This window comes from Castanea sativa, chromosome 7 (genome assembly GCF_040712315.1).
Source record: "Castanea sativa cultivar Marrone di Chiusa Pesio chromosome 7, ASM4071231v1".
Classification (NCBI taxonomy): domain Eukaryota; kingdom Viridiplantae; phylum Streptophyta; class Magnoliopsida; order Fagales; family Fagaceae; genus Castanea; species Castanea sativa.
In genome coordinates this window covers 10,473,948-10,618,126 of record NC_134019.1, presented here as the reverse complement: position 1 = coordinate 10,618,126, position 144,179 = coordinate 10,473,948, and the positions used below count along the sequence as shown (strand labels likewise).

Genomic DNA, 144,179 nt, shown 5'->3' with positions numbered 1-144,179 from the left:
TATACACCATTTCTTTTATCTCACATAAAAATTTTGTATGTTTCTCCCTTTATAACTAACTGATTATCTAATTGGGCTGGCTTATTAGGCCTTTCCAATTGGACTTTAGTGTGTGGCTTGGAGTGGGACCAAAAGGGACCAATAAAACACTAGCTCCAATGGGCCTTGGGCTTTTCCGTCAACTCTTGACAAGTCCAAAGTTACCATTAATTATATTTAATACCACTATATAAATATAATTGCACTCTAGGTCTTATTAATAAATTATATCCCAAGACTTTATTATACATGCAACCCAATCATTAAAATATTCGTAGTAATACAAAGTCATGAATATAGACTGCCACTTTGAAGATTACTATATCTTAATCCTTGAGTACCTGGTTTAATCTTTTATGTTATTCATCATATATTTATGAAATCTAATTTCATAAATATATACTTTAGTAACTTCTTACTAAAGTGGTTGGGCCAAACTCTCTGAATAACTAAACTCATTAAACTTATCTCAATGAAATATTGTATATCTCCATTAAGAGATTATGAATTCCATCTTAAGAATATATGTTTCATCAACATTAAATGCGACTGCCTAACATACTGAGGTTTTGACCATGACAAATAGATCTCACTCCTGATATATCAAAGCAACCTACATCTCATGATCAGGTCCATTATTCTCTCAAGATTTAGAGTTGATGTTAATAGAAGTCGTGAGATTTATTATTCATTTGACAGTCGTTATGAGAATAATAAATCTCACAGCAGTCCAGTTCAATATGTCTTAACTCTTAAAACATATCAACATACCAACTAGAAGTCTCTACTTCCATGATCAAGACAAATCATCTTAGTTGATATGTTATAGTCTTCACAGATGAAACGCCTATTTTCATCTCCGACTACAAACTACATTTTGAGTTTACAAGGAACTTGTGATTTACATCTTCTGTGAATAAATCACATAAATCAAATACAATGCATCTCATGGACTATGATAATGTCTCATTAGTTCATTTATAGATAGTCTCATATAATTAAACAATTTAATTATTTATGACATGCCAATAAATTGGATTTTAGGGCATAAACCCCAACAACTCTAACAGATCACATAATACGCACAAAGAGAGATGGGCAGGAACATAAAGCCAAGTAGCCAACAGGACATTTTCCTCTTGTAGCAAATATGTCCTGCATAACAATTAGCAATGAGGCCATTGCAAAGAGATATAATCCAATCAACTAATCAAGCATAAATTTTTGAACATAGGCAAAAATAGCCATTTTATTAACACTTGGGAATAGCAGATTGGCAGACAATATTTGATGACACATGATAGCCATAATTTAGAGCCCTATAAATTGTATGGTAGCTAACACAAAATAGCACCAACAAACAATTGGAAATACATACTACTGCTATCACTGTTAATTAAAAACCATGAAGTAAAAGTGGAGCACACTAATCTACATCTAAATTAACAGCAAAAGCACTCAACACCTTACTTTAGCTCAAGTGTTAAAAGATATGAGATACATAATATAAGCTATAATATAGCTTAACCATAGCTATTGCTATACTAAACATAAAAATCACAAAGGATTTGGACCTGATAGAAAAAAAATAAATAAATAAATATAACTAGAACTAAGTTAATTATGCTTAATCCTTTTGTTCTGAGATATATAAGATCAACTGAAAACGATATTGTTAAAAATTATATAAATTTTATCTTATACAATATTTTCTACAATGATAAGTATAAGATAACCAACATTAATGGATTCTAAGCCTCACAATTAACTAGAACAACCATAAATAGCCATTAGAATTTTCTCTAGGATCCAAACTATTTGTAAACAAATAAACTAGGTCCAAAAACTTTTTTTTTTGTATTACTAATTTTTCCAGAAGCGTCTGAGTTGCAGGGAGTCCCAATTTTGAGAAAAAAAAAAAAAAAAAAAAAAAAAAAAAAAAAAAAAAAAAAAAAGCTCTCATGCACTAATTTAACTAAGTTATTTTATTTTTCTATTAAACTAAATTGTAAACTACGCCCCCAAACTTTGGGGTATTTGAATTTTACATCCTAAAATTTCAGGATTTGGATCTTATACCCTAATGTTTTAGCTATTTCGTTTCCATTAACAACCTCTCCATCCATATTTTCTGTTATGTGCCACATAAATTTGTCACGCGTATTTAGTTTGTCCAATAAAATGATGCCACATTATTTTAATTTATAGTTAAAAAATTAAAAATTAAAAATGACATGGCATAATAAAAATGGTGTGGCATCATCATTTTATTGGATGAATTAAAAACGTGTGGCAAACTTATGTAATACTTAACAGAAAATATAGATGGAAGGTCTGCTGATTCAAATGAAATAAAACTTCAAGAAATAAAAATCTAAATTCTAAAATTTTAAGGTATAAAATTTAAATACCCCTAAACTTTAGGATGTAATTTGCAATTTAGCCTCTCTATTTTTTTTAATATATAAGATAGAAATACTACTCTAGCCCAATCTAAATGTATATGCGTGTGAAATTCACTCCTAAAGGCTTGAATCTCGACCCTTGCCATCCACACTCTATAATACTTATGGAGTGACCATTACACTAAAAATGTGCAATTTTCTCTTTCTCTCTTAAAAAATAGGCTCTCTCTAGAGTTGCAAATACTCCACAACAATACCGGTGGTTTAGGAGGCCCCAAACCCGGAAATAAACAATTAATTAATTAAAACGACCTGCATGGACTATCTGTATTATTATTATTATTATTATCAGATTGCTTTATTTATGGTTGCTTTTTTTCTTTTTTGGTAAACTTATTTATTGTAGTTGTTGCTATCTTGTTGTTTTGTTAAGCAACCAAATATGCAGCATATGCTAATAAATAGATGGCACATTGATGGTAGGTCCAACAGAATCTTTCAGAAAACGACGTTAATATAATTTTGTAGACTGAGGAATACTCATCATCTCGCACATAAAACGTATATATGTTCTCCAGGGAATCTAATAATATAATAAATTGTGTCAGTGATATCTAGTTATAAATGTCAGTGATATAATTAATGCACTCATCATCACGTAAGGTGTTTTTTTTTTTTTTCCTTCATTTTTTCTGCTGTATTAAGGTTTTTTTTTTTTTTTTTTTTTTTTTTTTTTTTTTGAGAATCTGCTGTAGTAAGGTTCAAATTGAAAATATTGACTAGTGTTCTGCATATTTATTTATAGACCATTTAACTTCTTGGGTCATCTATGAACTGTGATTAATCATTAATTTACAATATATCAATTAAGAACCATATATTTGATGGGTAAGTTTTTCTTCTCTAAAAATATAAAATAAAAGCAAAGGGATAAGGTCTATACTTTGGAGAGTAAGGGTTAGCTCTGATGTTCATTTTACTAGAACTGACATGATGCAAATACTTAGCAAAAATTAAACACATGTATCAAGTCGATTTCAGTTTTCATATTTAGATAATTTTCAAATGCAATAATATATTTTATTTATACCCTGTAAATTCTTGATATTCTACTTTTATCAATTTTGAAAATTTAACTAAGGATTTGTCGAGGGCAGTTTTTGCGCGTAACCCTGTGTCTTCCGTTGAAGGTGTGACTTTGCTAGACCTGGATTTTTTTTGGAGAGTTCAATCCAAAACTCAACATTGGGACGCATAGACCAATAGTTTCCGGTGTATTTTTAAACCTACAAAATAGATAAAGCCCAAAGTCTTAAATCATGATAATTGTTGAATTAAATAAATAATATATTTAATTGAATAACTTTGATTAAATGATTAGTTGAACATCATTATTATGTTTATAAAATGATGTCCAATATTAGAAAGTAATAAATTAGGTGTCATATGTCCAGTAATGGGATGAGTCCAAAATAGTTCATATCCAGCTGCAGTTCACAGTTCATGTTCAACATAATAAGATATGTCTAGTAATGGTTTATGTCCAAATAATGTATGTCTAATAGTTTGTATCCAGTCGTGGTTTATGTCCGAATAATATATGTCATTTAGTTTATATCTAGTCGTGGTTCATGTCCAAATAATATATGTCCAAAGGTGATTTATGTCTGCATAATATATGTCCAGCGGTGGTTCATGTCCAAATGATATATGTCCAGTGGTGGTTTATGTCCAAATGATATATGTCCAGCGGTGGTTTATGTCCGAATAATATGTCCAACAATGGTAGATCAATTTATTAATATATATATGTTCATTAATGAAGTATTAGTGAGATCATGTTTTATTAAATAGTGAGATGATATTAAAGTAATTTGCATCCAGCGGTACAATGATAATGAGTTAACATGTACTTAATAATGTAATCTTGAAGATAGAGTGAAAGCTCAGTTTTGTGCAAAAAACACAAGAGTTTATTCAGACACCCGAATAAAAATTATTGCTAGATTATTTTTACTCTCACTTAGACTAAGTGCGGAATAAGAGTAAATGAGCACAAAGAACCAATAACACTACCCTAAGTCATATTCATCCATTATTAACAATAAAAGGAAAGCTTAAAAAGTAGGGAAGAGAAATGCAAACACAAGATAACACCAACACGTGTTATCGAAGAGGAAACCGAAGAACTCAGAGAAAAACCTCTCCGCGATTCTCTAAGTCGAAATCGATCCACTAAAGAATAAAGTTGAAGTACACAAATAATAAAAGACCCTCCAAGCCTAGTCTACCCCATGTACTTGAGCCCTCCAAGCTCCTACTACCAACTGACTTCTCGGAGCCTTGTCTTCTCTAGCTTTCTAGATCCTGCAATTCAGCCCGATTGCATCCGCCAATGAATGACTCCTTCCAATACTTCCCAATAGCACCAAAATCTCACTTTACACTCAGAATGAGTGTGGTAAGTGTTTGAGATAGCAACCTCTCAAGGATGTAAAGATTGAGAGGTAGGAGTTGAGGAAAACCATAAGGAAATGTGTAAATGATTGTGGGTATAACAATCTCTAACTCTCAAGTGTATTTTCTAGGGTTTTCTATTGGAAAAACACTTCTTACAATTTGTGGGTAATGAGGGTATGTATAGTGTGGGTAAAGATATGGTAAAGCAAAACATGACTTTTTGCTAAACAGAGAGTTTCGCAAGTCCTTCACAAGTTGGCCTTACCTGCAAGACACTCGCGAAATATCCAGTCTGGCATGACTCTTCATCTTCCAATCATATGCTCTGCATGTGGCTTTTTTCGCGGGTAAGCTACTCGCGAGACACTCGCGAAATCCACTTATTCATCATTTGAAGCTTGAGTCTTCACCAATCTCTCATACTCATCCCTTACAATAAATCTCGCATACATACATGGAAAAATTATTAAAAAATTACAATCATATTTGGCACGGAATTAAAGCCAACACAAAATAGTTAGAAATCACAACTTTACATAAAGAAATATTGACTTATTTTGTATGTTTCTGACTTCAACCGTATAGCATCACTTTGTTCTTTATATGATTTGTGGATCCAGCCGTATAGTGTTAATGAGCTGATAACATTCCAGCAGTATAATGACATTAGTCGAGTGGTATAATGATAATAAATAAAATATACTTAATAATATAAATTTGAAGATAAAAATATAATGACTTATCTTCATAGTTTGTAGCTTCAGCCATATAACATCAGTGAACTTATAACATTTCAGCAACATAATAAAATGAGTCAAGCGGTACAGTATGATATTGTGAGTCCTTTCATGGTGACTTCATGATTGAAAGGAGAAAAAATGGGTGCAACTGGATGGAGAAAGAATATGTCTAACCATGTGCATAGGTTGGTTAAGTTTATCTCATTTATCATGCACTTAAATGATTTTCCCATATAATACGCTTTTAGTTTTTTGTCAAATATGGGTATTATTGTCTTCCATAAGAAGGACTTTTAGTGTTAGAAATTTATGTCTTTCACGAGAACGATTTTAATACAAAATTATTGTGCCTTCTAGGAGAAGGACTTCTAGTCTTTAACGTTCATATGCCTTCCATGACAAAGGGCTTTTAGTAATAAGTTCTTGGAAGAGGTATTGGTATCTTTCAAGATGTATGAGGATGGAAAGGAACATATATGTTTTGTAAGATATGGTGTTTGTAGGATATATTAGAAATATATGTGAGAAGTATGTATGGATAGTTTGTGAGGAAAGTGTTTGTAAAATACATGGAAGTATGAGATAGATAATATGAAGGTTAAATATAATAAATATATGAGATTATAGCTGCTATTGGAGTGGTTTTTTTGTGTTATGTCATGGGTTATGTTGCTTTCTAAAAAGAGAGATTTTGTATGAGAAATAAAGAAGGAGATGGAGATGTGTTTTTGGGTAGCAAAATGATGAAGTTTCAGAATATTTAAGTGTGGGAGAGATGGGTAGTAGTGTGCGTAATAGGTGTTATCTAAGAAGAGAGATTTTGTAAGAGATATGGAGAAGTATGAAAATGTGTATATGGCAGCAAAATGAATGAAGTTTCAGAATAAGGGGGTGAGAGAGAGATGGATAGTATGTGTGTTAGTGCGTGGCTTGGTCCTCTTTATATAGAGCCAAGTATGTAACTAGATTAGAATTAGCTGAAGGGAAATTTAGCAAATAAGGAAAAAAATTTGACAAAGTAAGTGGTTTCATTAGTGAGTTTTTGGTTTTTAGCCAAAAGAAAAAAGTTTGAGACTTTAAAGCTACTGCTGCAGCAATACAGTAGTAGCTGTTGTAGATGTCAGGTCTACAACAGTAGCACAGCTGGGTGATGTTAACTGTATGAGGTCTTCTGCTGGAGAAAATATTTTGCATTAAATTCATGGGTTTGGCTAAAAATGATAAGATAACATTTATGAGATCCTCCTATTTTTGGTACTGCAGCTGGAGACTAAGGATCTTAGCTTAAAATGGTATGATTTCTTTTATAGGACCCTTGCTTCTTTGGATATGGTAGTAAGCTGCTGAGATTGGGCATTAATGGGTTGATGATGTTACTTTTAGACATGTGCCAGTTGCCTAAGTGGCTGCTAGAGCTACTGCAGTTTCTGTTGGAGTTGTTGCTGTTTCTGCTGGAACTGTTGCAGCTTCTGCAGGAGCTGTTGCAGCTTCTGCTGGAGTTAAGGCAATTTCTGCTGTAATTAGTATTGGTATTTTTGGCTAAGTTTCATTTTTTGGAAAATTATATGCTTAGTCCATATATAATTTTGGTAAGTAATAGACTAATTGGTTGATGTTTAATGAAGTTTTAGAGATGTGATTATGGTCTGTTTGTGTTTTGACCAAATCTTGAAGAGTAAGGAGAGCATTTAATACTAGATATGAGATATTAATATAGATTTAGTCATGTGCTTAGGATTGATTTAAATAAACATAAAAATATAATTTATATGAAATAATATAATTACATTTTTAAACTTATACTATATGATGATCATTAATTTTTTTTATGTAAAGAGCATGAGAAGTTTTATCATTTTAAGTGTTATGTGATATGAGAGGCTTACCAGATATTACCTATTGCACACTGACTCGCTAGAGTTCAGGGAATTGGGGAAGACATGCCAAGTAACATGTTTTCCTTTATTAACTTTGAAACACTTAAGCTTTACTGAACATATTTCTTGGCTCTCCAAACCACGACTCTCAAAATTCCCCTGATGAAACTCATGAGCTTGAATCATGAGCTAAAAATGAGATGATGTGCCATGAGCTTGAACCATGGGTTTTGACGCATTTTTGTGTAAATATGGTCTCTTTGGGTTTTGAAAGAGATTTTCCCAAAATTTATGATAATGTTGATATGGTGTGAGTTGCCAACGAAATAAAGCTATGTGGCGTGAAAAATTTGTCTTCAACAGGGTTTTACTAATGTATGTATGCCCACATTCGTATATTAGTAAACCATTTTAAGAAACTTTTTAAAAAAAATTACTAACTTTTTAACAATTTTTTCAATTCGCCATAAATTTTTTTTTCAAAATTAGATGATTAATGTACTCTTTAAAAGCGTACATTAACCAAACCCATTAACTAATAGAAAAGGCTTAATAATAAAATAAAATAATAATATGCGTGACTTCATTAACAGTAAACTCCACCCATATGAGAGAGCAAGAAGTTAAAATATTTTCTTAAAAATAATAATAATAATAATTGTCAAATATAATTTTCCTAACTTTATGCCAAATAAGCTTAAATAAGAAGGTGTATATATGACTAAGATACGCACTCTCACGGTGTCGTTGTGCATGAGGGCAGGACCTTTGTAGAGCCCACCTACACGTGGGTTCTTGTCCCTATATGAGCCTCAGTTCCTCATATCCCCGAACCATTCCAAGGAGCATCAGAATCTGGGGCAGGCATTTTGGGAGGGACATCTTGTTAGACTAATTTTCACTCTCTCATTCTAAAAGCAAACCTTAAATATTTCAATCTCTGAACAAAGCTTTGTCTTTGTACACTCTTGTTTCATCATTGCCGAATTAATATATGAATAATAATAAAAGAGATCGGCGAAAACTACAAATTGAAATAGTATTATATGTCAATTTTCCCAGTTGGGAATCTGATGCACATGACCCAACCCAAAAAAAAAATCCAAACCTTTGGAATTTCCATCAGCAGAGCCAAGGATTTATCTCTTTTTTTTTTATATGAAATGTAAAATATTAATATACAATACTTCATAATTCAATACATGTTATAAACAAAAGTGTATTTAATTAAAATTAAAAGAAAAATGAGTTATAAACAAAAGTGTATTTAATTAAAATTAAAATAAATATAAAAAAGAAAGCAATGAACAGTAAAGTAAAAAAATCAAAACAAAGCAAATGCAAAGTATCTGGGAAAGAGTTAAAAATAAAGGGGTCAACCGGTCAGCTAAGGTCATAGAACACTACACAGTCAGGAGATAAGGGGCCCACAACACAGAAGCTTCAATTTTTCACTCTTTTTTGTCTAATTTAGTCACATAGTACCTATGTTTTAAAAACCGGACCGGACCGGCCGGTCCGACCGGTTCAACCGGAAAAACCGGTGCAGTCCGGTCCGGTTATATGTATCAAAACCGGTCAATAACCGGTCAAAAACCGGAAAACCGGTCAAAAACCGGGAAAAACCGGTTAAAAACCGGAAATTTTGAAAAAAACGGTTTTATTCTCGGTTCGGTTTTTAAAACCATGCATAGTACAGAACTTTTACTTTTAAACAAATTACAACAGTAGTGGGAGGGAGGAAAAGGAAAGAATTGGAAAGAAGAAGAAGAAGAAGAAGAAGAAGGCAAATGCCAAGTCACTAACAGAGAGAGAGAGAGAGAGAGAGAGAGAGAGAGAGAGAGTCATCTGTGTGAGGCAAAATGTTTATGCAACTATGTGGGGGACTTGGTGGTGCGGCACATCAACAAAGTTTTTGACTTTTCAATTTTTCTACTACTGCGTACTAGTAAGCCCTAAATGTGTTGGGATGAAAATTAGAATTTTTTCCCTTTTATTTGTTGAGGTAATTGTTAAAATATATATGTGTTCATTTTAAAGATGCTGAATGTTTAATTATTGTAATTTGTTAACATGTGTATTTATGCATAGGTGCGATGGTCACTCCATAAGTATAAGTGTTTGTGGGGTGTGGGGGCCAAGGGTCAGGGTTCAAGTCTCCAAGAGGGAGCTTCACACACATATACATTTGGATTAGGCTAGAGTAGAAATTCTATCTTGTATAAAAAAAAAAAAATGGATTGTATTTTATTTAAATAAAAATTATGTTTATTTTTAGAGTTTCTTAAATATATATGTATATTATTAGGTATGGGGGGCAAAATGATAAGGTTATTTAAAAATTTTCAAATTAATTAGAATATTTCCAATAATTTTTTAAAAATTTCTATCAAAAAATTTGGGCGGGCCAAGGCCCCCCTTGGTCATCAAGTGGCTCTGCCACTACTAAATTGGTGGAGATCATGAACATCTCTGACCAGATCTAGTGGAGATCTCTTAATTTTTTACAAGATTTACGAAAACGCTCATCATTGTCGTTTCTATTTAGTATTGACCATTGACCACCACCATGACTGTCGACTTGGATCGAACCGTTACTTCTCTTTGGTTGACAATAGGTCTCTTTTTTGCCACTGGACATGATCAACTTGAGTTAAGATTAAGTTCAAAATTGACTCAAATTGTTACCCTGAACACCCCTAATTTATAATGTGGTTAAAAACTAACTTGTTTTTTGTTTTAATTAATGATATTTGATATTTATTTATGCTCTTTAACTACAAAGAGTGTAATTAGTCCAAAATAAACCACATTAATAAACTGTTATAATTTAATTGAAAGGGGTTAAAGTTCTTATACTTTAAAAAAATTAAAGAAAAATTAAAAATATAAAAACTTTTATGCAAAAAAATAAGAAAAATAAAAGATAAAGGAAAAAATAGTAAATTACAACTTACATACCTGTGGTTTAGCTAAAATTTAAGTTGCTTACCTGTGATTTAAAATTTGACACTTTACTTACCTGAGATTTGATCTAAATTTAAATTGCCTACCTATGATTTGAAATCCCATATTACAAGTTTTCTGCTGGATACTTGGGTTCTTTTTTATCTTGTATTTTTATGTTTTTTGTGTTTCTGAAGGAGAGAAACATAAAAGTGAAGCAAAACTACATATTCAGCCATGTTTTTAATAGAGATAAGTTAAAAAAAAATCTAACTGAATTAAACTTAAGTGAGTAAAATGTCAAATTTCAAACCATAGGTATACAATTTAAATTTTAATCAAACTGCTAGTATGTAAGTTATAATTTGCCAAAAAAAAAAAATCCTATCACAAAATAAGAAAGATATGGAAGTTGCTTATTTTAATACTAAACTAAAGTCTCTAGGGAGGAAATGGTAATTTAAAGCTTTGTATGGTAAGTAGTGTAAATAAAGAATAGAAAGACAAGATGGTTACGGAATTAAGTATAGGAATATAAATAAAAAAAATAAAAATAAAAAGGAATATGAATATTCATCAAGATTCCACAGCTTCACTGCCCAATAATTGCGTGTGGAGTGGCTATATATCAGTTGAATATTCCACATGGCCCATCTACTACTTGCATGGCCGCTTTCAAGTTTCAAGTTTGAACCCCACCGCAACCCCAAATTCATGCCTACACCAATTTTTTAAAACTTGACCCACCCATCCCATCCTATGATCAATCACTTTGCTGAGCAGCCTCCACCGCTAAATGTCACTATCACCAAAAATTATTGTAGTACGTCGGTGGGACACTGGAAATTTCATGTTATCGTATCCAAATCAGCTTCTAATCGTAGTTTGGTAGTCTATTTTAATTTTGTCTTAATTTTTCTTTTTAAAAAAAAAATTGTCTTAATCTTGGTATTAAGTGATTCATTCATGAATCTTAATACTCCATGCGAAAACTTTGATGACCATCTCACACATTTAAGTAAGAGTAAGATGCTATCTCACAATTACTATTATTGAATATTTCCATACGTAAACACGTGTTACAAACTAATTTTAATTATAAAAATTCTTTTTTAGCTAAAATTATATACTTGATTAAATTATCAAAATCAATCACATTTATCCTATAATTAAAAGTATATGTGAATAGTTATAATCATTTTAATGATTGCATGAAGTTTTGGTTAAATTATTAACTTGATAATAAAATTTAATGTAATCCATCAACTATTAATTTTATCAATTTAATTCCTTAATTACTAAATTTTTTCCGTCTTATCTCATCTTAATTTATTAGTGATTAATTTTGCACAGTTAGCCAAAGAACTAGATAGTGCAACTAAATGTTTAAATAAGTTTAAGAGTCTTGTAACTCGTGGCATAACTTGCTCTTTTCATTAGGAGAATCAAAGTTCAAATTCTCACTATCTTGTTCTTGTAACTATCAAATTATCTCCCCCATAACAAAAAATGTTTGGATAGGCAATATGCCCCTTGTGATAGAAACATATCTTTGTATTTTGATTTAACAAATATACAAAAATAAAATTACTTTCTTTCTTTCTTTCTTTTTATTTTTATTATAAAAATAAAAGTCAATTTCAAGCTTAGATTTCAAGTCAAATAGATTTTAACAAAATTAATTAATATGTCAAATGAAACATAATATCATGTGCTAGAAGAAATCTAGACACCTTCATTAGCTGCAGCAGCAACAACAACAACAAAAATACTACTTTAAATTTGAAATTTTTACACTTTATGTCTTAATTAAGTTTTAACCAAGCAAAGATTAAAAATTGATTGACTAAATTTACCCAATAATCAAAAGTCAATTTTTTTTAAACAATAAAAACTCAAAATTAAACAAAACCACATAGTATGGAAAAGAAAAAAAAAAATTCTTTTGTTCCACTTAATAATCCAACGACTACACCAAGTTATATATCTGATTTTGTTTTTTTTTTCCTATTTTAAACTCAGTTATTTTATAAGGAAAACAGATGGATAATATGTTGTCATTGATAAAATATAAAGGGAAACACTTAGAATGACATATAATTGTATCAACTATATGCAATTACTTTCTCACAACGTATGTGATCCGTAAATACATATGTCATTGTTTCCTTCTTCTTCTTTTTTGAGAATGAAGTGAAACTCTCATAATAATAAAATATATATATATATATATATATATAATTTTATTCATATGGAGGTAGTATTTTGAACTTCAGCCACCTACAATCAATGTCACAAAGCATGTGCACAAAGCATACAGGATCCACAGATGTATATGCCTGGTTTATTTTTCCTATTTTAAACTTTAGGTTACCCTATAAGGAAAAATAATACTACATGTCTGATTTAATTTTTCCCTGTTTTTCCTAATTATATGCAACTAATATCTCACAACATAAAGGGTCCATAAATGTATAATAACTACTAGCCTCATCACATGGCGCGTGTGATTAGGCTTTATTTTTTTTTGTTAGTGGTCTTATTTTGTAGAAAAAAAAATTGTATTTTATTTTATTTTATATATATATATATAATTTTTATTTTAAAAATCTAATTTATAAGTGAATAAATCAAACAGGGAAAACCCCTTAAATAATAGTATAGATAACGAGCCTGATTAGTACATGTTAAAGCACATTGATTAAGGTTGATTTAAAAAAAAAAAAAAAATTATCACTTCAAAAAAAAAGTTGAATTTTTATTATTATAATCAATCAATTTAGTATTATTTATTAACTTTTACTTCTTCTTTTTTTTTTTTTTTTAACAATAAGACTCGCTCAATTATAGTCCTAAGTGTGCCAACACCAATAACAAAAACCAAACTATAATCTCCACACAAAAAAATGTGCAACAAATTTCTTTGTCATTGTGGGACTCACAAAAGATGGCCCCTACTACCCCTACCCTAATATCTCACAACATATAGGGTCCAGAAATCTACAATAACTATAAAGAATCTGATTAACAAGTGTCAAATTACGTTGATTAAGGTTGAATTTTTATTAATATAATCATTCAATTTAGTATTTATTTATTAACTTTTGCTACTTTTTTTTTTCTATTATTTTTACAATGAGACTTGCTCAACTATAGTCCTTAAGTGCGCCGACTCCAATAACAAAAACCAAACTATAATCTCCTTAAAAAAAAAAAAAAAATGTGCAACAAATTTCTTTGTCAATACTCACAAAAATTGGGACTCACAAAAGATGGGCCCTACTGCTCCTACTCTTAGGCTTTAGTCTTATTGTCTATTTAGATCCACTTATTTTGTTGAAATTAAATTTTTTTTTTAAAATACTGTAAATAAATATAAAAATTAATTAAAATAATATAATAAAATTTATGAATAATATCAAAAATAAATTAAATAGTAAAATAAATTAATATATTAAGCGTTAAAAATAAATTAAATGTTAAAATAAGTTAGTATGCCAAAGCCAAGGACATTCTGTTCTCTCACGTCACGGGGGAGCAAGCCTCCACCACTATCTGATCTCTCACGCATTGGTTGGCTGGCGTTAAAATGGAGGATGCGTCAATACCCAGAACTCACAGCGAAAAAACACTCACATTCCATTTATTGGCTGCCTCTCTGTCTCTGTCTCAATCTCTAACTCCTTCTCCTTCTCTGCCTTATTTAGACCCTTCTAGGCTTCTAGCTTTTCCCATTTCAGTTTCATCTTCATCATTATCATGAACACCCTCTATTCCTTCGGTCAATTCAAATATCTGCTACTCTCTCTCTTACTGTTACTGTTATCTACTTCTTCTTCTCCTGCTTCAGCTTATATATTCTCAGGTATTTCCATTCTCTTCTTCCTTTTCTTCCTTAATATCACTCCAAATATACATATAAAATAAGAAAAGAAAATCAGCAGACAATTTTTTTTACTATGTGTTGACAAAATATGAATATTCACATCAAATTCAAAGATAGGTCCTTTTATTTTAGTCCTATGGTTTACTTATTATTTGTTTTTTAGATTAATAATTTTGCCTTGGACAAAAGACAGTATTGGCAAAAAATGAATATTCGCATCAAGTTTAAAGATGGGTTCTTTGAGTTTAGTCTTATGGTTTGCTTATTGTTTTTTTTTTTTTTTTTTTAATTAATAATTTTGCTTGGACAATAGACATTTTTTTTAAAAAATTTATACTGGCAAAAAGTGAATATTCACATCAAATTCATAAATGGGTTCTTTTAATTTAGTTATATGATTTGCTCAAATTTTTTTCTTGATTAATAATTTTTCTTGGACAATACACATTTTTTTAATGTGTATTGGCAAAGAGTGAATATTCAAATCAAGTTCAAAGATTTGCTTATTTGATTAATAATTTTGCTTGGTATTGATACTGACCTTTTCCTCTGCATTTGAATTAAGTCCATGAAAGTGACGTTTTTTAGTGTTGGGGTTTGAATAATTTTCTTGTTTAATAATGGTTATTAACTTAGCCTATATTATGATGATGATGATGATGATGATGATGATGATGATGGAAATGATTTGTTTATTGAAGATGGAGAAATAAGCAGTAGGAATGATTTGTTTCGTGAAATCTTAAGGGATGAGGCAGTGGCAAGGCTTAATGAGCTTGGAAAGGTATAAAATTCGAGACCCAAATTAAATTTCTGACATATTTCTAGTATGTTTTATCAGGTGGTACTGCTAATGTTAATATAATTACTACTGAATTAAAAATATTTGTGGGTTTTGCTGCAATAGCATTTTGGAGAATAGTTTGCTAATTTTTATATATATATATATATATATATATATATATATATATATATATATATATATTGTTTTTTTTAAATTAGTGTTTATGACCTCAACTTTGGGTGTGTCATTTGGAGTACTAATTTAGCTGTCATCTATAGGTTTTTCTGTTAGTAAAAGCATGATTTGAAAAAAAAAAAAAAAAAGAGTTTGACCACCTTGTCAATGTTCCATTAAATAAGATGTATGTTATTATTATTATTTATTGATGTTGTACTTCTTCAATGATATGCGAGTTGAATTTCTGTTACATGCTGAAAGGAATACAGGAATCCAATTTTTGCAACAACATTCAAGGTTTTCAATGCCATTTTTTGCAGCCAATTGGGGCAATGTTGAATGTTGATTTTTTTTTTTTTAATCCTCTTAAAATTTTGCTGCCTTACCCTCTAACAGCTATGATTTTGCATAAATCAGAACAAATATGTTATATGTCTGCAATCAAAAATAGTCTGTATCACACCATCGCATATATCTCCTGCCACCAAGATTAAAATGCTCAACTTTCGATGTTTCTATAATCACCATTCAAATGATAATCACCCCTAGAGTCTGGCCACTGCAATAAGTTAAAGAAAAAGTTGCATTGAATTTTCCTCGGCTTTACTTTACTCAACATGTATCTTGTGGCTGTGTGGTTATTTGTGAATGTTAATGTTGTTCCCTGCATAAGCAGGTAAGTGACGCAGATGGCTATCTTGAGAGAACATTTATGAGTCCAGCTTCTTTGAGGGCTGGTAACCTTATTCGTGGATGGATGGAGGATGCTGGTTTGAGAACGTTAGCTCTCTACCTTTTTATGTTGTAAACAGTGTTGGAAGTTCAACTGATGTTTATGTTGATTTCCAGTTGGGTAGACCAGTTGGGCAATTTACATGGTCGAGTTGAGGGAATGAATGCAAGTGCTGAGGCTCTGTTGATTGGTTCTCATCTGGTGATGCTTTTCTTTTCCTATTTTCTAATTTAATATTTAGTTTGCATACAAATACATAAATACAAGTTTCACACACACAGAGAACATGCCACAAAGACATATTTCATCAATATTGATATGTGATATTCCTTCTTTATGATAGGATACTGTTGTTGATGCTGGTATATTTGATGGTTCACTAGGCATAATCTCTGCATTATCTGCTCTGAAGGTTTTGAATGTCAATGGGACGTTGGGAAAATTAAGGCGGCCGATTGAGGTCAGTAAGATAACAACTTTGGAACATTATATTGCATCATTTTCTGAAATAGTTTTTGATTTGTGATTCTATAATGACTTATTAGTCTTGTTTCCTGTGATGTTACACTATCATAAACTATAACTAGTTCTACTGGGAGGTGAAGTGGAAGCAGGATTTGAACTCAGGACTATCTACTCTAGTACCATGATAAATTATAGTAAACCACAATCATAGGAAATGATGAATTTTATTACTTAACCATTATTCTAACATTTTCCAACCCTGTGAACCAGAACAAAGTAACAAAAAGATAGAATGATAAAAAGTCCACCGTCATGGAGGGAAAAAGAAATATATTTACTTTGATATTCTTGATTGATATTCAGTGGAAGAAGATTAATCTTTGTCTCTTCAGTAACATCTAGGAAAACCTTTTTATATCTGCCTTTTAACTGTAGGGAAAATATTTAGGATATGCTTTCCATCTTTTGGGTTCCATTGGCTTAAATTATGGTATAGTCTCGTTCATGTGCAAGAGAAGCATGTTACAACGTGGGCAGAGATTTAAATTCCTGCTATTGGTGAAACAAATAGATTACATGGATGAAATAAAAAGGACATATATTTTGAGACTTATATGTGAGACCTGATCTCTTGAATACATCAGTTCTTATTTTTTACTCTATTCTCCATCTAGAGCTTAAATTGATGTAGACTCAATCTTGTCCTGAATTGTTTTTACAGCACTGCAATCTGATTCAGCTGTAAATTTAGATTTGTAATATGTTGGAGGTGGTGGCTATGCAGCAATTCTGAGAATAGATGTCAATGAATTTCCTACTATTGCAGGTGATTGCATTTAGTGATGAAGAGGGAGTGAGGTTTCACTCTACTTTCTTGGGCAGTGCTGCTTTAGCTGGTGTTTTACCAGTTACAGCCTTGCAGATATCTGACAAGAGGTTTCCTTGAATAACTTTGAGCTTATATCTACTCATGATTCTGTTTATTATCAGTTTATTCATGCATAATCCTTTTTTAGTGGCGTGACAGTGCAAGATGCTCTGAAGGAAAACTCCCTAGAAATTACAGAGGAAAACTTGTTACAGCTCAAGTATGACCCAGGGTCTGTCTGGGGTTACGTTGAGGTATAACAGTCTACACCAGTTATCTTGTGAACAAGGATGTACTACCCTCTTCATATTCAGCAATAAATTAAGTTATTTTAGCTTCTAGTATTCTGGGTGTGCATATTCAGTTCTTGTATTGGATTGATGCTGCAGGTTCACATTGAACAGGGTCCTGTACTAGAATGGCTTGGTTTTCCTCTTGGTGTGGTTAAAGGCATAGCTGGCCAGACAAGACTAAAGGTATATAAAATTCTTCCAGTGTTTATTTTTTATTTTTTATTTTTTACAGTAAAAGAGGTTTACTTGTATTTTGCATGATTTTGCCATCTAAAATGTTTGCAATTCTCCTATCTGGTTTTTTTTGCCTGTGTTCTCCTCTGTATTACATTATTTTATAAGTTCCTTAGCTTTGTTATGCTTATTTTCTTTTCAGTGTTTGTAAAGTTTTAAATCTTGCTGAAAGATTGTCATATATACTGCCATCATCCCATTTTATTAGTTTCAAGTCCATTTTGGGATGTCTCAAAATATTTTCTGCATTGATATGTCAATAGACACAACTTGCCCTTGCATTTATTCAAAAGCCAATACCCCTTTTTCCATTAGCTCTATTTGAGTTTAAATTATGTAGCATAGTTTTGGAAATTTATACCTTTTTATTAGAAGACAATACATTAAATGACATTCCCATAAAAAAGTTGTATTTTCTAGATAAGATCAATAATATGGAACCGAGAAAATGTTGTATGGTTGTACAAATTTAAGTGTGCATGTCGATGACTTGCATAAGAGTCTGAGCTAAGTGAATTTTATTCTATAATCATTCTAGCTCCCATATCAGTCCTATTCCATGCCAAATCAAAACCTTTTTTTTGGGTTAATATATAAACTTGTAGTGATCCTCTTTTTGCCCTGTCACCTTCTTGTGATATTTGGTTCTGTTTCTCCATCCTTTTGGCAATATTTAGTGAATTTTCTTGAGTACAGCCCATATAACAATCGTTAAGGAGTATACCAATAGTTATTCACCACTTGTAGGCTCATTATAAATTTGTTATTCAGAACTTTCCTGCAGCTGTACAGCACCATTGTTCCAATTCTTTACAACAGACAGATTTGATTTTGGTGAGACGTTTACTGTGCTTTAATTATTTTGAGTATGAGTTTCACCAAGCACATGTAAGAATTGGAGTGCCAGATCAAAACTTTCTTTACCAGCTCATGACTTTATACCAGAACTTGGTCTTGTAAGGTCTATATCCAAAATACACGAAACTACAAACTGTAGTTTGTTATACAAATTGAGATGTAACGAAAGCAATGAAGAGGAAGCATAATGTCTCGTTTTTGGAATTTTAACAAAACACCTAGGATAGGCTAAAGTTAATTCTGGTATGGAATTTTCAACTCTACACATTTTTACCTGGAGCATGTAAAGATAAATGTAAATCAATGATAATATGCAGATGCTGATCTTATATCAAAATTGATATGATCTTTGGTTGTTGATATTTTTGTTCCTCATATATAATTACAGGTTACAGTGAAAGGTTCACAGGGGCATGCCGGAACTGTTCCTATGTCTATGCGTCAGGATCCTATGGCTGCTGCTGCTGAATTAATAGTACTGTTGGAAAGTGTCTGTAAAAACCCTAAAGATTTTCTATCTTATGATGGTCATTGCAATGATATATCACTGGAATCACTTTCCAGTTCTCTAGTCTGTACTGTTGGAGAGATATCAACATGGCCAAGTGCAAGTAATGTCATTCCAGGCCAGGTAAGAACTTTTATCTATGACTATGCTGATCTCGATAACAAAGCCCAAATTGGGATACCTTCTTGTTTATTGATTATGTCTGAATTCACAATGGACTTGTTGGAAAAAGGTGACATTCACTGTGGATTTACGAGCAATTGATGACATGGGACGTGAAGCTGTTATCTATGAATTATCTAATCAGATGTATAAAACATGTGAGAGGCGTTCTGTTTCATGTATCATCGATCGTAAGGTCTGGGACTTCATCTCATTATGCATTTCTTTTGTAAACCTCATAATCAATAACCTGGTTTGCTGTGGACGTTTCAGCATGATGCGAATGCAGTGGTTTGTGATTCTGAATTGAGTTCTCAGCTGAAGTCTGCAGCTTACTCTGCACTCAGGAAAATGGCTGGTGACATTCAAGATGAAACACCTACCTTAATGAGTGGTGCAGGACATGATGCAATGGCCATGTCTCATTTAACAAAGGTTTGTCCTGTTTTGCTTCATCGTCAACTTTTAGGAGGTGATATTTCATGTTATATGATAATAATGTACAAAAACTTGAACAGGTTGGAATGCTGTTTGTCCGGTGTCGGGGAGGCGTAAGTCATTCCCCTGCAGAGCATGTATTGGACGAAGATGTTTGGGCTGCTGGTTTGGCAATCTTGGCGTTTCTGGAGACCCAATTGTAAATTTAGAATATTTGTTATCATCAATGTACAGTAGAGCAGTCATAATCTCATCAAGTACGATTCAATAACTAATCCATGATCTATACGATGAAGATCAGTGTTAAGTTCTTAGCAATTCAGAAATGGATGAAAAGAAGAATGAAATGAGAAAGAAAATGAGAGTTACTTCAAGGGTAACCACCTCCTGAGCAATAGGGAGAGCTTGTGAAGAATAGAAAGAACAAGCTTGGTTAATTTTCTGGATATCCTTCATTCTTAGTCCTCTTATATGCTATTCTCCCTCCACAACTCCTAACATTTCCTGCCTAAAGAGTACTAACAAACTAATTGAAACTTTGACATCAGCATAACTAACTGACATTAGCTTCAGCTTATCTAACTAATCCAACACATCAGAAGTACTAACATATAATGCAATACATGTTAACCTTCAGTACGTCACATTTGGATTCCTAACAATCAGGATGAACCAGAATTAGAGAAAGATACTGATTTTATAACATAAGAATACAAAGATGGTATATAAAACACAAGCATAACAATCCAACAAACAAAATGGATTTTGAATGGTTTGTAAGTATCAAAATATTATGCAACGATTCAAGGGAAAGTGCTAGCCATATTTGTGTTTAAGGCTGAGAAGAGGTCGGTTTCAGGCCCGGCCTGCACCTCAACCCAATAAAACTCAAACCTGTACTTTTTAACTAGCCCAAAAGTTCGGTTTAATGGGCAGGTCAAGTCTCGGGTTAATTTGTGGGTCCCTTCCTCTTTATATATATATATATATATATATATATATATATATATATATTTATTTATTTTTATTTATTTTTTTTTTTTTTGGGGGTATGTGTGTGTTTTTGTGTGCGAGGGGACTGTTTTGAACTTTATATTCTTTCTCTTTAAAATTAGGGTAAATTACAAATTACACCTGTAAAGTTTAGTGTGTTTGCAAATTACACTTCTAAATTTGCAAATTACATCTCTAAAATTATTCAAGCCCAACAATTTGTTAACTAATATTTGAAAAAGAAAAAACAATTTAGATCGGGTGTGTCGAGTTTAACGCGATATTGACTTGAAACTTGAGTGAGACCCACTCGTTTGAACCAAACCCGGCCCAAACATCTAACTAACCCTTTAGGTTGGGTGGGTCGTCGCTTACAACCTATATGCATTATACCTCAAAGGGACTAGTCAAAATTGAAGATTTTTGTAATTGTTAATAAAGTTCAGATCTACCAAGTAAATGCTCGATATGAGACTCATCACACACCCACACAACACACACTTAAACAATATACAAATTAGATCTGAGGGGTCACATATTCAGACACACTTGTTACTGAAAGAGTATGGTTGTTCTATAAATACATACCAACGAGAAGGCCTTAAATAGCAACTTATTCTACTCAGAACTATTTTCAACTTGTACATGATTTTGACCCGATCGACACATTCACCAAGCCTCTATCATACAACAACAAGCCTTAACCCCAAATTTTTGGGGTTAGCTATGGATCCTCAACATAGAGTTAGGAGCAAGACTAGTCACATGTATTCTTTTCCTCCATTTTATTATATTTGAAAGCATATTCTCAATTACTTTCTTAATTAATAAATTTGTTAACCAGACATAGAAACATCATCATATTGAGATAATCATTGTTAGGAGTAGTGCCTTAACACTCAATTGAATAGCATTATTTTTTTTAATAATAAAAGTTGTTTTATTTTTTAGATTGTTTTTTGCATGAATATTTGAACGTCATATGTTCTAATCTATGAGAGGCATTGTATGTAATATAGGTATGAGAATGAAATCCGCATACAAAAGATCTAAATCATAAGTTCCTCATAAACTTATTGATCTAGTTCGAAATTGGTGATGAAATTAGGCATTTCATTTGCAAAGATTACAACATATAAATTATGAGGACTTATCGTAATCATGGAAGTGGAGAATTCTAATTAACAAATATGTTGGTGTATTTAAATTATGTGGGGTACATTAAACTAGACCACTGTGAGATTTATTATTCTATTAATATAGTCACGTGAACTTTTATATATATATATATATATATATATATATATATATATATATATATATATAAGTTCACGTTACTATATATATATATAAATTATGACTGCTATTTGCTACTATTTGCATAGACTCTCAATTTTGAGTGGATGATGAATTCAAACATGAATTTTGCTTGCTTTGATGTATACCGGAGTGAGATCTTGCATGGTCAAAACATGGGAATGTTAGGCAATTACACATAGTGTTCTAGGGACACATATTCTCAAGACGGAATTCATAATTTGTTTTTAGAGACACAAAACATTCCAATGAGATAGGTTTAATGAGAATTGGTTATTTAGTGTGTTGGATCCGACCACTTTAATTTAGAGTTTCTAAATATAAATTTCATAAATATATGAATAATCAAAAGATTAAACTGTAGACTTTTTTTGTTCCACTATAAATGATTTTATGGAGGGGCCAAATGCTAATATAATAGAGTCTTAGGATAAATCTTTGATTTAATAACAACCTAGATTGCAACCATAGTTTTTTAGTAAAATAAAGTATGATTAATGGTAACTTTGTGCTAGTCATTAGTTACACGGAGATTCAAGGCCTATTTGAGATAGTGTTTTTATTTTTTCTTTGGTCCCACCTCAAATCACAATCTAAAAGCCCAGGTAAGATGGCCCACTAGCTAATCCAAGTATAAAAGTTATTAGTTTAGTTGAGAAAACCTATAATCTATCTAACGTTTAAAGAAAAAGAAAGACCACTGTGCACTTTTGACGCGATAATCATTCCACAAATTTAAGTGCTTGTGAGGTGTAAGAAGCAAGTGTTGGGGTTCAAGTCTCAAAGAGGAAGCTTCACATGCATATAAACTTGGACAAAGTTTAGCTACAAAATTGGTTGTAACTTAAGACTACAAACTGACTCAGTAAAATAAATATTACAACATATTTTGAAAATCTAATCGTTAAATTACATGTTTTTTATGTTCTTAATACACATCTTAAATTTTGTGTCAATTGGATATTATTTACCATATGATTTATAAGTTTATATTTTATGCATAATTTTAAATTACAAAAACTTGCAATTTAAAAAATTTATTAATGACATAACTATTGATCTTTAATTTTATTGAAATTTTGCAAGCATAGAGCATATAAGAAGAAAATGTAATCCAATGGTGGATTTATCAAAATTCACCTCCAATAAAAAGATATTAAGTAAGTTTGTAGGCTAAGGCTACAACTAATTTTGTAGATAAACTTTGTTCTATAAACTTACATTAAGATAGAGTACAAATTTTTATCTTGTATTTTATAATAATAATAATAATAATAATAATAATAATAATAATAATAATAATAATAATAATAAATTTCTCTCACACTTTCTAACAAACAAGGCTAGTGGATTTGATTATTAAGGAAGAGAGCCCACACTCTTAGGATTCTATTGGTTATTTAGGTGACGATCAAGGTGTTATCAAGATCAACAAAGCTGCAACATTAATTTTGTTTTGAAATCTACTACCTTAACGTTAATTGTATAAAAGCCCTCTACTATTGTACAGAATTCATTAAGTCAATAATAATAGAAATAGTTCATCCGAGTCTTCTCTATCTGTTTTCTTCAACCTCGATCTAGACCTTTCTATAATATTTCAATTTTTTTTTTCAGTCTTTGTTTGCAAAGCCATACATAGCATCAGAGCCAATGGCTACCAATACAACACAACCAACTGTTGGTGTAACAAAACAACCTTTAGTCTAAAACATGTCGAATATGATAATGGAGAGTCAAGTTAAATGCGTAAACCTCAAATTGTCCTTAGTTTAGCTTAATAGCCCTAAGGATTTTTGGATATGCGTGGCTAATCACTCCTTAAAAAACCAATGGTATGTGAAGACTTCCTAACAACGATAAAATGATAAAAGATGCACTCACATACACAATTCACAAAATCTCAAGCATTTCAAAATCATCGCACACTAGGCATCGAAATCTAATTGCCGAAATTTTGCATGCATATATATTAATTCTATTACATCACATAAGCCAAACATATATTTGAGTTCGAGTTCTAGGGTTGGGCTTTAGTTTCCACCAAGACCTTTGTCACCTCCACCCTTGCCACTGCTCCCTCCTCCTTAATGGCCTCCTCCATGTCCAACATCCTTTGTGTCATCTACCTGGTTTGATCCTTCTGTGTGAAGCATTCATTTGCACAAGTAAAAGCACATTGTAAATTTTCTATTTATAATGTTAAAAATTTACAAAAGTCTTTCACAACAGCATAATTCTTAATGTGAAAATCGAATATATACAATGGAAAATGTGTCATAAGTATTTTTAAAATAAAAAATAACTAGGTAAAGTATGTGATACAAAATCTGGCATACATATATGTGAGTGTGTTCCACCAATGTTTTTCTTTTCTGTATCCAAAATCGATCTTACGTACATGTGAGCATTATGAATAATTTCAATATTCAATCACTTTTTCACTTAAAAAAGTGGGAAATGGAATTAGAATCCATGTTCTCTATAAAAAATGAATCCAACCATATCACTACAATACAAAATTATTAAGGCTCTATTTGATTGAAAAGATGAAAAAATGGAAGAATAGAAAATATTTTAATTTATTATCATGTGTGTTTGGTGGGATGATGGAAATTTAAAATGATGAAAAATAAATATAAAAATTTCCTCCTTTTTGTTAAAAAGTAAAACTAGAGGAGGAAAAATGTAATTTGTATGAATTTTTTGAAAAGACTGACAAAAATGATAGTTGGTGGCTACTTGTAGGGGGAGGCGGGGAAAGAGACGTAATAGAAGAGAAAAAATAGGTAATAAAAGAGGAAAAAAAAAAAGTCTTGGTGTGTAAGGAAAAATAAGTCATTTTGACTTAACTATCCATTTTCGCCTTAGTTTTCTTCCAACTTTGGGAAGAAAATGATTTGGCGAGCTAGGTCCAAAAGTAAGTACCTGTTTTTGCTCCATGTTTTGCATTGTTCACCAAACAAGACAAAAATTGATGTTTTTAACCTATAATTCTGTCAAAGGTTTTCCATCCTTCTATTTTCACCCCAACCAAAATAAAAGCCTCTACAAATGTTCATCTCAAACATATTAAAAGTATTTGGCTTTACAAATGCATTGAAATTTTTAGGTCTCACTAACATAGCATTAACATTTGAGATAGTGCTTGACTAGTTGACTAGACCCATCATACTAGGTCAAAATTTGTGAAACTCTACTTTTCCTCAGCTTTATGTCCTAGTATATAATCCATATTTTCCTTCGGTGGATCAAAGATAGTGACTTTCCACTCAATTATTGAGCAATACTGGGGCCTTCTTGCCTTTTTCTTTTGTCCTCACAGAAACCATTATTGAGGAGTACATGGGGCTGGAGGGAATTTGCAGGGTAGCGCAAGAGGGACGAAAAATTTAATAAGTTAATGCTGGTTTGTAAGCATTTTGGAAACTAGCATCTCGAGTTTCAAAAACTCGAGATGTGGGTAAAACTCGAGTCTCAAAGACTCGCTTTGGGCCCATTTTGTAATTGATGAGGTGGATAGAAAACGTCACATAGATCTCGAGTTTTAAAGACTCGAGTTCTTTGAAACAAAAAATCGAGTCTTAGACACTCAATTTTCTTCGAGGAAACCATTTTTGACACATAGATCTAGAGTCTATAAGTCTCGAAATTTAATTAAAAATTACTTAGATCTCGAATCTTAGACACTCGAGTTTTGCTGGAGAAAATGTAAATACGCACACATATATCAAGTCACTCACGCACACACACTCAGCTCACTCACCCACTCGATATCCACGTGGAAAAACTTAGTCCACGTCATCTTATGAAAACCTCTAAAATCAAGTATCAAAAACTCGAGTTTTATAAGGATCTCGAGTTTTAGAAACTCGAGATGCTAGTTTTCCACATTCTTATTAAATCGGGCAACTAACGAAATTGTTAGCATACTAAGGTTATTTGGAAAAAAAATTCATGGGGCTGTTGTTAAAGTAGTAATTATTGAGCAGTGGAGCCGTTGTTCACATTTATCTGTTTATTTCTAAGTGGACTCTTGACTTTACATAACTAGCCAAGTCTTCCTTCACAGCCACTTTAATCTTCCTCCTCCAATTTTTCAAACTACTCTCTATCAACTAAGCTTGCTATGTTTTCTTTCATCCAACAAGAACAAATGGCCGATGCAATCCTGTATGGTGTTGTACAGAAGATCATTGAAAGCTTGGGCTCCTCCACTCTAAAACAGATTGGATCGATCTGGGGTGTCAAAGATGGGCTCAAAAAAATGAACAACACTGTTCTCGCTATTCAAGCTGTACTTAAAGATGCAGAGCAGCAGGTCCAGAACAACCAAGACAAGGACTGGCTCATGAAGCTCAGAGATGCAGCTTTTGATGCGGATGACTTGTTGAGCGAGTTCTCCACTCATGTGTTGCAACAAAAGGCTATGGGGGGTGATAAAATGGCAAATAAGGTACGTGTTTTCTTTTCAAGTTCAAACCAAATGGTTTTTAGTCTTAAGATGGCCTCCAAAATAAAAGCCATGACGGAGAGGCTTAATGATATAGCAAAGGATAGGACCAATATCCAGTTAAAGTCAGTACCTAACCCTTTAGAAATACCGGTTGTGATTAGGGGGAGGGACCAAACTCACTCATTTGTACTTGAAGAAGAGGTCATCGGGAGAGAAGAGGATAAGAAGGCCATCATAAGTCTACTATTGGACTTTGAAGTGGAAGACAATGTTTCATTCATATCTATAGTGGGAATTGGTGGGCTAGGGAAGACCACACTCACCCAATACGTATATAATGATGAGAATGTCAAAACATATTTTGAGTTAAAGATGTGGGTATGTGTCTCTGATGTGTTTGACTTAAAAATAATTGTTGAAAAGATAATTGCATCAGCAACTGATGATAAAAAACCTGAAAACCTTGAAATGGAACAATTGCAAAATAAACTTCGTAGAATTCTCAACCAAAAGAAGTACTTACTTGTATTGGATGATGTTTGGATTGAAGATAAGGAAAGTTGGTGTGGATTGAAAAACTTTTTGATTGGTGGTGCGAAGGGAAGTAAAGTGGTGGTAACTACTAGGACCAAACTAGTTGCAGATATTATTAGCACGATCTCACCATATTTTTTAGAAGGCCTATCAAAGAGTCAATCTTGGTTATTATTGAAGAAAATGGCATTTAAAAAAGATCAAGAGACCGTCAATCCTATCCTTGAAGAAATTGGAATGGAAATTGTAGAAAATTGCAAAGGAGTGCCTCTTGTTATAAAGACTATTGGGAGAGTCTTATACTTCAAAGACACAAAAGAAGAATGGTCATTAATAAAAAATAATGAACTTACAAATGTAACTCAATCAAAGAATGGTGTTTTACTGGTTCTAAAATTGAGTTATGATCATCTTCCATCACATTTGAAGTGTTGTTTTGCATATTGTTCATTGTTTCCCAAAGATTATTTGATTGATAAGTTGACATTGATACAACTATGGATAGCACAAGGATTTATTCAATTACCACAAGAAAACCTACAATTAGAAGATGTTGCCGATGATTACTTCAAGGAGCTACTTTGGAGATCCTTTTTCCAAGTAGAAGTAGATAAAGGCATGACTAGGTGGTTTAAGATGCATGATTTAATTCATGATCTAGCACAATTAATCTCAAAGAGTGAGTGTACCCTGGTAGATATTAATGCAAACAATGTCAATGAAAAAGTTCGTCATCTCTCATTTCCATTTTACAATATTTCATTCTTTAAGGAGAATTTAAGCAAGTTGGTTAAAGCAAACAAGATACGAACATTTTTATTAGCATACAATAAATGGAACTATGATCAGGGGGCAATTGAAGAATCAAGTCTCAAAAAACTTATTTCTAGTTTTAGATACTTGCGTGCATTAGACCTACATGGTTTAAATATGAAGATGTTGCCAAATTCCATAGGTACTTTGAGGCATCTAAAGTACCTTGATCTTTCCTCTAATGATATTGAGGTTCTCCCTAGTTGTATTACTAAATTGGTGAATTTGCAAACATTAAAACTCTCTTGGTGTAAAAAGCTTAGAGAGTTACCGGTAGATATTCAAAAAATGGTCAGCCTCAAGCACCTTGATGTTTCCTCTAATGATATTGAGGTTCTCCCTAGTTCTATTACAAAATTGGTGAATTTGCAAACATTAAAACTTTGTTGGTGTAGAAAGCTTAGGGAGTTACCTGTAGATATTCAAAAAATGATCAGCCTCAAGCACCTTGACCTAGAAGATTGTGAGAATTTGACTCATATGCCATGTGGATTAGGGCAATTGACTTCTCTTCAAACATTATCCTTATTTGTTGTGAGTAAGGGTCCTGTAGGTTCTTCCAAGCATTGTGGTGGGCTAGCGGAATTAAACAAGCTAAATGACTTGAGAGGAAAATTAGAGATTAAAAATTTGGCATGGGTGAAAGATGTCACCTCAGAATTCAAGGCTGCAAATTTGAAGGAGAAGCAACGTCTCAGTGTGTTGATATTAAAGTGGAATCCAGAGGGTGATGATGTTGTAGATGCCAATGATGATGAAAATACCATGGATAGCCTCCAACCACATGAAAGTTTAAAATCTTTGGGAGTGGGCGGGTACATGGGTGTGAGAGTTTCAAGTTGGCTTTCATTCTTAACGAATCTCGTTGAATTAGGTATATACGATTGTAAGAAGTGCCAATATTTGCCACCGTTGTATCAACTCCCAACTCTCCGAGAACTATGTATTCTGAGAATGAATAGTTTGGAGTACATGACAGAGGGGGATATGAATGATGAGATATCTGCTTCACTGGCATCACCATCAACATTTTTCCCATCCCTTAAGGTACTTTGGCTTAATGAATGCCGAAATCTAAAAGGATGGTGGAGGAGTGTGGATAAGGGGAATGAGGCAACAACGACATCAACAATATCATCATCATCATCAACAAATCACTATCACCAGCTCATACCATCATTTCCGTGTCTTTCTTATTTATGGTTGGAGAATTGCCCTAAGATGACTTGCATGCCGCTATTTCCAAATCTTGAAGAAGGGATTTGGTTGAGGAATAGCAGTTGGAAGGCATTGGAAGAGACAATAGAGATGAATAATACAGGAGGAAGGGCTTCTTCATTTCCGTCCTCTTCCTCTTCCTCTTCCACTTCCTCTTCCTCCTCCTTCTCCCCTCCTCTCTCCAAATTAAAGTTTTTGCATTTGAGCTTCATAGAGGAGTTGGAGTCTCTGCCAGAGGAGTTGTTTAAAAACCTAACTTCTCTTGATAGTTTAGAGATTTGGGAGTGTCCCGATTTGACGTCACTTCCCGAAGGGATGAGTCACATCACCTCTTTACAGAGGCTGGAAATCACGGGCTGTCCCCAATTAAAGCAAAGATGCGAGAAGGAAAAAGGAGAGGATTGGGATAAGATTTCTCACGTCCCAAATCTTTACATAAGCTGAACTACTGCATTCGCTTCCTTGGTATGTTCTTTACTCTTATGTGATTTTTTTTTTTTAAACTTATTTTATAATTTTTGTAATTCCAAACGCAAGATTTTCAAAGCACAAGCAAAACCAAAATTAAAAAACTCTATAATTTCTTTTTTCACACACAAAATTAAAAAAAAAAATTTAAAAAAAAAAAAAAAAAAAAAAAAAACAGAACTTTGCGTTATCTTTTTCTCCAATTTCTTTTTCTTCGCCTAGAAACAGCCTGTCTTTCTGAATGTGTGATTGATGCTCAAATTGCAGAAAGAACAAAAGGATTTCAAATGGGAAGATAAGAGCGAAGAAGAAAGCGTAAGTATTATATAAGCAAAACTCTATATATATATATATATATATATATATATATATATATTCTTTGAAACTGGAATTTGGTTAATTTGTTTTCATTTTAGTTGTTTTTATGTCAAAATATGAAATTTTATCTAAATCTTTTCTGGGTTTCATTTAAAAATATACATTTTTTTACTTGTTGGGTTCCATTTTATGGGCATGTTTGCAGTTATGCTTGACGTTTCAGAAGTTGGTACACAAGATTCTTCTAGACAAAAAATGGCTGATTCAAACATGGATGATGAAAAGACAAAAAAGTGGCACCGGTGCGTTTTTTTTTTTTTTTTTCTAAGAATGATAGTGACGTTATTACAAGGTGACGACACATGAAGAAGGTGACGGAAGTTCACTTACATATTGAATGCACGTCAAGAAGCTGACGATAATACGCTGTCCGTCAACTACTGTCATTAACACCTCTTTAGCCTTCATAGCCATGCCCCTTACGCAGCAACGTTAGGGTGACGGATCACGTGGACGAGTCAGGGGTGACGACCTTGACTGTAAGGTCTGGCTGATGTCCTTGGCTGACGGACCACGTTGGCGTACGTAAGCTGACGACAGTATAGGAGTTACGCGTGGGCTGACGACCTTGGCAGGTGAAGGCTGAAGGAATAATCCAACTTTCATTTTTAGCCTATCTGGACCTCTGCTTATGTGAATATAAGGAAAGTCCTTGCGCTACGCGTTCGACTTAGCTAAGGTGATTCCTATAAGGAAAGGGCTCAATACAATAGGCAAAGATCCGCGAATTACTCTTTTAAAAAGGAAAGTACATCTTCACCTGGGCGCAAATTTCGGCCACACACCACAATATATACCCCAAGACCCTCATGACCCAAAGGTACGCACAATTACCTCAACTCTGGCACTCTAGGGTTGTTTAAAAGATTCTAACTTGATCGTCGGAGGGTCTTTGGCCGGCACCACACCGGTGCTCTCTGTCGATCACCTACTTTTTTCCTTCGCAGGTATTGCTTCAAATCGGAAGAGTACTAGCAGCTTACTGTTGATCTTTTAGGCATCATCAGTTGGCGCCGTCTGTGGGAATCGACAAGCATTTAGCCTTGCTCTATTCCTGAGACAAAAAGTTGTATGGTACTCACTCGATCGATGGCAACAGTCAACAACCAAGGCGACGAACCGCATGCCACAGCGCTAGAAAGGCAAGTTCAGACGCTGGCTGCCGCTGTCGAGCGCCTTACTAAACAGAACCACGACTTAGAAGAGCAACTACGGCAGATGACAGCGCACCAAAGTGCGCCGGGGGAGGACAAGGAAGTAGCGAGCCCGGAGGGGAGGAATGCCGTCAGGCCTGAAGGTAGTACTGCACCGACAAGGCTAGAGCGGCCGGAGACAAACCCGCCATCCGCCTCGGACTCCCTGCCACCTCATATCACAGCCGAGATGCAGGAGATGAGGGAGCGCATGGATGCAATGATGAACGCACTTAAGGGACGGGTATCCGGCAATCCGGACGACCTAGTCCATAGAACGGATTCACCATTCACGGCGTTGGTGAACTCATACCCCGTCCCTTCAAAGTTTAAAATGCCCCATGTGGAAAACTATGACGGATCCAAGGACCCGCCGGACCACCCGGAGTCTTTCGAACACTAATGCATCTTCGGGGTGTACCGGACGAAATCATGTGCGGGGCTTTCCTCACCACCTTGAAAGGGCCCGCGAGGGATTGGTACGACGAGGTTGACGCCTAATTCCATCGGCACTTTTAAGGAATTAGGTGCACGGTTGTATCGCACTTCATTGGAAGTCACCGACGCAAGAGGTCTATTGCATGTATACTGGGAATTAAACAACGAGAAGGTGAGACATTAAGGTCTTACATAGCCCGCTTTAACAAGGAATCCCTCTCGATAGACGAGGCAGACGACAAGACACTTGTGGCGGCGTTCATGAACGGGTTACAAGAGGGTAAGTTCTTGTTCTCTCTATGCAAGAACGACCCAAAGACTATGTCCGACGTATACTACAGGGCGACGAAGTATATGAACGCGGAGGATGCCTTGCTGGCCAGGGACGACTACAAACCCAGAAAAAGGGAGAGACAGGAAGATACGAAACCCGATAATGGACAAAAGAGGGGGAGAACCAGAGAGGGACGAGATGATCGACGACCTAAGCCGCCTACAGGAAGGTACACGAACTTCACTCCCCTGAATACGCCCATCGACCAGGTATTGATGCAGATTAAAGACGAGGAAAACTTGGCCTTCCCTGGAAAACTGAAGGGAGATCCCAACAGGAGACCAAGGGATAAATACTGCCGATTTCATCAAGACCACGGCCATGACACCGCCGATTGCTACGACCTGAAACAGCAAATAGAAGCCCTCATTAGGCGAGGGAGGTTACAAAGGTTCGTCACCAAAGAGAGGGCGAACCCGCCGCAAAATCAAGCCCCTCGGCAAGATAATGATCGCCCCAGGCAACCAATAAGAGACATAAGGATGATTGTAGGAGGCACCGCGAGGGCCAGATCTTCCAAGAAAGCCCGAAAGGCATACATCAGAACGATCCAGAATGTCCAGTCGGCAAGTCCTGCGCTTGGAAGGTCACAGATTGGAAATCCCCCCATTGAATTCTCGGAAGCAGACGCCCAGCGCCTTCACCATCCCCACGACGACGCTTTGGTCGTCACCATACGGGCAGGAGACTACAACATACACCGAGTTCTCGTAGACAACGGTAGTTCAGCAGACATCCTTTACTATCCTGCTTTTCAACAGATGCGAATTGAAAGGGAGCGACTAATTCCGGTTAATGCCCCACTCATTGGCTTTGGAGGGGCGAGAGTACATCCACTTGGCACTGTCACTTTAGCGGTAACCGTTGGAGACTACCCACAGCAGGTCACCCGGAACATAACATTCCTGGTAGTCGATTGCTCGTCGGCCTACAATGCCATCATAGGACGTCCAACCCTTAACTCATGGAAAGCCGTAACCTCGACATACCATTTGATGATAAAATTCCCTACTGATCATGGAATTGGAGAATTGAGAGGAGATCAGGAATCCGCACGGGAATGTTACGTGGCCATGATGGAGATGGACAATCACATTCAAGCCATGAACATAGAAGAACGTCGGGTGGCGACAGAGCCCGTCGAGAGGCTCGAAGACGTACATCTCGACGAAGCCTACCCGGAGCGAACAACAAAGGTCGGAACCCTGGCCGACCCGGCGGTACGCCAGAAGCTCGCAACCTTCTTGAAAGAAAACAAAGATGTGTTTGCATGGAGCCACGAAGACATGCCGGGAATCGACCCGTCGGTCATGGTGCACAGGTTGAACGTATCGCCATCTTTTCCGCCCGTCCGACAGAAGAAAAGAACCTTTGCCCAAGAAAGAGACCAAGCAATAGCGGAAGAAGTCCGCAAACTGCAAGAAGCCGAATTTATCAGGGAAGTGTATTACCCCGATTGGTTGGCGAACGTCGTAATGGTCGAAAAGAACAACGGGAAATGGAGGATGTGCGTTGACTTCACAGACTTGAACAAAGCATGCCCCAAAGATAGCTACCCCCTCCCGCGGGTCGACGTCCTGGTGGATTCTACGGCCAAGCATCAGTTGCTAAGCTCCATGGATGCGTTCTCCGGGTATAACCAGATCCGAATGGATGAGGCTGATCAAGAGAAGACTTCGTTCGTAACAAGCCAAGGCCTTTTTTGCTACAAGGTCATGCCCTTCGGCCTGAAAAACGCTGGCGCTACCTATCAGAGGCTCATGAACAAGATGTTTGCACGACAGATTGGAAGGAACGTCCAGGTGTATGTCGACGACATGCTAGTCAAAAGCCAAGAAGAAGAAGCTCATCTGGAGGATCTCAAGGAAACATTCGATACTCTTCGCTCCTACAACATGAAGCTCAACCCAAGCAAGTGTGCCTTTGGGGTGACGGCAGGAAAGTTCTTGGGATACATGGTATCCCAAAGAGGGATCGAGGCCAACCCGGACAAGATTCAGGCCATTATGGGGATGGCCCCTCCTAAAAATATCAAGGAAGTACAAAGCCTCAATGGTAGGATCGCCGCGCTCAGCAGGTTTGTGTCGAAGGCTACAGACAGATGTCTACCCTTTTTCCGAACATTGAAAAAGTCCTTTGAATGGACTGCCGAGTGTCAACAAGCATTCGAAGATTTAAAGGCCTACCTCTCTTCCCCACCATTGCTAAGCCCCTCGCAACCAGGAGAAGAACTGTTCCTCTATCTGGCCGTTTCCCCAGCAGCCGTCAGTGCGGCCCTAATTAGAGAAGACGATAAGGTCCAGCGACCCGTGTACTATGCGAGCAAGGCATTGCACGGCGCAGAAGAGAGATATCCCCCTATGGAGAAACTTGCCTTTGCTTTGGTTACAGCGGCCCGTAAGCTCAAGCCATATTTTCAAGCCCATACAGTAGTCGTCCTAACTGACAAGCCTTTGCGGCGGGCAATGGGCAGCCCCGCGGCTGCCGGACGGATGGCGCTGTGGTCCGTAGAGCTAAGTGAATTTGATATACAATATCGCCCCCGCGTCGCCATCAAGGGACAAGCGGTGGCTGACTTCATTGCTGAGTTCACCAACGCGGAAGGCGAAGAGGAAAAGACTCCCCAATGGGGCATTTTCACTGACGGATCATCCAACAAGAAGGCTGGCGGGGTAGGGGTCGTGCTTAACTCTCCGGAAGGCGACGAGCTAAAATGCATGATTCGCCTCGACTTTCCTACAACTAACAATGAAGCTGAGTATGAAGCCCTGATAGCAGGTCTAGACCTTGCTCAAGTTGTAGGGGCCACGAATGTGGTTGTTTATTGCGACTCCCAAGTCGTCACAAGCCAGGTAAATGGCGAGTACGAGTGCAAGGGTGAAAGAATGAAGAGGTACTGGGAGCAAGCAAAAAAGAGGGTGGACGGACTGCAAGCCAAAATAATCCAAATTCCAAGAGGAGAAAACGAACATGCCGACCGACTTTCCAAAGCCGCATCTGCGGAAACTATGACCCCCATCGACAAGGTACTTTCTTTCATTCAGTCCTCACCATTAATTGACGTTGTCTGCATACAGGAAATTGGTTCCGAAAACACTTGGACCACGCCCTTGATCTCCTACCTAAAAGATGGCACGTTGCCTGATGAAAAGGAGGCCGCCAGGAAGTTGAAGGTCCGGTCTGCACGGTTTGTCTTGATAAAGGACGTTCTCTACAAAAGGGGCTTTTCTCGACCATATCTAAGGTGCGTAGGCCCCGAAGAAGCAGACTATGTGATGAGAGAAGTACACGAGGGGATATGCGGCAACCACTCTGGATCACGGTCGTTGGTACAAAAGCTGATCCGGGCCGGGTACTATTGGCCAACAATGCAAAATGACGCCTGTGTTTATGTGAGAGCTTGCGACAAGTGTCAAAGGTTCAGCAACATCATTCGGCAACCGGCGGAAGAATTGACCCCCATAACTGCCCCATGGCCATTCGCCCAATGGGGGTTGGACATCATGGGACCATTCCCGATGGCAGCAAGGCAGCTGAAGTTCCTCGTCGTCGGCATCGATTACTTCACCAAATGGGTTGAAGCTGAAGCCCTAGCCACAATTACTGAAAAGAACATAAGGGGTTTTGTATGGAGAAACATTGTTTGCAGGTATGGGATTCCAAGAGTCTTAATCTCGGACAACGGTAAACAATTTGACAACGACTCCTTCCGAGCCTTCTGTTCAGAGTTAGGAATCAAGAACCATTATTCTTCCCCAGCCCATCCTCAAGCAAATGGACAAGTAGAAGTCACCAACCGATCCTTGCTTCGAATCATCAAGACTCGGCTCGAGGGGGCAAAGGGCATATGGCCTGAGATGCTACCCAGCGTGTTGTGGGCATACAGAACGACAGTGCGAGCCCCTACAGGAGAAACCCCTTTCCAGCTGACATATGGAAATGAAGCGGTCATTCCAGCCGAGATAGGACTCACAAGTTATAGGGTGGCCAATCACGACGAGGGAAGAAATGATCAAGAGCTTCGTTTACAACTGGATCTAATTGACGAAGTAAGGGCGGTGGCTGAGCAGAGACTCGCACGATACCAGGACCTCGTAAGCAAGCACTACAACTCCCGAGTCAAGCACCGAGACTTCAAAGTCGGAGATCTTGTTTTAAGGAAAGTAATGGGCGCAGCCAGAGATCCCACACAAGGAAAGCTTGGCCCGAACTGGGAGGGACCCTACAAGATCGTATCATGGCGAAGAAAGGGCACCTATCACCTAGAGACTCTTGACGGGCAGAAACTGCGACACCCATGGAACGCCGAGCACCTCAGAAAGTACTACCAGTAGAGGATAGCAAGCAGAACGTTGCTCCTCCTAACCTGTTTACGATCCTTAATTATTTGTCTTAGCTTATTCTTGTCTACAGTATATTTTAAGCCCAAAGGGCTGAAAACTTATCTTTCCTATTTTTGAACAAAATTTTACTTATGCATTCATCATAATAAGAGGAGGTTCATTCAGAAACGACTAAGTGAATTTTTTGAAGAAAACAACAGGTCCTCTACATCTAAATCCACAAAGTGGACGACCTACGTCTAAGTCCACAAAGTGGACGGCCTACATCTAAATCCACAAAGTGGACGACATGCTTATAAGTCCACAAAGTGGAGGACCTACGTCTAAGTCCACAAAGTGGACGGCCTACGTCTAAGTCCACAAAGTGGACGGCCTACATCTAAGTCCACAAAGTGGACGACATACTTATAAGTCCACAAAGTGGACGACATGCTTATAAGTCCACAAAGTGGACGACCTACGTTTAAGTCCACAAAGTGGACGGCCTACGTCTAAGTCCACAAAGTGGACGGCCTACATCTAAGTCCACAAAGTGGACGACATACTTATAAGTCCACAAAGTGGACGACATGCTTATAAGTCCACAAAGTAGACGACCTACATCCAAGTCCACAAAGTGGACGACCTGCTTATAAGTCCACAAAGTGGACGGTCTGCCTCTAAGTCCACAAGGTGGACGATCTACATCTAAGTCCACAAAGTGGACGGCGTCGTAAATAAGTCCACAAAGTGGACAATCTTACACCTAAAATCCACAAAGTGGACGATCCCAATCTAAAGACAACAAGGTGGACGACCTCATTGCTATAAGGCCTTGCCACCAAGCGCATAAGATGTACAAGGGCAATAAAATGCTGATGTGTTCCCTCTTGAGCTCGTCACCTTGCCATGATGAAACAAGGTGACGGTATCATGTTCATAATAACGGTGTTATGTTCAAAGTTAGCTGACGCCGTTAGGAAACTCCCCATGTAAGTGACGGAATGATAAAAACGACCCTGTTTTTATGAAAAAGAAGCTGACGCCGTCATCAATTCAAAAAATTGGATTGAATAAAAATACCGTCACCCTTAAGCTGACGAGTTCATCACGGACAATTTTGACTTCATAAAAAAAAAACACACATGCTTGAAGCATAAAATGGCATTAAAATTAAAATAGGCAATGTCTTTACAAAAGCCCAGAAAAATGGGCGCCAAGTACTACAATTTCGTCTACAGTTCTTCAAAAAATATATTTAAAAAAAAAAAAAAAGCTTCTATCTCATGAGAGGGCGTCAGTGTTGTCCATCATCTTCAACATTGAAAGGCTGGGCACAAGAGAGAGAAGGGCTGACGGCATTTGGGTCGCCATTGTGAGGATTTGGAGTCAGGGTGACGGAGTGATCCGCAGCTGGCTGGGCAAGGACGACGCTGTCGTCTCTCTGATTATTGTCGTCAGCATCTCCATGGACGACGTCGCCTGCAGGGGTTGACGGGATGGACTCATCCATTGAAATCCTTGACAGATCCAAGTCCGGATAGACGGATTTTACTTGCTTCAGGCAGTCCTCAAACCCATCACCGTAGTAGGCAGCGCAAGCGTCTATAAAGGCCGACGAATCTTTGAACTCCGTCACAGCGTCGTTCCTAGCCGTCTCCACCTGGACTAGGATGGATCTCAACTCCTTCTCCGCCGTCACCTTGGCCTCCGTTTCCATCTCCCGTCTGCGGGTCTCCTCCGTCAGCTTTTCCTTATAGTCCCTCAGCTCCGTGCCCAAGATTTTGTTCGCCTCCTTGAACTGCGCCTGACCGTCAGCTAGGTACTTGACGCGCTCGTTCAGACGGGTGATCACCCCTTCCTTGGCAGAGCACCTGCTTGACAGTGCCTTCATGCGAACCATAGCCTGAAAGAAAAAAAAGGGGGCAGGACAACGTCAGGGCATAAAAAGTTGGACGGGCATCAAAATAGAAAGCGAGACTCACCCTGGTAAGGTCAAAAAGGCCTGACGCCTTTATCTCGTCAACGGTCTGCTCGGCACAAAGGTCCATTTCCTCATCCTTCAAAATGGACTCCGTCACCTCTACAGCGTAATCTTTGTGGGTCAGAAGGCGACGAGCAGACCCCTGGGAGACAGGGCCTGACGAGGTCATAGGCCCCTTACCTGCCCCGTGAACGGGCCTGGGAGGCGACGGCCTTCGTGAAGACTTATCCCCAGGGGTTGGGGCAGCTTTCTTCCCCTGACGGTCTTCTCTACCGTCAGGCTTCCTCTTGGCCGCGACCTTCCCGACGGGCCTGTGGGCTGACGGTGGGGTTGACTCGTCCCCAACCTTCTCCTGCTGTCTCTTCTTGGCCGCAGCAGCAGCTCGAATCCGTTGTTTAGCTGACTCCATTTCTGCGAAGTATAAGGGTTAGAAAGAGGCAACGTCAGGATAAAGGCAAGAAGGTAAAAGGCACTTACGACGACGTGAATAAGCGTTCAATTTGCAAGCTTCCTCCGTCGGTTCAGGACCTCCACAATACAAGTGAAGAGTATCTAACGTGATTAGATCCCGACACTTCCTCTCGTCCAATGGAATGGCCGTCACTCGATGAATGAAATCCTCCTGCTCCTCGGTAATACGTGGACGGTTATTAGCTGCAATGAAAAGTGACGGGTTAGGATAGCAAAAGAGTAGACGAGGCAAGAAGAGTCGACGGGATTAACCTGAATCTCTAACGTAAGCCCATGTGTTATCAAAACCATTGGGCATTGATTCCCACTCCTCTTGACGACATACCCAATTTGTCCCTTCTACAAAGAAGTATCTGCCCTTCCACTTCCTATTGGAGTCGGGCATATCTGACACTAACTTCAACTCCTTATCCCTCACTGCAAAATGGTACACTCCTTTGGACGAGGAAATGTGCTGAGGACGATAACACCAAAAGAACTCGTCCAAGGTCAGCTGACGGTTCCCACCACTTAGACTACCCCACAAGACCTCGGCACCAATGAAGGTTCGCCAAGCATTGGGGGCAATCTGGCTGACAGAAATCCCTAGAAAGTTAGCCAGCTGACGGTGTAACGCCGTCAGCGGCAATCTCAGCCCTGCCGCGAACATGGCATCATACATGCCGACGTCCGCGGTTCGTCCTGAGTAGCACCTCTCACCCTCCTCAGGCAGACGGATGGGAATGTCGTCGGGTATTTGGTAACGGGACCGCAAAGTTTTGAAAACATTCTCCGACATCGTCGGGAGAAAATTGTTGACGGACCACTCGGAGGGTAAGATGAAGGGACGGTCATCACCAGAGGATCCCGAGGTGCTCACTGAGGCTTCCTCGTCACGGTCACTCTCACCCCCGTCACTGTAACTTTCCCTTCCACGAACCCCTTGGGCTTCGTCGGCTACCCCTTCTTCATCACCATACACCTCACTTCCTCTAGAACTCTCTACTTCACCGTCAGAAGGAGTTGACGAGTCTCTTTCTGACGACCAGGATAGGCCCTCCGCGGGCTCACGACCTGATGGAAAAACTTCGTCGTAACCCGCTCCGTCGCGGATTGACGATGGATCACTCGGCGTCTCCCTAGACATCTGACTACCTACAAATGACCTACAAATGACGGGTTTTTCTAAGATCCTAGGCAGACGACTTCACTAAAGGGCGTCACTAGAAAAGGTAAAAAGGTAAAGTAAAGAAAACTTACGTGTAGGAGGACGGTCTCAAGAAGGTGACGGTTGCACGATCGACGGTATGGTAAAACTGGCAGTGACGAATTTTTTCTCTCAAGATGAACAAGGCGAAAAAAGTGGAAAAAAGGTAAATAGTGAGATATATATAGGAGAGAGGAGGCGCGAAAGACGAAGCGACACACTCGTCCAGACGCGGAGCCAATCTGCTTGTGACATGTGTCCCACCATTTAATGAACATGGCACAAACCACCATGCAAACACCATTTCCCCAGTGACACCAACTCCATGACCCGTCGCCCATGGCTGACGGGATAATGGAGTGGGGGGCAGCTGATAGTGACGTTATTACAAGGTGACGACACATGAAGAAGGTGACGGAAGTTCACTTACATATTGAATGCACGTCAAGAAGCTGACGACAATACGCTGTCCGTCAACTACTGTCATTAACACCTCTTTAGCCTTCATAGCCATGCCCCTTACGCAGCAACGTTAGGGTGACGGATCACGTGGACGAGTCAGGGGTGACGACCTTGACTGTAAGGTCTGGCTGATGTCCTTGGCTGACGGACCACGTTGGCGTACGTAAGCTGACGACAGTATAGGAGTTACGCGTGGGCTGACGACCTTGGCAGGTGAAGGCTGAAGGAATAATCCAACTTTCATTTTTAGCCTATCTGGACCTCTGCTTATGTGAATATAAGGAAAGTCCTTGCGCTACGCGTTCGACTTAGTTAAGGTGATTCCTATAAGGAAAGGGCTCAATACAATAGGCAAAGATCCGCGAATTACTCTTTTAAAAAGGAAAGTACATCTTCACCTGGGCGCAAATTTCGGCCACACACCACTATATATACCCCAAGACCCTCATGACCCAAAGGTACGCACAATTACCTCAACTCTGGCACTCTAGGGTTGTTTAAAAGATTCTAACTTGATCGTCGGAGGGTCTTTGGCCGGCACCACACCGGTGCTCTCTGTCGATCACCTACTTTTTTCCTTCGCAGGTATTGCTTCAAATCGGGAGAGTACTAGCAGCTTACTGTTGATCTTTTAGGCATCATCAAAGAATATGTTTATGATCCGTGTACTTCTATTAATAACCTCCTCCTGCCCTGTGTGATCAGCTGTAGCATTATTTGGGTTACAACTATGGCTTTTGACTCCTTCAGTGACTAGAACCACTGTTGATACCCCACTTTCAACCTTCTCTTGGTAAACAAGAGTTGGCATGTGAATAAAAATGTTTGAGCTATTGTATCTGTTGGCAAAACTTAAGCTATTGTATCTTTTGGCAAAATTTAAATTTTATAGTTTACAATAATAATATGGGTATAAGGAAATATTTTGAATTATTGAACTAATGAATTAAGGAGAGGCATACTATCTAAGGCAAGATTAATGTTACAGTGTCTTTTAGATAGCATCCAAAGGTACTTCTCCTCTTTTAATGGTACTTTGATTGTCTTGATTGAAATTCAGTGGAAGAAGATTAATCTTTGTCTCTTCAGTAACATCTCGGAAAACCTTTTTATATCTGCCTTTTAACTTGTAGGGAAAATATTTAGGATATGCATTCCATCTTTTGGGTTCCATTGGCTTAAATTATGGTATAGTCTCGTTCATGTGCAAGAGAAGCATGTTACAACGTGGGCAGAGATTTAAAATCCTGCTATTGGTGAAGCAAATAGATTACACGGATGAAATAAAAAGGAAATATATTTTGAGACTCTGAAACATATATGTGAGACCTGATTTCTTGAATACATCAGTTCTTATTTTTGACTCTATTCTCCATCTAGAGCTTTAATTGATGTAGACTCAAATCTTGTCCTGAATTGTTTTTACAGCACTGCAATCTGATTTAGCTGTAAATTTAGATTTGTAATATGTTGGAGGTGGTGGCTATGTAGCAATTCTGATTATAGATGTCAATGAATTTCCTACTATTGCAGCTGATTGCATTTAGTGATGAGGAGGAAGTGAGGTTTCACTCTACTTTCTTGGGCAGTGCTGCTTTAGCTGGTGTTTTACCACTTACAGCCTTGCAGATATCCGACAAGAGGTTTCCTTGAATAACTTTGAGCTTATATCTACTCATGATTCTGTTTATTATCAGTTTATTCATGCATAATCCTTTTTCAGTGGCGTGACAGTGCAAGACGCTCTGAAGGAAAAATCCCTATAAATTACAGAGGAAAACTTGTTACAGCTCAAGTATGACCCAGGGTCTGTCTGGGGTTACATTGAGGTATAACAATCTACACTAGTTATCTTGTAAACAAGGATGTACTGAATATACTCCTCATATTCAGCAATAAATAAAGTTATTTTAGCTTCTAGTATTCTGGGTGTGCACATTCAGTTCTTGTATTGGCTTGATGCTGCAGGTTCACATTGAACAGGGTCCTGTACTAGAATGGCTTGGTTTTCCTCTTGGTGTGGTTAAAGGCATAGCTGGCCAGACAAGACTAAAGGTATATAAAATTCTTCCATTATTTATTTTTTATTTTTTACATAAAAGAGGTTTACTTGTATTTTGCATGATATTGCCATCTAAAATGTTTGCAATTCTCCTATCTGGGTTTTTTTGCATGTTCTCCTTTGTATAACATTATTTTATAAGTTCCTTGGCTTTGTTATGCTTATTTTCGTTTCAGTGTTTGTAAATTTTTAAATCTCACGGAAAGATTGTCATATATACTACCGTCATCCCATTTTATTGGTTTCAAGTTCATTTTGGGATGTCTCAAAATATTGTCTGCATTGATATGTCAATAGACACAACTTGCCCTTGCATTTATTAAAAAGTCAATACCCTTTTTTCCATTAGCTTTATTTGAGCTTAAATTATATAGCATAGTTTTGGAAATTTATACCTTTTTATTAGAAGACAATACATTAAATGATATTCTCATAAAAAATTTGTATTTTCTAGACAAGATCAATAATATGGAATGGAGAAAATGTTGTATGATCGTACAAATTTAAGTGTGCATGTCGATGACTTGCATATGAGTCTGAGCTAAGTGAATTTTATTCTATAATCATTCTAGCTCCCATATCAGTCCTATTCCATGCCAAATCAAAGCCTTTTTTTTGGGTTAGTATATAAACTTGTAGTGATTTTCTTTCTGCCCTATCACCTTCTTGTGATATTTGGTTCTGTTTCTCCACCCTTTTGGCAATATTTAGAGTCCGTTTGGTTAGAGAAGTGGAAAAGTAGAAGGATGGAAAATATTTAGTTTTCTCTCTTGTGTGTTCGGTTGGAGAGGCCGAAAAGTGGGAGGGTCGAAAACTCTTTTATTTGGTTGGAGAGAAAAATGGAAGGATGGAAAATGTAATTTATATAAATTGACTATTATATCCTTATTATATAATATGTAAGAAATAAATCTATTTATACTCATTACATAATATAAAATTTATCACATTATATATATAAAGTTATATTATTATAATGTAAAAATTATAATAGTATACATATAAATTTAATTGGGCAAAGGATTTTGTAACCAGTAAAAAGGTGGTAACAAAATTAGGTCATGTTAAAAAAAAAAAAAAAGAGAGAGAGAGAGAGAGAGGAGAACGTTGAAAAAAAATAAGTGGGAAGAGGGCATTTTTGTAAAAGTGCTACTATAGCACTTTACTCCCTAGATTTTCCTCCCGATTTGGGAGGAAAAAAAATGTGGGCCCGGAGAGAAAACTTCTCTCGGGTTTTCTCTCATTCCCATTTTCCTTCCCCAAACGAACAATGAAAAATAGCATTTTTACCCTACTTTCCTCTCTCTATTTTTCATCCTCCCTATTTTCACTCTAAATGGACAGACCTTAGTGAATTTTCTTGAGTGCAGCCCATATAACAACATGAAGGAGTATACCAATAGTTATTCATCACTTGTAGGCTCATTATAATCTTGTTATTCAGAACTTTCCTGCAGTTGTACAGTACCATTGTTCCAATTCTTTACAACAGACAGATTTGATTTTGGTGAGAGGTTTACTGTGCCTTAATTATTTTGAGTATGAGTTTCGCCAAGCACATGTAAGAATTGGAGTGCCAAATGGAAACTTTCTTTACCAGCTCAGGATTTTATACCAGAACATGGTCTTGTAAGGTCTATCCAAAATACACGAAACTACAAACTCTAGTTTGTTATACAAATTGAGATATAAAGAAAGCAATGAAGAGGAAGCATAGTGTCTCCTTTTCGGAATTTTAACAAAACACCTAGGATAGGCTAAAGTTAATTTTTGTATGGAATTTTCAACTCAACACATTTCTACCTGGAGCATGTAAAGATAAATGTAAATCAATGATAATATGCAGATGCTGATCTTATATCAAAATTGATATGATCTTTGTTTGTTGATGTTTTTGTTTCACATATATAATTGCAGGTTACAGTGAAAGGTTCACAGGGGCATGCCGGAATTGTTCCTATGTCTATGCGTCAGGATCCTATGGCTGCTGCTGCTGAATTAATGGTACTGTTGGAAAGTATCTGTAAAAAACCTAAAGATTTTCTATCTTATGATGGTCATTGCAATGATATATCACTGGAATCACTTTCCAGTTCTCTAGTCTGTACTGTTGGAGAGATATCAACATGGCCAAGTGCAAGTAATGACATTCCAGGCCAGGTAAGAACCTTTATCTATGACTATGCTGATCTCGATAACAAAGCCCAAATTGGGATACCTTGTTGTTTATTGATTATGTCTGAATTCACAATGGACTTGTTGGAAAAAGGTGACATTCACTGTGGATTTACGAGCAATTGATGGCATGGGACGTGAAGCTGTTATCTATGAATTATCTAATCAGATGTATAAAATATGTGAGAGGCATTCTGTTTCATGTATCATCAATCGTAAGGTCTGGGACTTCATCTCATTATGCATTTCTTTTGTAACCCTCATAATCAATAACCTGGTTCGCTGTGGACATTTCAGCATGATGCGAATGCAATGGTTTGTGATTCTGAATTGAGTTCTCAGCTGAAGTCTGTGGCTTACTCTGCACTCAGGAAATGGCCGGTGACATTCAAGATGAAACACCTACCTTAATGAGTGGTGCAGGACATGATGCAATGGCCATGTCTCATTTAACAAAGGTTTGTCCTGTTTTGCTTCATCGTCGACTTTTAGGAGGTGATATTTCCTGTTATATGATAATAATCTACAAAAACTTGAACAGGTTGGAATGTTGTTTGTCCAGTGTCGTGGAGGTGTAAGTCATTCCCCTGCAGAGCATGTCTTGGACGAAGATGTTTGGGCTGCTGGTTTGGCAATCTTGGCGTTTCTGGAGACCCAATTGTAAATTTAGAACATTTGTTGTCATTAGTGTACAGAAGAGCAGTCATAATCTCATCAACAACGATTCAATAACTAATCCATGATCCATAAGATGAAGATCAGTGTTAAGTTCTTAGCAATTCAGAAATGGATGAAAAGAAGAATGAAAATGAGAAAGGAAGTGAGAGTTACTTCGAGGGTAACCACCTCTTGAGCAATAGGGAGAACTTGTGAAGAATAGAAAGAACAAGCTTGGTTAATTTTCTGGAAATCCTTCATTCTTAGTCCTCTAATATACAATTATCCCTCCACAACTCTTAACATTTCCTCTTTAAAGAGCACTAACTAACTAATTGAAACTCTGACATCAGTATAACTAACTGACATCAGCATCAGCTTGTCTAACTAACTAAACCAACACATCAGAAGTACTAACATACATTGCAATACATGTTAACCTTCTTTACATCACATTTGGATTCCTAACAATCAGTATGAACTAGAATTAGAGAAAGATACTAATGCTATAACATAAGAAGACAAAGATGGTATTTAAAACACAAGCATAACAATCCAACAAACAAAATGGATTTTGAATGGTTTATAAGTATCAAAATATTATGTAACGATTCAAGGAAAAGTGTTAGCTATATTTGTGTTTAGGGCTGAGAACGAATCATTTTCAGGCTCGGCCTGCACCTCAACCTGATAAAACTCAAACTTGTACTTTTTAACTGGCCCAAAAGTTCAGTTTAATGGGCAGGTCAGTCAGGTCTCGGGTTAGGTTGCAGGTCCCTTCCTCTTTCTTTCTTTCTTTTTTTTTTTTCTTTTTTTTGGGTGTGTGTGTGTTTTTGTGTGGGAGGGGGTTCTTTTGGACTTTGTATTCTTTCTATTTAAAATTAGGGTAAATTGTAAATTACACCTCTAAAGTTTAGGCTGTTTGCAAATTACACTCCTAAATTTGCAAATTATACCCCTAAAATTATTCAAGCCCAACAATTTGTTAACTAGTATTTAAAAAAGAAAAAACAAATTAGATTGGGTGAGACGGATTTAAAGCAATATTGACCCGAAACCTAAATAAGACCCACTTATTTGAACCAAACTCAGCCCAAACATCCAACTAACTCTTCGAGTTGGGTGGGTCCTTGCTTACCACCTATATGCGTTATACCTCAAAGGGATTAGTCAAAATTGAGGATTTTTGTAATTGTTAATAAAACTCAGATTTACCAAGTAAATGCCCGATATGAGACTCATCACACACCCACACAACGCACACTTAGACAATATCCAAATTAGATTTGTGGGGTCACATATTTAGACACACTTGTTATTGAAAGGGTATGGGTAAATGCATAAACTGAAAAAAATAATAATAATAAATAAATGATAACAGACCTCCTCATCACTTGCTCGAGTGAGCCCAGACACAAGTGGTCTAATGGTTTCATTTGATTTACCAGTTAATTAAAAAGTCAAGAGCCTAAGCTCACTACAGGAGCCCAGGCCCATGACAGATCAACCCAAACGCAAGGCCTAGTAAACTTAATTGGGAAATCACATGGTTTAGTGCCAGGCCCAAGATATGGACCGCATCAGTTTGAAAACCAAGCATAAAGCAAAGCCTTTTTTTTAATTGAGAATTATTCTTTTAGAGAATCATGCTACTTATAAAGATCAAAGTTACATGGCAAAGGAAACGAAGGCACATCTTTTTCCTAATTTTCTTCAACTATGCTCCAAGTCCTTTACAGTTCTTTAAAGTTTAAACCAAGACATGTTTGGTAAACTATAATATGCGTTGTAACGTAATAGCTATTCCTAAGGTTTAGTTATTCTTTAGCTTGGTTATGTTTTTATTATAAAGAATAGTCATTACTTATGAATAGCTATTTTTCAAAATAAAGAATAACAATTCATCTTTAAGAGGTTGTATTAGCTATTCCTTAGTAAGTGCAATAATTTTAAAACTTAATATATTTCCAAATAAACAAGCTTTCCATATACATCTAACAATTATAAAAATAAAAAATCATAAAAAAATAACACATATCTCTCTTAAATTTAAAAATAACAATTTTTAAGGAGATATAATTGTATGAGTAAGATATTTCCTAAAATAAATGTTAAGTTTCATTCTAATGTTATAACTTGCAACCAAACTAATAAATAAGTTTAGTTATTACACTACAACATACTTTATTACTAGTAATAAAGATTACAATTCCTATTGTAATCTTTATTCAGTGTACCAAACATTACCCAAGTCTCTCACAAACAACCGTTCAATTCAACTCTATACGCCTATATTTGCGAAACTAATAGTCACAACCATTACCAAATCTTTATAATCTATTTCTTTATTCTTCACGCAGACTCGCCATTGTAAAGGAAAAATATATTAAAAAAACTAGTCAACATCTCCATAGTATCAACTTTAATATTCCTTCTCCCACATTTCATCCTTGCTTTCAGCTTTCTTGTCTTTCTTCTAGTGTTTTCTTTCATCCACAAAGAGAAATGGCAGATGCAATCCTTTATGGCTTTGCGAGGACAATCATCAAAAGGTTGGGTTCCTCGACCTTCCAAAATGAGCTCGAAAAAATGTCAAACACAGTTTTCGCTATCCAAGTTGTTTGTGAGGATGCAGAGGAGAGATGCAGGTCAATAATCGTCAAGTCAAGGACTGGCTCATGAAGCTCAGAGATGCAGATTTCGATGCGGATGACTTGTTGAGTGAGTTCTCCACTCATGTATTGTGGCAAAGCGTGATGGATGGTACTAAAATGACAAGGAAGGTACGCATTTTCTTTTCGAGTTCAAACCAACTTGCTTTTGGTCTTAAGATGGCTCACAAAATTAAGGCTTTGAGAGAGAGACTTAATGATATAGCAAATGATAGAAACAACTTCCAGTTGATAGGTCGTCCTTTAGAGACACGGGTTGTGACTAGGGGTAGGGACCAAACCCACTCATTGGTAACCAAAGAAGAAGTTATTGGGAGAGAAGAGGATAAGAAGGCCATCATTAATTTGTTATTGAACTTTGATGTGGAAGAGAACGTTTTGTTCATATCCATAGTGGGAATCGGTGGCGTGGGGAAGACCACACTCACCCAATATGTGTACAATGATGAGAATGTCAATCAAAGAATGGTGTTTTACCAATTCTAAAATTGAATTATGATTGGCAAATATTAGCATTGATATACCATGTTGAATATGCTATTATGGATGCGGAAGCGAAAGCATAAAGTATAGAACACAATAACACAAGAGGATTACATGATTCAGCCTAATGGCCTACATTCACGGAGGAAACCCTAAAGGGCTACATCAATAATATATTAGAGTGTAGAACAAATCCTATGTTACAATGAACCATAACATGTGTATATATAGTAGACTAAACCCTAAACTAATAGACTTCTAGTACAAGTAGGAAACTTGGCTTGCACACAAAGTAGAATTAGGCTTGGGCTTATGCTAATGGGCTATATATCTCTAACACCCCCTCTCAAACTCAAGATGGAAACTTGATGAAATCTTGAGATTTGATTAGGTTGAAAAGATCCATTGAATGAAGTTTGGCTCTGTGACGGTGGGTTGAGAAAGACAATGGTCTTGCAGTGTTGATGCGACTTCTAATGGTGACATGACTATACCGGAGAATTTTGACGGCAGCAGTAGAAAACCAAAGAAGATGAACGCAGCGAAGAAACACCGAGGAAGACAAAGATTGCTCTTAATACACCGTAAGGACAGAAAACCATGGCCATAGGAAGGCAGCTCTGATACCATGTTAAATATTAGCATTGATATACCATGTTGAATATGCTATTATGGATGCGGAAGCGAAAGCATAAAGTATAGAACACAATAACACAAGAGGATTACATGATTCAGCCTAATGGTCTACATTCACGGAAGAAACCTTAAAGGGCTACATCAATAATATATTAGAGTGTATAACAAATCCTATATTACAATGAACCATAACATGTGTATATATAGTAGACTAAACCCTAAACTAATAGACTTCTAGTACAAATAGGAAACTTGGCTTGCACACAAAGTAGAATTAGGCTTGGGCTTATGCTAATGGGCTATATATCTCTAACAATGATCATCTTTCATCACATTTGAAGTGTTGTTTTGCATATTGTTCATTGTTTCCTAAAGATTATTTGATTGATAAGCTAACATTGATACAACTATGGATAGCACAGGGCTTTATTCAATCACCAAAGGAAAACTTACAATTAGAGGGTGCTGCTAACGAGTACTTCATGGATCTACTTTGGAGATCTTTTTTCCAAGAAGCAGAGGAAGATGAAGGCATGAATGTGAAGTTTAAAATGCATGATTTAATCCATGATCTTGCACAATTAGTATCAAGGATTGAATGTGCATTGGTTGATTCTAATGCAAAAAATGTCAATGAAAAAGTTCGTCATCTATCTTTTCCATATTACAAGGTTTCATTCTTTGTGGAGAATTTAAGCACATTGATTAAAGCAAATAAGATATGAACATTCATTTTGGCATACCATAATTGGAACTATGATCAGGGAACAAAGGAAGAATCAACTCTGAAAACACTTATTTCTAGTTTTAGATATTTACATGCATTAGACCTACATAGTTTAAAATTGAAGACATTGCCTAATATCATAGGTAATTTAATGTATTTGAAGTACCTGGACTTTTCCTTAAATGATCTTGAGGTTCTTCCTGGTTTTATTACTAAATTGGTGAATTTGCAAACACTAAAGCTCTCCATGTGTGAAAACCTTAAGGAGTTACCAATAGACATTAAAAAATTGGTCAATCTTAAGCACCTTGACATAAGTGGTTGTGAGAATTTGACTCATATGCCAAGTGGATTAGGGCAATTGACTTCTCTTCAAGCATTAACCTTATTTTTCATGAGTAAGGTCCCTATAGGTTCTTCAAAGCATTGCGATGGACTAGTAGAATTGAACAAGCTAAACAACCTGAGAGGAAACTTAGAGATTAGAAATTTGGCATCACCTCGGAATTTAGGGCTGCAAATTTGAAAGAGAAAGAACATCTCAGTGAGTTGGAATTAAGATGGAATCCAGAGGGTGATGATGATGTAGATGCCCATGATGATGAAAATTCCATTCAACCACATCAAAATCTAAAATCTTTGGTATCAAATGGGTACAAGGGTGTGAGATTTTCAAGTTGGCTTTCTTTACTCACAAATCTTGTTAAATTATTTATATCCAATTGTAAGAAGTGTCAATATTTGCCACCGTTATATCAACTCCCATATCTCCAAAAACTAATTATTGATGAAATGGATGGTTTGGAGTACATGACAGACCGAGATATCACTGATGAGATCTTTGCTTCACTAGCATCACCGTCAAAGTTTTTCCCATCCCTTCTAACGCTCAAACTTTATAATTGCCCTAATCTAAAAGGATGGTGGAGGACAGATATTGTGGATAATGGCAATGCAGCAATGACAACATCAACATCATCAAGTAATCACCATCAGCAACACATAACCTTGCCATCCTTTCCGCATCTTTCTTATTTTTGTTTATGGGGTTGCTTGAAGATGACTTGCATGCCGCTATTTCCAAATCTTGAAGGACTTGATTTGACAAGGACCAGCTTTAAGCCATTGCAACAGACAATTGCGATGACGATGAATACAACAGGAGGGGCTTCTTCATTTCCATCATCTTCCTCTTCCTCCTCCGCCTCTCCAAATTAAAGCAATTGCGTTTGTGGATGATGCAAGACTTGGAGTCTCTGCCAGTGGAGTGGTCTAAAAATCTAACTTCTCTTGAGGAATTAGAGTTTCTAGGTTGTCTCAATTTGATGTCACTTCCCGAAAGATGAGCCACCTCACCTCTTTACACATTATGGAAATCTTCAAATATCCCCCACATAGAGCAAAGATACCATAAGGAAATTGAAGAGGATTGGACAAATATTTCTCACGTCCCAAAACTTTCCATACGTTGAAAAGGTGCTTAATTTGAGATAAGTTCAACTACAGAATACGCGTCCTTGGTACGTTCTTTAGTGTGTCATTTCTCAATTTTATATATATAAAATAAAAACTTCTTGATTTTCTCCAACTATGATATTTTGGGCAATTTATTTAGAATTCCAGATGCATAATTTTCAAAGAACAATATGAGTTACCAAATGGGAACCAAGCGAAATAGGGGAGGATGGCCCAAAATTGCTTACATCCTCGAGTTACAGGTAATCTTCTCCCTTATTCCAATACCATATTTTCACAAGTTTACAATTTTTAGCTTCAATATAGCTTTTACACACCTAAAGAAATACCTTCCATTCGTTTTGATTCTTAAGATTTGAAATCTTTGCTTTGTCCTGCATAACATAACTTTGAAAAAACACAAACTCCAGCAAATCCAACGTTTCCACTAATTCCCAACTTTCAAATTCTGTAATTTCTCAAGGTAATTTCTCAAAGCTAAAGCGCAAAAATTAAAATATTCAAACTTTTTTATTCTGGTCTTCAGGGCAATTGAAGCCTAGAAAAAGCATGGCCTTATTATCCGGGTATTTGAATGTGTGGTACTTCCCATTCGTCTGGTAATACTAATATCTTTTATGATAAAAATTGCGAGTTTATCATCTCAATCCTTATCTTGTAATATCTTTCCTAAGAATCACATTGTGAATCCTTATCCAGTTATACCCATTTGCAGAGTTAGTTAATCAGATATGACTTTGAGTCTTCAATCATTCATGCAAGATACTCCAAATATTACAAGTTCCATAATCTACATTATCTTATCTTATTTCTCTCTCTCTCTCTCTCTCTCTCTCTCTCTCTCTCTCTCTCTCTAAATTCTAAAAATTTTGTTTGGTAGAATGGTGAGGAAGAGAAAGGCTGAGTAGTATTTGGCTAACTCTGGTATTCCATCTACAAATGCGGTTGGCAGCATCAAAGAAAGCTGCCATTGTCGATAAAGTGGAGTTCAGACATGGAAAGCAAGCCCTCGCTGCTGGATTTACTTGGTTGGCTGACAATCAATTCTGACACCTTTAGTTGACACTCACTTGATGCATATTTAATCACCAAACATTTATCGAAATACTTCATAGGCAATTAGGGTCCTTTGACTACATCATAAGCAAAGGGTAATAACTGTGCAGATATGCATATCATTATTTAGTTTATAGAATTTTTCTTCTTTAAAAAAAAAAAAAAATTAGATAACTAAAGTTGTTAATTTATTCTCTATCTTCTAAGATCTGTATTTACTATGCTTGTGATGTCTTAAAATGCAACAGCACTTGTTTTTCCTTTCTTGCCATGTGTGTGAGTCTAGAAGTTGCATTAATTGGGCATTCATATTCATTGACCAATGTAGATGCAGATCATGCAATTCATCTATAAGAACTGGACAAATCTTTTTAATTAAAAGAATTTAAGGGGATGATTGGGAATTGAGGATTACAGCAAGCCTTTCATGGCTACTTTGTTTATTGTTGAGTTGGAGATCCGATCACCCACGGTGGGTACTGGGTTTTTGTGGGGTGCTTGGGTTTTCATTTTTGGGCCTCCTTTTATGTCGCACCTACTGCTATTTCATCATGTTGGCTCCTTATCTTCCACGCTAAAGTAAAGAAAAGCCCCACATTATCTTTGGGAAAATTTGTAAATCATATTTTTTTTTATTTAACATTAATTATTTAAACTGACACTTTTTAAATTTTATTTAGGAATTTAGCTTCTGCACTCTACTAAAGACTCTAGGAATGAATATGGATGACTTTTTCCTTATTCAACTTTCAAAACACTTATTTCTACTTTTAGTCCAATATCATAAATCAATCTGAAATGCCTTCTTTATCTTTTGGGTTTTGGTATTCACAGCTCATTTTTTAGCAAACCCCTTCCCTTCATTTTGCTTCTTAAATTTTGGACTCTGAAAATAGAGAACATCTCAATTAAGCCACTTGCAGAAGCAATTGAAGCCTAAAAAATCCTGGGCCTCATAGTTGGTGCTCAACTTTTGGGCTCTGCAATTTTCAATAACTAAGTGATGATTCCCTTCTTTTTAATTTTGTTTTCTTTTTTGGAAAAAAAAAAAAATCATTGGCGATGATTGGCATATGATTTCTCATGTCCAAAATATTCCAATTTTGGGATTAAAATGGTGCTTGTTTTAACACTGCTTGGACATTTACTTCTGCATATCATTTTTTTTAGCAATCATAGAACCTTAAAAAAAGTTCTTTATCATCTTCAATGCTAACGTTTCATGCAATTCTTTGCGATTCCATATGAAGAATTTAAAAGCACACTGAAAAGAAATGAATAGAAGTCAAAGGGAGGATTGCCCAAGCGAATTGTGTTGGTTAGCTCTTTGGGTGGAACAGGGGAGGATTGCCCAAGCAATTTAGGCTTTAAAAAAAAAAAATCCTAAACCTCATATCATGTGAAGTGAAGCTCAAATCATCCCTTGAACAGATTGGGTAATGGAAATATTTTGGTTTCTATGCCTGTAAAATGATTGTTCTGTAGCTAAACTTGGATTAACAGCTCAGCTTGAAATTTCTGAGTTTAGAAATGCACTAGATTTTGGATGGATTCCACACTATGCATTAATTTTTATTTTTATTTTTTTTTAAATCCCAGTGAATTGAAATAACTTATTCTTTGGAAATGGAGAAACCAAAATTCATGTGAAAGAAACATTTTAAAATGTTCTTTTTCTTACTTGACTAAGGATGTCAGGTTTGATTATGTGAGGACTATCCCAAGACTATTCAAATTCAGATTTCCCTAAGGATCATCCACTTCACAATTCCTAAAGGTTTATACATCCCTTTCAAAATACACACTTTTTTTTGTGTTAATTAAATTGCCGACTTTCTCTCCTTTCCTTTTGCTTAATTACTGGTATGTTTCTCCTTTTTTTTATTTTTTTGCAGGTATGAGATGCCAAAATAGACAAGTTTAAGAGTTGGTGTTTCTTCATCTACAAGGAAAAAAATGAGTGTTCATTATCTCAATCCTTAATATTGAAATATCTTTCCTCCTAAGAGAATCCTTATCTTGTTATTTTCTATTTGCAGATTTAGTTAATCACATATGACTTTGAGTCTTCAATTTTGCATACAAGATACTACAGATATTACAAGCTCCATAAACTACATCATCTTATTATTATTATTATTTTTTTTTTGTTGAAATTATGTTCGATAGAATGATGTTATAATTGAGGACCACGGCTTGGTGCTGATACTCACTTATTCAAAATTAGTCTGTTGTTCATATTAGAATATTGCTAAGGTAATCAATTATTAATTTATTTTTCTTACCACAGGTTGGCCATAATTGTCACTTACATGCATTTTTTTCAGGAGCTCTTTTGATAACAATATTTGTAAAGCCTCTGCTTGTAAAGCTTGTATCTATATATTTGAAGCTTTTGCCTTTTAGTAATCCTAAAACTTATGAATGTGTACTGGTTGGTCAACAAAACCATTGGATTCATGGGTCAACAAAGCCTTTTAGTAGTTGATTCAATTTACTACAAAGAATAACAGGATACCGGTTTTAAGATTCATAGGCTGAGTAGCTGTTGTCTTGGGTATATTTGTGTTTGTTCCATCAAGACAGATTACAATAAAAAGTCGTAAATTTGAAGCTTTTGTATGCTCAAGTACAGGAATTCATTTCCGCTGATTAAAAAAGTTTTGAAATAGAATGCCTCATAATAACAAAGAAAATAACTAAATATGGTTAAAAACTCTGCAGGATAATGCAAACAAGATAGCAAGGAAGAAGAGAAAAAAAAAAAAAAGACACAAGTGACAAGATTGCCTCAGAATCACAAGAAGGCCTGTTTGGAATTCCAACAAGATAATAATTACGAGAATCTTATTGTCACTTAATTGCAACCACTAAAAATTCTAAATTATCCATGTCTTGATTACATGGATGATAAATGGCCATACCATCTGCCATAGTTTCTTTCTTTTTCCTTTTTCTTTTTGCTGCTGATGTTTAGGAAATTTTATTTGCAATTTGAATATGCAGAAACAGTTTGACGCACAATGAAAACATTTAGAAGGAAGCCAGCAAGAAACAGGGAAGATTGCTAAAAATTGCTCACATCCTGGAGTTTGGAGGGAATGAAGCTACCCATCAGGTGTGTGATTAATCATTTATCCTATTCTTCTTAGAAACTCCTATGCTATTTTCTTCTGATGAGTAAGATTTCAGTTCATCTCATATACAAAACCAACTGAGGCATAGGAAAAACCTAGTGTTTATTTGTATTTGATATGGAAAAAGAGTGCAAATATGGCACCTATATGTTAGGTTTATGGTCCTTCACATTTGTTTGAACACGTAACTATGCTTTGGTTCATCTGATACTCTTTAAGGCTACTTCAAAACCATTGATCTCTCTCTCTCTCTCTCTCTCTCTCTCTCTCTTGTGGAAAGAGGGGACCATCAAATATATGTTATGAAGTAATCATTATTGTTTGTTCGTAATATCAAGATCAGTTTTTCTTCTCATGCTCTTATGACCTCTAGTTTGTGATCAACTAGACTTAGTCTTTGGTTAATAATCATTACTCTCATATAGTTATATCCTATTACTGTAGGTAATTTCAGCTTCACAGAAAAATCTTACACTCAAATATGCTGGAGCTTCTGCTATGGATTTTGAACTCAAAAAAAAACAATCTATGACTGATGAACATTCAGATCTAATGAAGCTGCATAAACATTGGTGGATGCTACAAATGGCTGGGAGATCCTTGCTATGCATTCAAGTGTAAGATATGCACATTATGTTGCAAACATGTAAGCATGAATAACATTTTTTTAATCACTGATGATCATGCAATGCAATGCATTCATTACTTTCTTCTTTGTTGGCTCGATGATTAAGACATGAGTGATGTGTAGAGACATCTCCATGTTGTTCCCCGCTGGGAAGAAAGTACAACTTAAATTGAACTACAGAATGCATTCATTGCATGATATAGATACACATGTATAAGTTGGAAAGTCATGTTTACATTTGAATTCATAGTTTGGTATTGACTTTTCTTTCAGTGACTTATTTTCTTTCTTTCTTTCTTTCTCATTTGCCATTTTCTCTGTTTGTAAATTCCTAAAAAGCAGTTATAAATATTATATATGTCACAAATTTTGTTGAGAGAGATTGTGTGGAGGTCTGAAATGAGAGTGATTTCAATGTGCAGTGGTCCTTCCAAGGGTCTTCTCTAATAGGTTTCATCATGGGTGGTGAATTTGAGAAACAAGAGGGTTGCATCGGCATTTCAGTTTTGCTTGAAGACCTTTGATGATTTAATCTGTTTCAAAATTGCTGTGGAAGAAGAGGTTCATGATGTTGATGAGGCAAGCTTGTAGCGTAGGAAAATTGGGTCAAAGATGGGATTTGAAAAAAGGACAGCCCTCAGCCATGTCGATGTTAACAAGGCTTGTGGTTTGAATGGGCCATGACACTTAATTATGTTACTGCTTGGGCATTTGCTATTTTAGCTGAGGTTATTAAACTCTTGATTGATGCTTTTGCACTTCATTTTGTCACGTTGCAAACTATTGACTATTTACACTATTTTCATTTTATTCTGGCTGTTTCTTTGCTTTATAGTAATTGCATTTGAGTAATATTGTGCAATAGTACATGTATATATTTGGAGCGGATGTCATATTCTATAGCCATGTATTTTGGGTATGAATTGTAACATGAGTGTGAAAAATGGGAACCTCTATTTCATTTTCAGTTATAAGTTTGTGCTGAAAAATAAGTGAATAAAAGGTTACTATTTCAATATTATACCCAATGCAACTTCAATCAGAGTAACTTTTTAACTTGAGAGAATTTTTCTAGACATCATAGCAATGTAAAGAATTCAAAAAAAAAAAAAAAAAAAAAAAAGAACTATTTTTTGATGTATAAGTTTAAAACAAAACGTATAGATAATGTAGAGAAAGGATGTCGATGGCGGATTGGAGACGGGAGAAGTGAATTCATTTGGTGAGATAGGTGGCTCCATACCCCTGCCACATTCCAAATTTGCTAACCAAAACCTCCTACTTTACAAGATGCCGCAGTGAACTAACTGACATGGAAAAAAGATGCTGGAACACTGAACTGATCAGCAACTTATTCTCAAGAGAAGACATAGATGCAATTTTGGCTATTCCTCTTCCAAGACAAGAGATAAAATAATTTGGACTTTCACACCACAATTAATAGTGCCTATCATGTGGCTAGTGAGGCTAAATTTCCAACAATAGAGGAGACTTCCATGGGCAACAATAGGAAACAGTTTTGGTCAGCACAGTGGAAGACCAAAATTCCAAATCCCATTAAAGTCTTCACATGGAGGTCATGTCATAATGCAATTCCTACTTATGAAAATCTTGGTAGGTGAGGAGTTCCAGTGGAACAATGGTGTCCCTTAAGCAAGCATCAAGTACAAAGATGATTTTGTTGATGCTGTAAATTTAAGCCCAGCAGGCACAATATTAAACAAAGCAGAACTTCTTTCACTTGAGAGCTCAATACCGTGGCTAAACCAAATAAACTGCACTGTTTACGTTATTACGTACACTGCAAATCCAGAACAGTAGCTTTACAAATCTTCACAAAAGTCTGATATGCTTTGTTCCTCAATAGTTTCCTATAATGAAGCCCTTTTTTAAAAAATAAAAAAGTGACAGTAGGCTACACAATGAGGTAGCCTTCCCTTTGCAAATCCCTTACTTCCCATGGTTGGAGCCCTACTAATCCCACCCCCAAATAGGAAGAGAAAACACCTCCCAACTAGGGTAAGAGGTGATGAAGCCGGTTCCGAAATACATATTTCTAATGCATAATGTTTAAAAGCTTAAAATGGGAGGGGGGGGGGGGGGGGGAGAAACAAAATTACTGATCTAAAAGAAAGAAAAAAAAAAACTCATTAACCTTCATCAAGTGATACTAGCATATTGTATTATCATATCCGTTTATGTAAAAGTGCATGTGATTGACAATGGCCTATACTTAGATGTGCATATGTATCTCAAGATTCCTAAAACTTTCACTTTTGAATATAAACAAAGAGTTGGTAGATGCCAATGGTGAAACATAGTAAAGTATCACTTATTACCCAAAGAAGAAATTCAGGGGGAAAAAAGGATTTTAAAGTTGAAATCCCAAGTTGATAGATGAGAATAAAAGCTGGAAAAGCAATAGCTTCACAAATTAAAAGCCTATCTTCAATCAACATACCAAAGGTTGTGATACCTTTATCTTTTGGATTTCCTACTTGAAGTTACACTTTCCTTTACTGAACGGAATAACATTACCATATAACTCCCTAACCTGAAGCTACTTAGAAGCTCTTAAGTCTTAATCCAGTTCTTCTACATAGTTCAATTCCTGGGATAAAACGAGCCAGAGCAAGCTAGAAAAATTGTTGCCAAAATTTAAGAAAGAACTACAAGCAATATGCAAGTTTCATTTCTTCTGTATAAATATAAAACAAATTTCATGAATAGATTTTTTTAAAGTAAGCTGTATTATTCATAAACTGAAAATATTATCTAATTAAACTGAAAAGGAAAGGTTTTCTTTTTCTTCTCAATAAAACTGATTGTAATAAAGAAAAATATACTCTGTTTTGTTTTTTATTGTAATGACGTGGAACCTCACCAAGGTAGGGCCCTTTGGACCTACCCTGGGGAGTAAACCAAAGATAAACAACTCCACCCACCAGTAAGGGACTAAACTACTCTACTTTACTGTGTCTATATGGCACATATTTATCTCTTAAATAAGAACACGCCTCGATATATGCCTATCATTCCCAAAAAACAAAATGTTGCTAAACCACCAAAATGGAACTAAGCCCATCAATGTTATGACACCACAATCATCAAACCAATCAAACAAGTGCAAGATTTTAGCTAAAGCACACTTCAAAAAAACTTGGGAAATCAAACACTTCATATGAAATACAAGACATTCTTAACATAGCCCATCAAACATAAGCACACAAAGAACGTTTCTAAGACAGACCCTATATACCATCATCGAAAATTATTCAATACACCACGAGTAATTCTCCCTCATCTCGCATGAATGGTGGGTCTCACAATGAATTTAACATACATGTAAAAAAAAAATCATTTTTTTAGTATATAGATGTAACAAATCAAATGTTTAGACATGCCATCTTTACAAAGTCAAATTTTTAGACACAACACCCTCGCAAAATCAAAATTTAAGTGTGTACAAATAAAAAAAAAATAAAAAAAAGGATACATACCCTTGGGGACTTTGGAGTTGTTTCTTGTGCAATAGCTACAGAAGAAGAACGAGAAGAGCCGGGTATTGGGCCTTTAATAGGGAAGTATCGGTTCTTCTCCTTATCATAATAAAACCCAATAAGATCTGCCATATATGTATTACAATCACCATCATAAACTAAAAAAAAAAAAAGAAACCCAGAATCTAAAGCAACCCAGAAAAATAAAAAAGGAAGCAGAATAATTGAAATTATAAATGTAAGCCCAACAAAGTAAAAGGAAATTGAAGAAGAAGGAAGAGTACCTTGTGGCATGGCTTCAGAGAAACTGGGTGTCTGTACTGTATTGTGTTGTTGTTTTAGGTTAAGACTGGTAAAGAGCGGTGGAGGTGTCTAAAGAGAAAAACGGTCAAAACCTGCGTGTGCTGTTGAGGCGGTGGAACCAAAACTAAACAAATGGATTAATCGAAGGTACTCTTCTTATTAGAGGTATCATCAAATCCACCGCCTTTTCGAAATTGGGCCAACCCAACCTAACCCGTGGATTTGGGTTGATAATTTTTTTGGAGGCCTACTTTTAGTTTTTATATTTTGCATCTTTTTATTTTAGTCTCTATATTTTTATTTCACCACTTTTAATCTTTAAATCAATTAACGCGTTTCCATTTTAGTCCTTACCGTTAATCACTTAACAGAAATTGCTGATGTGACAAATGGAGTCTACTGTTGGCATAGTAAATACTGACGTGTTCATTAAAATAATATTAAAAAAATCTCAAGTCTGAATCCAAGTCAACCTCTAACTTAAAAAAAAATAAAATTATCAATTCTAAAAATTACAAAATTATAAAAAAAAATAAAAAAATAGTGGAATTTAGACTTGTGTGTGATTTTGTTTGTACTTGTTTCCTTTTTCTTTTCTTTTTCTTCTTTCTTTTTCTTTTTTTTTCCCAAATCTCTCTCTCAGTTTCTCCGCCTCCATTCTTTCTTTTTCTTCTTCTTTTTCTTCTTTCTCCCCCTATCTTTGTGCTGAGCCTTCTTGAACTCTCTTTATCTCTTAATTTTGCTTAAACCTAAACCCATATGCCTTAAGTTCCTCTCTCAAATCAATGGGTCTCTCTCTTTGGCTCAATACGGTGCTTTTCTCTCTCTCTAGCTCAAATTGACGCTCCCTCGGTGGGTCCGATCTAGCTTAACAAAATTCAGATTGGTGGTTCTGCCTTAGTCTGTTGGGTCCTTTCGGTGGTTGTGAAGCAGTGGTCTGTGTAGGTCCGGTGGTGGGTTGAAGGGTGGGTTTGTTGTTGGAGTGGGTTTGTTTTGGTGTTCTTGTTGGTATGGTTGAAGCAATGTTCTTGTTTGGTTGTGGGTTTGTGATCTGGTGTTAGTGTTTAAATTTGAGTTTGTGCTTTATGTTCTTGTGTTCGTGCTTTATGTTCTTGTGTTCTTGCTGTTCATTTAGGCTGTGCTTGCTGTATAGTTATTGCTGGATTTGTAGCGAAATTTTGGGAATATTTTGTTGAGGTTTTGGGTTTGACTATTTGGGTTATTTGATGAGTTTATAGAGATATTTTTGGAAATTCGTCTAGGATTTATTCTGGGTTTTTTTGTGGCTTTTCTATAGATTTTTCATGACTATTTGGCTGGAAATTTAAGTGTTTTTCTATGGAGAGGTAGAGACGTGAGAGGGGAAATCTTAAGGACCGAGAGTTTTTTCTTTTTTCTTTTTTCAATGCAGTTATTGGGGATGTTTTTGCTGGTTCTAGTGGTGTTTGGTTGGATGTTTGAGCAAAGTTTCTCTCCAAACTAGTTTGGAGAGAAACCCTTCAAACTTATCATATATCTTTTTTTTAGGTGTGAATTTTGAAAATCTAACCGTTGAATTTCATGTTCCTTATGTTCTTAACATGCATATCAAATTTCGTTCAAATCGGATTTTATTTACTCTTTGATCAATGAACTTATTTTTTATACACAATTTTAGATTACAAAAACTTGAAATCTTAACATATGTTTGATGACATAGCAATTGATTTTTGATTTTCTTGAAATTTTGCAAGCATGAATAATATAATAAGAACATGCAATCTAATGGTTAAATTTTCAAATTTCACACTCAATAAAAAAATATATGATTAGTTTGAAGGGTTTCTCTCCAAACTATTTGGAGAGAAACTTTTTCCTGGATGTTTTTGCTGGTAATTTGTGTTTGATTCTAAGTATAAGAAAATGCAAGAAAATTTTATGTTAGTATCATGTTCTTGTCAGTAAATTTTTTTTTTTCTAGGTTTGTGTTATTGTGATTGAATTTTCTGGGTTTGTGTTCTTTCTTGTTCATGTTTAAGATGAAACTAGATCTGAATTCATGTGTATTTTATGTTGTAATTTTGTTTTGTTTTTTTTTTCATTTTTTATTTTGTTAAAATAGATAAATTAATTTTCACAAATCAAAGGTTGATGTGGATGCTTATATGTTTTTTTTAATCATTATTTTATTCTGGCGTGGCATTTTTAAATATTATTTTATTGGTCACGTCAGCATTTAATATGCCAACAGTGAACTCCGTTTGCCACATCAACAATTTCCGTTAAATGAGTAACGGTAAGAACCAAAATGAAACGCGTTAATTAATTTAGGGACTAAAAGTGGTGAAATGAAAATGTAACGACTAAAATGAAAAAGATGCAAAATGTAGGAAGTAAAAGTGCATTTACACAATTTTTCAACTCATTTGACTTAAACCAACCTAGCATGTATGTAACTTTATTTTATTACTTTTATTTTAATATTTTGATCTAATTAATTTTTTGGTATTTTGATAATTAGTTTTAATGAATCTGAAAATTTAGAATATAATTTAAGCATATCATAGAAAATGTAATATATTATTGAAAAATATGTTTAAATAATTGATAAAAACCTAATTTCTTCAAGACATAATATATGTATATATAATCCACCAACTTATGTGGGCTGCATTGGGTTGTTTCTACAGAATTGATGGACTGGATTGAAATTTCTCAAACCAATATTGTCAAGTTGAGTTGAAAAAACTCTCCGACTCTACCCATGTATACATGTACCTCTTATTAATAGCTTGAAGTTAGCGCTATTTGGGTTGGGGTTTTTTGTTTTTATTTTACCATTACACGGTTTTAATTTTATCAAAAAAAAAAAAAAATACATGGTTTCAAATTAACTCACTTTTAATGAGTTATTTTTTATATTTGCAATTTCTGTATGGTAAGTAATATAAAACTATTTCAAATTTATTTTTTTTCAAAGAAATTAATATAAACAAGCTAAAAATGCAAAACATACTCTCTATGTTTTACTAAAATTCATTATAGCCCTTTTATATGTTGTGGTTTGTGGGAGGAGGAAACCCGAAGAGAATGAATCATCAAGTGGGATTCGCCCTAGGTATAACTAGGCCCGACTATTCATCAGGTCAGGCCCAACCTAGTCAGGTCAGGTAAACCAAGGAGGACAACCCGTTGAGGAGCCCGAGGAACGGATACTTCTCAGGAGACTAAAGATAAGCCACCAAGGCCATAAGGTTGAAGGCCGAGGAGGATCGTAGTGACATATAAGCAAGGGCGGAAGGAAACTTCTAGATAAAGCATTCATCACCTTCACATTCAATGCACTCTACCAACTCAGGATGCTGCATTAATAGTAGAATGGCACATGAATAGTGCCCCCACAACCTGTAGCCTACTCCACCACCACTAGTAAGACAGTGATGGGACAAGTATCTAAAGAATGATCAACAACCCTTCAAGTGGAAGGCTGAGATGCAATCCAAACAGCTGTATATAAGAAGGAAGGTCCCCCTTGAATAGGGATCTAAAAGTTTAGAGAGAGAAGTAGGAAAATAGAGAGAGAAAGTGATCATTGTAAAACCGAGAAGTGTATTCTGAAAGAACAATTGCTCATCGGCTAGCTTGAGGAATGACTTAAATAAGAATTTATCTTTTCCTAATATAATTCTCCACATGTATTGTCATCCTTGCTAATCTCATTTCTTTGATTACCAACCCGTGGCTACAAGATCAAAATGTTGACCTTGACCATCCACCTCTACAAATTAGTTGTACTGAGCCTCCATCCTAGCCCAATCTCATATAGGTTTGGGCCTGGTTGTTAGTTTTGCCCCCTATATGGTTAATTTTCCAAAATTTTTAATTTTTCTTCAAATTTTTTAAATTAAAAAAATTCAATCAATGACTGAAAAGTATTTCCCAGATTTTTTTTTTCAAATAATTTTAACAAAAAAGTTTACGGAAATGCCTTAATTGAATAAATCTAAAACTTAGAGAGTTGAAATGAATGAAAACAAAATTAAAAGACTGGAATGAATTATGAAGAAACTTAAAGTGTGTGTTTTGCATTTTAGCTTATAAAAGGCTTAGACAACAAGTTCTAATGGGATACCATAAACGATAATAATTATCCTAAACCAAAAAAGAAATCATATGATTAATCTTAAACAATAAAAAATAGGGGTAATTACACTCTCCTCCCTTGAGGTTTAAGGGAATGACACCCAACCCCAAATCTGAATGGAAAAAACACTCCCTGACCTTGAGGTTTTAAAAAAAAAAAAACCCCTTTATGTTTATATTAGTAACAAAATATTCTAAATTTTTATTAGAATCTCTTTACAAAAGTTTAATTATGGTTAATAAAAAAAAACTGATATATTTAGAATAAAAATGCAAAATTTATCAAGTACCAAAACATTTGCAATGGCAAATCTCTCCGTAACCCGTTGAAAAAAGAAAAAAAAAAATCATACTTAATATTTTAAAATACACTTCAATTAAAAATTTAATACAATGAATTTTAATTTTGAAAATGAGGATAATTCTTGAAACTTGCCCTTAAATAAAGGACAAGTAAGTATATAACATTTTTAATCTTAATTTAACAAAGTTTAGTCAATCATATGTCAAGGGGGGAAATGTTTTTTTTTTCCCTTTAAGTTTGGGGTGGAATGTAATTTTCCTAAACCTTAAGGGAGGGGAGTGTTATTATCCCAAAAAAATATATAGGAGCAATAACATCTACTATTTATAAAAATAAAAACAAATAGGAAAACAAAGTGGGCAATAAAGTAGGTAATAGCATGACCCGTCCCCCAAAAGTTCTGGTGATGAAAAGTTTGGTCTAAGCATTTCTTTGAACGACATTTCAAGAATCATAAAACATAGGCTTGTACTGTTGTACAATGTATTGAGAGGGTTGAACTAATAACTAGAAGATGTAACCATTGTGGGGAGTAAAAAGACCCTGATGGAGATGTGGGCCTTTGGGCCATGCTAAGGAAGGCCGACCTGCTCTTGGGTTTAGAACTTGTTAGTACTACGAGTCGGCCCATACGCCGAGGATCCGAGGATCCAGCCGAGGGTGAATTTCTCTTCGGACGGACACCGGAGAACCCGGGACTTTATGGTAAAGGTCAGGGAATGACACGGTTAAGACCAATGGTTAAAGGGGGTAAACCCTTGAATGTCCTAGAAGCACCGATGTTAGAGAAATACCAAAGATAAAGGCTGCCACCTCCACATTAAAGACCCTGCACCTACCACCCTGGCCGCATTAATGGGGAAGTGACACCTGAACAGTGGAAGGGAAACTTCTGGTTACTATTCAAAGGCACTGAGAAAAGAAATATCTAGGCTAAGGGGTAGTTGGGACAACACGTGTACAAAGTATCAAAAAGATGAGTATTTAAGGAGCAACTTAGAACAGAAATGGGGGCCCCCTTCTTTGTAATCTAAAAAGAAAAAGAAAAGAGAGAAAGAGAGAATATAAGAACATCTCTCGGCTTACGTCCGAGCAGGTTGATTTACAATATTCTTTGTTGTTTTCAAGTGTTTGCAATCTTTGACTTGTCATTTAATCCTCAAACACTTCTAACCTGGGTTTCAAGCCCACACTCTACAAATTCATATTGTTTAAGGCTCATTGGGCCTGAGCCCGTAACTGTTCTTGGGGCCAGGTGCAATTGTGCACTTACAACCATATTGTTTAAATCTTAAAGCCATCTTAAACTACGTTAAATTTGGTAGAGATGTTAGAAGTGCCTTTGAAATAATGAATTCTAAAACTATGAGACTGGTTGGGCAGAAAACAAATTAAATAAGAGCACTGTTGTGGGCATAATGTTTTTACAACAAAAATAAAAAATTTAGGTGACAAGTTATTATTGATTCTCATCTGCAGTTAGGGGCGGCTTGATATATTTGGTAGCCTAAGGCGAAAAATGAAATTGAGGCATTTTATGTATTTAAATATGACTTCAAAATTAAATACTACTCCATTTAAACTCTATTATCTTATTTTAAATGCAAAATTATTACTAATTAACATAAACCATGCAAAAATTTCTTTTATAGAAAGTCTATAAACACAAAAAATTAGACAAAACTTTTCACATCTGTTGATGTGATAGAATGATAGTAGTAAGTAAAAAAAGATGTTAGTGGTGGACCTAGGTGAAAACTAGTAAAAATTTGCCAACTCCACTATTGTGAAAAAAATTGTGATTTTTTTTTTTTTGTGTATTGCTTTTTTTTTGTTGTTGAGAAGTTCTACATTCACAATAAAACCCATCACTAAAATTATTTTTTTATCATCAATAACAACCTATAACAATCGGCTACTTAGAATTTGTTGTAATAGTGTTGTAAAAGTAGCATTTTTATCTCTCTTTTTTTTCCATTTGATAAAAAATATTATTTTATTTGTTGGCTAATATTTGGGCTTAATTAAATTAAAATTTGAGGCATTTTTTATACGTAGAGCCTTAGGCGATTGCATCAATCACATTTAGTATCAAGCCGGCAAGGTTTGTGCTAAGTGCCAACCACAAACACCACCTTTTTTATCCGCAATTAAGAAACTGTCACCAAATTTTTGTTCATAAAATAATGTCCTATTCTAGATTAAGTATGGTTGTTTCCTAGAATTCTAGTAAGATTATTTATTTAACCGGTATCACCCTAAAAATAAAACCAACCACAAATTGAATCACTACAATTTAATTAAGAAGGAAATAAAAAGAGTAAAATACACGAAAGAACAATATAATAAAAGAGAACTCTTGCATATTTCCTTTTTTTTTTTTTAATAGTAAAAAGATTTTACGTATTTCTAATATTCCAAACCTTAAAATCAGTTCATAGCACACTGTCACTACTCTGCGAAATCTTACATGTTTTTTAGTCTCATGCCAAAAACATGAGACAGAGAATGAAGGTTGAAGATATATAATAATAAATAAATAAAACACACACACGCATTTAACATTGATGCATTAATCATAGAGAACTAGCAAAAGAGAAAAGAAGAAATACACTAAAGTCAAATATGCACATAAATTGACACAAATGGGTTCAAGCTAGCCAATAAAAAATCGGAACACAAATGAGTAGAAGCTTGGATATTTGTATTTCTGTGAACGTCTGTTATGTACAATTTATAAGTATATTTTATAAATGTTCATAGTAGAGTGGAGCTTTATGTCTCTGTTTGCTTCTATGTATTTTTCTATGGGTGCCTTTTATTTGCCCTTTCCACTGTTTGTAAATTCCTTAATAGCATTTATGAATATTATACTTGTCACAGGTTTTGTAGGGAGACAGTGTGGAGATCAGAGATGAGAGTGATTTCCATTTGCAGTAATTGTCAAACGACTCAAACTGGATTCGAAGAGAGGACATAAAGTGTGTGTTGTGATGTTCTTATGTTAAAGAGGTTTCTGCACTTCATTTTGTCTTGTTGCATACTTTTCACTATGTACACCATTTTCATTTTATTCTTGCTGTACCTTTGCTTTTATAGTAGTTGTATTACAGTAGTATTTCACTATTTTGTAATAAAACATGTATAATTTGGAGTGAATATGTTGTTTTCTATAATCATACATTTTGGTTATGAATGCTAACATCTGTGTGATGGTAACATGAGTTTTTTAATACTTTTTTTATTATTTAAAAATAATTTTTTTTTTTTTTAAATCTCTTTTCCTCTTCCCCATGAGAGAAGCCACAGCAAAAAGAAAAGGCCTTAACATTAATTCCACCTTGTGATGGTATTTGTAACATTCATTTTAATTAGCTTAATTACTGTTGGATTTACTGGGAAGCCAACGGGCCATACGTTCAATCTTACAGAAATGTTTATATGTTCTTCAAGGTGGTATGGTACTATATGGTTCTAAGCTTAAAGATGCTTATTTATACAGTCGTTGCATGCTAGTTTTTTTTTTTTTTTTTTGAGAGTGACCTACTGTGACCATTATGAATGATTCCACAATAGTTTCTTATTTTCCTTTTACTTGTTGTACAGGTGGTCGAGAGTGTGAATGGGTCTTCGTGAAAAGAAGATAAAGTCGAATAAGAATGGTATGAGAAAAGGAACATTTTGAAGTGCCAAGCACCTCTATTCAGAGCCATGTAAGAACGACCAGGTTTTGGGCCCATAACTCAGTGCTATTATGCTGTACCACATAGAATTTTGGAAAGATAAATGGGGTCCAAAATTATTCGGCTTTACAAATGCATTGAATTCTTTTGGTCTCACTGACATAGCATTAGCATTTGAGATAGTGCTCGACTGGACCCATCATAACCCAAAAATACAGAGGATGGTGTCAAAATTTATGAAACTCTACTTTTCCTTAGCTTTATGTCCCAGTATATAATTATTTTCCTTCGGTGGATCAAAGATAGTGTCTTTCCACTCAATTATTGAGCAGTACTGGGGCCTTCTTGCCTTTTTTTTTTCTTTTGTCTTCATAGAAACCATTATTGAAGAGTGGAGCTGTTGTTAAAGTAGTAATTATTGAGCAGTGCAGCCGTTGTTCACATTTATCTATTTATTTCTAAGTGGACTCTTGACTTTACATAACTAGCTAAGTCTTTCTTCTTCACAGCCACTTTAATCTTCCTCCTCCAATATTTCAAACTACTCTCTATCAACTTGCTACATTTTCTTTCATCCAACAAGAACAAATGGCCGATGCAATCCTGTATGGCGTTGTACAGAAGATCATTGAAAGCTTGGGCTCCTCCACTCTCAAACAGATTGGATCGATCTGGGGTGTCAAAGATGATCTCGAAAAAATGAACAACACTGTTTTCGCTATTCAAGCTGTACTTGAAGATGCAGAGGAGCAGCAGGTCCAGAACCACCAAGACGAGCACTGGCTCATGAAGCTTAGAGAAGTAGTTTTTGATGCTGATGACTTGCTGAGCAACTTCTCCACTCATGTGTTTCGGCGTAAGGTGATGGGTGGTGATAAAATGGTAAAAAAGGTATGCATTTTCTTTTCAAGTTCAAACCAAATAGTTTTTAGTCTTAAGATGGCTTGCAAAATAAAAGACATGAGGGAGAGGCTTAATGATATAGCATATAATAGGAACAATTTCCAGTTGATACAGCATCCTTTAGAGACACGGGCTGTGACTAGAGAGAGGGAAACAAAGGTTGTGATGGGGGAGAGGGAAACTCACTCATTTGTACGTAAAGAAGAAGTTATTGGGAGAGAGGAGGATAAGAAGGCCATCATAGGTCTATTGCAAGACTTTGATGTGAAAAAGAATGTTTCCTTTATATCCATAGTGGGAATTGGAGGGCTAGGGAAGTCCACACTTGCTCAATATATATACAATGATGAGATGGTCAATGCTCATTTTGAATTGAAAATGTGGGTGTGTGTCTCTGATGTCTTTGATGTGAAAACCATTGTTGAAAATATGATTACATCTGCAACTAAAGAAAAACCCAAAAGCCTGCTAATGGAACAATTGCAAGATGAACTTCTCAAAATTCTCAATCAAAAGATATATTTACTTGTGTTGGATGATTTGTGGATTGAGGACAAAGCAACATGGGGTAAATTGAAAACACTTTTGTTGGATGGAAAAAGGGGAAGTAAGGTGGTGATTACTACACGGACCAAATTGGTTGCAGATATTACTAGCCCAATCTCACAATCTAAGAGGCCTGTCAGATGATCAATCTTGGGCTTTGTTGAAGCAAATGGCATTTGAAGAAGGAAAAGAGACCATCGATAGCGACTTTGAAGTAATTGGTATGGACATAGTAAAAAAATGTCAGGGAGTGCCTCTCGCTATAAAGGTAATAGGAAGTGTCTTATACTTCAAAAAATCAGTACATGACTGGTTAAATATAAAGAATAATGAACTCACAAATGTAACTGAGCTAAAGAATGGTATTTTGCCAGTTCTAAAATTGAGTTACAATCATCTCCCATCACATCTAAAGTGTTGTTTTGCATACTGTTCATTATTTCCCAAAGATTATTTGATTGATAAGTTGACATTGATACAATTATGGATAGCACAAGGGTTTATCCAATCACCAAATGAGAACTTACTACTAGAGGATGTTGCTGATGATTACTTCAAAGAGCTACTTTGGAGATCCTTTTTCCAAGAAGTAGAAAGAGATGAAGGCATGACTAGGTGGTTTAAGATGCATGATTTAATCCATGATCTTGCACAATTTGTCTCAAAGAGTGAGTGTACCCTGGTTGATATTAATGCAAACAATGTCAATGAAAAAGTTCGCCATCTCTCATTTCCATTTTACAATATTTCAATCTTTAAGGAGAATTTAAGCAAATTGGTTAAAGCAAACAAGATACGAACATTTTTATTGGCATACAATAATTGGAGATATTATCAGGGAACAATTGAAGAATCAAGTCTCAAAAAACTTATTTCTAGTTTTAGATACTTGCGTGCATTAGACCTACATGGTTTAAATATGAAGATGTGGCCAAATACCATAGGTACTTTGATGCACCTAAAATACCTTGATCTTTCCTCTAATGATATTGAGGTTCTCCCTAGTTGTATTACTAAATTGGTGAATTTGCAAACATTAAAGCTCTCTCGATGTGAAAAGCTTAGGGAGTTTCCGGTAGATATTCAAAAAATGGTTAGCCTCAAGCACCTTGTCGTTTCCTCTAATGATATTGAGGTTCTCCCTAGTTCTATTACAAAATTGGTGAATTTGCAAACATTAAAACTCTATCAGTGTAAAAAGCTTAAGGAATTACCTGTGGATATTCAAAAAATGGCCAGCCTCAAGTACCTTGACCTAGAAGAATGTGAGAATTTGACTCATATGCCACGTGGAATAGGGCAATTTACTTCTCTTCAAACATTATCCTTATTTGTTGTGAGTAAAGGTCCTGTAGGTTCTTCCAAGCATTGCGGTGGGCTAGAGGAATTAAACAAGCTAAATGACTTGAGAGGAAAATTAGAGATTAAAAATTTGGCATGCGTGAAAGATGCCACCTCAGAATTCAAGGCTGCAAATTTGAAGGAGAAGCAATATCTCAGTAGATTGGAATTAAGATGGAATCCGGAGGGTGACAATGGTGTAGATGCCAATGATGATGAAAATTCCATGAGTAGCCTCCAACCACATGGAAGTTTAAAATCTTTGGTAGTGGACGGGTACATGGGTGTGAGAGTTTCGAGTTGGCTTTCATTCTTAACAAATCTCGTTAATTTATTTATATTCGGTTGTAAGAAGTGCCAATATTTGCCACCGTTGTATCAACTCCCATCTCTCCGATGGCTATGGATTAGGGGTATGGATGGTCTGGAGTACATGACAGAGGGGGATATGAATGATGAGATATCTGCTTCACTGGCATCACCATCAACATTTTTCCCATCCCTTGAGAGACTGATGCTCGAAGAGTGCCCAAATCTAAAGGGATGGTGGAGGAGTGTGGATAAGGGGAATGAGGCAACAACGACATCAACAATATCATCATCATCAACTAATCACTATCACCAGCACATACCGTCATTTCCGCGTCTTTCTAATTTATGGTGGGAGAATTGCCCTAAGATGACTTGCATGCCGCTATTTCCAAATCTTGAAGAAGGGCTTTGGTTGTTGAATAGTAGTTGGAAGGTAGTGGAAGAGACAATAGAGATGAATATTACGGGAGGAAGGGCTTCTTCATTTCCGTCCTCTTCCTCTTCCTCTTCCTCCTCCTCCTTCTCCCCTCCTTTCTCCAAATTAAAGCTTTTGCGTTTGTGCGAGATACAGGAGTTGGAGTCTCTGCCAGAGGAGTGGTTTAAAAACCTAACTTCTCTTGAGAGATTATATATTCAGTGGTGTCCCAATCTGACGTCACTTCCCGAAGGGATGAGTCACCTCTCCTCTTTACTGAGCCTGACAATTGAGGGCTGTCCCCAATTAAAGCAAAGATGCGAAAAGGAAAATGGAGAGGATTGGGATAAGATTTCTCACATCCCATATCTTTACATAAGTTGAGCTACTGCATACGCTTCCCTGGTATGTTCTTCACTCTTCCCTGATTTTTTTTAAAACTTATTTTATAATTTCTACGCAAGATTTTGAAAGCACAAGCAAAACCAAAATTAAAAAACTCTATAATTCCTTTTTCCACGCACAAAATTAAAAAACAGAACTTTACGTTTTTTTTTTTTTCCCCCAGTTGCTTTTTCTTCGCCTAGAAATAGCCTGGCTTTCTGAATGTGTGATTAATGCTCAAATTGCAGAAAGAACAAGAGGATTTCAAATGGGAAGATAGGAGAGAAGAAGAAAGCGTAAGTATTATATAAGCAAACTCTCTATATATATTCTTTGAAATTGGGATTTGGTTAATTTGTTTTGATTTTAGTTGTTTTTATGTAAAAATATGAAATTTTATATAAATCTTTTCTGGGTTTCATTTAAAAATATTCATTTTTTTACTTGCTGGGTTCCATTTTATGGGCATGTTTGCAGTTAATCTTGACGTTTCAGAAGTTAGTTCACAAGATTCTTCTAGACAAAAATGGCTGATTCAAACATGGATGATGAAAAGACAAAAAAGTAGCACCGGTGCGTTTTTTTTTTTTTTTTCCTAAGAATATGTTTATGATCCGTGTACTTCGAATTCTATTAATAACCTCCTCCTGCCCTGTGTGATCAGCTGTAGCATTATTTGGGTTACAACTATGGCTTTTTGACTCCATCAGTGTGCTAGAACCACTGTTGATACCCCACTTTCAACCTTCTCTTGGTAAACAAGAGTTGGCATGTGAAGAAAAATATTGAGCTATTGTGTCTTTTGGCAAAACTTAAATTTTATAGTTCACAATGATAGTTTGGTTCATATGGGTATAAGGAAATATTTTGAATTATTGAACTAATGAATTAAGGAGGGGCATACTATCTAAGGCAAGATTAATGTTACAGTGTCTTTTAGATAGCATCCAAAGGTACTTCTCTTTTAATGTCCCTAGTGTTCAAAACTTGCTTGTTTCTTCTTTCTTATCTGTTGCACTATAAATCCACAGACCATTTCCAATGATTATGGGGTATCATGAACTTGATTGTACTATTTGAAGAAGATGGTGAGGCTGAACTGAGAAGTGGAAGAAAAGAGTTTGACCACCTTGTCAATGTTCCATTAAATAAGATGTATGATGTTATTATTATTATTATTTATTGATGATGTACTTCTTCAATGATATATGAGTTGAATTTCTGTTACATGCTGAAAGGAATACAGGAATCCAATTTTTGCAGCAACATTCAAGGTTTTCAATGCCATTTTTTTCAGCCAATTGGGCAATGTTGAATGTTGAATGTTGATTTTTTTTTTTTTTAAATCCTCTTAAAATTTTGCTGCCTTACCCTCAAACTGCTATGATTTTGCATAAAAGCAGAACAAATATGTTATATGTATGCAATCAAACATAGTCTGTATCACACCATCGCGTATATCTCCTGCCTCCAAGATTAAAATGCTCAACTTTCAATGTTTCTATAATCACCATTCAAATGGTAATCACCCCTAGAGTCTGGCCACTGCAATAAGTTAAAGAAAAAAGCCACATTGAATTTTCCTCGGCTTTACTTTACTCAATATGTAATTTGTGCTGAGTGGTTAATTGTGAATTTCAATGTTGTTGCCTGCATACGCAGGTAAGTGACGCAGATGGCTATCTTGAGAGAACATTCATGAGTCCAGCTTCTTTGAGGGCTGGTAACCTTATTCGTGGATGGATGGAGGATGCTGGTTTGAGAACGTTAGCTCTCTACCTTTTTATGTTGTAAACAGTGTTGGAAGTTTGACTGATGTTTATGTTGATTTCCAGTTGGGTAGACCAGTTGGGCAATTTACACGGTCAAGTTGAGGGAATGAATGCAAGTGCCGAGGCTCTATTGATTGGTTCTCACCTGGTGATGCTTTTATTTTTTCCTATTTTCTAATTTAATATTTAGTTTGCATACAAATACATAAATACACACACACACACACACACACACAGAGACAGGCAGAAAACATGCCACGAAGATATATTTCATCAATATTGATATGGTATATTCCTTCTTTATGATAGGATACTGTTGTTGATGCTGGTATATTTGATGGTTCGCTAGGCATAATCTCTGCATTATCTGCTCTGAAGGTTTTGAGTGTCAATGGGACGATGGGAAAATTAAGGCGGCTGATTGAGGTCAGTAAGATAACAACTTTGAAATATTATATTTACTTTCTTTGTCTTGATTGATATTTAGTGGAAGAAGATTGATCTTTGTCTCTTCAGTAACATCTGGGAAAACCTTTTTATATCTGCCTTGTAACTTGTAGGGAAAATATTTTGGATATGATTTCCATCTTTTGGGTTCCATTGGCTTAAATTATAGTATAGTCTCGTTCATGTGCAAGAGAAGCATGTTACAACATGGGAAGAGATTTAAAATCCTGCTATTGGTGAAACAAATAGATTACGTGGATGAAATACAAAGGAAATATATTTTGAGACTCTGAAACATATATGTGAGATCTGATCTCTTGAATACATCAGTTCTTATTTTTGACTCTATTCTCCATCTAGAGCTTTAATTGATGTAGACTCAATCTTGTCCTGAATTGTTTTTTACAGCACTGCAATCTGATTCAGCTGTAAATTTAGATTTGTAATATGTTGGAGGTGGTGGCTATGCAGCAATTCTGATTATAGATGTCAATGAATTTCCTACTATTGCAGGTGATTGCATTTAGTGATGAGGAGAGACTGAGGTTTCACTCTACTTTCTTGGGCAGTGCCTTTAGCTGGTGTTTTACCACTTACAGCCTTGCAGATATCTGACAAGAGGTTTCCTTGAATAACTTTGAGCTTATATCTACTCATGATTCTGTTTATTATCAGTTTTATTAGTGGCGTGACAGTGCAAGATGCTCTGAAGGAAAACTCCCTAGAAATTACAGAGGAAAACTTGTTACAGCTAAAGTATGACCCAGGGTCTGTCTGGGGTTACATTGAGGTATAACAGTCTACACCAGTTATCTTGTGAACAAGGATGTACTGAATATCCTCTTCGTATTCAGCAATAAATTTAGTTATTTTAGCTTCTAGTATTCTGGGTGTGCATATTCAGTTCTTGTATTGGCTTGATGCTGCAGGTTCACATTGAACAGGGTCCTGTACTAGAATGGCTTGGTTTTCCTCTTGGTGTGGTTAAAGGCATAGCTGGCCAGACAAGACTAAAGGTATATAAAATTCTTCCAGTGTTTATTTTTTATTTTTTACAGTAAAAGAGGTTTACTTGTATTTTGCATGATATTGCCATCTAAAATGTTTGCAATTCTCCTATCTTGTTTTTTTTTTTTTTTGCCTGTGTTCTCCTTTGTATTAGATTATTTTATAAGTTCCTTAGCTTTGTTATGCTTATTTTCTTTTCAGTGTTTGTAAAGTTTTAAATCTTGCTGAAAGATTGTCATATATACTACAGTCATCCCATTTTATTGGTTTCAAGTCCATTTTAGGATGCCTCAAAATATTGTCTGCATTGATATGTCAATAGACACAACTTGCCCTTGCATTTATTCAAAAGTCAATACCCTTTTTTCCATTAGCTTTATTTGAGTTTAATTATGTAGCATAGTTTTGGAAATTTATACCTTTTTATTAGAAGACAATACATTTAACGCTATTCCCATAAAAAAGCTGTATTTTCTAGATAAGATCAATAAAATGGAATGGAGAAAATGTTGTATGATTGTAACAAAACACCTAGGATGGGCTAAAGTTAATTTTGGTATGGAATTTTCAACTCTACACATTTCCGCCTGGAGCATGTAAAGATAAATGTAAATCAATGATAATATGCAGATGCTGATCTTATATCAAAATTGATATGATCTTTGGTTTTTGATGTTTTTGTTCCACTTATATAATTGCAGGTTACAGTGAAAGGTTCACAGGGGCACGCCGGAACTGTTCCTATGTATATGCGTCAGGATCCTATGGCTGCTGCTGCTGAATTAATAGTACTGTTGGAAAGTGTCTGTAAAAACCCGAAAGATTTTCTATCTTATGATGGTCATTGCAATGATATATCACTGGAATCACTCTCCAGTTCTCTAGTCTGTACTGTTGGAGAGATATCAACATGGCCAAGTGCAAGTAATGTCATTCCAGGCCAGGTAAGAACCTTTATCTATGACTATGCTGATCTCGATAACAAAGCCCAAATTGGGATACCTTCTTTGTTTATTGATTATGTCTGAATTCACAATGGACTTGTTGGAAAAAGGTGACATTCACTGTGGATTTACGAGCAATTGATGACATGGGATGTGAAGCTGTTATCTATGAATTATCTAATCAGATGTATAAAATATGTGAGAGGTGTTCTGTTTCATGTATCATTGATCATAAGGTCTGGGACTTCATCTCATTATGCATTTCTTTTGTAACCCTCATAATCAATAACCTGGTTTGCTGTGGACATTTCAGCATGATGCAATTGCAGCGGTTTGTGATTCTGAATTGAGTTCTCAGCTGAAGTCTGCGGCTTCCTCTGCACTCAGGAAAATGGCTGGTGACATTCAAGATGAAACACCTACCTTAATGAGTGGTGCAGGACATGATGCAATGGCCATCTCTCATTTAACAAAGGTTTGCCCTGTTTTGCTTCATCGTCAACTTTTAGGAGGTGATATTTCCTGTTATATGATAATAATCTACAAAAACTTGAACAGGTTGGAATGCTGTTTGTCCGGTGTTGTGGAGGCGTAAGTCATTCCCCTGCAGAGCATGTATTGAAATTGGGATTTGGTTAATTTGTTTTGATTTTAGTTGTTTTTATGTAAAAATATGAAATTTTATATAAATCTTTTCTGGGTTTCATTTAAAAATATTCATTTTTTTACTTGCTGGGTTCCATTTTATGGGCATGTTTGCAGTTAATCTTGACGTTTCAGAAGTTAGTACACAAGATTCTTCTAGACAAAAAATGGCTGATTCAAACATGGATGATGAAAAGACAAAAAAGTAGCACCGGTGCGTTTTTTTTTTTTTTTTTTCTAAGAATATGTTTATGATCCTTGTACTTCTAATTCTATTAATAACCTCCTCCTGCCCTGTGTGATCAGCTGTAGCATTATTTGGGTTACAACTATGGCTTTTTGACTCCATCAGTGTGCTAGAACCACTGTTGATACCCCACTTTCAACCTTCTCTTGGCAAACAAGAGTTGGCATGTGAAGAAAAATATTGAGCTATTGTGTCTTTTGGCAAAACTTAAATTTTATAGTTCACAATGATAGTTTGGTTCATATGGGTATAAGGAAATATTTTGAATTATTGAACTAATGAATTAAGGAGGGGCATACTATCTAAGGCAAGATTAATGTTACAGTGTCTTTTAGATAGCATCCAAAGGTACCTCTCCTCTTTTAATGTCCCTAGTGTTCAAAACTTGCTTGTTTCTTCTTTCTTATCTGTTGCACTAAAAATCCACAGACCATTTTCAATGATTTTGGGGTATCATGAACTTGATTGTACTGTTTGAAGAAGATATTGCGAGTTGGTCATTTCGGGGCATCTTACACCGCACTAATAATTGGGTTTAAGGATTTCTAGGTTGAGATTAAGCTTAAGGAAAAGCTGGATATGGTTATAAACTTTGCAGAAAAAATGCAAAATGGTTAGTAAAAAAGAAGAGTAAGAAAAAAAAAAAAGAGAGAGAGAGAGAGATGAGACAAGATTGCCTCAGAATCAGACAAAGGCCTTTTTGGAGTTTCAGCTTGAAAATAATTACTAGAATTTTTATAGTCAGTTGGTATTTCCATTCTCTTCTTCTTTTTCTTCCTCAATATGACTCCAAATATACATATAAAATAAGAAAAGAAAAACAGCAGACAATTTTTTTAAATATGTATTGACAAAATATGAATATTCACATCAAATTCAAAGATGGGTTCTTTTAGTTTAGTCCTATGGTTTACTTATTGATTGTTTCTTAGATTAATAATTTTGCCTTGGACAAGAGACAGTATTGGCAAAAAAATGAAAATTTGCATCAAGTTCAAAGATGGGTTCTTTGAGTTTAGTCTTATGGTTTGCTTATTGTTTTTTTCTTGATTAATAATTTTGCTTGGACAATAGACATATTTTTTTTAATGTATATTGTCAAAAAGTGAATATTCACATCAAATTCGTAAATGGGTTCTTTTAATTTAGTCATATGATTTGCTCAAATTTTTTTCTTGATTAATAATTTTGCTTGGACAATACATATTTTTTTAATGCATATTGACGAAGAGTGAATATTCACATCAAGTTCAAAGATTTGCTTATTTGATTAATAATTTTGCTTGATTATTGATACTGACCTTTTCTTCTGCATTTGAATTGAGTCCATGAAAGTGACGATTTTTTGTGTTGGGGTTTGAATAATTTTCTTGTTTAATAATGGTTATTAACTTAGCCTATGTTATGATGATGATGATGGAAATGATTTTTTTATTGAAGATGGTGAAATAAGCAGCAGGAATGATTTGTTTCATGAAATCCTAAGGGATGAGGCAGTGACAAGGCTTAATGAGCTTGGAAAGGTATAAAATTCAAGACCCAAATTAAATTTCTGACATATTTCTAATATGTTTTATTAGGTTGTACTGCTAATGTTAATATAATTACTACTGAATTAAAAATATTTGTGGGCTTTGCTGCAATAGCATTGTGGAGAATTGTTTGCTAATTATATATATTAAATTAGTGTTTATGACCTCAACTTTGGGTGTGTCATTTGGAGTACTAATTTAGCTGTCGTCTATAGGTTTTTCTGTTAGTAAAAGCATGATTTGAAAAAAAAAAAAAAAAAAAAGAGTTTGACCACCTTGTCAATGTTCCATTAAATAAGATGTATGTTGTTATTATTATTATTATTATTTATTGATGATGTACTTCTTCAATGATATACGAGTTGAATTTCTGTTACATGCTGAAAGGAATACATGAATCCAATTTTTGCAACAACATTCAAGGTTTTCAATGCCATTTTTCTCAGCCAATTGGGGCAATGTTGTATGTTGAATGTTGATTTTTTTTTTTTTTTTAAATCCTCTTAAAATTTTGCTGCCTTACGCTCAAACAGCTATGATTTTGCATAAATCAGAACAAATATATTATATGTCTGCAAGCAAACATAGTCTGTATCACACCATCGCATATATCTCCGGCCGCCAAGATTAAAATGCTCAACTTTCAATGTTTCTATAATCACCAGTCAAATGGTAATCACCCCTAGAGTATGGCCACTGCAATAAGTTAAAGAAAAAGTAACATTGAATTTTCCTCAACTTTACTTTACTCAATATGCATCTTGTGGCTGTGTGGTTATTTGTGAATGTTAATGTTGTTGCCTGCATAAGCGGGTAAGTGACGCAGATGGCTATCTTGAGAGAACATTCATGAGTCCAGCTTCTTTGAGGGCTGGTAACCTTATTCGTGGATGGATGGAGGATGCTGGTTTGAGAACATTAGCTCTCTACCTTTTTATGTTGTAAACAGTGTTGGAAGTTCAACTGATGTTTATGTTGATTTCCAGTTGGGTAGACCAGTTGGGCAATTTACATGTTCGAGTTGAGGGAATGAATGCAAGTGCTGAGGCTCTGTCGATTAGTTCTCATCTGGTGATGCTTTTTTTTTTTCCTATTTTCTAATTTAATATTTAGTTTGCATACAAATACATAAATACACGTTTCACACACACAGAGAACATGCCACGAAGACATATTTCATCAATATTGATATGGGATATTCCTTCTTTATGATAGGATACTGTTGTTGATGCTGGTATATTTGATGGTTCGCTAGGCATAATCTCTGCATTATCTGCTCTGAAGGTTTTGAATGTCAATGGGACGTTGGGAAAATTAAGGCAGCCGATTGAGGTCAGTAAGATAACAACTTTGGAACATTATATTGCATCATTTTCTGAAATATTTTTTGATTTGTGATTCTGTAATGACATATTAGTCTTGTTTCCTTTGATGTTACACTATCATAAACTACCACTAGTCCTAATGGGAGGTAAAGTGGAAGCGGGATTTGAGCTCGGGACTATCTGCTCTAGTACCATGATAAATTACAGTAAACCCCAATAATAGGAATTGATGAATTTTATCACTTAACCATTATTCTAATATTTTCCAACCCTGTGAACAAAGTAACAAAAAGATAGAATGATAAAGAGTCCACTGTCATGGAGGGAAAAAGAAATACATTTACTTTGATTGTCTTGATTGTTATTCAGTGGAAGAAGATTAATCTTTGTCTCTTCAGTAACATCTGGGAAAACCTTTTTATATCTGCCTTTTAACTTGTAGGGAAAATATTTAGGATATGCTTTCCATCTTTTGGGTTTCATTGGCTTAAATTATGTTATAGTCTCGTCCATGTGCAAGAGAAGCATGTTACAACGTGAGCAGAGATTTAAAATCCTGCTATTGGTGAAACAAATAGATAACATGGATGAAATAAAAAGGAAATATATTTTGGGACTTTGAAACATATATTTGAGACCTGATTTCTTGAATACATCAGTTCTTATTTTTGACTCTATTCTCCATCTAGAGCTTTGATTGATGTAGACTCAATCTTGTCCTGAATTGTTTTTACAGCACTGCAATCTGATTCAGCTGTAAATTTATGTTGGAGGTGGTGGCTATGCAGCAATTCTGATTATAGATGTCAATAAATTTTCTACTATTGCAGGTGATTGCATTTAGTGATGAGGAGGGAGTGAGGTTTCACTCTACTTTCTTGGGCAATGCTGCTTTAGCTGGCATTTTACCACTTACAGCCTTGCAGATATCTGACAAGAGGTTTCCTTGAATAATTTTGAGCTTATATCTACTCATGATTCTGTTTATTATCAATTTATTCATGCATAATCCTTTTTTGGTGGCATGACAGTGCAAGATGCTCTGAAGGAAAACTCCCTAGAAATTACAGAGGAAAACTTGTTACAGCTCAAGTATGACCCAGGGTCTGTCTGGGGTTACATTGAGGTATAACAGTCTACACCAGTTATCTTGTGAACAAGGATGTACTGAATATCCTCTTCGTATTCAGCAATAAATTAAGTTATTTTAGCTTCTAGTATTCCGGGTGTGCATATTCAGTTCTTGTATTGGCTTGATGCTGCAGGTTCACATTGAACAGGGTCCTGTACTAAAATGGCTTGGTTTTCCTCTTGGTGTGGTTAAAGGCATAGCTGGCCAGACAAGACTAAAGGTATATAAAATTCTTCCAGTGTTTATTTTTTATTTTTTTACAGTAAAAGAGGTTTACCTGTATTTTGCATGATATAGCCATCTAAAATGTTTGCAATTCTCCTATCTGGTTTTTTTTTTTCCTGTGTTCTCCTTTGTATTACATTATTTTATAAGTTCCTTAGCTTTGTTATGCTTATTTTCTTTTCAGTGTTTGTAAAGTTTTAAATCTTGCTGAAAGATTGTCATATATACTACCATCATCCCATTTTATTAGTTTCAAGTCCATTTTGGGATGTCTCAAAATATTGTCTGCATTGATATGTCAATAGACACAACTTGCCCTTGCATTTATTCAAAAGACAATACCCTTTTTTCCATTAGCTTTATTTGAGTTTAATTATGTAGCATAGTTTTGGAAATTTATACCTTTTTATTAGAAGACAATACATTAAATGATATTCCCATAAAAAAGTTGTATTTTCTAGATTAGATCAATAAAATGGAATGGAGAAAATGTTGTATGATTGTACAAATTTAAGTGTGCATGTCGATGACTTGCATAGGAGTATGAGCTAAGTGAATTTTATTCTATAATCATTCTAGCTCCCATATCAGTCCTATTCCATGCCAATTGAAAACCTTTCTTTGGGGTTAATATATAAACTTGTAGTGACCCTCCCTCTTTCTGCCCTATCACCTTCTTGTGATATTTGGTTCTGTTTCTCCATCCTTTTGGCAATATTTAGTGAATTTTCTTGAGTACAGCCCATATAACAATCGTGAAGGAGTATACCAATAGTTATTCATCACTTGTAGGCTCATTATAAACTTGTTACTCAGAACTTTCCTGCAGTTGTGCAGCACTGTTGTTCCAATTCTTTACAACAGACAGATTTGATTTTGGTGAGACATTTACTGTGCTTTAATTATTTTGAGCATGAGTTTCACCAAGCACATGTAAGAATTGGAGTGCCAGATGAAAACTTTCTCTACCAGCTCAGGACTTCATACCAGAACTTGGTCTTGTAAGGTCTATATCCAAAATACACGAAACTACAAACTGTAGTTTGTTATACAAATTGAGATGTAAAGAAAGCAATGAAGAGGAAGCATAATGTCTCATTTTTGGAATTTTAACAAAACACCTAGTATAGGCTAAAGTTAATTTTTGTATGGAATTTTCAACTCTACACGTTTCTGCCTGGAGCATGTAAAGATAAATGTAAATCAATGATAGTATGCAGATGCTGATCTTATATCAAAATTGATACGATCTTTGGTTGTTGATGTTTTTGTTCCACATATATAATTGCAGGTTACAGTGAAAGGTTCACAGAGGCATGCCGGAACTGTTCCTATGTCTATGCGTCAGGATCCTATGGCTGCTGCTACTGAATTAATAGTACTGTTGGAAAGTGCCTGTAAAAACCCTAAAGATTTTCTATCTTATGATGGTCATTGCAATGATATATCACTGGAATCACTTTCCAGTTCTCTAGTCTGTGCTGCTGGAGAGATATCAACATGGCCAAGTGCAAGTAATGTCATTCCAGGCCAGGTAAGAAGACTATGCTGATCTCGATAACAAAGCCCAAATTGGGATACCTTGTTGTTTATTGATTATGTCTGAATTCACAATGGACTTGTTGGAAAAAGGTGACATTCACTGTGGATTTACGAGCAATTGATGACATGGGACGTGAAGCTGTTATCTATGAATTATCTAATCAGATGTATAAAATATGTGAGATGCGTTCTGTTTCATGTATAATCGATCGTAAGGTCTGGGACTTCAGCTCATTATGCATTTCTTTTGTAACCCTCATAATCAATAACCTGGTTTGCTGTGGACATTTCAGCATGATGCGAATGCAGTGGTTTGTGATTCTGAATTGAGTTCTCAGCTGAAGTCTGCGGCTTACTCTGCACTCAGGAAAATGGCCGGTGACATTCAAGATGAAACACCTACCTTAATGAGTGGTGCAGGACATGATGCAATGGCCATGTCTCATTTAACAAAGGTTTGTCCTGTTTTGCTTCATCGTCATTGTCGACTTTTAGGAGGTGATATTTCATGTTATATGATAATAATCTGCAAAAACTTGAACAGGTTGGAATGCTGTTTGTCCAGTGTCGTGGAGGCGTAAGTCATTCCCCTGCAGAGCATGTTTGGGCTGCTGGTTTGGCAATCTTGGCATTTCTGGAGACCCAATTGTAAATTTAGAACATTTGTTGTCATTAATGTACAGTAGAGCAGTCATAATCTCAGAAATGGATGAAAAGAAGAATGAAGATGAGAAAGAAAATGAGAGTTACTTCGAGGGTAACCACCTCCTGCGCAATAGGGAGAAATTGTGAAGAATAGAAAGAACAAGCTTGGTTAATTTTCTGGATATCCCTCATTCTTAGTCCTCTTATATACAATTCTCCCTCCACAACTCTTAACATTTCCTGCCTAAAGAGTACTAACTAACTAATTGAAACTTTGACATCAGCATAACTAACTGACATTAGCTTCAGCTTATCTAACTAAGTCAACACATCAGAAGTACTAACATATATTGCGATACATGTTAACTTTCAGTACGTCACATTTGGATTCCTAACAATCAGGATGAACCAGAGTTAGAGAAAGATATTGATTTATAACTGGCCCAAAAGTTCAGTTTAATGGGCAGGTCAGTCGGGTCTCGCATTAACCTGTGGGTCCCTTCCTCTTTCTTTTTTTTTTTTTCTTTTTTTTTTTTTGGGGTGTGTGTGTGTGTGTGTTTTTGTGTGAGAGGGGACTGTTTTGGACTTTGTATTCTTTCTATTTAAAATTAGGATAAATTGCAAATTACACCCCTAAAGTTTAGAGTGTTTGCAAATTACCTTCCTAAATTTGCAAATTACACCCTTAAAATTATTCAAGCCCAACAATTTGTTAACTAGTATTTAAAAAAGAAAAAAAAATTAGATAAGGCGTGTCATCATGCAACAAAAGGGTTAAAAAAGGTCATCACCACTCGAGGCATACCCCTGGCTGTGCCTCTGCCTCATATATCCACCCCCAGTTGGGGTCCCGCCCGACATAGTGACGCAAACTATCGCCAACTAGACAAAATAGCATGAAACACAAGAATCTTACCCCATAATCAACAAAACCTCTCCTTTCTCCAAACTCACAGATGAATTCAATTCCTCAGGAATCTAGTACAAGACAACCAAAAGCAACAATCTCCCCAGAGAATCAACAAAACCTCTCCAGTTCCAAAACCCACTTATGAAATCCAATTTCAAAAATCATGTGCGGAACTACCCCTTGGGTTGCACCATCCCTTGCACCCAATCCATTCTCTTATTCTCTCTCCCTATCAGATAGATTATGGCAAAGATATTCAATTTAGCAATTGCAAACTCTGCAATGACTCTCGCAACCAATACACTTATCGGTGTTTCCGCTGCGACTTCAACCTTCACTTCACATGCGCTTCTTTAACCCCCACCGCCATGGAGGAAGCTGAATTCCACCACCACCCTTTGACCCCCTTTTTGAAGTCTTGCACATTCGCTTGTGACCTTTGCGGCAAAGAAGGCAAAGGTACGCCCTACCTGTGTCATCTATGCAGTTTCTGGGTTCATAGAAGATGTGCTTCTTTCCCACGCAAAGTCAAAGTTGTGCGTTACAAGCACCTCCTCCACCTCACCCATTCTTCTCTTGAATTTCATCAATCTGACTCCCGATTTTGTCAAATCTGTGTTCAAAAAGTGGACACACGCTATGGGCTTTACTATTGCCCTAGATGCGATTTCGTTGCCCACCTCAATTGTGCTATCGACCGCAGAAACAAGGAGGACATAAATTTGCAGGAATTTAAAGATGTGGATGAAGTTCCAGAGCTGAATGAATCGGCTGACTCAGCAACTTACGAAGTCAAAAAATCCAATATGAAGGAGGACGGAACTCAAGTAGTCGAAGAAATTAAACACATCAGTCACGACCTTGAGGATGATGCATGCTTGAGGACACGTCCTACATCACCTTCAGCTCCAAGAAACCGGACGTGGATTGAGATTTTGGAGAATTTCCTTTGGATTGCTTCAGCAGTCTTTATTATATACTATGGTGATCGGCGCTCCAATTTGATATATCTCTTGTTGCATGATGACCGAATCAGAAAGTAATCGTTTTGCCTGAATAGGTAAAGTATGTGATACAAAATCTGGTAGAGATATATGTAAGCATGTACTACCAATGTTTTCTTTTCAACATCCAAAATCGATTTGTGAGTATTAAACTTTTTTTTCACTTTCAAAAGTGGGAAATTGAATTAGAATCCATGTTCTCTATAAAGAAGGAATCCAACCGTATCTCTAAAATACAAAACTATTAAGACTCTATTTGATTGAAATGATGGAAAAGTAGAAAAATGGAAAATAGTTTAGTTTATCATTAGTACTTGGTTGGATGATGGAAAATAAATATAAAAATTTCCTCCTTTTTGTTAAAAAGTAAAACAAAAGGATGAAAAATGTAATTTTGAATTTTTTTTTGGAATAACATAACTATCCATTTTCACCTTTGTTTTCTTCCAGCTTTGGGGAGAAAATGATTTGTGAGCTAGGTTCAAAAGTACCTGGCCCCCACCTTTTTGCTCCATGTTTTGCATTGTTAACCAAATGGCCAGCTCAATATGTGATACAATTAATGCAATCGTTTAAGGCCCCCAAATAAAAGAAGGCCCCCTACTTGAAATTTTTTTTTATATATAATATATTTATCTATATATTTTAATTAAAAAAATTTAAGTACTTTTATTGGTCAATAAAATGCATTAAAAATGCCCCATTGTATCCTAAAATGCAAATGATTAAAAAGGGAAAAAACAAAAATAGTCAAATTTTAGCTAACATAATTAAATTTTAAGAGACAAATTTATTAACTCATTCTTGAAATATGTTAAAATCAAAATTAATACCAGACAAATTTATTAATAATACAACATAATTGTCTTGAAATATGCTAAAATAGAGAATATAAATTTCAAAAAACAGAATAAAAATCTCTCATCTCTCTATCTCTCTACCTCTCCATCTATATTCTTACCTTTCTTTTCTTCATCTTGATTCTTGATCTTTTTCTATAAACTCAGTCTAGTTGTTGATTCCCTTCAATTCACAGTAAATTCAAAATTGAAAAGAGGAATCGTGAGTTGTGCGCATACTAGAGGTAATCTTCTCCTCCTCTCTATCTTTCCGAAACTTAAGATGAGGAGTCTGCTATTTATTTAACTTAAATTAAATATTTTTTTAGTATATTTCACTGCATGATTGATTGATAGGAGTCATAGGACACGTTTTTTGCACATAGCCATAGTATAGGCTAGACATCTGCACTGCACAGCAGCACAGGCTGCACAGTTGCACATTGCACAATAGCATAAGCTGCTTGCACACTGCACAGTTGCACACTGCACAAGTTGAATAGGCTGCATAGCCCACAGTCATAGTAGAACACGTTTTCTTACTTTATCAATTATTATAAATTATCATACCAATTAATAATTTGATGTGTATCATATCAACTCATTTGTATTATAGTGACATTAATTTATTGAACCATGTAATAAATTAATTTTTATTTGTGTAGATTGGCTTTAGAAAAATTGCAATAACCAAGTTCTATTATTCTATACTTTAAATTTTATTTTTAGTTAAATTGTCATTTTTAATTATAAATTGTGTTTTTTTTTCTATAAATATTTTCTCATTATAAATGTCTACTAGAAAATATTTATCAGGATATGAAAAACATAAAAAAAAAAAGAGAGAAAAATTGAAAAACAAATTGAATTTCAAAAAGGATCTATGGATAAATTTGTTACCAGCATTAAAAAAAAAAAACACAATAGAAAGTTTGGGTGAAAATATTACAAATGAACAAGAAACTTATCAAAAAGAGTTGGAAGATAATGAAATTATACAACAAAAAGAGAATAATGAAAATAGTCCTAATAATGTTCAAACATCTAATGTAACAATAATTGATAATGAAAAACAAAATAATTTAGAAGAAAATGAAAAAACAGCTAACCTACTTACTAATAATATATATGATCCAAGTCAATGGGAAAATATTGATACAAAATTAAGATATTTATTAGTAGAAAAGGGTCCAATTAGAGACAATGATCTAAATTTTCCTATAGATAAAGATTGTTGACATTTTTTTACTACATTTTATTTTAAGAAGTTATCAAATGGGGAGAAATTTGATAGAAAATGGCTAGTGTATTCAAAAGATTTGGATAAAGCATTTTGTTTTTGTTGCAAGTTTTATAATTCAACAACACATGGTAGTGGTACAAATCAACTTACTAATGAAGGAACTAATGATTGGAGAAATATTAGCAATAAGATCATTAAAAATCATGAAACAAGCAAAGAGTATGTTACTAACATGAATGCTTGGATTGATTTAGAAATGAGATTATTGAAAAATAAAACAATTGATAAAAATTTCCAAGAACAAGTTAACAAAGAGAAAGATCATTGGAAAAAAGTGTTGTTAAGAATTATTGTTGTAGTAAAAAATCTTGGAAAAAATAATTTGGCATTTCGAGGAAAAAATGAAAAGATCTATCAAGAAAATAATGGAAAATTTTTAAGTCTAATTGAAATGATTACAGAATTGATCTAATAATGCAAGAACATGTTCGATGTATTCAACATGGTGCAATTCATAATCATTATCTTGGACATTATATACAAAATGAATTGATACAATTGTTAGCAAATGAAATTAAATGTAAAATTATTAAAAAGATTAAGGAAGAAAAATATTTTTCAATTATACTTTATTGTACTCCTGATGTAAGTCATTAAGAACAAATGACTCTAGTACTACAATGTGTGGGTATATCAACTAGTCCAATAAAAATAGATGAGCATTTTGTAGAATTTTTAAAAGTAGATGATGCTTTTGGAAAAGGTCTTTTTAATGAAATATAAGTGTAATAAAAAGTCTTAAACTTGATATTAATGATGTATGTGGACAAGAATATAACAATGGGTCTAATATGAAAGGAAAAAAACAAGGGGTACAAAAAAGAATTATTGATATAAACCCTAAAGCATTTTACACATCATGTGGTTGTCATAATCTTAACCTTGTGCCATGTGATGTGGCCAATTTTTGTCCTAAAGCTATATCTTTTTTTGGAGTAGTACAATGTATATATACATTGTTTTCTTCTTCCACAAAGCGATGGAAAATTTTACAAGATAATGTGTCAAGTTTAACTCTAAAACTATTGTCACAAACACGTTGCGAAAGTCAAATTGAAAGTGTAAAAGCAATAAAATTTCAAGCTTTAGAAATAAGAGATGCTTTGTTACAATTAGCAAAAACAAGTGAAGATCCTAAAACAAAAAGTGAAGCCGATTGTTTGGCAACATATGAGCTTGAAATTTTTGAATTCTTGTTACGCATGACTATTTGGTATGATATATTATTTGCCGTTAACTCTCTGTTAGTAAAAATTTATAATCAAAAGACATGCATATTGATGTTGCCATAGATCAACTAAAGGGTCTTATATCTTTTTTAAAAATATATAGAGAAGATGGATTTACATCTGTTATAATTTCATCTAAAGAGATTGCAACCAAAATGGAAATAGAGCCTATATTTCGTGAAAAACGTATAATTCGTAGAAAGAAACATTTTAATAAGAATGCCAATGATGAGATAACACAATAATCTGCTGAAGAATCTTTTAGAATTAATTATTTTTTATATATAGTAGATCAAGCTATTTCATCAATTAATTGAAAGTAGGTTTGAACAATTTCAAATATATGAAGATATTTTTGGTTTTTTATTTAATTTTGAAAAACTAAAAGCACTAAAATATTGTCTTTATCTCGAAAGTTTTCTCAAACATGATGTTTATTATAATATTGATGGCTTAGATTTACTTTCAAAACTAATAGTTTTAAAAGAAGTTATGAATGTGGGGAGTTAAAGGACCTGGGTAGGTATTTGGGCCTTTGGGCTCTGTTAAGAAGGGTCAGTTCATTCTTGACTAAAGGCCTTTAGGACCGTCTTTAGGACCGCAAGTCGGCTCACAGGCCGAGGGTCCGAGGATTTGTCTGAGGAAGAATCTCTCCTCGGAACAGACCCGTGGTGACTTAGAGATTCGCCAGAAAGCTCAAGGCAGAGTTCTGGAAAGACTGTAGGATAAAGAGGGGATCCAAGTACCCTCTAGACGCACCGGTGTGAGAGAAATATCTCAGAAAAAGGCTGCTACCTCCACATTAAAGACCCTGCACCTACCTCCCTGGCTGCATTAATGGGGAAGTGACCTCTGAATAGTAGAATTCAACCTTCTGGCTATTATTCAAAGACTTCAAGAAGGTGGTGGAAAGAGGAGAGGAGAGAGGAGAAAATTTGGGTGACACGTGGACAAAGGAAAATGAAGAAGTATTTAAGAAGAGAAGGGAGCAAAGAAAAAGGGGATCGGTGAGTTAGAAAAAGAGGGACTAAGAACTATAATCTTCAAGAAAAAAGAGAAGGGATATAATACAGAATTGTTCCTCGGCTTACGTCCGAGGAGATCCCTTTGTCATAATCATTTATTATTTGCAAATACTGTAACACCTTTGCTTATTTGTCAAGGTTCCAACACCTTAAACTAGATTTCAAATCCACTCTCTACAAATTTTATTGTTTAAGACTCATTGGGCCTGAGCCCACGTTTGTCTTTGGGTCCAGGTGCAATTGTGCGCTTACAATGAAAATAGATGAAAATACTCCAATTAATGTACTGAATTATTTAAAAAGACTAGATTCTTTTCCAAATGCATATATTGCTTATAGAATATTACTAACAATACCTGTTATGAAAGCATCCGCAGAAAAAAGTTTTTCAAAATTAAAATTAATAAAATCTTATTTATGGTCTACAATGTCACAAGAAAGATTAAGTGAATTAGCTATATTATCAATTGAAAAAGAAATGTTAGAGGAACTTAAATACAAAAACTTAATTAGTAATTTTGCATCTCAAAAAGCAAGAAAAATAGATTTTAAATAAAAAATTAAATATATATTATTTGATTAATATTTAAATATAAAAATGCCCCTCTTAAAATTTTCTTCTAAGGCCCCCAAAGTTGTTGAGCCAGCCCTAAACCAAACAAGACAAAAATTGATGTTTTTAACCTAGATTTCTATCAAAAGTTTTTCATCCTTCTACTTTCACCCCAACCAAAATACTCTACAAATGCTCCTCTCAAACATTTGCTGAAAAGATATAGCATATATGAGTAGTGTCATAGGGACTACAAGTTTTACTATATTGAGTTTACAAACTAATACACCACCGATTATTGAGAGGCAATTCAAATATTCATTTACGCAGTAGTTAAAGCGTAGCACTCAAATTCATTGTCAAATTAGTTTGTAAACTTTATTTAATAAAATTTGTAGTACCTTTAGCATTTTTCCACGTATATTAGTTACCTAAAATTAATTCAAAGAGTGAGAAATTGAGAATCAAAAGAGAGAAGGTGGATGCCGTAACTAACCTTCTTTGGCCATGGCTTCAATTGTTAAGCTATGAGACTTGTCATTGCAACACAGAGAGCAAGTTCCATCACGAAATTGTCCGCAACAATCAACGCAGGGCAAGAGGTACTTTGCATCATTTACTTGGTTTGTTCCCGTCGCCACCTCCACTGTATAAAACATCAAGTATTATAACCTATAACCCTTGTAATATACTTATTGTGAGGTTCCGAGGACCCGAGAACCCGAAGACCCGAAGAGAGGAAGGCCGACATACAGTAGGTAAGATGGAGCAAAGGAGTAAGGGAAGTTACCTGAGAATACCCGAAGATGATGTGGCATGGGCATTGCTGACATAAGGGTTACAAATATCCGAAGGTGGTAGGCTAAGTTAGAGAGATGCATTAAATGCCCGGCAACAACCATTCTGGCCGCATTAATTGGAAGATATCAGATCAATCCGTTGCATTAATGTGGATATGACCTGAACAGTGTTGAATGCAAAGCTAGAACTCTGCTCCATTACCGACAGACAGGTGTCAGAAGGAAAAACATAGTAGATTGTGAGGTGTAGAGCCATGATGAAAAGAGCAAATAGTATAAATAAGAGTCGGGGCATTATAGAGAGGGGCTTTTTGTTGTTGAACCCTCTCTACCAAATGTATTGTACGAGGACTTTTAAGTGAATAAAGCAGCAGTAACGTTTTTAAGCTGGTTTATGAGTTTTTGGTCCTTACACTTATCATTATGATAAATGCATCATACATATACTTGGTTTATTGCAATTCTCATAGCAGAGAAATGAGCCCATTTTTTTTAATTTTTATACTATTTGAGGCAAGTAATTATAGAAGCATGTTTATACTTTCAAGAAACAAAATTATTAATGAAAAGTTAAATTCACTTTGATTGTCAAATTAATCTCTAAACTTTAATTTTGTTCAATTGAGTCCCTCATTTTGTAAGACTGAGACCATTTGGTCCTTTTGAGTAAATTTGTTAATGAAGAATGTGCAGTTTAAGCATTTTTTATAATTAAAAAAAAAAAACTTAATGAAAAACCTTCACATAACACTCCCTTGAAATATATCAAAATATATCATACTGTTTGAAGAATACAATTAAATGAAATATGGTAAATTATTCGAGCCTCCTTTGAAATTATCAAAATAGCAGCACTTGTCCTAAAGGATTCTATAAATGGCATATTCTTTTTGAGATTTGTAAAAATGCAAAAATTAAGTCCATACAACCTCTTAAAGTATGAATTTACTAACCAAATATTCCACTTTAAAAAAAGAAATTTAATACCAAACTATGGTTGAAGTGACACTCTTATCGTTTAAGGTTTATGGATGAATGAAACTGTTCCTTTGAAGTATGTATGAATTCGTATAATTTTTTTTAGAATGAATATTTCATTAGTTAAAACTTAATTGTCGCATTTTGATAACATTCAAAGGAGGACTAAATTTTAAAGATTCATTGTACTAAATTGAATTTTAACTAATCAATGGAGGAGGGAAGAAAAAGCCTCTCTAACATTTGTGAAAAAGATGAGGGGAAGTATGTTAATTAAAGAAAGAAAAAAGGACAATATATTAACGTCTACTTTCATCGTTGGGTATCTTTGCCACCACAGCTGAGAAAATGAGAAGGAAAGCTACAAAGAGGAATATAAAACTTTTGGAATTCATTTTCTTTTGGGCTTAGATGCTTCTCACAAATCTCACCACAAATATTTGAGGTAGTAAGTTCCTTTCAATGACCACTATTTATATAGGTATACGAAGAATATAAATCTTCTATCACATTTTTTATGTTTCACTTTATATTCTATCAACTACAATTTACCATGTATTAATTTTTTTTTTTTACCAAATAACTAATGTTTAAAATGAAAAAAAAAAAATCAAACAAATGACAAGTTGTGGCTGGTAAAGATAGCACAAAATAAAACACAGAAAATAGAATAGATGATTTGTATTTGTTGTATGAGAAATACAAATCATCTATCCTACTTATTGTGTTTTACTTCATTCTTTACTAACTACAACTTATCATGTATTCATTTGATTTTCTTTACCAAAAATATAAAGTTTAAAATGACAAGTTGTAGTTGGTAGACCTTAAAGTAGAACACAAAAAGTTTGGTTCAACTTTCTCATATTGTGCTTTTTAGAAAAGTTGCGGTTTTTCAAAGTAGGGTATAAAAATTAGCTTTTCAAAAAAGTTGAATATTTGGTAAAAATTATGAAAAAAATTATTTTTAAAAAAGTTGAATGTTTGGTAAGAAATTATCGAAATTGCATTTTCAGATGTAAATTATCAAAAAGGACAATACAGATAAGAGAATTCTTCATACTTTTGTGTGCATAGTTTTTTTTAAAAAAGAATTCTTACTTGTAGTTTTACATTCTTAATAATAATAATTTTTATTATTATGACTTTATGTCTATACTAAATGGCTCTTTCAATTTTTTTCATAATGGAATACACAATTATTATCTTAAAACCCAATAATTTGGTAAGGTATATCTCTACAAAATAAATTTTTATGGAAAATTATATGTTTATATTGGACTTGCAATATAAACTTGCATTGTAAACACACACAAAATGATAAATTTGTACAAACTTATCTTTTAAATTTTGTATTTATAACACTCATTAATGATAAAATTGCCACCATATTTCAAAGATCAGCTATTTATTATACTAATTTACATGCATTAATGATAAATGTTGTACAAAATTATATTTCAAATTGTATATTTATTACTCTCATTAATGATAAGGCTGCCACCATTTTCCAAAGAGCAACTCATTTATTATACTATTTACACTCATTAATAATAAATGTTGTACAAACTTATCTTTTAAATTTTGTATTTATTACACTCATAAATGATAAGACTGCCACAATTTTCCATAGAGCAGCTCATTTATTATACTAATTTATACTCATTAATTTTGTATTTGTCTTTTTTTTTTTATACAAGATAGAATTTCTACTCTAGCCTAATCTAAGTATATATATGTGTGAAACTCCCTTCTAAAAACTCGAACCCTGGCCCTTGCCCCCCACACCTCACAAGTATTTATACTTGTGGAGTAGCTTAGTGCATGCATTCCACTTCCACCTGTCATGTAACCCAACGCCAAACCTATTTTTCTTTTCTTTCTTTTTTTTTTTTTTTTTTTTTCCTTCTCATCCATACATTTGCCTCTTCTTTTCCCTTTTGATATTTTCCTCCACACATAGAGTTCCTCTCTTTCTCTCTCTCCCGTAAAAATGAAGAAACATCACCACCAAGCTTTCACTCTCACACTCATAAACTCAATTATTCCATCCACAATTAAACCCACAAATCATACCTTCCTATAATATACAACCACTCTAATCACACCTCCCATCTCCAACGATCTTCTCCAATATACCACCATTTCCAACTCCCCACTACACACAGTGAGATCCTTTCCTTATTGTTTTTTGTTGACTGGGAAAATTTGGGAATTCAAAATAAAGCTAAGGGTAATTTAGGGATAATATGCTTAACTAGCAATGGCAACAATGCATGCAAGAGTGCATTTTCATATTCCATCTTAGAGGGTCCATTACCAAAATTGGATTGATTGCAATTTCAAAATGCACGATTTGGAAATCTTACCAAATGCGAAAAAATGAAAAAAAAAAAAATCCTTTTTAAAATTGCAATCTTGCGTTTGGTCCAAAAATGCTAAACCAAACAAGCACTTAAAATGATAGGATAAACATTGGAAATCATTATACGACTCAAAAATTTATGCTAAAGAGAAAATTTATTGGTCTTGGAAGTTGAACCACTCCAATATGATTGCAATCCATTGAGAAAAGTAAGGACGGAGTCTATGGATATGGTGTAGGCTTGGCTTCAGGAGACCTAGGAATATCAAGCTTTTTAGACAAGAAGTTGGGTGACATGGTGAAAGAAAAACTCTAAACCAAGACCTCAACTGACTCTCCATCAACTTACTTGGGAGACCTTGGAGTAAAACTCACGAATAAGGGAGATAGTAGGTGATGTAGAACAGACTACCATGGCCTTCCTAGACTCTCAAGGGCACTTGAAATCGCACAAGGCAAAAATGCATTAGTAAAAATCATTTGGGTGACAGAGTCAAAATCCCATGAAGTTTGGAAGGTTGGAGGGAAACGGTCTTCTGAGCAATAGTCGTTGCTTTGCCACGAGGTACCCCTTGATTTTGGCAAATTCATCTGTTTAGCCCCCAAAAATTGTGATTTTTTCATTTATAGTAATTTATGTTTCTTTAATAAGTTTTTGCTCAAAAGTTAGAATAAAGTTTCGTTTGTTTTGGGATGACCAAGGGGGAAACTATAGGGGGGCTGGGGGGCATAACCCCCCCTGGCTTTTCAAAATTCCATCTAATAGTACTACTAAAACTAAAGACCCTTCATGGATTCGAGGTTTACTACCAGAAGGTAACAGTGTAGTTTACATCCATCAAAGAGAGCATCATGTGTGCTTTCTTTAGGCTTCCGCGACATCATAAGGTGAACAAATTCACCTAGCAAACTATCCCAATGTTTATTCCTAAGATGTTTAGGAATGATAGAGTTTGACAAACTCTCATCTTAGGAATGCTAAGTACTAACCCTATTTTGTGTTGGATACTGTGTTTTATAGTTTTTATCTATTCATATATATCAAGTATATGCTTATATTGCTGGTACTTGTTGTATGTTGTTTATTACTTTAACATTATATATCTATCTTGTTTTCCACATATATGTGTTATGTGCTCTTTAAGTATTCAGGAAAGACAAATAATATCTCATCAAGGCATTTTGTTCTTGTAGCTTCTCGGTTTTAAGTAAAAATGTAATTTGGCTGACTTTGTATTGGGATCTTCTTGTAAATTGGATTCTGTCACCGATTTTCTCAAAGGGGGAGATTGTTGAGTTTATAGGACTAGATTGGCAAACAGTGATCATTTGTATTCAATTTGTGCAAGTCTCAGTGTGTCTTGGGGGAGTTTTGAAGTCAAATTCAAATCAAATCTTCAAGATCAGTAAAACCAAACTTTCTAGAATCTCAACTCCATCTTGATCTTCCGTAAATCATTTATTTGGACCCATTGAGTTAGAATCTTGTTTTGATTTAATTTTCTTGTTTGTTTCAATAGTTGTCGCAAAGCTAGGGTTTTGTGGTTCTCAAGCCAAGGTATAAAAGCAACCCTAGGGAACATCTTTAGAGACTTTTAGAGAGCCATTTGTTGTACACAAGCATATGAATTCTTCCAAGCTCTCTTGAAGTATCAACTACAGATGCGTCATGTAATGATAAAGCCGAAATCATCATCAATCGTGTAGCAAAAAGCTTGGGTAATGATTTGTCAATCTTTAAAACGGGGTCTATAGACCCCAAAAACGCAGCTATAGGCTATAGCCCCGTTTACAACCTAGGCCTAAGTGGCGCAGCAACAGCCCCTGCGGGTCTGTAGCCGCGTTTTTATAACCGCGGCTAAAGGTCAGGCCTAAAGCCGCGTTTTTAACCATGGCTATAGTCTAAGACCTATAGCTGGGTTTTTTAAAAATGCGGCTACAAACCCACTTTGAGCTGCGTTTATAACCGCGGCTATAGGTTTTATTAAAAACAAAAAAAAAATTCTGGGTTTTTTTTTTCCCCAAAAAATTCAAAATTCAAACAAAAAAAATTCAAAATTAATCACAAACCTAGAAAATTCAAAATCAAACACAAACCCAAAAAATTTAAAATCAAACACAACATACCCACAATACAAACACACCTAGAAAATTCAAAATCAAACACAATATCCTCATAATACAAACATAACATGCTCCAAATTATAATAACACAAACCCATGAATCTCCTCTCATTCAACAAAACCAACCCAAATCTAATACTAATTCCATTCAAGGAACACAAACCCATTTAAACATAAGCACAATATCAGCAACACAATAGCACAAATTCAAGCACATATCCAAAAAATTCAAAATCAAATAATTCCACCAACGTAAAACCCATACATATAAACACATAAATATTACTCTCAATGCTCATAAAGCTTAGATAAAAAATAAGCTCTAGCAAAAGTATAATACCCATAAGAAGATTAGAAATTTTTTACCTCAAATAGTAGAGATGAGTGAACCTTAGCTTTTCCAATGAAGATTTCCGGTCATCCTTGCCGGAAAAATGAAAAGAATCCGTTGTGTTGTGTTGAGAGAAAAAGAAAATAAGAGAAGAACACCGGGCACAAAGAGAAAAGATGAGATATTTTCGAATTGAGTAGTAGGGAGCAAATGGGGTAGGTGGGGGGTCAGGTCATAACATTTTTATTTTTCAAAAAGGAAGACCTATAGCCGCATTTTTAAAAACGCGGCTACAGGTCCTACTTTGTTAGAAAATATAATATTTTATTCGGCAACATATCTCAGCATGTCCCTTTTTTGTTTTTTGTGTTACCTATAGCCGCGTTTTAAAAAAACGCGGCTATAGGTCCTCCCTTAAAAAATATATTTTAGCTCGCTCAAATCTCATGCGAAGTGTGCATTTCCCCTGTTACCTATAGCCCTTCGTTTAAAAAAATATATTCGTCATTTTGTTTTTTGTGTTATGTCTAAAGCCACGTTCTATAAAAAACGCAGCTATAGTCCCATCTTTATAAAAAAAAAAATATTTGGCTGGACCTATGACCGCATTTTCAGAAATACGGCTATAGGCCCTTAAAAAACGCAACTAAAGACACATACAAACGCGGCTATAGACCTTACCTATAGCTGCTTTTTTTAAAACAGGACTATAGGTTATGTCTAAAGCCACGTTTTTTATAACATGCGGCTGTAGGTTAGGACTATAGCCGCGTTTGCGTTTCTAGTAAACGCGGCTATAGCCCCTCCTTTGTTAAAAAATATTTATTCGGCTGTACATGCCATCCTCTCAGAAAGTATTATTTGGCTGGAACTATAGCCACATTTTTGAAAACGTGGCTATAGGTTTGGTCTATTCCCACAATTTGTTGAGAAACGTTGGTTGGAAAGATCGATGTGCTAGATAGAATTTGTAACATTAAATTTGACTCTTCATGAACTCTTCGAGCCTTTCGTCATACTAAAAAAAAAATATATATTATCTTCTAAATCATTATTGATGACAAATAACTATTTTCTGTTAAATTAATATTATAAAATCAATGCTTTCGTAAAGAAAAGGATCTTATGGGTTTCAATTGATGGTTCTTCAGTGTAAAAAGACAATTAACAAAGATATTTATAAGTGTATCTTTCAATTTTTTTTTTGTTTTTTTGAGAAATACACACACATATATATAAGAGAAGGGAGTTGAGATAAGGAAATACACTCACTTAATGAAATTGTAAAGGCCAAAACTTGGCAGAGGAAAAAAAAAACTGAAATGATCATGGGCCCTTGTAGGTTCTACCTGATTTCTCGTGGTAAGAATCGCTGTGGCGGTCCAGCACAATAAAGTTTGATTATAAGCTTGTCATCTAATAGTTTGTCTTTAACGATACATCTATGATGCTTTGCTATCCATACCAGCTTAATCAATGAAAACGTACCACACTTTATAGCACCATCATTGGTCCATATAAGAGTAAGAGATTCTGGATCGAATCCACATATAACAAAAACAAATTGGTTATCAACTTAATTAATATATACAATACCACACTTAATAGCGCCATTATTTGTTAGTGAATAAAAGATCTTTGTTCAAATCCCACATATAACAAAAATTAATCTATATCTTAACCTAATGATAAAAATCAACCATCATTGAACGAAAACTATAGGTTAAAATTTATTGCTTAAAAAAACAAAAAAGATAGAAGTGATGTCCCCTCCCCTAGTTAGTAAAGCCAACTTAAGATGACAAATTAATGGTATCTCTCTCTCTCTCTCTCTCTCAAAGGAATTCCAAGAATTGTTAACCGCATTTTATATATAAGAGCACCAATAATTTCTCAAAACACAGCCTCACCATAGCTAAAGTTTTTTCTCCTTACTTTTTTCATAATCACATATAATACACATCCAAAGCAATGACCAAATTCTTAACCATCTTTACTCTTATTCTTCTTGTTGGCCCTATCCAAGTCTCTTCAAAGTGCACATGTGAGTCCCAAGAAGAAGATGGAAACATATCCGAGGCACTCAAATACAAACTAGTTTCCATAGCTTCAATCCTACTTGCTAGTGCATTAGGAGTTAGTCTTCCATTTTTGGTAAAGAGATTTAGATTTTTAAACCCAGAGAAAGACATTTATTTCCTTATTAAGGCCTTTGCAGCCGGGATAATCTTAGCAACCGGGTTCGTTCATGTACTTCCTGATGCTTATCAAAGTTTAAACAGCCCTTGCCTTAGTGAAAATCCGTGGGGAAAGTTTCCCTTTATGGGTTTTGTGGCAATGGTGTCAGCCATTGGGACTTTGTTGATGGAAGCTTTTGCAGCTCATGTACATGGTTCTATATCTGTATTAGAGGAGTCAAATTCATCTGATCTTGTTCGGCATCGCATAATATCTCAGGTAAATTACGGCCTTTTTTTTTTGCTTTTTTTCGGATAATTACAGCAATGAAAAAAATAATTTAAACCCTTCTCATTCTCCTCGTAAAGAAAAGGACAGAGAAAATCACAATGCCTATATTTTTTGGCATTTATGACCCTAGTTTTTTTTTTTTTTTACTTCGATAGTTACAACTTATAACAATAGAGAGGAAATTTAAATATGATCCTCACTATAACTTTTACTATAGTCAACTTTCATATATCCATAGAACAACCAGCAAACATTTTGCTCTTCCTTTTTTTGGGCAAAACAGTATAAAACATTGAATTGATAAATGATAATGTTCTCATTAATGTAGACGAGTTAAGGACAAATTGTAAATGAATTTTTATGGAGGAATTTTTTTGTAACAGGGTATGTACACTTATATAAACGTGAGGACCTTTTATTTTTTTAAAAGAAACAAATACACACCTATTTAGAGCAATGCTGAACCATACTACAAATAAGAGACATCAATCCAACCCATTAATGATAATCCTAATCCTAAGCCACTTTAGAACTCTCATAATAATTTCATTTAAATACTTAATATATTCTTCTAAAAGAGTACTTAATATAGACTACACATTTTATTATATAAAACTGTGGTATATTAACATTTAAACAACCACCGCACACCCTTGGTGCGATGGTCACTCCACAGGTATAAGTGCTTGTGGGGTGTGGGGGGGGCAAAGGCCGGAGTTCAAGTCTTCAGGAAAGAGCTTCACACACATATACACTTAAATTAGGTTAGAGTAAAAATTCTATCTTGTATAAAAAAAAAACATTTAAACACATAATAGACTCTCTCAAAAAAAAAAAAACACAAAATAGAGATAATAGAGACTAATTAAAAGTTTTATTTATATTTTATTATTAATGTGACATCAATCACTTTAATTACTATTTATATATAATAAAATTGACAGACGTACCCTTTTTTTTTTTTTTTGAGTTGAGAGGAACCTACCTACTTTTCTAACGAACATGTCTCTTCTAGCCGCCATGTCTCTAAGTCTAACAATAGAGAACATCTTTGGTGCGATGGTCACTCCTCAAATATAAGTGCTTGTGGGGTGTGGGGGGCAAAGACCGGGATTCAAATCTTCAGGAATGAGTTTTCACAAACATATACACTTAGATTAAGTTATAATAAAATTTCTATCTTCTATATAAAAAATAAATAAATAAATAAAGAACACAAGAAAGACTAGTGTGAATATCGTGGTGGTAGGGGCCCCATGCTCACCTTAATCTTTTTGTTATCGTAAGTTACAGATACTATTATATGCAATAATATTGACTTTAAAGCATGATTTTTTTAGTGAGATTCATTTAACTCAGTTGATAAGGTCTACTATAGTAGACTTAGTTTCAAATTTCATTTATACCAAAAATTAATTAGTATAGATTAAAAGAATAACAATTTTTTTATACACGGAGACTGTATAGGTTTTGGAATTGGGGATCGTGGTCCATTCAGTGATTATTGGAATATCGCTTGGTGCTTCTGAAAGTACAAAGACAATCAAGCCTCTGGTAGCAGCATTGAGTTTCCATCAGCTTTTTGAGGGTATGGGACTTGGCGGATGCATCTCTCAGGTACTCTCAAACAAAATAGCTTAGAAAAAGAAAATGGACATGAAATGACACTATTGTTCAATCACATTTACGATGACCATGTCTCTTTCAAATTAATGAGGAAGAGTTCTCTTTTCTTATTCATAAAAGCACAATTTTCAAATTGAAAATGCTAAGCATGCATATTATTAAATTTTGTAGCTATGTTGGGTTGAGTACTTATATGGTTATACCAAATGTTGGAAAAAATAATGGGTTAATCCCACATTAGAAAATGAATGAGAATTAAAAGAGGTTTAAAGCTTGTGCTATATATTCAAGAGCTGGGCTCTTTTGGATATACACAACTGTAAGTTTCTTTAAAACCTTCTCTCATCTTTCCGTGTGTGTATTGGAAAGAGAAAACTTAAAATATAGTAAATAAATAAAATTTTGCGTATCTTTTTTTTTCTATATCAAACTTACAAATATGCAGAATCTTTATAATTTGTTTGCATTGTCTCATATTGCTTCTTTGTATGTATATACGAGTGTTATAGGTCACATGCAATTCGATGGGCTCGTATTCTCTGTGTTCTCATGTTTTGCGCCATAACCAGCTAACTAGGGCCTGTTTGGTAAATGTGTTTAAAAATTGAAAATTGTTGTTTGAAAATATTTGTGGAAATACATGTGGGTTAAAAAATGTGTAAATATACATGTAATGTTGTTTAAAAACTGAAAATGGTTGTTCGAAAACACAAACCAAACACCCCGTAATATCCCTCGAGAAGTTCTAATCGTACATGCAACTTATGGTTATATGATATCAAGACAACTTAGTTTTACGCCTTAATACTTATCCATACTTCCTATCAAGTCCACCTCAGGTCGAATCATTCAACTGATTCAAGTGGACTGAATCTCAAGCTATTTAGAAACAACTAAATTGCAAACTATACCTCTATTTGGAGGTGCTGGAATTTTATTCTGTGAAATTTCATAATTTAAATTTTACTCTCATGAAATTCTAATTCATTTGCATCAGTAACATATTTATTCATATTTTTTGTTATGTGCTACATAAGCTTGCTACACGTGTCTAGTTCATCCAATAAAATGATACTATGTAAACTTTTATTATGCCATCTCATTTTTAATTATTTAAAATTTTTAAGCTACAAAAATGATATGGCATCATTTTAGTTGAAAAACTAAACACGCATGACAAGCTTATGTAATACTTAGAAAATATGGACTAAGAGGCTGCTGATGCAAATAGAATAAAATTTGAGGGGTAAATTCAAGTTCTAAAACTTCAGGGTGTAAATTCAAACACCCCAAACTTTAAAAGTGTAGTTTGCAATTTAGCCTTTATAAATAAATCATTCCTAACAATTATGTGAATCTTTTACTAATAACGAAACATAGTAACTTAGCGTGTGTGGATTGGAGGGACTATATTCACCCAAGAGAATAGTCAAGTACTCGAAGAAGTTTGAATACCCTCTATTGTCAAAAAAAAAAAATAATAATAATAATAATTTCATGGCTTTTTAAATTTAATGTCAAGTTGGAGTGAGTTTGATTTCTAACAACTTGGAGTCTTGGATACCATCAAGGATAAAAAAAAATAAAAATTTAAAATTTAAAAAGTAATTTTAGATTCTAGGCAACGCTAAGTTGTTCATTTGAAAAATCAAGGGAAATAAAACTACCCAGAAATGTTAAAGATGATGCACATTTAAGGCTTTTTAAAAAAATCTAGATTGTACTTAGATACTTGATGATGCCGAAAAAATCACCAATGAGTTGCAAGCACTCCTCAGACCAAAGCAATAACTGCGAAAAGAAAATAGAGAACCTAAAAGAGAGCACCGGTGTGGTGCCGGCCAAAAACCCTCCGAATGTCAAGTTAGAATGTTGTTTTCTTCAACCCTAGAATGCCAGAGTTAAGAGTATTGTGCGTACCTTGCTTTGTGAGGGTTTTGGAGTATATATAGTAGCGTAGGGCCGAGATTCTCGCCTTGGTCAAGAAATCCTTTCCTTCTAGAAGAGTGACTCGTGGAATTTTGTATCTCTTAGAGCTCTTTTCCTTATATGAATTTTCAATCAAGGCTTAACGTGTAGCGCAAGAACTCTTCATATACACGTTGGCGTGAATTACAATCAAGGCCATGTCAGCCCTAATCATATAGTGTGATTTGAGGTAGCCCGAAGAACGACGGGAGAAATTATGTGCATCCATTCTACCTGTCCGTCCACTACGCATCCGTCCTACTTGGTCCAATCACCCGTCACCCTATAGTAACAATTTTAACCATATGTGGTGGTACCGTCATGTTGGTTTTATCCCCTATCAGTTGCCCCCTCATTCCATGATACCGTCATCTCGCCCAAGCGGTCTCATGGAATGACGGTTATAATTTCTGACGGACAGGCTGGAATGCTGTCATAAATGCTCAGGGACACGTGGGTGGATTTTAATGGTTGTTTGCTGGAATCGAGGCGTCCCTTCGTTTACCGCGCCGTTCCCTCTATATATATACCACCCATCGTATTCACTTTTACACTTTTTAGAAAATTTTCTGTTCAGAGCGCAACCGTCAACCTTTTCAGAGAGTAACCGTCTCCTTTGGAAACCGGAAAACAACGTACTGATAACTTCTCCGTCGTGCGCTTCTCGCCGTCTGCTTGTAAGTTTTTCTCATCGTCTGCTTGTAAGCTATTCTTATACAATGTTTCATTCCTTATTTTTCTTGTTGGTCCCGTCGTCGGTATAAATCTAGAGCCTTAGGCTTCCTTTACCCGTCATATGTAGGTGTCAGATGTCTAGTGAGGCGTCAAGCAGTCAGTCTTATGCCCGTGAGGGAGCGGGTTACGAAGAGGTGTTCTCGTCAGGTCAAGCAGACCAAGACACCTCTAGCGGGGAGAGGGAACCGTCGGCTAGCTCTCCTTCCCATGAGGAAGATGAAGGGCAGGATAGGGACGGGTCAGAGTATGACTCGACTGACAACCTGGACAGTGTCGACCCCCCAGTCCAATCCGTCATTGGCCCTGACGGCTTCAGGGAGTTCGTCATGCTCCTTTTGTGGACGGTGAATGACTTTGTGTCAACCATCAAGCCAGCGCACTTCAACACACTAAGGCAAAAGTACCAAATACCAGACACCATATCCATCCGTCTACCATTCAAAACAGAAAAATGCTATTACTACGGTCTCGAAGACGTCGGGGTCTACGAGCAAATGCTAAAAGCTGGTCTCTGTTTCCCCCTAAGTGCATTGCATCGTCGTCTCCTCCAATTCTTGGGTCTTGCCGTCACCCAGATATCTCCGAACGCATGGAGGGTTTTCCTGAGCGTCGAAGTATTGTACAGTGTGATGTCCGACAGGGCCAGACGATTAACGGTGGAGGAATTTTTCCATTGCTACCATCCGTCTAAAATTACAAAGTCAAAGGGCATGTACAGCTTTGTGCCGAGGAGTCCGATACTTAGGCTGGTGTCCAAGACCCCGGACTCAAATCGTAACTGGAAGGGTCGTTACTTCTTCCTTCGAGGGGATAGCTGGATGTGTCGTCCAGGTGACGACGACTACATGCCGGTAGATAAAACATGGGGGATAATGCCCCCGTCTGGTACGAGTCCGTCCACTTATCAACCGTCATCCATGTTTTATGAGTTTACTCTTAACATTTTTTTTTTTTTTTTTTTTTGCAGCGAGGGACCGTCCACCTATCTCAACTGAACAGTTTGGCTTTCTGGAGAAAATTTTTCAAAAGACTAAGTTGTCTTAAAGGACCTGGTCGAAGCTCGTCACATTGGATACGTTACATTAGTATTGTGACGGTCCTGAACCTACATTCGTCGCCCGCCGATACGACGCAGGTATACACAAACGTAAGTTCTGGAATCCTTCCGTCGATTTTTGGCTTTATGTAGTTCCTTTTTTAACCGTCTTCTTTTGTAGAAATGGACGACGCCAGGAGACGGGCTATCATCAAACAGCAGGCGGCAAAAAAGAAGCAAGGGGGCGACGCTTCAAAGAAGGATCCGTCACAGACGGCCCCGAAAAGACCATCTTCTGAGAGCTGGGACCGTCACTCCAAAAAACAGAAACTTGTGATGGGTCTACCTGTTGGTCAAGGGTCCGGCATGGTGAAACCGCCTCCCAAGCTTGGGATTGGCAAGGGTAAGGGCCTGATGACCAACCCGGACCTCGTAAAGGAGAAGCCCCCCGTCCTGCTTCGTGAAGACCCCCAATATGTGCTTCGTCGTATTGGTTCCATTATATCTGATGAGGACTACGAAGACCTTGGAAATCATGCCACCGAAACCATGGGTGAGACATGTCTGTACAGCTTAGCTCAGGTTAGTGTCCGTCATAGGTTCATTTGGTCATTTTGACTCCGTCTCATTCTTTTCCGCCTTGAACTCATTTCTATCCGAACTGTTGCAGGGTGTGCTGATGGCCAAGGGCTTGTCAAACCGTTGCTCGGCCCAAGAGAGAGCCCTTGAATGAGTACGTGCAAAGGCCAAGGCAACGGCAGAAGAATTGGACGAGCTGAAGTTGTGAAGGGTCCGTCATGAGCAGAAGCTTACGCTCTCCGAGCAGGCTCGGGAGAACTTAGAAAAGGAGGTGGAGCTGCTTAGGGAGACGGTGAAAGCTCATGACGACAATATCCGTCAAGCTAAGGTTGATGCCATCAGAGAGTATCGTGACTCCGACGCGCTTCTGATGGAGCTCGGTTCTTCTTTTAGTGACAGGTTCGATGACTGCATCCGTCAGGTGAAGGCATCATTCCCTGACCTGGACTTAGCTCACATAACCATAGATGCTGAGGCCCGAACCCCTGCTCACCCCGTCGACTCTGAAGGGACGGAGGAACTCTTTGGCGAGGTTCCAGGTGATGACGGGGTCGCTAAAGCCGCCGAAGAAGCCACCGTCGTCGATTCTCACCAGCCATTGCCTGAAGGCCTTGAAGAGACCGTCACAATTAATGACTGATGTAAACTATGGTCATAGGAAACAACTTTATTTTTTGTCTTTTATTTAACTTTTTCAACCAAGTATCAGACTTTTTATTATTGAACTCTATTGTATCTGTATGTTTCGGACTATCCGTCCACTTTCATCGAATTTTTGCCTTTTTTATTTGGCCTACTTGTATGCTCTTAGTTGATCCGTCCATGGTATGGACTTAGCACATTTCGATGTTCTTTATGTGATCCTTCCACTTTGCGGACGTACAATCTTTCACCTTTGGGAGGATTCGTCCACTTCGTGGATTAATAGAGTTTCATCCTTTGGATGATCCGTCCACTTTGTGGACTCGTAGAATTTTCATCCTTTGGATGATCCGTCCACTTTGTGGACTCGTAGAATTTTCATCCTTTGGATGATCCGTGCACTCGTGGACTTTGTAGACTCTTCACCCTTTAGGTGATCCGTCCACTTTGTGGACTTGTAGGTTTTTATCCCTTTGGGATGATCCGTCCACTTTGTGGACTTGTAGGTTTTTATCCCTTTGGGTGATCCGTCCACTTTGTGGACTTGTAGAATTTTCAACACCATGCACTTCATATTTTCTAAATAAAAATTCCTCTCACTATATCAGTTCAACAGACCAAATTGTTTATGGAAAAAAACTTAGGTTCTAATAAGTAAAAACTATGAATGCTTAAAATTAAATCGAAAATAAGGTGGTAAACATTGTCTTATGACTGCCGCACTACTGGTAGTACTTCTTTAGGTGCTCTGTGTTCCAGGGATGGCCCAACTTTCTTCCGTCTAACGTCTCCAAGTAGTACGTTCCTTTCCTATGCCATGAGATAATTCAGTATGAACCTTCCCAGTTAGGACCCAGCTTTCCATGGGATGCATCCTTCGTCGCGCCAACCACTTTTCGTAATACCAGATCTCCCACCTTGAAGTCCTGGTGCCAGACCTTGGAGTTGTAGTGTTTTGCCATCATGTCCTGGTACCGTGCCAGCCTCTGTGCTGCTGCTGCCCTGAGCTCATCCACAAGGTCAAGCTCTAGACGCAACGCTTCATTATTCTTGCTCTCGTCATAGCTTTCCACGCGGTAGCTCATTAGTCCCACTTCTGCCGGTATGAGAGCCTCAGTACCATACGCCAATCGAAACAGTGTCTCTCTTGTTGGCGTTCTTGCTGTTGTTCGGTACGCCCACAGAACACTTGGTAGTACGTCCGGCCATATACCCTTTGCCCCCTCAAGCCGGGTCTTGATAATCTTTAACAAGGATCGGTTCGTGACCTCAACTTGTCCGTTGGCCTGTGGGTGGGCGGGTGACGAGTAGTGATTTTTGATTCCTAGCTGAGAACAGAAGTCCCGGAATGCATCGTTGTCGAATTGCTTCCCGTTGTCTGAAACGAGCACTCTTAGAATCCCATATCGGCAAATTATACTTCTCCATACAAAGCTGCGAATGTTTTTCTCCGTGATAGTAGCAAGAGCTTCTGCTTCCACCCACTTGGTGAAGTAGTCAATACCAACCACTAAGAACTTCAGTTGTCTTGCTGCTATTGGAAATGGACTCATGATGTCCAATCCCCATTGTGCGAACGGCCACGGAGCCGTCATAGGTGTGAGCTCCTCTGTTGGCCGTCTAATGAGATTGTCAAACCGTTGACACTTATCGTAGGCTCTAACGTATATATGGGCATCCTTTTGCATTGTCGGCCAGTAATATCCTGTTCGGAGTAGCTTGTGGACCAGAGACCTTGATCCCGAATGGTTTCCACAAATTCCTTCATGAACTTCCCTCATCACGTAGTCAGCTTCCTCACGACCAAGGCATCTTAGATATGGTCGGGAGAATCCTCTTTTGTAGAGTACGTCTTTAATCAAGATGAATCGAGCAGCCTTAACCTTCAATTTCCTTGCATCTTCTTTGTTATCTAGCAGCTTGCCGTTCTTGAGGTACGTCACGATTGGAGCTGTCCAGTCGTCTTTGGTGCCTACTTCCTGCATTCGAACGTTATCTAATAGTGATGAATGTTGGACGAAGGACAATACCTGTTTTGGGGTGATCATAGGTTCGGCCGAAGCAGCCTTTGCGAGTCGGTCCACCTCTTGGTTCTCTTCTCTTGGGATCTGAGCTATCGTGAATTGGAGGTCACTCATTCGACCCTTCACCTCTCCGAGGTACCTTCTCATTCGTTCATTCCTACAATCATAGCCCCCATTAACTTGACTGGCTACGATTTAAGAATCGGAGTAGACTACCGCCTTCCTGGCCACAACCGCTATCACAAGCTCCAACCCTGCCACTAGGGCCTCATACTCTGCTTCGTTATTTGTAGTGGGGAACTCCAGACGGATCATGCACTCAATCTTATCTCCTTCCGGGGTGTGGAGTACGACCCCGATTCCTCCCGCATGCTTATTGGAGGATCCATCTGTGTGAATTCTCCATGTGGGCGTCTCTTCTGCCCCCTGCTCCTCAGGTGTAGTGAATTCCGCGATGAAGTCTGCCAGTACTTGTCCTTTCACAGCCATTCGTGGCTGGTATTGGATATCGTACTCACTCAGCTCGATAGCCCATAAAACCATCCATCCAGCAGTTTCAGGATTGTTCATTGCTCTCCGCAACGGCTGATCTATCAGGACTTTTATGATATGTGCTTGAAAATAGGGCTTGAGTTTTCGAGCTGCAGTTACAAAAGCGAAAGCGAGTTTCTCCATCCGTGGGTATCTCTCCTCTGCGCCTCTTAGCGCCCGACTGATGAAGTACACTGGCTTTTGTATCTTCCCTTCCTCTCTGATGAGAGCTGCATTTACCGTTGCTGATGAGACGGCAAGGTACAGGAACAATTCCTCCCCCGGCATAGACGGGCTAAGCAATGGCGGGGCAGAGAGATATGCCTTCAACTCTTCAAATGCCCTTTGGCATTCGTCCGTCCACTCGAAAGATCTCCTTAGCGTTCTGAAGAAAGGGAGACACTTGTCCGTTGCTCTCGATACGAACCTATTTAAGGCTGCTATCTTCCTTGTCAGGCTTTGCACTTCCTTCACCGTCCTCGGAGGAGATAGCTCCATAATCGCTTTCACTTTCTCTGGGTTGACTTCAATGCCCCGCTGGGACACCATGAATCCTAAGAATTTTCCAGCAGTAACTCTGAATGCGCATTTGCTTGGATTCAGCTTCATTTTATACGTCCGAAGAGTGTCGAATGTCTCCTAGAGGTCCCTCAGATGATCGGACACCTTTGTGCTTTTCACCAACATATCATCCACGTAGACCTGGACATTTCTGCCAATTTGGTGCACGAACATTTTGTTCATTAATCGTTGATACGTGGCTCCCGCGTTCTTGAGCCTGAATGGCATCACCTTGTAGCAAAAAAGCCCCTGGCTTGTCACAAATGATGTTTTCTCTTGATCAGCTTTATCCAACTTAATTTGATTATACCCCGAGAAGGCGTCCATGAAGCTCAACAATTCATGTCTCGCGGTGGAGTCTACTAAGGTGTCAATGCGCGGGAGTGGGTAACTGTCCTTAGGGCATGCTCTGTTCAGATCCGTGAAGTCAACACACATTCTCCACTTCCCGTTTGATTTCTTGACCATTACCACGTTGGCCAGCCAATCAGGGTAATACACCTCCCTTATGAAGTTTGCTTCTCGTAGCTTCTGTACTTCCTCTGCCACGGCTCGATCCCGTTCGGGGGCGAACACACGCTTCTTTTGTCGAACTGGAGGGAAAGAAAGTGATACGTTCAACTTGTGAACTATAATTGTTGGATCTATTCCCGGCATGTCGTCATGGCTCCATGCAAACACGTCTTGGTTCTCTTTAAGGAATAACAGGAGCGCATGTCGGACCGTCTGGTCAACTGAGGTTCCGATCCGGGTGGTCCGGTCGGGCCTCGAATCATCCAGTCGTACCTCCTCCAATTCCTCCACAGGTTCTGCTACTGTTCTCTGTTCCTCGATGTTCATTGCCTGTACATGGTCATCCATCTCCATCATGGCCATGTAACATTCCCGTGCAGCCAACTGATTTCCGCGTAGTTCTCTAACTCCGTGTTCAGTGGGAAACTTGATCATCAGATGGTAGGTAGAAGTGACGGCCTTCCATGCGTTGAGAGTGGGTCGTCCGAGTATGGCATTATACGCTGAGGAGCAATCAACCACTAGAAAGGAGACATCCTTGGTTATTTGTTGCGGGTAGTCTCCTACTGTCACCGCCAATGTGACGGATCCTAAAGGATGGACCCGGGTTCCTCCAAAGCCAACGAGGGGCGTGCATGCCGGGATCAGGCGCTCTTTAGCAATCCCCATCTGCTGGAACGCGGGGTAGTAAAGGATGTCTGCTGAGCTCCCGTTGTCCACTAGAACTCGGTGGACGTTGAAGTCTCCTACCTGTATACTAACCACAAGCGCGTCGTCATGGGGGTGGTAAAGGCGCCGGGCCTCTTCTTCAGAAAACTCGATACTGAAGCCGTTCCATCGTGTTCTTTCTAGTGAAGAGCCCGTCGACTGGACACTTTGTACCGTCCATAAATAGGTCTTTCTGGCCTTTTTAGACGACCTCGTTGAAGTACTGCCCCCTATTATCATCCGTATGTCTGCCACCGGTGGTCTGGGACATTCGTTTTCCCGTCTAGGATTCTGCTCCTGGGGTTGATCCGTTCTCTCCTTCCTCACGAACCTCTGCAACCTTCCTTGCCTGATAAGGGCTTCGATCTGTTGCTTCAGGTCATAACAGTCCGTCGTATCATGGCCGTGGTCACGATGAAAATGGTAGTATCTATCTCTTGGTCTCTTGTTCGGATCTCCCTTCAACTTGCCCGGGAACGTCAAGGTTCCTTCATCTTTAATTTGCATTAACACCTGGTCAATTGGGGTTGTGAGGGGGGTGAAACTTGTAAACCTCCCCGAAGGTGGTTTGGATCTTCGGTCTTCTCGTCGATCTCTGGTTCTTGCCATTTTTCATCCATTATCTGGTTTCGTATCTTCCTGTCTTTCCCTTTTTCTTGGCTTATAGTCATCTCTGGCCAGCAAGGCATCCTCCGCGTTCATATACTTCGTCGTCCTGTAATATACATCGGATATAGTCTTTGGGTCATTCTTGCATAGAGAGAACAAGAACTTACCCTCTCGTAGCCCGTTCGTGAATGCCGCCACAAGTATCTTGTCATCTGCCTCATCTATCAAGAGGGATTCCTTGTTAAAACAGGCTATATAAGACCTTAATGTCTCGTCTTCTCGCTGCTTAATACTCAGTATACATGCAATAGACCTCTTGTGTCGATGACTTCCAATAAAGTGTGATACGAACTGTGCGCCTAGTTCCTTAAAAGTGCCGATGGAATTAGGCGTCAGCCTACTGTACCAATCCCTCGCAGGCCCTTTCAAGGTGGTGAGAAAAGCCCTGCACATGATTTCATCTGGTACTCTCTGAAGATGCATTAGGGTTCTGAAAGACTCCAAGTGATCCAACGGGTCTTTGGATCCGTCGTAGTTTTCCACATGGGGCATGCGAAACTTTGGAGGAACGGGGCATGAATTCACCAACGCTGTGAAAGGCGAATTCGTTCTATGGACTAGGTCATCCAGGTTGCTGGATACCCGCCCTCTAAGGGCGTTCATCATCACATCCATGCGTTCCCTCATCTCCTGCATTTCGGCGGCTATGTGAGTCGGCAAAGTGTCTGAGACAGATGGTCGATTGGTTTCTTGTCGTTCGGGTCTAGTTGGAGCATTGCTGCCCTCAGGTCTTTCTGCGTTCCTTCCTTCCGGACTAGCGCCCTCCTGGTCTTCCTCTGGTGCACTTGGGTGTGCGGTCCTTTGTCGCAATTGTTCTTCCAAATCATGATTCTACTTGGTGAGGCGCTCAACCGCCGCCGCAAGCGTTTGGACTTGCCTCTCTAGAGCTGTGGCGTGCGGTTCGTCACCTTGGTTGTTGTTTGTTGCCATCGATCAAGTGAGTACCATGCAACTCTTTGTCTTAGGAATAGAGCAAGGCTGAAGCAATCAAAAGATTTTCTATTTCCCATAGACGGCGCCAACTGATGATGCCGAAAAAATCACCAGTGAGTTGCAAGCACTCCTCAGACCAAAGCAATACCTGCGAAAAGAAAATAGAGAACCTAAAAGAGAGCACCGGTGTGGTGCCGGCCAAAAACCCTCCGAAGGTCAAGTTAGAATCTTGTTTTCTTCAACCCTAGAATGCCAGAGTTAAGAGTATTGTGCGTACCTTGCTTTGTGAGGGTTTTGGAGTATATATAGTAGCGTAGGGCCGAGATTCTCGCCTTGGTCAAGAAATCCTTTCCTTCTAGGAGAGTGACTCGTGGAATTTTGTATCTCTTAGAGCTCTTTTCCTTATATGAATTTTCAATCAAGGCTTAACGTGTAGCGCAAGAACTCTTCATATACACGTTGGCGTGAATTACAATCAAGGCCACGCCAGCCCTAATCATATAGTGTGATTTGAGGTAGCCCGGAGAACGACAGGAGAAATTATGTGCATCCATTCTACCTGTCCGTCCACTACACATCCGTCCTACTTGGTCCAATCACCCATCACCCTATCGTAACAATTTTAACCATATGTGGTGGTACCGTCATGTTGGTTTTATCCCCTATCAATACTCTTTTTAGATTTGAAATCAAGATTAAGAAATAAAAATTTGACAATGAATTAAAAGTTTCACATAATGGAAGCAGTTTCAGAGTCCAGGAAGGTGAGGGGGAAAATTGTGGTTATTGCTAATTAGAATATGTGATTTCTGCAGGCGAAATTCAACCATCGAACTGTGGCAATTATGGTACTATTCTTCTCCCTTACCACTCCAACGGGAATAGCTGTTGGCATAGGCATATCGAAAATGTACAATGTGAATAGCCCAACTGCACTCATTGTTCAAGGGCTTCTCTTATCAGCATCTGCTGGAATTTTAATTTACATGGCATTTGTTGATCTTCTTGCAGCTGATTTTATGAGCAAAAAAATGCTAAGCAATTTTAGGCTCCAAGTTGGAGCCAGTTTTACACTTCTTCTAGGAACTTGTTGCATGTCACTCTTAGCCAAATGGGGAGAATCTTGATTTTATTTCATTTTTGAACTATATTGGAGCTATATCAAACTCTAATTTTCTTCTTGTTCTTCTTTTTTGTTTGTAATGTCAATAGTAATAACAGAGCAAAGATCTTAACTAAGATGTCGTCAGTACTATTTAATGTTGTTGGATTCAAGTTTTTTTTTATTCTTTTTTTCTTTTATTATTGGGATTGAAATTCAAATTTCTAATTTAACAATAAAAATTTTTACTAATTAAGCTAACTAGAATCCATAACAATATTGGATTCATTTACAGGTTGCATTAGATATAATAGTTCGTGCTTAAGATATCAAAGTATAAGTGCATCCTGATAAGGTTTTATTGCAAAATAGTGGTAAATCTTCTACCATTGTTTCACTCACTTTCACCTACAAACATTGGCGATCCAACAATTTTAGCCCATTTCTCATGGTTAATGTTGTACCAAAGGCTTGATCTATGGTACTAGATATAACTGTTAAGACCCATGGTGTTCAACCTGTTAAATTTGAAGAGTATTGACAACATCAGCATATTTCTTGGACTCCCGTCCAATCAAATATAAGCTTTGTTCTACTTAGAGACAGTAAAAACAATGTTGGTTCACTTACAGCAAATAAAACTAACAATGGCAATGATCTTGTGAATTTTATTGTAGAATTTTGGATTTATACTTGAGGGCTGAGCCTTTTAACACGACTCAGGATGTAGAAATGTTTCAATATAAGCTACTTGATACTCTCAAAATTTATATTGTAAACTCAATTTCTCTGAATCTTGTTGACCCATGGTCAAACTAAAAATAAAATTTTTTGGTGGGTGTAAATACCTTTGGATGGTTAACATCATGTTACCTTTATATGGTTTAACATTTGGAGTAATCATCTACTTATATAATTTTATTTTTAATTAAAAAAAATTTAAAAAAACAAGTTGGGTCAAATAAGTTGACCCAACTCGACAAAGAAAAAAAGTTGGGTCACTAATCAACCCGTTTTTACTTTGGGATAAAAATCTCAAATCTTAGTTGAGTATTTTTCTTTAGATTCATGCAAGGTTACCAGTCTCAATCCAACATCCAATTTTGCTAGGTCTAGTGACTGGAATTACTTTTGTTGAAAGAAATTCAAAAATCAAGATAAGAGCCCAATCCTTATTAATCTCTCATGTTCACACGCTCAAAATACACTCAAAGCCCAAACACTCAGCACACTCAAAATCTAAAATACTCAAAGTCCGCAAAGTCTAACCACACCAAGCCCAAAGACTCAATGCCCAAATACAATTCTTTCAGTCATTTCAAACACTAATTTTGCTACAAACACTTTATCGCACCCACCCTTTACCTCTCCAAAGAAATTCCAAGCCCATCTTCAGTCCCATAAACCAACAATTCAACCCTTATGGTCCAGGAAGAAACAAATTATCCTTATGCCGAGTTGAAGAAGCTACCACTTTGGCGATGAGACAGATGCTTAACTATTGGTCCTTGGAGTATGGGGAAATTAGAAACATAATGAGTTTTGAGAACTGAGTTTTGAGTTATCAGAAAACCAATCAGGCCCAAGTAGCTAGTATAAAAAATAAATACATAAAAACAATTCTTTTGTTTGGGGGAATAGCTATTATATGGCCCAAACCAAAGCCTAAATATAATTCTTTTTAGTCAGCTCATTCTACCATGCTTGCGCTTTTTACCACTCCAAAGAAATATCAAACCCATCTTCAATCCTATAAACCAACAATTCATAGAGAAGGAACAAGTGACACATGAATTGAAGTAGCTTATGCCAGATCCTTTAAACCAACAATTCATAAAAAAGAAACAAGTGTCTCATCAAAAAAAAAAAAAAAAAAAAGGAATAAGTGACACTTACACGAATTGAATGAGCTTATGCCACTTTAGTGACAAGCCAATTCTCTAACGAGAGAGAGCGAGCTTAGGTATATAAAATAGCTCCTTCATAGTAACTTTTACTTGTTTTTATAATTCATTGTTAGGGAGAGTTTAAACTCAAAACATCTTTGTTAGAAATATGAAATAATGTCAGTTGAGTTACAAAACTCTTAAATTAAATAACTTTTACTTAGAAATTATTATTTATGTAGCAAAATTATAACTAAACAAATGACTAAATGAGTGACTATTTGAAAAGAAACAGTTATTCTATGATGATTTATGAGATCTTATTTATTACTCTTTTTTTTTTTTTTTTTTGAGAAAGAGCTTATTTATTACTTGAAAATACTTTTAAGTAATGAGAAAATATTTAGGGACGCTATTGTTACTTTTCTTTACATGGTGGACAATGAAGAGAAGTAAAAACAAATTGAATTAATTTTCTTGATGAATCTGAATTCAATTTGCTCCCAAAAAAAAATCAATGTTGCATATGACATAACATTTCATACATGAGGAAATTAAAGTATAAACATTAGGGATTCTCCTTTGACTTCTTTCACTTTGGTGTGATTATAGTGACATTCTATCTGTTGGGCTCAGGCCTGCAGAAGTAGGGAATCCGGATGAGTCATAGCGCTTTCCATTGCGAGATTCGAATCTGGGACATTCACCTTCCAAATTCTTAAGAGTCAGCCCATAACAACTAGACTAACCACCCTCGGTAATTCCTCCTTTGACTTATGAACATAAAAGTATAAAACCACTCATACATTACATTTTTATTAGGTGACCGACAAAAAGTCGGGAATCCCTCGATATGATATTTGTATGTTAATAAAATTACACTTTTTTTTAAAAAATGTCTAAGAGCCGCAACCAACCAATGATGTAGTGATATTTTCAACTTTGATTTTTAACCATGCATGTTTTCAACCAACTAAATTATTGCTTTCATGTCATATTCTCTTGGGACTTTTTTGTTCCCCCATTCGTAGGCCCTTTTCCTCATTAAACTAAAGAAAAACAGCAACACCCGATGCTCCATTTTCAGAGCAACTGCGAGTGGTAATGATTTTTTTGCTCTAAAAGAAATACATAAGATGGATTCGTAGATGACTAGCTGTAATGAGGAATATGGGTCATTTTTAACTTTCAAGTGTATGAAATATTTTACTTTTTCAGATTCGTTTGAGACTGAAGAAATAGAAGCCTGCACTCTGCAGTCTTTTCAAATTTATTTTCTTCTGATGGAAAAAAAATCATCATATAAAATAATTTAAAATTGATCTTTCTTTTAATAAAATGGAAAATACTTTTTATAAGATTTTGAAATAATATTCAATAGTAAATAATTACCTGCACCTTACTCCATCAAAATAAATTCTCTTTTTTCTTTCTTTTTTCTTTTTATTCTATGAAAGAGTATACCTTAACAAAGGTTTCGGTTATTTTTTCAGAGTATAAAATACTTTTTCTTGCAATAAATGGATCTTTGCCGAACACTAACACAATAAAATGTTTCCAATCAGAATTGTATGGGAGAGAACGATCCCAAAAAATAATTGCAAAAATTGTTGAATCGTGTCCAAGAACCAAAAGCAAGGGAATCATTAAGAGTACAAAAATTTGGACCTTCCATTTAGTATATGCATCAAATAATTAAAGTGGTCAAGTCACAATGGACGGAAGTTCTATATTTCATGTTGGACTCAGCACTTATCCTCTCTTCTTGTCCAAAGAAAGCACCAATATTGCTTAAAGAATGAGTTTTTTATTTTATTTATGAGGCTTGCATAAACAAATGAGTAAAAAAATAAAGGATTTTTTTATTAAAAAAATAAAGGAATGTCAAAGTTATTGTGTGCCATATTGTTTGTTATTTTGGTTTGGAAATGGCTAAGAATAACTCTCTTCTTGGCTTCCTCAAAAAATTATAATTTTGATTGAAAATGTGATTTTTCTTTTTTCTTTTTTTTGCTAGTACTTAATACTAGATTGATATAGATTGTTATTGAATATTTTATTCATTTTCTTGTCGTGTTTTTTTTTCCCCTGTAGGGTACTGAGCTTGTAATAGAACCAAAAATAAATAAATTTGAGATGAATTTTTTTTTTTTTGGCCCACAAAAATATCCCTTACAAAATAATAATAATCTGTTGGTCGTAGAAATAAACACCCTGTAATATTCAATTTGAATGGAGGATAAGCTGGGCCATTTTACGCATGGTATCTGGGCTTAAACTAATAAAAGTGGGAAGAGTATTGGGCTTAAACATTTACAATTCCAAGAGCTTTTTTCTTTTCCTTTTCTTTTCGGTAATTTTATCCTCAACTTTAAAAGGGTGTTTGTGACTCCACCGCTAACAAGATACCTTGGCGATGACTTATTAGTTTATGGCATGATGTAAACTCGAATGTCCCAAATTTAATCCATCATGGTGTCGATTCATGAGGTATTTAACGTGTCTCTTGAACAGGAAGTGAAATAATCTAGTTAGAGACTGAAATACCACTTCTTTAAATTTGAAAAAATCATTTATGATGTCATTGAAGTTAATGAATAAGAAATGATATAGTCAACTTTACTTATTTTCAGTTTGATAACATTTTTTTGTGCAGAAAACAAGTTCAAAATTGCAACATATGTTCTCATAAAAAAGAAAGTTTTAGGTTTCAAAAAAAAAAAAAAAGTTTTAATTTTGGTTTTTAAATGCATATTTCTTCTAAAACGAGTTTTTATAAATTTGGACATTTTCATATATATTTTTCCCCGAAAACGATGTTCAATTATGAATTAGTGTTTTTTTTTTTTTTTTTGGGTTTAAATCAAAACTGAATCATTTATGCTGTTTGTCAAATATACCCTAAAAATTGACCAAGATACACACAGAGATTCTTATGGAATTGTTGTACAACTCATACAAACATAAACTGATTAATTAAGTACAAATTATTTTCCATTTCTTGTGAAATGATAATGAACTAAGCAATGTGATTGACCCGCCGTCTAGTTGAATAAAGCTTGTTGGATAAACCTAACATGATAGTCAATGGAAATTATGAAATGCCAGGAAGAATTATTCACCCTCTAAATTCGTTTTTTTATGGTACTGAACTATATATAACTTTTCTGAAAATAATGCAAAAATATATATAAAAATAGGTTATAAGATCATTGGTTACTAATTACATATCATTAGCAACCACACTTAATTTCTAATCAGTTATCAAAAATAAAAAGCAGCCACACTTAATCTAATGTCTATGGCATACTGGATCTTAAGCTTTTTTCATTAAAGTGTTAGTGTACTATTGTTATGTTGTCATTGTATTGAAGTTGTTTCTCTGGTCTCTTTATACATATATGTACAAGTTACAACAATATTACAACATCTTAATTTGCAAAGTATTTCCATCATTCAAGTACATAGAGAATTATATATATATAAAGAGGGAGAGAGAGAGAGAGAGAGAGATTCTCAGTTACAATAAAAGAAATATATTTTATTTATCATAATTCGATAGTTGGAGAATACGATATTTGAATTTTGAATATCTTCATAAAAAATATTATGATATATCAATTAATTGAGTTATAAGGTTATTTGCCAACCAAAAAAAACACTTTATCCAATTAAGTTAATTATTTAATTGTAATTATTCTACATATTATTATATATCGATCAATCCTTTTTTTTTATTCATTTTCTTTTTTTTTTCTTTTAGATGACGTCATTTCTACGCATGCCATTAACCCTTTTTTTCTTTTTTTTTTGAACAAACCCATTAACCTTCGTATATGAAGGCATTATATTTTACCAAAAAAAAAAAAAAAAAACATTGTAAAGCTAGCCTAATTTCTTTTATATCAAGCTAATGATTTCATTGGTGACACACTAGACCATAACTGGGCCCCAAAGTCAAGTCCTCACGACAGATTGAGATTAAGTCCAATACCTGATGTAATTCACTAATTTTCTCTCACAAATTTTTTTATATTTTTTACTTTTTAACTCTAACTTTTTAACTTTTCCTTAATACTATATTTTATTTAATAATTGAGATTGAAAGTTGTTTTTTCAACTTTTCATCTCAACCATTGATTACAATTGCATCAAGTGTAATACTCTAAATACTGCACCTGATCTCAATCCATTGTAAGACTGCATAGCTTAATTGACTTTTTTTCTCAAAAGAATTAAGGTTAATTGACTTCAAATTATTTTTTATTATGTGTGTGGGGTTATATTAAAAGAGAAATGTTAACGAATGTCAAAGAACATTTATTAGTGAACCATTTTTTTAAAAAAAATTTATGTAAAAAAAGGAAAAATAATTAATATTTTAACAACTTTTACAATTTTTCCATAAAAATGGTATAAAAACTTTTCTAAAATGGTTTATTAACAATTATCTTAAAGGAACCAGTTAACATTACCTATATTAAAAATAAATAAACATAGTTATAAGTTGCAATACAATTTTTTTTTAAAACAATAATTGCTTATAAATAATTTAATGATTACAGGTATAAATTTAATGTTATGTATTTTTTTTTATATTTTTACAAATTAAATTTTTTTATAATAAAAAAAACACTACCAATGTCTAATTCCAATTTTTTTTGAGACAAGTACGTATTCTTAACCGTTCATGAGGTTTGTGATGTCATTTTAGAAAGGAAAAAAAATGTAAATAAAGAACAAAACTTGGGTACAGTCAAGGTTTCAAAAACCGGTACAGTGAAATAACTGAAAAAAAAAAAAAAACTAATTACCGATTTTTTGGTCAAACCGGGGTCCAATCGATGATTAAACCGATGACGTCATAAATAATTTAATTATTATTTATATAAATTATATAAATAATTAATAATTTTTTAATATACTAAAACTAACAAACCAATAGTAATAAATATGTTTCCTTAAAAAAAAATACAATATATAACATCTTTTTAAAGAATTTAACATAATAACATTATAAAAAATCATCCTTAACATAATAAACTTAAATATTATATTTTTAGGTTAGTTTTTAGGTTCCTGCCCAAAATGACGTAGTTTTAGGCTTGGAAAAGGTCAAAAAACGGTGTTGTTTTAAGTTTTCAACCCAATCGGTTCGACCGCGCTGATTCTCGGTTTTTCGGTTGAACTAGTTGGTTTTCAAATTTTTTTCGGTTTTTAAGTTATTTTCGATTTTTGCCCATAACCGGACCAAATTGAAGGCTGGTTTTCGGTTGAACCAATCGGACTGGCCAACCCAGTTTGATTTTTGAAACATAGAGTACAGTACCTTAGATGCTATTCCTTAAGTTTTTTTCTTAAGATTCTACCATGTAACTCTTTAACTAAAAAATACACTTTTATCCCATGAAAAAAAATTTATGTGATAGAATCTTAAAAGAGAAATCTAAAGAGCACCTAAGTATTGTACCTAAATCTTGCTCGAAAATAAAATACACCTTTCTCTGATCACCTTTTACCCGGCAAAACGAATTTACCTAGTATCCTTTTTGATAAGTTCAGTCATGAATTATCAACTTTTATTTAAAAAAATAAAAATGCAATTATGAGCTTAGTTAACTCATAATGTCGTCATTTTTGCTTAATCACCATACACTTGTCAATCCCAACTCAACTCAAAACATTCTTCATGCAATTTCATGTCCTCATTTCTCACTCCTAACTTTTACCTACTTCATTCATTCATTTGACCCTCTCTCTCTCTCTCTCTCTCTCTCTCTCTCTCTCATTCATGAACTCCTAAATATATTTGAATGCAAGACCTCTCGTTAGTCACAACTCACAACCCCACATACTCAACAAAACACACTCTTTTAGTCTCTCTTTCTCTCTCTCTTTGAAACCATGAGCAAGCTCATCTTGTTTTGCTTCCTTCTTCTTGTTCTTCCTCTTTCGGCCTTTGCTGAATGTAGCTGTGAAACCCAACCCGAAGAAAGAAACAAAACCAAAGCTCTAAAGTTCAAGCTAGTAGCAATATGTACAATCCTAATAGCAAGCGGACTTGGTGTGTCACTCCCAATCGTAGGCAAAAAAATCCCAACTTTGAACCCTGAAAACAACATCTTCTTCATGATCAAAGCCTTTGCAGCTGGTGTGATTCTTGCAACTGGGTTTATCCACATATTACCAGACGCTTTTGAGAGCTTAACAAGTCCTTGTCTTGGCCAAAAACCTTGGGGCAATTTCCCATTCACTGGCTTTGTTGCTATGCTCTCAGCTATTGGTACCCTGATGATAGATACTTTTGCAACTGGTTACTATAAAAGATCACACTTCGTTAAGGCTAGACCTCTTAGTGGGGACGAAGAGCAGCAAGGTGAGCATGAGGGTCATGTACATGTCCACACACATAAAAGTCATGGACATGCTCACGGATCTGCATTTGTTGCTGATGATTCGGGGTCCGAGGATCTTCTTAGACATCGTGTAATATCTCAGGTAATAATGAGTCCTTAAGGGTTTTTTTCGTTTTTTTGTTCCAATTTTTTCTTACTTGGATTCAAGGTTTTTGGGTGCTTGTTGATAATTGAATACACTCTCTGTGTCCCTTGCCTCCTCTGTTTGTTCTTCTTGTTGTTGTTGTTGTTCTTCTTCTTCTTCTTCTGCTTCTCTTTTTTCTTTTTTTCTTTTTTTAAATGTGTTCCCCTCCCCATTCTTTGAACAAGTATAATTTTTATGCCTACAAAGAAAAAAAAATCAAGTAAAATTGAAAACAGAGATTGGTTTACAAAAATATAATTGTTCTTTATTATAATTTCAAGACATTAAAAAGTTTTTCTTTTAAAGGAAATTCTAGATTTTACCAATTGTGTTAGCTAAAGTTAAATAAACCAGGGAGAGAGAATTTAGTTAGCCATAAACGTGGAAATATAATTTATTTTAGATTGGTTTCCTTAAGAAAATAAGCTCTAAAAAACTCCCATAGAAAAGTTGATATTTTATTTGTTAAATAGTTACTCTGAGTTTGAGTGATATCAAAATTCTCATACAAATAAGTTTAACATTATATGATATACATTTATTTTTTAGTATAAAGTTTCATAGATCTTAGATATCTTAATAAGCTTTATCTTAATTTCACAATCAAAAACCCCCATTCCAAATCCAAAAAAAAAAAGAAAAAGAAAAAAGTAGCGCGTGTTTTACGCATGCCACCTAAACTAGTATCACTAAAAGCGTTAGTCTATGGTTGGAGGAATCTCCAACCATACACGCTCTTTGGCCAAATTTGCTAGAGAGGTTGAGGATGAATTTGTATGGTTTGAGGAATCTCTCCCACCAACGTTAGAAGTTTTGTATTTTGATTTATTATAATGAAACATCGATGGTTTCGCTTTCCAAAAAAAAAAAAAAAAAGCGTTAGTGTATTATTATTATATACGTTGTCCGTGGTTATGTTGTCATTGTATTGTTGTCTCTCTATTTCCCTTAAAAAAGAAAACGTATTGTTGTCGCTCTTGCCTCTCTACACATACGCCTCCTCTTTATAGAATTTCCATCATCCAATATACATAGAATTACGTTCTCAATTCCAACAAAAAGAAATACTTAATATCCCCTAAGTTATAAGGCCATTAATTATTATTATTCCACATATTACTTATATATTAATCGATCTCTTTTATTCTACCAAAAATATGGCTTTTATTCTTTTTCTTTTTCATCTTAACAAATAAATGACACCATTTAATTTTTATGCATCTTAGTAACCTTTTATACATAAAAGAATTCAATAAGTATGAACCACAATAATTTACACAATTTTTAACATAACTCACTTATTAATGGTGGATTTTGGACTGTTACTCTTACTCTACCGATTATAACTCGTCAAGTCGAGCTGGGAAATTATTGTTGTATTAGACTTTTTAAAAAGAATTATAAAGTTTAAACTTTGAGTCCTTGACTTCCTTAAACTTACCAATGTCTGCATACCCCTTTGTTTCTTTTCTATAAAGCCAATGATTCCACACTGGACCATAGCTGGGTCCGTAGAGTCATATCTACACGGTAACACTGCGCGACTTATTTGACTTTAATATTTTCTTCTAGGATATATTGATGTGTGTAAAATTGCGGGAATAACAAACTTTACCCCCTTTCTCAACAAAAAAAAAAAAAAAAAAAAAAAAAAAAAAAAAAAAAAAAAAACAAACAAACAAACAAACAAACTTTACCCTTTCTTTTAACTTGTGTGGACATATAAAAAATAAATAAATAATTTATTGATTTATAAGTGTAAATTTAAGCTAATTGTATGTATAAAAACAACTACTACCAAACTCTAATCCCAATGCTTAAAACCCAATTTTTTATAAATAACAATGGAGTCTCAACAGATTTGTAAGATTGGTTAGGTGTTGTCATTTTGGAGAAAACTGTCAATTTATTATACTTTTAAATTATATTAATGTTATGTCCGTAATATTTTCACAATACTTTACAACAAATTTAAAATGATAAACTGATACCAATTATAATATAGCACACTACTAACATCACTTTTTTACCTACCATTAACAATTTTACCATTTAAAATTTGTTGTGAAATTATTATGTACATAACATTATCCGATCTATTATTTGATCACCCTTTACACGGCTAAAAAAATTTAACTAATAACCTTTTTGTTCGTAAGTTCAATTATATCAGTTCAAATAACTCATAATGTTGTCATTTAGGCTTAATTACCACACACTTGTCAATCCATAGTCAATTCCAAACATGCATCATGCAATTCCATGTTGCCAATTCTCAATCTACTCATAATGTCGCCATTTTGGCTAAATAACCTTTTTGCTTACATGCCACGTTATATTCACCAATTAATTGTAACTCTCTTTTCGTTTCATGTGTGCCCTCTCTAAAAGACTGCAACAAGTTATGTTATGTATTAATGGGTTTGATATGCCGGGTCAAGTATTTTAGTATGGGTTCTGTTAATTAATTCCCTCAAGCAATTTGTTGATAAACAATTTTTTAAAAAAATTAATATAATTTTCGTAGGAAATATAGAAGTTATAAAAAAGTCAGATACTTTTTTCTTTTTCCATACATTTTAAAAAAAAAAATTATGTTCTAAACTAATATCCTTAAAGCATTCGATAACTTTTTCCTTTTACTATTAATGAATTTTTTCCTGTAAAAAAAAAATTATAATATTTTTATTAAAAAAATGCTAAGTCAGTATTTTATTAGTCATGTAAATAATATATTAATGATAGTTAAGAAATGAAATAATACTACTTATTTTTAAAACTTGAGAACTAATAGCATTCACTTAACTTTTACTTAGCTCATTCCTCTCTCTCTCCCTCTCTCTCTCTCTCTCTCTCTCTTCCTTCGAAACCATGAGCAAGCTCATCTTGTTTTACTTCCTTCTTCTTGTTCTTCCTCTTTTGGCGTTTGCAGAATGTAGCTGTGAGACCCAACCCGAATAAAGAAACAAAACCAAAGGTCTAAAGTTCAAGCTAATAGCGAAAGTACAATTCTAATAGCAAGTGGACTTGGTGTGTCACTCCCAATCATATATAGGCAAAAAAATCCCAACCTTAAACCCTGAAAACAACATCTTCTTCATGATCAAAGCCTTTGCAGCTGGTGTGATTCTTGCAACTGGGTTTATCCACATATTACCAGACGCTTTTGAGAGCTTAACAAGTCCTTGTCTTGGCCAAAACCCTTGGGGCAATTTCCCATTCACTTGCTTTGTTACTATGCTCTCTGCTATTGTTACCCTGATGATAGATACTTTTGCAACTAGTTACTATAAAATATCACACTTCAATAAAGCTAGATCTCTTAGCGGGGACCAAGAGTTGCAAGGTGAGCATGAGGGTCATGTACATGTGCACACACATAAGACTCATGGTCATGGTCATGGGGTCTGCATTGTTGTTGAGGATTTGGGGTCGGAGGACAGTGGCCAGGATGGTCTCAGACCACTCTGACGTGAAAAAAAAAATTATATATAATAATTTAAAATTTTATATTTATTTACTTTTAAAAAAATTTTGGGACCACCTTGAATTTTTTTATGCCACTAAAATTAAATTTTGGTCCATAATTTGAGCAATTTAACAATATATTGGGGTCTTTCAAGCAAAAAGGAAAAACTCAAAAAATATTGAACTAAAATCTGAAAAAAAAAAAAAATTATAATAAAACTACTACAGGCTAGCAGTGGCTTAATTCCTTCGACTAAGCACACTGCCCAATACAACACAATTTTCAACATTTTATTATTTTTTATTATAGTATTATTTTTCCTCACTAGACATATATTACTTACTTCTCATTTTTAATTATTTATTCTTAACCACACATGTCTTTTGTATCCTCCATTTTTACACTTCATACTTTTAAATTTTATTACATTTTCATCTACACTTTTACATCTACACTTTTACATCTACATTTTGCCTTCCTCATTGTTCGTAACTTCTGTATCTTCTACCAATACCAGTGCGGCAGTGCTTCTTCCCAAGTTTTGAATCATATCTCTAATTTCTCAATACGTTTTTTTTTTTAGCTACATAGGTATCTTTGTTCATTTCTTTTCTTTTCATTTTTTTTTCTTTTGAGGTTTTTTGGTTTACAGAATTCAAATTTGTTTTGGTTTTAAGAAGAAAAAAAAAAATTTAAGCACAAACTTCATGCCGGCCGAATCTTAAATTTCAGCCGGTATTTACTAAAACACCCGAAATAAATCGAAATGACCCAAAATTTTTTCCGAAGTGGAATAGGGTGGGTTACTGTTCCGGTTTATTTATAGGCATGGTATTTTCAAGCCATTACGGCCGGAACGGAATGGAATTAATAACATCGAATCAAACCCAATTACCTAAAGACTAAAAAGAAATAAGATTGTGTAATTTACACTTCCCAAGAAACACCTTGAAAAAAATTCCTAGAGCCGTCACTATCTAAGGATCTTCTTAGACACCAAGTTATATCTCAGATACTAATGGGTCTTCTTCTTCTTTTTTTGTTCCAATTTTCTTAATCGGATTCAACCTTTTTTGGGTATGTTTTGATAATTGAGTACACTCTCTTTGTGTCCCCTGCTACCTTCGTTTCTTGTTCTATTGTATTTTTATGTGTTTTCCTCCTCATTCTTTGAACAAGTATGATATTTTTAACCTACAAAGAAAAATCATGTAAACTTGAAAAGAGAAATAGGTTTGAAAAATAAAAGTTTTTAGATACAGAGGATTTGTTGGACTTGTGCTGTTGTTCAATGATAATTATTCTTTATTATCATTTTAATAAATTTAAAAAATATTTATTTTAGAAGAAAGTTTAGATTTTACCAATTGAATTAACTAAAGTTAGAATAGAAAGATTAGTTAGACATAAACTTTAAAATATAGTTGATTTAGATTCTTTTTGTAAAAAATATACCATGTGTGATGTGTTTACTCTAGTTTCTACTATCCGTTTTGTCAGACCTTTGTTTTCTATGTTTCTTAAGAAGAATAAATCTTCAGCCAATTCCAAAATCCTATATAACTATTTTTTTTTCCTTGTGTTTATTACTTTATTAAGAAAAATATATAGTGCTTCTTTAAAACATAAAAAGGTTTGGACAAAATTTTGTGTATAGGTTTTGGAGTTGGGAATTGTGGTGCATTCCATAATTATTGGCATCTCTCTCGGTGCTTCTGAAAGCCCAAAAACAATCAAGCCCCTAGTAGCAGCATTGACTTTCCATCAATTTTTTGAAGGTTTGGGTCTTGGTGGATGCATCTCACAGGTATTATTTTTATTTCTTTATTTGACACAATATGAATGTATATCCTCATCTGTGTACTTGCAACACTGCACCTACCAACCAAGACAGAGAAAAATCAAATTGTAAAAACAAAAAGGTGAACATGAACTAAATAGAAAGGAGAAAAACTAAAACTAAAAATATGTGATTTTATCATTTTATCTAACATTGTACATAATATCATATCATTTAAAATTAATCCAAATCATAAAATGACTCTCTCCATTCCAAATAAAAAGAAAAAGATATGGCTCTCTCATTGCACGCTTTCTTCCATAATTTTTTTTTTTTAATCTTGAAATAGCACAACTCTTAGTAAAAAAAAATAGAAATATAATAATATCTACTAGAATAAATAATTAAATAAAGAGATAAAATTGCGTTGTATAACTTTAAATGATATTTATTTATTGGCATCTCTTACTTCACCATGTAAGTTTAAAGTCAGGTCTTTCTGGTGCCACAAAAAAGCCCACACAAAAAGCCGCCACCACCACCCTTCCGCCAACCACAACTCACCACGTGGCAAGTTGTGGCTTTTTGTGTAGACTTTTTTGTGGCACCAGACTTATACTTTGAAGTCTCCTTAAAGCACATGACAATTGTGAATAGCTTTTAACAAAGAGCCGCGTTATTTTCAATTTAAATGATACTAGTTTATTAGCTTTTTGACCTCTAATACGAGTGAGACCCGTTTGAGGCCTTAACACAATGACACATGTTATACACGTGTTAACAAAAGCAAGAGGGGATAGCCTTGTTATTTTAATTTTTTATAAATAAATGTAGGGGATAGCCTTCAAGCATATGATAGGACACATTACAACATCTTTGCAATGATGAAGGGGTATTTATTAGACTGTCTAATACATACCCTCCACAATTGTATGGGTCCAAACTATATTCGACTATATTTATAATAATAAAAAAGACTATATTATGCACTCCGCACTGTTTTTTTTTTTTTTCAAAGCATCTTATGATTCAATCATAAACGCAAGTCTACTTCAATGAAAATCTCAAGGTCGGTCATTGCCGTCAATGTTGAAATCTTCTAAAGTCCTTTTTTTCTTTTCTTTTTTTAATTCTTGGGGCACAAAATGTACTAATACTAGTGCCCCGTCATTTCACTTCCAAATAAAGTGAAGTGATAGATATGCAACACATTTGATCTTTTAGTAGTTTGTGCTTGGGCCTTTGGATTATAGCCTCACAACAATGGGCTCCCTTGGAAGGGACAGGATAATGAAATTTCAATTTTTTTGAGTGAAGGATGATGAAGCCTCATAGTCTAACAAAATATGGCACATGTTTTTCTATGATTATAACATTTGCAGCACTATTTTTCACAATTATTATATGAGGTAAATTATAACTAATTGCCAATCACTTTTACATTAATTAATTATTTTTTTCTTCCACTTATAATCAGTAACATAGAATAATTATGAGAAACGATGGGGTAAACATTGTAATGGCAGTCCTAGAATTATTGGTAGATTGCAACTTACAAGTATGCACTTCTTGCATTTAACACGTTTTGCTGTAAAGTGGGATCCACACATCCGTGGACCATCTTGTCTTGAGGTGAGATAACACATGGTTGTATGCAAGACAAATATTAATAAGCATTGGGCAAAAAATAAATTATTTAGATTGTGAAATTTATTATTTACAAGATGATATTGGGATATTTAGTAGTAATAGTTATATATCATTTCTCACTTTTATGAGTGCTTTATCAATTTGGTTATCAAATAAGCATAACATCTTTATAACTTTTTATAACTATAGTATATCAATTAAGCTAGCAGAAATCTATACAGTTCCTTTTGAGTAATATTTGGAATTATAGTAAAGTAGGAATTATATTATATTTGGAATTATAATATTTGGAATTATAGTGCACTTCTTGCATGAAACATGTTTTATAGTCAAGTAGGATCCACACATCCGTAGACCATCCTAAAGTGAGATAACACATGGTGGCATGCAACACATATATTAATAAGCATTGGTCAATAATTAATTTTTTGGATTTAAGTATGAAATTTAGTAAATTTATAAGATAATATTGGGATATTTAGGAATATAGTTTTATATTCATTTCTTACTTTTATGAGTTCTTTTTCTATTTGGTTATTAAATAGGCATAAACATCTTTAACACTTTTTATCTTACAGATGCTAACTTTTTTATAAGTCTTTTTCTACAAAAGTTCTATAATTAAAACTTTTCTTCTTACTACAATCTTATATGCTTAAAAAAATGTGATTTAAACTTAAACTTTTCCAAACAAGCTCTACTAAAATTTTGTCAAACGGATTTTTTTTTTTTTTAAATTTGCTTTTTTCCCCTAGTAAAGAGCTTTTGAAGCCTTAAAACACTTAGCAATCCCTAACACAATGAACACAATGTAAAACACACCCTTAATTATAAGTAGAATCCACAAATTTGTGGACCATCCTGTTGTAGAAAATTTATTTTGTGTATTTGATATACATTATACATAATCTCTTTCATGATATATTTCTTATAACTATCGACTAAATCACATATTTCAAAATTATGCGACGGGTAATGCTTATTTGTCCTTAATGACATTTGGTGGCTATGAAAAAGTATAAAGAAATATTTAGAAGGGATAGAAGAATTGACTAAGGGAATAGATAGAGCATCGAATTGAACTATCATTATCAATGGATGGGCACAGTAATTCTTATCTGGTCGGTGCTTGATTTCAATATTTTGTGCAGGCAAAATTCAAGTCTCGAGCCATTGCAATTATGGTACTTTTTTTCTCTCTCACAACTCCATTTGGAATTGCAATTGGCATGGGAATATCAAATATCTACAAGGAGAATAGCCCAACAGCATTGATTGTGGAAGGCCTGTTCAACTCTGCCTCAGCTGGGATCTTAATCTACATGGCTTTGGTAGACCTTCTTGCAGCTGATTTCATGAACCCTCGAATGCAAAGCAATTTGAGGCTCCAGCTTGGGGCTCATCTTTCACTTTTGCTGGGTTCAGGTTGTATGTCACTCCTAGCCCGATGGGCCTAAAGGCTTCACTACAACCAGTGCTAGGAGCCCACGATAGCACTTGTAATTTATCAGTCGGACATGATTATTAGGTGAAAAAATGGTGGGGTGAGTTTGTGTTAGATAAATGGCTTTTTAATGTTCTTCCTAAGTTAAAGAAGTATACTTCTTTTTTTGTGAGAGCGCCTTTTTAGCTTAGCATAAATGGAAAATAGCAAGAACTTACAAAAATGGTGGCATGAGTTTTTGTAGAATCCTTTTATTTTTGATGTAATCAAGTAGCAATTTTGAATATCCCTAATTTACGTGCGACGTGCGATTTAATCATATGACATATTTATTAGTTATATTTTTTGTTTAAATGATTTGATAAGTCGTGGTTAAAACACATGTGATAGTCATTTGAAAATAGTGTATATTGATTGGAGGAGATTTCTCTAATGGTGTGTTCATTTTGCTCTAATTTAAAAATTGAATTGTTAATTTTTGAGAATTTGTAAAAAATTAATTGTTTGTCTGACAAAATTCTCAAGAATTACAATTCCCGTGAACATATCAATACCTATGAACACAAAAAATTATAACTCCAGCATAAATTGTAAAAATTACTATTGTTATACTTAAATCCAACTTTTCCCACTTTTTCTTTCTTAAAATTAATTGCATGGAGGCAATTCTAAAACAAATATTTATAATTTCACCCAAATGAGAAAAGGTTTATAAATGTTCAAGGTTTTTTTTTTCATTTGAAAAAAAATAAAAAATTAGAGAGAGGGAGAGAGAGTGAGAATTAGGAGAGATAGATGGATGTCAGTCATCTGCATTCATATATTCAGTTGTGATAATTTATTCTTTTCTTCTAATGTTACTCTCTCTCTCTCTCTCTCTCTCTCTCTCTCTCTCTCTCTCTCTCTCTCTCTCTCTCTCTCTCTCTCTCTCTATATATATATATATATATGCATGTGCACATATGCTAGTAGAGACAAATAGTCAAAATTTCTGTATCTGTCACCAGCATTCATATATTCAGTTGTGATAGTTTGTTCTTTTCTTCTAGTGCTAGTTCTCTCTCTCTCTCTCTCCATAAATATATATATATATATGTGTGTGTGTGTGTGTGTGTGTGTGTGTGTGTCACTTGCATTCAAATATTTAGTTGTGATTGTTTGTTCTTTTCTTCTAGTGTCACTTTCTTAATGGTATCGCTCAAATTTAACTCAATCGGGATTTAGATTGGAGATTGAGTTCTTAATTGTTGTGTTTGATTTCAATTATCAACATGAGTGATGTGGTATTTTTCATCACAAGGATTCACCCTTATGTGAGTGGGGGTTTAATTATCCCTGTGAATAATATTCAAATTATTAGGAGTTCAAATTTGGTAAGGACGAGGTGTAAAACTTCTGTTTTACACATTCAATAATAGATTGCCACATTAGTCTTTTACTTAATGAGAAATACATCCTACCACACCTAATAACATCTCAATTAACTCCCATTTTCATCAACGTTTTTGATTTCAGAACAAACTTAAACCCAAATCTCATTTTTTTCCTATCCAAAAATAATAATAATCTGAAATCTCATCGTTTCCAGCATCGTTGCTCAAGTTTTAATTTTTCAAATCTGAAATCTCATCGTTTTTGTAGGTTTGCTCAAGTTTTAATTTTTCTTGATTTCTTCTTTTTCCCAAAATCGTTCTCATCGTTAATTGGAAACTTTTAGGCTCATAATAAAATTATCAAAGAAAAAAGAGAAGTAATTAACCTGACATAGGAGACGCTTAATGGATATGAAAAGAGAAGAAAAGTAATTCACTTGCTCTAACAATTAATGGATAAAACTCAATAACACAAGAAACACAAATGGAAACACAATAAACCATATAGGAGGCACTTTTATTCAATGAGACTTCAATGTAAAAGTTTCAATAGTGACTCAACTTTGACAGTGGAATGCATGACTTCAATGTACGTATCTATATCAATAAACATAATAAACTCATTCAATAAAAGACAGGATTCTATGTTAGCTATGGAACAACAAACAAAATTGTGTGCAAACCCACTGTCAAGGTTTGAATAGCGACTCTGGTGAATTGATGTGGCGGAGAACGAAGGTCTGGCGAGTTATGCGATGGTAAACGAAGGTCCAATGAGGTTTGTGGCAGGAGACAGAGGAGTCGAGGAGGGAGATGAGATTTTAGGGACTCTTTTTCACATCTAGTATGATAACATGATATAAGGTTTTTTTTTTTTTTAACATGTTATTAGGTGTATTAGAATGTATTGATTTACAATGAATCTTATGTAAAAGATTAATGTGGCATGTCCTTATTGGCTGATGTAAACTAAAGAGTTTAACCTCATCCTTATTGAATTTATTCTCAATTATTAATTCCTTTTATTTATAAAAATAATATGTATAAGATTATTTTAAATAAATATTCTATTTCTATAATTTGGTGTAGATTCAAATTTTTTAGAGTTGATATTCTCCATTTCTTTCAGCGTAAAAATGCATTTTTGGGTATTTGGTAAGATGGAAAATGCATGTCAAAAGAAAACTTTTTTTGGGTGAAACTTGTGTCCAGTGTCATTTTGTATTGAACATAATTTGAACACGTGTTCAAATCGTAACGTGTCTAATGCAAAAAAGTATTAAACATAAGCTATATCTAACTATTTTTTAAATAGTTAAAAAATTCAAGCCCAAACAAAAAACTCTTTTTTTTTTTGAACATCACATACTCAATAAACCACTACATATAAACTCCACGTCACAAATAATAATTTTCTAATTCATTTTCTAGGTCACAACTAATCACTAGAAAACAAGTCAATTTCCCACGAAATACTTTCTACAATATTTTTCATTGAAACAAATAGAGTTTGCTTTCACAGAAATTCTCATAATTTTTAAAATAATTTTTTGGGGCTAAAATTCAATTTAATCCCTCCTCAAATTGTCAATTCTTTTTTCTCTTCATTTTATTGATAACAGAAAAACATTATTGAAAACCAAAACGGCGTCGTTTAATCCCTCCACAATTGTCAAATTAATCCCACATATTTTTCACTACCGATAGGCACAAAAAAACGGCGTCGTTTAAGCATTGGATTTTAGTCTTTAAAAAAAATCTCTTATTTGCTCATCCTCATCAAACACGATCAGATTTCCCCAGCCTCCCTCCTTCGCCGGCGTGTGCTTCCTCCGTCCCGGCGTCCCGGCGGCTCTAACCAACTTTGCCGGAATCGCATCGGCACCAAAATCGAACTGGGAAACCTTCAAGTTCGTTTGTTTTCCACCTCATAGTGTGTTTCCGATTTCATTTTGCTTGCTCCAATTAGTATTTTAGATGTGCACACAACGTGTTCGACGAATTGTCTGTACGTGTTTATATGTTGAATAAGTGAGAAATTGTTAATTAAACTAATTAAGATTTGAAAAAAAATGATCAAACAAGGTCTTAATTATTTGATTCTTTGAGAAATATAAGTAAACACAATTAGTAGTTTAGAATTGCACACAACCTGTTTGATGAATTGTCTGTGTGCGTTTATTTGTTGAAAAGAGTGGGAAATGTTATTAAACTAAGGGAGACGCAAAGTTTAATTCTGTTTTTCTCTCTCTCTGAGTTGTATGTGGTGATTTATAGATATGGGTTGTGACATTATTGCTTGTTATTTCTTTCTAGGTTGTAGGTAAACAATGGCAGGAGTTATAAAGAAATTTTTCGTTGCATCGATGTTTATGTGGATGGCTCCTGTTGCAATTTTGTATGCTTTCAACCATAATCTGCTTCCTGGTAAGTTTGTTGTGTGTTAAACATTTAGTTCTTGAGTGCAGCTAATTTTTGAAAATGTAAGTTTTTGTTATCTGTTTTGAACCCACAACATTACCCTCTAGTCCTCTCCACCTATGTGTTTTTGAATAACGTAGGGAACCTATCTAAAGAAGAGCTTTTTGGACTTGAATCCAGCCAGTAAAACGTATGAACAGTTAAAACTCAGTTGCCAAGTAATCTAGGGGAATTCACCTCTGACGGGCAACTGACCCCACTTGCCTCTTCACTTCTGTCCTGTGGAGGAGGAGGTGTAGTTTGAGCTAAAACTCATTGGAAATGTTTTTGTTATCTGCTATCTGTTATATAGTAGAATGACTAAATTTTTGTAGTGCATCTTATATAAGGTCTTAGTTTTGAGTCAGGATTGTCACTGGTCGACTTCTTTTTATTTAAGTTGTTGTTTTCCCCCCCTCCCCACCCCCACACTTGAATTAATAGTAAACCAGTAAACCTTTTATTGACAAGTTTCCTGCGTTTTTGTAAAAAGGTTAAATCTTTCTCTTCCTATCTTTTGGGAGGTTTGGAGAAAAAAGATATAATTAAATTTTTTTTATGTCCTCGAAAATACATTGCTTAGGAAGCTTAAGAATCCCTGTAAATGAAACCTAATCAAATTGATTTTACGAATATCTTGAATATGTCTTGGGAATGTGGGCAACTTATTAACTTCAAAATAGTTTGGGGGGAAAAGAGCTTTTAGGTAAGTATTCACCACTTCAGAAACATAAAGTACAGTATTTAAAAGAAGCGGGTAGTGGAAACTATATTTTGGGGCTGATTTAGTTAAAGTAGTTACATTAGGGACTGAAAGATAAGTACAATTTCATGCCTGATGTTTTTTATCATTCAAGGAAAGTAGAGATTGAAGTAAAGAAACCTCCAGGCAGTTGAAGTTGAAGCCATTTTGGAACATCTTACTCTAAAACCATTTATTTTCATTGGTTGGTTTAGGTTTATGTGATATTTTCCTGAAATTCTATTGATAAACTACTGTTTCTGTATGAGTTTCTAGCAACAACGTGATCACTTCCTGTTTCTTAAGAAGGTTGGATTGTATAATTTCATTGAGTGCTGTGGGAATAATACAGTTTAAAAATTTCATGGGTACTAAGGCTGAGTTTGGATACGGATGAAAAAGTTAGTGTCTGCGACTTCAGCGTTTTTTTTTTTTTTTTTTCCTTCTGCTGCACGTGTTTCATAGGGGACAAGGCTACTGTTCATGTTACTGTGCATGAACAGTAGCCAATTTTGTTGACTTCAGCACATTTGTGGGTCCCGTGTACTGTTCATATGACTCACAAACTTCACTTTACAGATTTTTTTTTATTATTAAAAATAGGTCCCACGGTACTATTCACACATTTAAAAATTATTTTGCTACAGTGTTTTCAGTTTTCAGTTTTCAGCAATAAGCTCTATCCAAACGGACCCTAAGTGTAGCCTAACCAATAGAAGATGGAAAAGGGAAAATAATTAATATTTTCCAAAATGCAAAAAAAAAAAAAAAAAAAAATCTATGCACCTTTTCCATTGTTCTTTTAATCAATTGGGGAGAGAGAGAGAGAGAGAGAGAGCACCCATTTACCTTAAAGTTGCCAGTATATCCTGTTTTTAGAGTAATGTAGAAGGTTTCTACTTTCACATTTTTTACCAACTAGATACATGCTTTAATAGTTTCGGGTAGTTTCATAACTTATGAACTAAGATGTTCCTTGTAGAGAGAAAGTCAAAAGTTTAGTTGTTCATATCATGGGCAACTGTATCTGAACTTCATTTCTTGGAGCTCTTATGAATCTAGCTAAATAACATTTTGTGCTGTATCTGCTCGTCTATGTATAAATTAGTGAAAATAGATTCTTTCAATCTTCACAATTCAACTTTCATAATCAGCTCCAACATGTAGTGGTGGCAAATGTCCTAGTGTGTTTCACAGCATTCCATTAAAGAAAACTTTCCTTATGAAATTGTAAAGGCAGTTAAGCCAATGAATTTCTCTCTCTCTCTCTCTCTCTCTCTCTCCCTCATCAAGTCAGATTATGTGGATAAAGTCTATCAAGTAGGAAGTAGTTGATCTCAAAACCAAGGATTGCAAGATTATTATGTTATTGTTAAAAAAAAAAGTATCAGTGGGATGGGCATCTTGTAAAAGCAACATCTAGGAGATACTTTTTAGTAACATCTTGTTCTGACCCTTGTATTTAAACTGTCTTTTAAAGGCTGTGCAGAGCCTCCTTCAGGAAAGTTGCAACTCTGTTCTTGTAATCAATCGCTAAGAATATTGCATAGCTGGACTATTGTGTGGCGAATGCTAGCTGTTTTTCCAAAAAGAACTTAAATGTTTGTTTGGATGAAGTTTCTTCTCCTTTGTTTTCTGGGAGGAAAATGTCATTTTTCTTATTAATTTTCTGTATGCTCTGCTTATCAGATTCTATGCTAAGATTTGGGAGGGAGCTATTCAATTTCTTTAACCTTTACAATTGGATGACCTCAATTAGTATTTACTCATCTTGGACAGGTTCAGCCAATTTGTCTCCATATTCTATGACACTGGTGAGTGGCTTCCTTGCTGTCATATCGGTTAATGTGGTTATTGCCTTTTATATTTATATGGCGATGAAGGAACCTTCAGATAAACATGAGCCAGATCCTGCATTTCTTGCTGAAGCCAAAGCTAGTGTCAATCAGTTTACAAGTCAAGCCGAAGCTAGTGTAAGTCAGTCTACTAGTCAAGCTGAGGATTCTTCCCATTCCTCAAAGAAAAAAGAGTAGATTAAATTTAAGCCTTTCTCATGTATCAAAAAGAAGTAAAATGTGGAGAAAACTTGCTGGTTAGATAGTAGTGAAGATCCAAGAGATAAAATTGTCCTAATGTCTGGTGTTTGATTATTTTTCCTCTTTTATTACACTCAAGTTTTGATGTGAATGTTATGAGTTTCCTGTGGATTATCATACTCTCTCTCTCTCTCTCTCTCTCTCATATTTTACTCGATGTTTATGAGTCTATTCCTGTTTATAAAGGGATGGAATGAAAAGAAGGGGAATTTTTTCCCCATGTATGTTGGGAGTTAATGAAAGAGGTAACATTTTTTCTTTTTTGGTAGAGAAGGAAATGTACTTCTGCTAAATTGGCATCATACTTCATTTGTCTTCTAATAAAAAAAAGATGATGAAAAACGTTTCTTTATTGTCCACTTTTGGAATGAATCATTATGAATGTATACAAATAAATGAAATATAATGTAGTTTATAAAAAAAAATAATAAAAAAAACAGAAAGTGGAATATAATTAATATATAATGGAATGAGAATTCTGTTTTAGTCAATTTATTTCTTTCTACAAAACTCCCCAAACAAGAACATATGTAAAATGTCCTTTAAAATCCATTCTATTTCATTCCCTTTCCTCTTCTTACACCCACCCTCCTCACCTCAAAATACCTGGGGTGTTTCGCAATGTTTCAATTTATGAAAGGCAGTCTACAGTATATTCCTGGGCCTTTCATGTCTTATTGCTAAAATGAAAATCTTAAATAACGGAAGAAAATAAAGTACATGGTAGGAGGCACAGCCATCCTCTCTAAATATAAATACATAACCTCACCGCCAAAAAAGCCTTGGAAAGAACAGCACTAACAAAGGAATATCATGAGGTCTGTCTATTTTCAATCACTAATAATAACAAAGGAGCATCATTAATTGGAATAGGACTTTTTTGTATCATTTTTTTAATAATATTATTATTAAAACTACTCCCACTAGGTTTTCTTTTTTCTTTTTTTTAGAAGAACTATTCCCACTAGTTAAAAATGTGTTTTTAAAGAAAAATATTAAGGAGGTATTTTACTATATTACTTCAATAAAATTCTATCGCATTTACCTCAAAACCAAAAACTATATTTTAAAAAGCTTGCAATAAAAAGCTAAATTCAAATGCTCTTTCCTTCAACTCCAAGGGGTTGGCTTTAGTAATATCTAAGGTCTTATAAATTCATGAAGTCCTAGATTCAAAGCTTTTAGCCAACATATTGCATCCACCTCCAGGGAATTTTTGCCCTATAATAACCTAGTGTGGAATTGGAAAATTGCATGCACATTGGAAAATTGCATGCACCCAAGGAAAAACAAGGAATTGTAAAATCTCATCTTTATATTGATTTTAAAGTGTTAAATATATAATTTTTTTTATAATTTATTGGAGCAACAAATTACACTGTGTTGATGACTCTTTTTTCGCTCCATGTGGTACTACTTCATTGGCAACCCACGCCATATCAACATATTATTGATTTTTTGGGTAAATCTCTTTAAAGCCCAAAATAAGCTTATATCTCATGGATTGAGATCACATGACCCACGAGATCCTTACTTCAAGAGGTGGATTCATGGTCCACATTTCCTCTTCATCAATTGGGATCATAACTTCACGACATCGTCAACATCATCATATAGATCGGGCTCAAGCAATGAATCAAAGCTCACGGCCCATATTACCTCTCTTACACTCATGGCAAGCGGCTTCTTCTACAAAAACTCATATTTACACAAAACGACAACAAAACCTAAGATACGTCATCTCATCTTCGACTTATGATCCAAGCTCATGAGTCTCTTTGGAGAAATTTTGGGAATCATGGTTTAGAAGGCCAATAGGTATGTTCAGTAAAGCTCCAGCGGTTTAAAGTTTATAAAAGAAACATGTTTGGCGTGTCTTCTCCAACTCCCTGAATTCTGACGAGTCCGTGTGTAGCGGGTAACATATAGTAAGCATCTCTTATCACATAGTACTTAAAATGATAAAATTCTCCATTATTCTTTTCCTAAAACTTAATATTCATCATATGACAAATACTCAATATCCTCAGCCATCTAAATGCTAAACAAATAATTATTCATTCAACCTCCAGCTGTTCTTATATAAATTTAGAAACTTCATTATATTATTTTACATAAATTACATTACTACTTTCAGCTAAAATCCAATTCAAACACATGGCTTAATCTGATTGGCAATCTTTGATCTCCAAATATATAGAATATTCATGATATCTCTAATACCCAGCTGCAGTCTGCCATAATCAGATCATATATTCCTCTGTCAACTGCTAGAACAGAGCATTAAATACTCTTCTTGCTCACCAAGATTAAGTCACAACACAATGGGACATTGACTAAATCTCTAAAGCTTCATTAACTTTCAACCAATCATTCTATTACTTACTAAATGTGTTGTAATAGAATCTTGGACCAAAAATACAAACACCCAAAAAATGAAACATTACCAACAGAACCCTAGCAGTGTATTCAGCACTTGACATCTGGCTGGAAGTGATATTACCAGTCATTTAATGCTGAAATCCCAGCAACCAACCGCTACACCCAAAAAAACAAGATACCCTTGAAAGAGATCTTACCATTTTTAGCCAAATTCATGAAATAAATCCTAAAATCCCAACAGTCTGACATCTGACCTCATCTGCTTCTGCCTCAAGCAACAGCTATCTTATGACAGCTGTGACAACTTTTCCTAACAGTTGGGATAGCTTTTTTGGAAAAGCTATAACAGCTAACCCAGTAGCCTGAGCAATACTGATTTTTTTCTCATTTGGCTAAAAACCAAAACCAACAAAAGTAATTATCTCTTTCTTGCTAAAATACTTTCCTTTTCTGCTTCTTTTTCCCCAGTAGCTACTACCCAAAACAGCAAGAACATCTTAAAGCTAAACATACCATTCTTGGCCAAATCCTAGGAAGGATTTTCTAAAAATTCATTGCTGTTTGGAACAGATTTTGGCTGAGATTATTTGCTAAAAAACACCCCTTAAACTCAAATATAATTAGAACCCTTCATCAACACCTCAAGACAACCAAGGGAGAAGAACAAGTTTCTCATAAACTTCTCTATTCTAGCTCCCTCTAATTATCTTCTTAAGCTCTTAATGAAGTTCTAAGCTTCTGAGTTTTTAGTTTCCAAATTAAGGACTAAACTCTCCAACCCTTAACCCATAAATGCTCTTCATAAGCCCTCATACATCTTCCAGCAGAAAATCCTAGCAACATTACTAAACACACTACAACACCATTACTCTCTTATGCTCATTCTCTCATTCTCTATATTCAAAGAATACATCTATCTTATTGTTTCTATCTCCAAATACTTAAACAATAAGATAGAAAGCAATCTTGGAAAATAAGATAGATGTATTTGGAGAATACATCTATCTTATTGTTTCTATCTCCAAATACTTAAACAAAATCTTTCATCTATCTTATTGTTTCTATCTCCAAATACATCTTATTGTTTCTATCTTCATACTCTTCTCTTACAAAATCTTTCATCTTGGAAAGCAATCTATAAACTTCTCCAACAATTATAATCTCACATTTTTACTATCTTTAACATCCATATCTCTCATACTTTCATATATCATACATATTACAAATACTACATCCCACAAAACATCTATATTTTTTACCATCTTCACACTTCTCAAGTGATATCAAACACTTATACTAAAAGTCATTCTCATGAAAGGCATAAACTTCTATTATTAAAGCACTTCTCCTAGAAGACACAAATATTTCTTATAAAAACCCTTCTCATGGAAGGCACAAATCTATCTTACGCAAAGCCCTTCTCTTAGAAGGCACAAATACTCCATACAAAAACCCTTCTCATGGTAGGCAATACTATTCATAACTTCACAACAACTAAAAGAGCATTGTCAAGGTAAAAACTCATTTAAGTGCATGATAAGAGGAGTAAGTTTAACCATCCTCTACACATAACTGGATATACTCTCTCTCCCTCCAATTGCACCCATTTTCCCCCTTCAATCTTAAAGTTATCATGACAAACTACCTCTCTACCGCTGGAGTCATTCTACTAAAATGTTGTCTACTCACTGATGCTACACCGCTGGATCTGCAAACCATCAAAGATAAGTGACTCTGCTTCCATATCTTTAAATTTACATCATTGAATACATAATTACTTCGTCTTTAAATATATATTATTTTATTTCAACTATTATTACAACTATTTATCAAAGCTATTATATCAAACACATATTACATATTTATTCAACCATTATCATGATTTTTAGACTTTGGTTTTAATGGTTTTGTAGGTTAAAAGTACGCTAGTAGCCGTTGGACCACATGCCACATGACCCAATGTTGAGTTCCGGACGCAACTCCCCAAACAAACTCGAGTTTAGCAAAGTCACCCCTCTAGCAGACAACAAGTGACCGAGTCACTGAAAAAAGGCCCCCGAACACACTGAAATAAAATTGTATTTATCTAGAATCATATCTTACGTATCAAGTATCACTAATCTATAATCTATATAAAACTAAAGACGTTTAATTTTTGGTTGACATCACAATATTGTGTCATATAAACTTTTGAAACTTTACAATTTTATACGTCATTGTTTGTACTAATATTTTAATTAAATTTAAATTTTATTCCATATTTAAACCCAAAATTAGAATCTTAACATATTGTTGATACCCAAAAACTCGAAATAACAAGCCCAACCCATGAAACGAGACCATGGGCCTTATATGAATATAAAAGACCTATGGTTCTATGCAAGCAAGCTTATGAAAGAGATTGAGGTACCATGAACAAGTGGCAAAAGTCTAACAGTAAAAGGAAAGGAAGAAGGAACCTTGAATAAGGTACAGATGACCCAATAAAAATGGTTGCAAGGGAAGGGGTTCTCGAACAAGACTAGTATGGCAAGTTCGGGGGTCCATTGGGATGAACGGTCATGGAAGACCCAGTTCCCTAGTGGAAGAACTTGAAAGGGACATATGATCCCACTATAGCAAAATTATATATGGAAAGTCTTAGAATCCCAAGGAGAAAAGAATAGTATGCGATAACCAGCTAACTAATGAAGAACAAAGTCAAGGAACTTCAGCTAGAAGAAAACCTTGAAATAGTAAAACACTCTTGTGACTTTCATGGGTTATTCAATCAAAGGAGTATCTATAGCATTTGTGGGTAAGAAAACTAAAGATTGTGAAGTCACTTTCACAGCCTAGTAGATTAATAACGTTGCCTTCACAGCACAGCAGTAAGTCCTACACCTTGGTGACCTTGAAAATTGCATGGAGAAATTTTCCATTGGAGGAAGGTACCAAATGTGCTTTTCTAGATGAAGCTTACAAAGATAATGAAACAAGAATGAAATGAGAAAAAAAACTTTAGAGGCAAGCCTCCCAAGGATGAATAGCAAAACCAAGAAATAAAGAACGTAATATCCATTTTCCAACTACGGGTATAAAAGGAAGGCACTAGACAAGACAAAAGGAGAAGGAGGAGAAATACTTAACTTTTAAGACTTGCATAGTATCAAGAAAAAGAAGCAAGCAACACCAAACTAGGTTGAAGTCCTTAGGAAGAAAATATTGTAGGAATAGAAATCCCAACTTATAGAAATATCTAGGGCCTACACATGGATCTGAGGTCCTATATTTCACAAGTCTTGCAAAGTCTCAAGGACCTACTTAAGTCTGTGAAGTTTGGGATTTAGAGGATTTGTGGTTTTTCCTCCTAGACGAAATTATGCTTGAGTTTCACTGTTAACTAATATAATTTATAAAGACTCTCTAAGAAAGAGAAGCGTTGTAGAAAAGAAAATCCATGCTTATAGAATGTGTATTTGGGAAAACCACATTGATTTAGAATTCCAAGTCTCAAAAATCTTGTGGACCCTAAACGGTCTATTGAATTATGTGGAACTTGGGGTTTAAGGGTCTTGTGGCTCTTTATCTTGGGAATCAATCATGATTTAAAGGTCTTATGGCTCTAGGAACTAGCATTTTGGGCTCCATACATAAATAATTAAATTCATTAAAGTACTTATTTTCTCTCTTTCTTAGTTCTTTTTATATGCATATACGTATTGTTGTGTATTGATTTTACTTATGCACAAATTGGTCTGGTAAAATGACCTCACATGGTCATGGTAGACCTAAGCTAGGGTCCCTAAACTCCAATGATCTATATGTCTACCCAATGAACCTAAGTTCTAGTAGATTCATAATTGGATATGGGTATGGGGGGATTTTTTTTCAAAATAACACAAATTTCCAAGCAATTTTGTTAGTTATCATAGTTTACAAATTATTTAGGAAAATAACATCTCAACTCTGTAAGGCTTGAGTTCACTGTAGCAAATTGAGTATCAAAAACTTGATTTCTATGAAAATTTAGGTTGAAAACTCGGAAATCAAAACCTGAGACAAACCCAAGCAAGCTTAAGATAGCACAGTCGAACCAAAAACCTAGAAAACCCAATCATAAACCCAAGCTACGTTGATGCTCACCGCCGCTCCGATGATGCTCGCTGCCGCTCCAATCAGTTATGGGGTTTTTGATTGGGTTTTGTTCTTGGGGTTTGGAAGGATCAGTTTTTGTTTTGGGTTTTGTTCTTGGGGTTTTGGAAGTTTGAGAAAGGAGAGTGGAAGAAGAAGAACATGCTGCATGTTGGAGAAAGGAGAAGAGCAATGGGATGGCAGGAGCAGCCAAAAGATGGAGAAAGAAAAAACAAGAATGAAGGAAGAAGGAAAGCAAAGGAAAAAATTGTAACTAGCGGAAAAACAAAGAAATTGAGTCTCTTATGCTCGAGTTCTAAGAGCAAAATTAGGTTCGAGATGTTAGTTTCCTAAATAGTTCAGAATGTTGTTAATTAACGAAATTGTTTAGGAATTGATGTTAGTTTGTAATTTTTCCCTAGGTTTGGGTGAACCATGAATGATTTTGTGGTTAAGTAATAATTAATGCATTGTTTAATATTATTGTTTTATACATTGCTATTTATTTGGATTGTTGTTTTTGCATAGGTTGATTCCGTAGAATGGATCTGTAGAATGGATCTATTTTATGTGGCGTAACCAAACCCAACTCTACTCATAACTCTATTCGGCCTTGAAAGCCCAAGTCTTAAAGCATCCACAATGGTTTAAGCCAATTCTATCCTATTTTATCATCTTAAAAAGCCAATTTATCATTTATACAATACAATTTTACAATACACCAACATCCCAACTTTTATTTTACCATACTACACATTAAAATAATATAAAAATAATAGTATACAAATATTTCTCAATTCTCTCTCTGATCTCTATTTCTCTTCCTCTGTTAACCTTCTTAGTCACACCACCACCATCGTCCACCTTCTCAGTCACACCACCCACTTCCGCTGAGCAAAATCCAGCCAATCACTCGCCGATCTCAGATCCAAATCCAAATCCAAATCCAAATCCAAATCCAAAATCAAAACAAGAAACCCAAAATCAAAACAAGAAACCCAAATCACTCGCCAATCAAAACAAGAAACCCAAAACACAATGAACCATTGAACTTGAAACCAACCCACACCACATACCCAACAACCACCGTGAACACAAACTTTAACCACAACCCATTGCCACCACCGCCACCACTGAAGAGCATGACTGTGAACAAAACCCACCACCAAATAAAATACTCGCTCTAAAGATTAAAACATTGTAATACATAAATTTTAATAAATAATAGTAATTGAAATTTTCATTTTTTGAAGCTTAAAAA

At 35.2% G+C, this 144,179-nt stretch overlaps 6 protein-coding genes, 2 long non-coding RNA genes and 3 pseudogenes across 19 annotated transcripts; all 11 read left to right on the top strand.

The window, feature by feature from the left end:
- Positions 1–14,059: 14,059 nt before the first annotated feature.
- Positions 14,060–20,323, top strand: LOC142643460 (allantoate deiminase 1). 5 transcript variants are annotated; one of them, XR_012845861.1, is made up of 12 exons: positions 14,060–14,332; positions 15,055–15,137; positions 15,991–16,094; positions 16,164–16,248; positions 16,391–16,507; positions 17,339–17,448; positions 17,529–17,634; positions 17,770–17,856; positions 19,154–19,396; positions 19,506–19,626; positions 19,709–19,870; positions 19,954–20,323. XR_012845861.1 is itself a non-coding variant. In XM_075818103.1 (12 exons), exons 1-12 carry the CDS (start codon positions 14,227–14,229, stop codon positions 20,074–20,076), a joined length of 1,431 nt encoding a protein of 476 aa, XP_075674218.1. In that variant the 5' UTR covers positions 14,095–14,226; the 3' UTR covers positions 20,077–20,323. The 5 variants fall into 5 exon arrangements, 3 of the variants coding, with proteins under 3 accessions (XP_075674218.1, XP_075674217.1, XP_075674219.1); XR_012845860.1 differs by having other exon boundaries at positions 14,095–14,332; positions 19,506–19,631; positions 19,725–19,870; positions 19,954–20,184; XM_075818103.1 differs by having other exon boundaries at positions 14,095–14,332; positions 19,725–19,870.
- Positions 20,324–26,308: 5,985 nt separating this feature from the next.
- Positions 26,309–45,639, top strand: LOC142643457 (putative disease resistance protein RGA4). 7 transcript variants are annotated; one of them, XM_075818096.1, is made up of 11 exons: positions 26,309–29,669; positions 29,940–29,987; positions 30,196–30,292; positions 41,974–42,083; positions 42,164–42,269; positions 42,409–42,495; positions 44,420–44,506; positions 44,596–44,662; positions 44,772–44,897; positions 44,975–45,135; positions 45,219–45,639. In XM_075818096.1, exon 1 carries the CDS (start codon positions 26,313–26,315, stop codon positions 29,646–29,648), a length of 3,336 nt encoding a protein of 1,111 aa, XP_075674211.1. In that variant the 5' UTR covers positions 26,309–26,312; the 3' UTR covers positions 29,649–29,669; positions 29,940–29,987; positions 30,196–30,292; positions 41,974–42,083; positions 42,164–42,269; positions 42,409–42,495; positions 44,420–44,506; positions 44,596–44,662; positions 44,772–44,897; positions 44,975–45,135; positions 45,219–45,639. The 7 variants fall into 7 exon arrangements, with proteins under 7 accessions (XP_075674211.1, XP_075674212.1, XP_075674210.1 ...); XM_075818097.1 differs by having other exon boundaries at positions 42,175–42,269; positions 44,420–44,662; XM_075818095.1 differs by having other exon boundaries at positions 44,420–44,662; positions 44,772–44,892.
- Positions 41,947–45,341, top strand: LOC142643946 (allantoate deiminase 1-like). Its single transcript, XM_075818649.1, has 8 exons — positions 41,947–42,083; positions 42,175–42,235; positions 42,409–42,495; positions 43,947–44,063; positions 44,420–44,662; positions 44,772–44,897; positions 45,049–45,135; positions 45,219–45,341. The coding sequence occupies exons 1-8, from the start codon at positions 41,947–41,949 to the stop codon at positions 45,339–45,341; spliced, it is 981 nt and encodes a 326-aa protein (XP_075674764.1).
- A 2,179-nt stretch (positions 45,640–47,818) lies between the features above and the next one.
- LOC142643945 (putative disease resistance protein RGA4) lies at positions 47,819–51,341 on the top strand (annotated as a pseudogene).
- A 108-nt stretch (positions 51,342–51,449) lies between these two features.
- Positions 51,450–52,648, top strand: LOC142642382 (uncharacterized). Its single transcript, XR_012845651.1, has 2 exons — positions 51,450–51,570; positions 52,209–52,648. It is a non-coding gene; the product is annotated as an uncharacterized LOC142642382 (long non-coding RNA).
- Positions 52,649–53,723: 1,075 nt separating this feature from the next.
- LOC142642654 (uncharacterized) lies at positions 53,724–57,442 on the top strand. Its single transcript, XR_012845699.1, has 4 exons — positions 53,724–54,161; positions 54,280–55,502; positions 55,966–56,138; positions 56,572–57,442. It is a non-coding gene; the product is annotated as an uncharacterized LOC142642654 (long non-coding RNA).
- An 11,042-nt stretch (positions 57,443–68,484) lies between these two features.
- Positions 68,485–71,983, top strand: LOC142643458 (putative disease resistance protein RGA4; annotated as a pseudogene).
- LOC142643459 (uncharacterized) lies at positions 71,965–83,599 on the top strand (annotated as a pseudogene).
- Positions 83,600–98,804: 15,205 nt separating this feature from the next.
- On the top strand, positions 98,805–113,063 carry LOC142643768 (zinc transporter 5-like). Its single transcript, XM_075818484.1, has 3 exons — positions 98,805–99,344; positions 100,824–100,973; positions 112,697–113,063. Exons 1-3 carry the CDS (start codon positions 98,859–98,861, stop codon positions 113,006–113,008), a joined length of 948 nt encoding a protein of 315 aa, XP_075674599.1. The 5' UTR covers positions 98,805–98,858; the 3' UTR covers positions 113,009–113,063.
- A 7,653-nt stretch (positions 113,064–120,716) lies between these two features.
- On the top strand, positions 120,717–130,038 carry LOC142642706 (zinc transporter 1-like). The gene is made up of 3 exons (XM_075817116.1): positions 120,717–121,367; positions 126,536–126,685; positions 129,460–130,038. Exons 1-3 carry the CDS (start codon positions 120,774–120,776, stop codon positions 129,763–129,765), a joined length of 1,050 nt encoding a protein of 349 aa, XP_075673231.1. The 5' UTR covers positions 120,717–120,773; the 3' UTR covers positions 129,766–130,038.
- Positions 130,039–132,835: 2,797 nt separating this feature from the next.
- LOC142642337 (uncharacterized) lies at positions 132,836–136,549 on the top strand. Of its 2 annotated transcripts, none has more exons than XM_075816690.1 (3): positions 132,836–133,035; positions 133,442–133,552; positions 136,107–136,549. In XM_075816690.1, exons 2-3 carry the CDS (start codon positions 133,456–133,458, stop codon positions 136,358–136,360), a joined length of 351 nt encoding a protein of 116 aa, XP_075672805.1. In that variant the 5' UTR covers positions 132,836–133,035; positions 133,442–133,455; the 3' UTR covers positions 136,361–136,549. The 2 variants fall into 2 exon arrangements, with proteins under 2 accessions (XP_075672805.1, XP_075672806.1); XM_075816691.1 differs by having other exon boundaries at positions 132,852–133,058.
- Positions 136,550–144,179: the final 7,630 nt, after the last annotated feature.

Coding starts and splice junctions, on each gene's coding strand:
- LOC142643460 (XM_075818102.1), top strand. CDS start 14,227: ATGAACACCCTCTATTCCTTCGGTCAATTCAAATATCTGCTACTCTCT. Junction 16,095..16,163: donor GAGGATGCTGGTTTGAGAAC/GTTAGCTCTCTA, acceptor GTTGATTTCCAG/TTGGGTAGACCAGTTGGGCA. Junction 19,397..19,505: donor GTAATGTCATTCCAGGCCAG/GTAAGAACTTTT, acceptor TGTTGGAAAAAG/GTGACATTCACTGTGGATTT.
- LOC142643457 (XM_075818097.1), top strand. CDS start 26,313: ATGTTTTCTTTCATCCAACAAGAACAAATGGCCGATGCAATCCTGTAT.
- LOC142643946 (XM_075818649.1), top strand. CDS start 41,947: ATGTCAATGAATTTCCTACTATTGCAGCTGATTGCATTTAGTGATGAG. Junction 44,898..45,048: donor CATGTATCATCAATCGTAAG/GTCTGGGACTTC, acceptor CTCTGCACTCAG/GAAATGGCCGGTGACATTCA. Junction 45,136..45,218: donor CCATGTCTCATTTAACAAAG/GTTTGTCCTGTT, acceptor AAACTTGAACAG/GTTGGAATGTTGTTTGTCCA.
- LOC142643768 (XM_075818484.1), top strand. CDS start 98,859: ATGACCAAATTCTTAACCATCTTTACTCTTATTCTTCTTGTTGGCCCT. Junction 99,345..100,823: donor GGCATCGCATAATATCTCAG/GTAAATTACGGC, acceptor GAGACTGTATAG/GTTTTGGAATTGGGGATCGT. Junction 100,974..112,696: donor TTGGCGGATGCATCTCTCAG/GTACTCTCAAAC, acceptor TGATTTCTGCAG/GCGAAATTCAACCATCGAAC.
- LOC142642706 (XM_075817116.1), top strand. CDS start 120,774: ATGAGCAAGCTCATCTTGTTTTGCTTCCTTCTTCTTGTTCTTCCTCTT. Junction 121,368..126,535: donor GACATCGTGTAATATCTCAG/GTAATAATGAGT, acceptor TTTTGTGTATAG/GTTTTGGAGTTGGGAATTGT. Junction 126,686..129,459: donor TTGGTGGATGCATCTCACAG/GTATTATTTTTA, acceptor TATTTTGTGCAG/GCAAAATTCAAGTCTCGAGC.
- LOC142642337 (XM_075816690.1), top strand. CDS start 133,456: ATGGCAGGAGTTATAAAGAAATTTTTCGTTGCATCGATGTTTATGTGG. Junction 133,553..136,106: donor CAACCATAATCTGCTTCCTG/GTAAGTTTGTTG, acceptor CATCTTGGACAG/GTTCAGCCAATTTGTCTCCA.